Consider the following 144,179-nt stretch of genomic DNA (forward strand, 5'->3'; position numbering starts at 1 on the left):
AGGTGGTCTCTACCACAAGTCACAAACTTTACTGTGATCATTGTGATTCCTCAAGCCATGCAACTCATGGTCCCAACCACTCACACTAAAACACATAGCAGATTATCTCAGAAGATGTAGCTGGATACATTGAAAACATTTTCCATCACTTTATTTAACATATAAATAAGAGAAAATCTAACTGTCCAAAATTGTCAACTGTGAGTTCAAATCAGATACTCTTAATAAATCCCTCTTCCCATGTTTTCTTATTGTTCACTCTTCTGATAAGTGGGGGGATGGTAGGCATTCCTACGCCCTGCACACTCATTCTATTGCTGTAAATCTTTACCTGCTAGTCAGGACAACTCCAGAAGCAAACCAATGCAGACTGGGACTCTTTTTTTCCTCAAGAATACTTCTAGGACCTTTGCTTTGGCCTTGAAATGTGGCTATCTTCTAAATGACCGTTCCTACAGAAAATATTACAAATGTTTCAGAAATCTTGGCTCAGCCAAAAAATTAATATAGATAGCCCAACCCTTCATGATTAGACATACAGCAAATAACAAGAAATTTCACAAACAAACATGGAGTGAATACATGTATTTTATATTTTGGCATGCATAAACAGAGAAACAATGATTGTGGGACATTCAGACAAGACAAGATAAAGATAAAAGAATTGGTTTCAACATGTCAAATATTGTTAATAAATATTCTGTAAAGAAGCTGTTTTTTGATTGAAACTTGTATAATTGTGGAGAGCTTTGCCAGGATTAGGAGTAAAAGGGATCCTTGCTCCAGAGCCTTGTTGCCAAAATGTCTTCAAATGCCTTTGCTGATTTCCAGAGTCACAATGTTTTGTAGTCTGTATGAAAGACCCAAGAGATACTGTTCTTCATTTTCTGCACTGGTGAAGCCACGATATGCAATAGATTCATTAGCAGGTGCCCCTGTGGAGAACAGATCCAGAATTCACAAACATGCATTTAAATTGTAATTATATAGCACTTACTACCCCAGGCGAGGCGTTGAAGCATGTGCCGAGTTTGAGCCTTGAGTTTGACATCAGACAACCTTAAACCGACTCCACGGATTGTCATTTCACAAATTTTACTGGAGTGATGGCTGGAATTGCAGGAAGGTGGGATAGCTATTTGAATTTTGATCCACCGAAATGCCTGCACAGCAATTAGTGGGTGATTAGTGGGTGATGCAGATGAGATCACCACTAGAAGTAACAGGGAGAAGGAAACTACAGAACCTTAGGCAGTGGCCTTCTCCACACCCAACACATAGCCAATTATAGAGACATATCCTTCCCTTAAGGGATTTATGTGCTTATCATCTCCAGCTGCGAGGGAAGAGTTGCCTCTGACGAGTTGAGGGGTTTTTAACCCGACACAGTACCACAGATTCTCTCTAAGGCAATGGAAGCATGTAAGGGAGAATTGTATATCACCAAAGTGACTGTTTTTCAGCTCTTCTGATGGTTTTGGCATTGATAATCCTATTTATTATTATCTGTTGTCAACTTCAGTGACATGGTCTGTATTCAGAAAGTATATTATTAAGGACAGTAAGTGCTGGAAATGACCATCTTCTGCAGGTAGTACTCCCAGATATTTGCCTGAACTGTCTTTGTTGACCATAGAACTCTAGTCAATTTACTGCTGCCACCAGTAGTAAAGTGCTTATGCTCCCCCTATTAAAATTTTGAAATTGTCATACACCTGATTCACATTTATCTTATCTATAAGTCCCTAGCATATGGTACCGAGTGTACCTCAGGCCTGTGAGTTAAATGCTTCAAGTGAGCCTTGCAGCACCTATTATGCCATGACTTAGCAACCCTCTCTCCAGGCATACTATTGTAGCCTGGCTGTGCAGTTTTAAACTCGCAATTCTGCCTTCAAAAACAAAACCTTTTCACAAGTCAAAACTATCCTAATATATAATAATAATTTACCTCTAAGTAGATTTTAATGCCCATGAGGCAGGGTGCATGTACTCTAAGGTATAACATGTTAAAGAATGCACTTACAGCGAAATAAGGCCCAAAACATGTTTTCACCGTAGCAAGGCTATCTGGTCCATTGGAAAATATTGGGTTACGTTATTACATATATATTAATGCTAATTTAGCTTTGGAAGTATCTAGAAAAAAAATCAAGATCTCTTTCTGTTAATCTGAAAAGCAATTCCATGGTGAAATCTACTTTAGTATAATTATTAAAGAAAATGTACTTTTAGAAAGTTTCCTTTTCCCTGTCTAAAGCCAATGGCAGCTAATCTGCATTTTGCTCTCCCACCTTTGACAGCCACTAATTATCATTTGAATGAGTAAATATCCTGTTTAATCTTTAATGCGTTGCTCGATCAGGTCTTTGATGCAGATTTCAGGAATTCATGGCTCATGTTTTGTATAGTCCTTACTGACAAGTGTGGCTCCTAAAGTTTGGTCTTGAAGAGAACACAGATGCTGCTTATACGGTTCCAGCAAAATGTATTCTGTCTATATTACTGTGCATTTTCTAGTAAATTGCGATTTTGTCAACTGATGGGCTACTTAGGAAAAGTATTTCTAGATTACATTTTAGGAGCTTTAAGAAGTCATTTCTTTTGGACTAGAACTTGTCTATTTTTAAACCAAATGTCCTATTTCCAAAGATCTGATCTGAGCTCTAAGACCATTTTAGTTTGGTATCTGCAGACTGTCTTTAGATAGCTAATGTATTTGTTCAGTCTTTATGGAGAAAAGTTTCAGTTTTTGGCATGTATCCTTGTTTCATCAAAGATAAATATTGAACAATCGGTGGGAATGTCCCCCTCCTGCCTCATGAAGAGGACTTATCCTGTGGGCTCTTTGAATGATAAGGGTGACAAGAATAACACATTAAGTAAGGGGGAGGCGTTACTAGGTTTTTTGGGGATATTTTCTCTCTCCATGCAAACTATTCTAGATTGCCTTACCAATGTATTTAGTCATTTAAATTAGCCTTGGTTCCATTATGTAAGGCAGATGCCTTTGATCACCACAAGTTTCCATCTAAAGGAACATTACCAAGTGTTGAGTTGAGGGTTCTGCAGACGTCTCTTGGTTGTGCAAAAGGTACTGACTATGTGAGATGGAGGGAATGGATTTGTGCATATCTCACTACTGTGCAATAAAATATTGTCAGCACATTGAAATCAAGAGGAAAGGAATATAAAAATCACCTCTATTCAGAGGCACCTACCAGGGAGACGAAGTTTGGCTGCCATGTAGATACAGTTGGTCAGCTCTCCAACACATTCAACAACTCCATTGACCTCACAGCTCAGGGCACCATTCACATTACAGCTGGGGCACTTCACTCCATTCAGAGTTCTGTTTATGGGTGTAACTGTACAATGCATAAAGGAAAAATAGATCTTTGTAGATTCTGAGGTTGTGGATACACATGTCTCAATATGCAATATATTCCGTAGAGCAGCATTTGCCAAACTGTGGTTCATTAACCAATTTTTTGCAGATCACAGAAGTCCTGGTATATGTCACATTTAATTATTGTGACTCATTTGTACTTCACTCCTCCGCGACAGCTAGAGTATGACTATGCAATTGTACACAAGCCAGGTAAAGATCAGAAACCTGCTGATTATTTTTCACGACCACTGCTACATCGTCACAATTTTTACTTCAAAAATAGCTGAGGAGTACATTAACTTCATTGTGAGGTCTAGCACGCCTGCATCCCTATACATATTTTCAACTCAATCATGGAAAAAGAGTGCTTGAACTTTTGCTGACAATGTTAAATTTCAAAACTTTTAAAATGTACAGGATGAACTATGCGTGACCAAAGAAGGAGTGAGAGGCTTGAGAATAGTCATACCTGTAAGCCTAACATAGCAAGTCACTGAACTACCCCATGAAGGACATTGTGGCATTATAGCCACCAAAAGAGCCTTAAGAGACTGAGTCTAGAGAAGCAAGTTGAGAGGGAACTAAAAGCCAAAAAAGCGGAGATAAAACCAGCGCCCAATTTACAAGAGGGTCTCCAATGATATGCAAAGTTGGCGTTACTGGGCATACCCCAGATGGACTACCCTGAAAATATCACTGATGTTTACATTGCAATATTTACCTGGCAGCCCACATGATTTTAGCACATGTTAGATTTTGGCAAAACAGCTGTTTTTGCCAAAATCTAACATCTGCTAAAATCCTGACTTAGCCATCCCTAACATAGGGGGTGGATTATGCTGGTACGACCCTGTGGGTCGTATCAGCAAGGTTATCGCTGTTTTGCAGGAAACATCGCTGGAAAACGAGAAATGTTCCCTGCAAAAGGGCAATAACCTCGGTATATCTGGAATTTTTATCTCCCTGGAGAAACGCGTTGTTGATAACGTGCTACCAGGGTGATAAATTCCAAAGATAGTCTGCGATATTATTGTTATCGCTAAGCACGCCAGTGATAATTATCGCTGCCCGTTGATAATATGCCCCTTAGAGAGATTGCAAGGATTGTTTGAACTAGAAAGTGTTGGAAAATAGTTTGCTGAGAGAGACCAATTAATAAGTAACATGCAAAAAGCGATCATAGCCAGGATAAGAAGTTGAGAGGTGCTTGAAGACAGGAAGAGGTAATTAAAGATCTGGGACTGAGGTAAAAGGAAGCAAATAGAGAGAGGGAAAAGGTCAATATTAGAGAAGAGAGTGTCACAAAGATGAAACACTCACAATGAATAGGGGCCTTGTTGCAGCCATTGGTTTGGCAGATTTCAATTCCCTGCTGATAAAAGCCTTTTGTTACTGCACTCCTGTACATGTTGGTCTTGGTTTCCAAACCTGAGCAATTCTTGAAGACACTATGAATTGGGTCCAAACCCTCTGGATATGAAAAGAAGGACAAAAATAGCATTAGTATGCAATTCAGAATGATCAAACCAACCTCAGGGCAACGCCTGCCATGGCCATCACAACAGGCAGACTCCTCCTGATATTGACACGTAAACCTCAAAATGTGACCAGAGCAGGATGAACAGATTTCTCACTATTAGAAGCTTTCCTTTTTATCGTGCCACTTACTCTTTCAGGGTGGAAAGTCCTGTACAGAGTTCTACTCATTCAAAAATGTCATTGCTCATTCAAAACACCCAAATGTATAGTTGTTGTGAGTGTGTTTTTTCGAAACAGGCGTAATCCTGTGTGTGATATTTTTTATGATGCATGACACCTTTCTTTCTATTCACATTGGTTACCTTCTTCTACCTTTTTTCCTTCTTTGAACTATGAGGCTATCGTACATTGGAGCCTTTTGTGAAAAGTTGAAAGACACCTCAAATGTAATACTGTACACTTAGGACTAAAAGTGGTTCTCTTTGTCAACCTGCTCTGTAGTTGTTGTCATCACCATTAGTACATTTTTACAATGTCCCATTGATGAGATTGTCTGCCAATAGCTATTGGGCCTCATACTGCACAGCCCCATCTCACTAGAAAGATGCATATGATCACCAGCAGATTTGCCTCATAAGATGGCTGCCAAAAATAGCAGACAGGGAACACAAGTGGCCAAAAACAACAAAAACCTCAATTTAATAATGTTCTGACAAACATTTCTACCCACTCACAAATATGTTAAAACCCATACACAACTGATAACACATATGTAGTAATCACACAAGCACATGCACTTCCAATTGTGCAATATAAACCTGATATTGTGCTTTGTTCTCTAGATTTCTGTCCAGAGCATTAAAGAAATAAACAAAAAGTGGTTCTGTCGGGTTTATGTCGGTTACTCCTGTCAACGCACTTACTGTTGCATATGTTATTATTTCCTATTATAACATTCATATCTCAAGTGCCTAGACACAGAAAACATTTTCACAAACAATAAGGCACATGACTCAAATTGCTGTCTACTGCTTATATTTTATCTGAATTATGTCATTCACATATTTTACATATATAATCACGGCTGTCAACACAGGTGAAATATTACAAGTAAGAGGTGATCAAGTGACATGTGTGCTCAGTGCTCAGTGGTGTGCAATATATAAATGGTGGTAAAAATGATGTACACATGGGTGATCGGACAGATAATTATGAAGATACAATGACTCTGCTGGCTGATGATTATTCTTATGTTGTGCAGAGCCTTGGTCAATCTGAACCTTGTGTGGTCATTGACGTTTCAACCCAAACTATGCTCCATTGGGTAGTCAAAAAAGGGTCTTGATCAAGACAGAACGGGGGAGGGTACTGAGAGCCTAAAATTTAAGAAAGGGGGTGTTAGGTGTGCTTTGTCTGGCAGAGATATGAAATGCGAGGGTAGGGTGATGCAACTCACCCAGAAGGAACCAGAGTGAATCCTGTAAAGCAGCCTGGTGGTAGAATCAATGTTGGCCCTGGGGGTAAATGTCTAAAAAGTAGAAAGGCTTGTGATTTATACCTGTTTTTGATGTGCAAGCGTTGGTCAAATTATGCAAATTAACCGGAAAGTGCCCAACCCTGAGGACGGATGTGGCAAGGAGGTACACCATCCCTTCCATAAACGGGGAAAGACTAGCACGTATGTCGATTAAAGATGAGAGAATGAGGCTACCCAATTAGACTACTGAAACGAGCGAGGAAACAAGCGTGGCATTGCCCCCGTGACCAACTACTGCAAACTAAAGAAAAAAAGACCAAGACTGAAAACATTGTCTGCGTGACCACATTCAACTCCAAAAATAATGGTATAAAGATAATCGTCAAGAAATATTGAAACTTGGTCGCAGACGAACTCAACACCACTGAAAGTCTATTTTTGCCTTCAGGAGAGGAAGGACTATAAAAGGCAATGTAGTCAAAGGGTACCTGGAGCCAGCCAAACAGCGGAACCTGAGGAGCTAACTGGGCCTTCCAGCTATAAGTGAACAATACAGATGTGGGCAATACAAATCATGCCCACTGACCATTGAAGGGGCCACCTTCACACAGAAGAATCAAACTCACACATTACTATCATTCACCAACTGCGTGAGTATGAATGTGGTTTATGTAATTTGCTGTACCTGAAACTCACTATAGATAGGGCAGACCACACAGAAGGTGAAGGCAAGGATACTCCAGCACATGAGCAGAATTAGGTGTAAGGTACAGGGAGCCCCCTCTAGTGGAACACTTCATTACCAACAATCACCCTCCAGAAAGCATTAGATGGAGAGTAGTCGAGAACATCTGTCCCCCACCACAGGGGAGGGTCAATTTCCACATCCGTCAACTTGAAGGAATGCAAATGGATTCACTCCTAGAATTCAGTGGCTGAGGGCGTCAACGAATATGAGGAGACTGCAAAACAGATGGGCCAACTGTAGCGCACTGTACACGTTCACCAATGGTATATATAACTAACCTCCCCAGTTGATTGTGCATGCTGATGGCATGTTTAATGGAGGTCACAGTGAGAAAAAAACATAATGTTCCAGCAGGCTGCCCAAGAATCACTAAATATAACTTTCCAAACTGAAAGGGCATAATGTAATTATGTAACTGTGAGTTTTCGGTAAACCTTTTGCACCAGTGTAGCATTCATTATAATTTGAGGACACGCATAATGGTTTATATAACTCAGCCATGCCACCTTTGCTGATTAAGCAGAGGTTTATTACATATACTGTTGAACACGCGTCACCTTGTAACATTTTTCAACTGAATATATAAATTAAGTATCTGTTAATATGCTTTTAAACCATCATATTGTACTTGTGGGCAGGCACAAGTCATGCATAATACCCCATGATTCACTGATATATTAGTTTGAATGCATAATTCGCTGCTTTGCACCCAATAGCATTGGTTCTATTAGCGACTTGTATGTATATATCAACCGTGGCACCTAAACTGAATGCGTAAATTATGTATTTGTTAAAATGCTTTCATACCATCAAAATATCCAATGATTTACTGATGAACTCATGATGTGCACGACATCGGTTTGCATGCTTATTTCGCTGGTTTGCATCCAGTGGAATCGGTTTTACTCGAGCCTTGTATGTATATATCAATCTTGACAACATGTTTCACCATATTATGGGCAATTGTACAGACTACACACCAGGACACATGAAAGAGCGTTGTAGCATATCTCTTCTTCATTATCGATTAAGCAGGCCAGCCCCGTCACCCAGCAACCGGTGCTCCCAGCATCCAGCTGCTGTCAGTAACAAGCGCAGTGTGCATGCTACCATGTCCGCGCGCTCTACTCATAAAATAGTCATTTGCCAGCCTGGGCTTTCACTGACACTGCGGCAGCGATACAGGACAGATGCCTGTTTGCCGACTACCCGCATTGAATTGCCCGTGCTTGAACGATCTAAGGTGAGCAAATGCGGCCCGCTCATGTTTGTATCCATTTTGTAAATGGAGGTCACAGAACAGCATGTCCACCGTACCCAATTCCTGACACCAGCGGTTGTAAAAACAGATTCCCCTTGTGTATAGGTTTTTAATGTGCGGTGCTCTGGATACCGGGAATAGTCTCCCGGTAGGAATAGAACGATGACACAAAAGCGTTGCCATGTGCTCCTGTTCGCCATGCTCGATCTTTGGCATACAAGCAGGCAAGTGAGCCTTATCTACCACCACTACCCACTAGCTAAACATACGCGGCACAGCTCCACCATATCCATGGTTGTAATACGTGGTCCCGCTGTGTATAGGTTCTTATATGCACTCTCTAATGCTGCATAACACGTGGCAATACGGGCAGCAAATATTTCTTCTAGATACCGGGAACAGTCTCCTTGTATGAATATGACAATCGCACAATAGCGTGAGCATGTGCTCCCACACGTCATGCTCAATACTTGACACAAAAGCAGCATCTCCACAACCCACTAGCTAGACATGTAGAACACCTCCCCACTCTAATTTTAAAGTAATACTTTTAACATACGTGGCACACCTCCACCATATCCGCCAGCGGGTCTCTGATAACTCACCTTGACTCTACTATTTTATTCAACATACGTGCAAGTCTTTCCCCGTTTATGGAAGGGATGGTGTACCTCCTTGCCACATCCGTCCTCAGGGTTGGGCACATTCGGGTTCATTTGCATTAATGTGACCCATGCTTGCACATCAAAATCAGGTATAAATCACACGCCTTTCTACTTTTTAGAAATTTACCGCCTGGGCCAACATTCATTCTACCACCAGGCTGCCTTCCGAATTCACTCTGGTTCCTTTTAGGTGAGTTGCATCACCCTGCCCTCTGATTTCGTATCTCCACCAGACAAGGCACACCTAACACACCCTTTCTTAAATTTTGGGCTCTCAGTACCCTCCCCCGTTCTGTCCTGATGAAGACCCACTTTTGACTACCCAATAGAGCATAGTTTGGGTTGAAACATCAACGACCACACAAGGCTCAGATTGACCAAGGCTCTGCACACCAAGAAATTAATCACCAGCCAGCAGAGTCATTGTATCTCCATAATTATCTGGCTGATCACCCACATGTACATAATTTTCACCACCATGTATATATTGCACGCCACTGAGCACTGAGGACCCATGTCACTTGTTCACCACTTACTTCGAATATTTCACCTGTGTTGTCAGCCGTGATTATTTGTATAAAATATATGAATGATATAATTCAGCTAAAACATAAGCAGTAGACAGCAATTTGAGTCATGTGCATTATTATTTGTGAAGATGTTTTCTGTGTCTAGGCACTTGAGACACGAATTTTATAATAGGAAAGATTAACATATGCGACACTAAGTGCGCTGACAGGAGTAACCGACATAAACCCGACAGAACCACTTTTTGTTTATTACGATATACCCAGGTTCTGAGGGACACTGGGTCACCTCATTTTTTGTCGGAGCATTAGAGAAAGCAGACAAAATAAAGATCCAAAATATTGCCCTTGTATCCTTTCTTCCTGCTCTCAATGGATAGGGGATCAAAGGTCAGCATCTTAGATCAAGAGTAACAGTACATCATCCATGTATGGTGATGGTCTGATGTCACTGTTGTGAAAAACATGTTTTCATCGGACAAATAGTGTTTTACATAGGTTTGGTTAATTTATCGTAACCAGTACAAGGCCATATTTTAAAGTGCCTTTTTAAATGATGTGCAAGACAATTGGTTTTCATTTACTATTCAGAAAATCACTGAAAATCAGTTCCAGACACAGTTTGCCTCTGTAGTTGAAGTACTTAAAGTAACAATTGATGTGCTTCTGCAACATTACAATAATATGTGCTATGATTGTTTTTGATTGTGCTGTTATTACTAAAAAAATGTATGCACATTGCATTATTGCATTTAATAATAAATTTAGATTCTTAATCAAACTAAGTTTTTGCTTTCTGTAACAATAAAGTTGACTTTGAATGTATACAATTAGAAAAGATTGAAGGCAGAAATCAGTACCTCAATGATTTTAGGCACAATGCACCAGCCAACTTGTAATGTGGAGACTAGTAATTGTTCTCGGTACTGAGTTTTATGTCAGAAAAGAGGTATCTCTCTTTTCATCTGTGCATCTCAAAAAATGTCATGGGGTTCTGAACTCTGTTCCTCCTGGATTGTGACCCTTCAATAAATCAGCGGGACTTTACTTCTCAAGACTATAGTCCTCTGGACAGTCCCTCATGCTTATTACCAAGTTTTCCCGCTCTCTGATAGGGGGACGCTCCTTTCAGGTTTTAGCAGCACGCCTGTGGAATGAACTGCCTTTGCATTTCAGACAGGTTCAGGACTTGCTGTTTTTTTAGGAAACAACAAAAAACTTGGGGGCATATTATCAAGGGGGTTTATCTCCGCTTTTTTGGCTTTAAAGGCCAAGAAAGCGGAGATAAAATGATCTCCCTATTACCTAGCTGTCGCTAACACCAGTTAGCGACAGCTAGTAGGAGATAGCGACCATCTTGGGCCCCGCTTTGCATGTCAGTGATATTTATCACTAATGACATGCAAAGTGGGCGTGCCAAGATGTTAGCGACTGGAAACAGTCGCTAACATCGCTATCTCCTATTACCAACTTTTGGAGATATTCGCGCTAAGCGCAAATATCTCCAATAGCTAACACCTGCCCTGAGCAGTTCTTAGCCATGTTATCCAATGTGAGGTGGATAACATGGCTAAGAGCATTAGCTCGGTAATGCATGAATATCGCTGACTTTGCAGCGATATTCATGCATTGCGGGCAATTTTTATCGCATTTGCGATAAACCTTGGTAATACCAAGGTTTAAATGCGATAAAAATCGCCGCAGGTCAGCGATACATTTTTGTCTCTAACCAAGCAATAGCGATAATTATCGCTATTGCTTGGTAATATGCCCCTTGGTTGTTCCAGCAATAGCACTTTGGTCAGTGGGGTGGAGCTTTTTCTGTTACGGTGAGTAGCCACGCGCCTTATAAATATCCATTTTCATTTCCTTTCATTTGACTACCACCAGCTAGGGCAACCTTGTGAGAATCTTTCATCACATTTTACCTTTGTAGCAATTGGATTACTCCTTTCCTATAAAACTACCCATATCGACTCCTTCCAATTTGCCCCTACTATGATCGTTTATGTCTTTGACTACTATGCTGTTTCGTAAGCGCTGTCATTTTATGTCTTCCTCCAAGATCCTTCAAACTGTGCACTGTTTAACTAAATTAAGGGCTTTCTGTCATTTATGCATGCACTCTGATTGTCCAGAAAGTCCAACCTAAAAGGTAACATAATGAGACCCAGTTTTAGCTAAACTAAAATGCACATCTCAGGAGACCTTCACCAGAAGGAAAAATCAGGAATTTGACATGAACCTATAACAGTAGACCTGTGATTTACTACATGCCTTGGAGAATCATTTTGGTCTCAAAGCACTCTTCACATCCAGAGTCCAATACACCTTTTTCTAATTTAAGTGATTGCATTAAGAGCAAGATGAAAAGCAGGTTTCTTATCACTGCACAACTGAAAAAAGTTGAAAGATTAGTCCACAAATCCATTGATGATGATAGCAATATTCATCTCATGGAGTATGCTGACATTTCAAAAATGTCTGCTTCTTTTTTTGAGTTGCCTCTCTAATTCTGACCTGAAGAGGCTCCTGCAGCTAAGAGGTTTTCCAACTCCTTCCCAAAATATCAACTGGTTAAGTAATGCTTTACTATTATTGAGCCAGGAAAATTATGTTTGAGGAAATTTGGAAAGCATCAAAGATATGCCTTCTGGTAACGCCTCAGCAAATTCAACATATCAACTAAGGCTCAATTCACTCCGCTGCTGTACAAGTTTGTAAAGATCTGAACAGTACTGGTTCACTTGAAAATTAGCAGAATTCAACAAAGCGCTTGTTTCTCTTCTTCCAAAACATGAGAAAGATCACATGCTCTCCACCAATTACGATTCAACTCTACTAACCAAAATGAAAGCTAAAACATTAGCCAAAACTCTGGTGAACAGACGTTACCAGAATCTTGTCCATGAATCACACATGGGTACTACATGGATCCCTTTATATACACTTTCCAGTTTTTTGTGACACAAGGCGGATGACCAAGGGAAAGTTGTGCCACTCTCACTAAATGCAGAGAATGCCTTCTACCAGTCTTAAGGGATTATTTATTAGAAATCTAGAAAAAGTGGGAATGGGCCAGAAATTTGTCTGAATAGCAAAATGGTTGTACATTTGTATGGAGAATTCTTCTGCAATCTTTTGAGATTCAAAGAGTTGTATGTCATCACATATATGGTAATATTTTAATCTAGAGTATTGGTTACATTACACTAGATACATTATTTAACCAGAGTTTGTAGACAAGGTAGCAATGAAAAATGGTGAGCCATTGATTTAAAATCAATCAATGTCGCAAGTTCAAGGTGGAAGCGAAGAACCTGATTGCAAATAAACTATTACATAATAATAATGTTTAACATACAGCAATGAAGAATTGGGAATTCAAGATAAAATACAACTATCCTTGCAGACTGATGCACATTATGCAATAGTTAGAAAAAGATATTTTCATAGCAGGCCTGCGACTCTGAGAGGCTGGGTTTAGTATTGACGTGGTGCAGTTGAGTGATCCCCACCTAGAGCCTAGCAGTAAGGAAATCTGACATGATGTAGCAATAGCCTGACATGGGATGGACTCTGCTCTAGCCAATGCATTTTTTTCAGTGGCCCTGGTCTGTAGTACAAACTCCACATTCCTGCTCTTTGCCTGTTCACTACTGATTAGACACTTGGGGCCAGATGTAGGAGCCCAAATAACGGTCGGTAACTGCCGATTTCGGCCGTTACCGACCGGTATTTGGGTTTTGTAATATAGGGGGCTAGAAAATTACAGAATCGGTATATTTACCGATTCGGTAAATTTACTGATACGGTGAAATACCGAATCAGTAAATTTACCAATTCTGTAATTCAACATGTAGGTGGCACAGTTTACAGTGCCACAGGCCCTTAGAAATTCGTTATTTACCACCCAAAACTATTGGGTGGTAAATTACGAATTTCTGTGTACATGCACATCTGTGCATGTACACCTGTGCCATGTGGCACGCATACATGCCCTAAGGGCATGTATGCGTGTCACATGGCACACAAGCCAGAAACAGGGGTGCAACAAGGTGTCAAAGTGACACCCTGCCCCCCTTGGAAATTCGGTACTTTTATGATTCGGTAATTACCGAATCTGTATTTGCTATTGATTCCTATGGGCTTCAAGGCCCATAGGAATCAATGGCAAATACTGATTCACTAATTACCGAATCGGTAATTACCGAATCTTACCGATTCGGTATTTTTACTGATTTTTTTTTCCTACATAGCAATTACCGATTAGTAAATAACGAATCGGTAAAATTTGATATTTACCATTCGGTAATTTGCTATTATCTACATCTAGCCCCTAGTGATTTGTCCAAGAGGTGACTGTTACTGTGTAGGTCAACATTTTTAAACTAAACCAACTCCATCTTGTATTATTCACATGAGCGCAGCACATACATACGCATAGGCTTCATCATGACCAACAATTAAAATAGTATGTTTAGAACGCAGCTACTAACAGCATGGACTGGGAAGGGAGTGAGATATGATGTTTTTAGTGGCAGTGTTTTTCAAGGTTGCTCCTGCACTGGGAAAAATATACTGTTTCAATCAAACTATTGATTGTACCAGGAGGGAGTTGTTACACCTTTAATGAATGCACAACTGTCTTCTTTGCTTGTGAACCAAAGGGGCTAGGTAATTTTCTGGTGCTGGGAAAGGGTGTATTTATCAGTTCTTAGAGTGTATATTTCAGATATTGCATGAGTATCAGCTCGGTGTGTGGCATTCAGATGAATGAATTTGGCTCTCAAAGTACAATCATGCTAATGAATTTTAGTTAGGAATGAGCATAGACATGATATCATGAGGATCCTTTAAACTATTCTGCACCTACCGAAAGTGTACTCAGTGATTGCAGTCTGGCAGCTTTTTACAGTCTCATTACAGGTCACCAGCTCTCCAGAGCAGTCCAAACTGACTCGGTCAATGCAAACTTCACACTCAATAGCGTTTCCTAAAATATATAATAATCACAATATTATTAATAATTAGACATAAAATGCACTTTGACTCAAGGTTTCCATCAAGTATCCAAGTGTTTGTGTCATTTGTTTAAAAGACTTGATTTCCTCTCAGGACTCTTTGTCAGGATTTAAATCGACCACCTGTACATGATCCCATCAGGTCTTTCACTTCCTTTATTGTCGTCTTTATATTTTGTTTCATGTGGTGGTTCAGGGTGAGACTTTCCCTTCTAAGGTGTCTGTGTGCACTGCTATGTTGTGTGTCTGAGGTATGTGAGAGACACAATAGTGCAACAAAACCTGGGCAAGGCAGAAAGTAGGAATTAGTGAAGGAGCTCAAACTCTCGACCACACTCCTAGCCTGCTGACTGTCCTGCACACCTCTTTAACATATATGTGTAACCCCCCAACACCATTCTGACCAGAGGTGTCAGAAAGCATTGATGCACAAGGCATTTTTCAGGTAGGGGTTGCTGCATGAAGAAAGAAGCATTTCAGGTGCTTTTTGTATTAGGCAGATAGAGTTCATTTTAGTGTACATACTTTGAAAGTGAACATCTAATTCACTCCCTGTGCTGTGATGGTGAGAAACAAATGACAGATAGTTCAATTTCTATGAATGTGAGTGGTGTTTCTTCTGATGCGTGTGGGAGAGAAGCAGAACGATGCACATCTCTTTTGATTTGCACCGGGCATTGCTTTCCCACTGCTTTGTTAGCCCCACTTCCTATATGGGAGATTGGCCACCGGGAGAACATTTTGAAGAACATTTGGCTGCACCTGACAACACCAGACTGGGGCGTGTGAATGCTGAATGGCCATTCCCGAAGCCACTGCATGGTATGTGTATTTAACTTCTTAGGGTCCAGGGCTTAATGTTTTACCTACTTTTTGAGTAAGAGAAATGTTTGTGAAATATATCATAGCTCACACCTGGAGAAGGAGTGTGGGTTGCGAGGGACTGTGATCGGCTTAGATAAGATCCTTTGCTGGAAAATACTCTTTTTAGTACATTATAAAACCAAACAGTGCAAAATGCCTCTGTACTTTAGAAAAGTCACGTAACATCTATATTTATAAAGCAAATGTTCACCCCTTGGGGTACTTTAGTGCTGAATAACAGGTGTTTATTGTTCACCTGACTCAATGGTACTCATTTATCCACCTCAGAAGGATCAGTATGATTCTGTGGTGCCCTCTAAATTATTTCTTACCACTTTTCCAATTAATCTTTAGCAAAGGACACAAACAAGAGAACATATTATTATCACCTTCTTTCCTAATCTCCCCAGATCTACAGCCCCTGCAACTGCCCAGCTAGTACCCAAGCTCCACACTTCTGCCTCAACATGTGTCTACAGCAGGTGAAACTCTCCACTGCCCTTCAGTAGCCACAGTCACACACACTCTCCCATGGCCACTTGATACTGGTAAAACTCTGCATCCATCCTGCAAGTGGGTTTCTACTGGAGATAGTGGAACTCACTGACTTACAGATGAAATGTGCTGAACCTGAATCGCCAAGAATTTGAGTCCCACTGCTAAGTTGGAAGTCTAAAGTTGCTCCAGATTTAGATCCAAGGTGAAGGGTGCAGAAAGGAGGGAAGAGCATGGAGCATGGAGCATGGAGCATGGAGCATGGAGCATGGAGCATGGAGCATGGAGCGGCTCGCAGACCACAGCTTGCTGTCTATGCTGAGGCCCACAAACCTAAATCGGCCACACCTGGGCTATTCCGAGCTGACTGAGCATAAGTATTGGCATGCATTTCTGTTTCCTACCACACATTCTCACCAGTCTCACCTTCACCACCTGCTGCTACTGCTTATTCCTTGCAGCTCAGACAGCGCAGCATCTGACAGCTGAAGTGAAATGCAACTCTCAGGTCTTCTCCCCTGCAATGCCCTTCCAAGAGCAAGACCCAGTTTGATCACCACAACCAAAAAGGACAGAAGGGGGAAAAATAGGGATGGGATCCGAGGCACAAGAGGTGGAAGAGGCACACCCAAGCACCAGAAGCAGGCCCCATTTCAGTTTACTGTTCACAGGGCCTGTTGCCCCTCGATTAGACCTGCATCAGTATTTCAGTCATCAGAGAGATGAGCTTGCAGCACATGCTACAGAGCAGTGGTAAGGAGTATAGGAGGCTAGCAGTCGGTCTGTGGCCAAAGCCAAACAAAGGGTTGGGCAGGTCTACAAACCTGAACTTGTTTGAGCCCTTGATACGCAGAAGCTGCTTGGTTAGGATTAGATGAACCTGCATCGCACTAACCCAGCCCAGGCTCCCATCATTCATTGACTCAACTACTAAGTGTATGGGCATGATTTAGAACTCAGCAGATGGGGACTCTGTCACCATGGTGACAGATATCCTGTCCTTTTAAATCTAAATCCTATTACATCCTATGGGAATTTATATTTCAAAGGATGGGATATTCATCATGGCTGTGACGGAGTAACCCATACACCGAGTTCTAAATCAGGGCCTATGTTGTTGAAGCGCATGTAAGATGGCCTTGACAACATGTTGCTCTTAGGAATTGGACTAGATCAGGATGTCATTTAAATTTTATATAGACAACTGGACACTGAATAATACATTCCGATAAATCCTCACTGATAAAATACTGTACAGCTTTGGGTGCATTACAGAGTATGAAAGGCATGATAAGGTATTCGTACAAACTAAGGGGCCGATTAGGATGGCGGACGGACTTTGCCCTACCGCATCCCTGTGGAAACGGGACCGTCCGCGATGTGAGTGGCGGTCCTGCCATGGCAATTATGCGCCCTGCCAGTGTGGCGGGCGCATCATGCTGAAAGCACTGCCCACCGCAATGTTAAAAATGCAGCCAGGCATTTGCATACACAAAGCAGCAGGCACCGCGCGGTGCCTGCTGCTTAGTGAATGCAAATGCAGGGGGGTACCACAGGTACCCCCCATGTCCACTCCCCCTCTCGCCTTCACATGGGGGCCCGCAGGGCGCCCCCAAAGTAAAGACCGCATGCCTTTCCGTAGCTGCATTGCCGCCACGGAAAGGCATCTGCAGGAGGCCATCCTAATATGGCTGGTGGTGTCGGAAAGACACCGCCAGCCATATGAGCCCTTTTCCTCCCCGGCCGCAAGGCGACCGGTGCGGAAAAGCGGCGGACGGTGTTTCCGTCTGCCGCAATTCCCCCCGCCATTGTAATATAGTGAGGGGAAATTGGTGGCGGTCAGTCACGGATGGAGGACTGATCGCCACCGCCTGCATGGCGGTGGCGATCCGTCCGCCATCCTAATCGGACCTTTAATGTGGTACTGGAAACTTTAAAGATCTTATGCACCCCATAGATCCACCATGCTGTAAATGTGTTCATTCTTGACTTGATCAATGAGTATGGGGATTAGGGGAAGAGGGTACCTGTTCTTAGTGATTTTATTTAGGTCCCTGTAATCTATGTCGACATACATAACAGCTTTGAACACCAGTCCGGAGATCAGTCCACTCCACCCACCTCCGAACCAAATCCCCCCTCTATCAACCTTTGCGTCTGAAACCCAATCACCACTGAAGACACCATCCGCCTGATGAACTCCATCCACTCAGGATCGCCAACCGACCCATGTCCCCACCACATCTTCAACAAAGCAGACTCCATCATCGCACCCCATCTTCGAGACGTCATCAACTGCTCCCTCAACTCCGCTACCTTCCCGGAAAGCTGGAAACATGCCGAACTCAGCGCCCTTCTGAAGAAACCCACAGCAGACCCCACTGAACTTAAGAACTACCGCCCCATATCGCTCCTCCCATTCCCTGCCAAAGTTATTGAGAAAGCCGTCAACAGTCAGCTCGCCGCCTTCCTTGAATCCAACAAATCCCTCGACCCCTCACAGTCCGGCTTCCGAGCCAAACACAGCACCAAAACCGCCCTCATCGCAGCAACAGACGACATTCGAACCCTACTGGACAACGGAGAAACAGCTGCCCTCCTCCTACTAGACCTCTCCGCTGCCTTCAACACAGTCTGTCATAGCACCCTCATACAACGCCTCAGCAACGTCGGAATACAAGGAAAAGCATTGGACTGGATCATCTCGTTCCTCGCCGGAAGAACCCAGAAAGTCCGCCTCCCCCCTTTCAGATCAGAGGCCACCGAAGTCGTCTGCGGCGTACCACAAGGATCATCACTCAGTCCCACCCTCTTCAACGTATACATGAGTCCCCTCGCATCCATCGCATGCCAACACAACCTCAACATTATCTCCTACGCAGACGACACACAGCTGATCCTCTCCCTCACCAAAGACCCAAACACCGCCAAAACCAACTTACACGAAGGAATGAAAGAAGTAGCCGAATGGATGAAGAACAGCCGTCTAAAACTGAACTCGGACAAAACGGAAGTCCTCATCTTAGGATCATCCCCCTCTGCCTGGGACGACTCATGGTGGCCACTGGCCCTGGGAACCGCACCCATACCTACGGACCACGCACGTAACCTGGGCTTCATCCTGGACTCCTCCATCTCGATGACCAAACAAGTCAACACCGTCTCATCCTCATGCTTCAACATCCTACGCATGATCAATAAAATCTTCTGCTGGATCCCCACTGAAACAAGAAAGACGGTCACCCACGCACTGGTCACAAGCAAACTGGATTACGGAAACACCCTTTATGCCGGAACCACAGCCAAACTACAGAAAAAACTCCAACGCATCCAAAATGCCTCAGATAGACTCATTTTGGACATCCCCCGTCAAGCTCACATTTCCGGTCACCTGAAAGAACTCCACTGGCTCCCCGTCAACAAGAGAATAACGTTCCGTCTCCTCACCCACGCACACAAAGCCCTCTACGACCTAGGACCCGAATGCCTCAACACGCGACTGTCCTTCTACACCCCCACCCGCCAACTACGATCAACCAATTAAGCCCTCGCCGCAATTCCGCGCATCCATAGATCCACCATGGGGGGAAGAACCTTCTCCTACTTAGCGGCCAAAACCTGGAATTCTCTCCCCACCCACCTCCACCATTGTACAGAGCCACCTCTCCTTCAGAAAGCAACTAAAAACTTGGATATTCGATAAGTAAAGTACCCCCCCGCCCCCAAGCGCCTTGAGACCCTATGGGTGAGCGGTGCGCTATACAAATTTCTGAACTTGAACTTGAACTATGTAGAGTCTGAGAGCCCCTTCTTTCTTCAGGATGAAAAACAATGGAGAGGATTTCGGACACTATGAGGGTTATATTCTATTGGCAACATTTAGTCAAGGTACTAGCGCAAATGGGTGGTTTCCTTCTCTGCTAAGGTGTAAATACAGCTACGCAGAATTTGTGAGTCAGGTTGTAGGTCTACCCTGCAAATGACAGACGATGCAGTGGAAGAGTTGTGGCTTCCCCTTTACCAAGCACATCTGCAAAGTCCTTGTACTCGTATTTGAGTTTGAAATAGCTTAAAAACAAAATAAACAAAAGGCATTTGGCAAAACAAGGACAGCTTGTGCAATTAAACATTACAGGCTGAGAAAACAGTTACTGGCACAAGATTTGAGGACTGATCTTTTATACAAAACATGATGGGTTCAAAAAGCTTCTAGTATACCATATATGGTGAGGAATTTTGGTTGCTGCCTTTGAAGTTGTAAAAAATTAATTGTCTATATGTTACCACAGATAAGTCAAGACCTTGCGTAGACACAATGTGGCCAGTGGATAGTGTGTCCAGATGACTGGCATGGAAAGTGCATGATTACTCCCTTGTGCTAGGTCCTCATTAGCTATGTGGCATCTCACCCCCTTGGCTCTGCATTCACAAATCCCCAAGTAGGTGAATGGTCCATTTGTACTTTTCCCATGATATTAACAGCATTTTAGGTGCACCCAGGATGTACCCTCAGTGCTAAGGATGTGATTAGGCTTGTGTCCGAGGCAGAGTCAACTATCCTAACATATTGTACTGACTCAGACGCCTTTAACACCACAGCTTGCGTCCTCTCCAACAAACCCTGTTCCTTATCTCTGACTCTATGAACTTGGTTTGGAAACAAACTTTCCTTTCGGAACACATTGTACCTTCTCACTTCTGCTGCTCTATTTTACTTACTTTGTTTGTGTGCCTCACTGCAAATTTAGCAATACTACCTGTAATTGTGTTTAAATAGAGCGCAGGGGAGAACTGAAGATTATTTAGGCTTTATAACCAGAGGAAATCACTGGCAGCTGGTACTGTTAGTATGGGTAGGAGGAAGGTTTCAGAGGTCATGTCAGGCAAAAGGAAGGTAGTGAAAATTGGGAAGAGTGCAGAGGAAAACTACACTCTAGCCACAATTGATGACTTAATCGAGGAGGTTGAATGAATTTTAACTGACAAATAAAAAGTGTCCACTTTGTGCACTAAGAAGATCACAGCTTTTTTATAAAAAGCCGGAAAGCGTATGATGCCCTGAAACTGTTGAATATAGCGCTTGTGCAGAAATAGCTCCCTGTGCTGAAGATCCATTAGCTTACTTGTTTAATTCTCCTAGCTTGAGTAATAAAAGGAGCCTTATTCTGATACTTCTTCACAAGTGATGAACATTGATGATAATGTAGAAGGGGGCGGGTGCAATTTCCATATTTTGTTCAAGTGGATATGAGCCGTTAGCCTTTCCTTAAGACCCAGAATACAACGCAACAATCCCTCAGCCCATAAGTGTAACTCTGCCGAGCACGATTATGACCAACACACCACCCAAACTCCAGCAAGAATCACCCCACAGATTGAACCAGTAAACTATAATATAATGATAACAGAGCTCTATTCAACACTCGATTCTCTGACGAAAGAGGTTGAAGATCTAAAAAAATGTATTTGAAAATTGGTGGTCCCAATCTTTTACCCATCCACATAGATTGTTGACTAATCAAACAGTTAGCACCAGAAAAGCGGATCCCAGGTAACTTAAACTCAAACAAAGAGCTAAGCAAGAGTAATTGGAATGCAGGGGAAAGGCAACCACAATATCACTCGACAGTAGAAGGGTGGGAAGTGGCAATGGGATTTAGTACCTATGGAGAAAGCAAAATCAGTTGAATTCCAGGGGAATCCCAGTTTCTGCAGGTATAGGAAGAAATCATAACCAAAGGCCAGAGGCAGGGAAATGCCAACAGCCCAAATGCAGTTAGGTAGCAGGCTCCTGCATTTAACACAACATATAACAATCAATTTCAACAGGTGTCCACTAAGTGGCGAAGAGCATAAGGTTTCCATGATTAATGTGCCAAAGTTAAAGCTGGTAGACAGGGAGGATGAAAACTCCCCAAAGAACAAGGTGATCATTGGATCAGCCATTGCGGCCAGTACTTGTCCATATTACGATCTGACTTAATTAAGGCTGAAAGTTCATCAATTGCAAGTGGGCATTTCTACAACATAAGGCCCTCTGGTTCATTACTGCCACCCTCTGGTTTGCCACTGCCACCCTCTGGATCATCACTTCCCCCCTCCGGTTCATCACTGCTACCCTCTGGTTCGCCACTGCCACCCTCTGGATCATCATTGTCCCCCTCTGGTTCATCACAGCACTCTCTGGTTCACCAGTGCCACCCTCTGGTTCATAACTGCCACCCTCTGGTTCACCACTGCCACCCTCTGGTTCACCACTGCCACCCTCTGGTTCATTACTGCCACCCTCTGGTTTGCCACTGCCACCCTCTGGATCATCACTATCCCCCTCTCGTTCACCACTGCTACCCTCTGGTTCACCACTGCCACCCTCTGGTTCATCTCTGCCACCCTCAGGTTCATCACAGCACCCTCTGGTTCACCAGTGCCACCCTCTGGTTCATCACTGCCACCCTCTGGTTCATCACTGCCACCCTCTGGTTCATCACTGCCACCCTTTGGTTCATCACCGCCACCCTCTAGTTCATTACTGCCACCCACTGGTTTGCCACTGCCACCCTCTGGATCATCACTGCCCCCTCTGGTTCATCACTGCCACCCTCTGGTTCGTCACTGCCACCCTCTGGATCATCACTGTCCCCCTCTGGTTCATCACAGCACCCTCTGGTTCACGAGTGTCACCCTCTGGTTCATCACTGCCACCCTCTGGTTCACCACTGCCACCCTCTGGTTCACCACTGCCACCCTCTGGTTCATTACTGCCACCCTCTGGTTTGCTACTGCCACCCTCTGGATCATCACTATCCCCCTCTGATTCACCACTGCCACCCTCTGGTTCACCACTGCCACCCTCTGGTTCATCTCTGCCACCCTCTGGTTCATCACAGCACCATCTGCTTCACCACTGCCATCCTCTGGTTCACCACTGCCATCCTCTGGTTCATCACTGCCACCCTCTGCTTCACCACTGCCACCCTCTGGTTCATCTCTGCCACCCTCTGGTTCATTACTGCCACCCTCTGGTTTGCCACTGCCACTCTCTGGATCATCACTATCCCCCTCTGGTTCACCACTGCCACCCTCTGGTTCACCACTGCCACCCTCTGGTTCATCTCTGCCACCCTCTGGTTCATCATAGCACCCTCTGGTTCACCAGTGCCACCCTCTGGTTCATCACTGCCACCCTCTGGTTCACCACTGCCACCCTCTGGTTCGTCACTGCCACCCTTTAATTCATCACTGCCACCCTCTGGTTCATTACTGCCACCCTCTGGTTTGCCACTGCCACCCTCTAGATCATCACTGTCCCCCTCTGGTTCATCACAGCACCCTCTGGTTCACCAGTGCCACCCTCTGGATCATCACTGTCCCCCTCTGGTTCATCACAGCTCCCTCTGGTTCACCACTGACACCCTCTGGTTTACCCCTGCCACCCTCAGGTTCAGCACTCACCACTGCCACCCTCTGGTTCACCACTGTCACCCTCTGGTTCACCACTACCACCCTCTTTTTCACCACTGTAGATTATGGGGGAAAAGCACACCTGCCCAGCCTCAACTGAGATTATTTAATTTGGGGCTGGTTAATGTGTCACTGAATTTGTGCTTCAAATCTGGCACCTGCTTCCTTAGCTGTAAGTGCTTCCTGTTGCAGTTATTTTTTTTACAGGAGCATTGTGCCATACTTGTAACTATTCTCTGACCCTGCTTTGAGGGTCAGAGCAGGGTCAGAGAATAGTTGCAAGTAGGCAACTGAACTCTGGAGGGGCCCCTCAGGAAGCACTGCAGGGAATGGTTACAAATTAGCTTGAACTTTTGCAGCTGCTAAGTGCTTTCTGTTGTGCAAAATTTGTTTTTCTGCAATTTCGCGAGATTCGCGGGGCATGAAATCGAACTCGCAATCCGCAAATTCATGCAAATTTGCGGATTGTTTTTTTTTATTGCGTGTTCGCGGGTTTTTTGGCGTCTTCGCGGACCGCTTGTAGCGCAACGACCGCGAAGTTACCCATGCGGTCGTACATGGGCGCGGCCATCTTGTGCGCGTTGCATATTTCCGGTTCAGGGTGCTGGCTGCGTGCTCGCGTTGTGCACCTGGCGCGTTTACGAGTTGGCGGGCGTGTTTGCATGCTCGCGGGGGAATTATCGCGCGAAGTTACCCACGCGGTCCTCTATGGGTGCGGCCATCTTGTTTTTCATTCATTGCTATGGTTTTGGGCATGCTACCTTTCTATCCAGCTTACATCTTTGTAATCCTATGTTTATCTGAACATTTTTTTGCTTTTTTTTCTTATTATCTATCAATTTCCTACATCTATATTTTATGTTTTTTTTAACTTTTTGTTACTTTATTACCTACTTTATTTCTTTCGCTCTTTCTCTTATTTTTTTCACACCTATTCTTCTTTCCTTCTTCTTGTGCCCAGGACCATGCCTGAGGGTGGCAACAAGGGCAAGGGGAAGGGCCCAGCATCCCGTACCCGGCTCCCTTGCGGGCGTTTGAGGGGGGAGGAAGTCCAGGCCAGGGAGATCTTCTCTGCGGTGGAGGTGGCCGCCTTGATGGTTTTTGTCCAAGTCCACCTCCCTAAGACTGTGGCAGCAGGTGGGCAGATTGCTTCCGGTTACGGCCTCCGGGAAAGTCGCCAGCTGTGGGAGAAGGTGTGCCGGCGCATGTATAAGGAGTCTGGGGTCCGGCGCACCTACCAGAAAGTGACGCACCGGTGGAGTGACATCCTGGACCGGGAGCATGACATGCTCGACCTGCTAGGATTGGAGATCCCTGGCCTTGGTAAGTAGCTATTTAATAACTACTTTTTTTCCTTCTGCTCTGTTATATTGCTAATTTATTTTTTTCCTGAAGAGTACGAATGCTGCTGATTCCATTACATTGCAGGTAAATTAATGTTTAAATAGCTTCTGTCATTGCAGGTGCTCGCCTGGTTATTGGCGTTGCTACTATGCTTACTTGTTTGCAACTTTTTAGTCATTTGAGAGCATTACTGCGTAATGCTAGAGACAGTAGACTCAAGTCTAGTCCTTCTTTGTACTCCTGCTGCTGCCACTTTGAAGAGATAGTGGTCGATTGATACGTTGAGTATATTATTTATTACTTGTTATAGGACATTTGTTAGTGGTCTGCAATCATGATGACGGACTGTGTCTGTCACGCGACGTCTCGTGCTGCTGAGTGATGGCAGTCGTAGTAGAACCTTTTTGTTGTTGATGTAGTTAGTGAATTACATAACTTTCCTATTAGACGGTCTGCGAATCCTGCAATACTGTACTACTATCCTCCGAGTTGACCAGATCAGATGCAATTGATGTTAATTTGTTTCCCCGACATAATTTTAGATTGAGTACAAAGAAATCAAATATTTCCAAAAAAACAATCATACATGATATGTTTCTATATTTCATGATCACCAGCACCTCCCAGGGTCAAGGCGCTGGCGGCGACAGAGACTCCGGTGGCAGAAGGTGGACAGGATCAGTCCCTTGCAGGCTCTTCTGCAGGCCCCAGTAAGTTGTTCTATTGTTATATTAATACTTATACTTCCCTAACTTTTACAGCTCCTATTCATTACAAACTGGTTCCTAATAATTCTATGTTTTACAAAATAGTCTTTGATCTTCTTCTAATGTAGACTACTTTCTACATTCTTATCCTGCCTCTACCATCACTCTCTGTGTTACTACTATTTACAATTATGAGTCGGTCTGTGTAGGTAGCTAAGCTTGCCCATTCGGCAAACGGTGTGAAACAAAACTCTGATACAGCAATAGCTCTAGGCACTGAGTGCAGTCCTATGGGTTGCCCTTGCTGTCTATTCCAGTCTTCTTAATGTAAGTGCTTTGACAATTTCCAGCAACAAAATGTCATTGTTTACACCAAGTAAAAGGTAGCAGTTGCCTTTTTGATTTGTGAGGAGCACATTCCATACCGCTAGTGTTTCAGGGACTATTCTGCACACAAAGAAGTATGGACAAGATAAATAGGACATTGTTGATGATAGGTGCAGTTTGACTTTTGACATACCTCAGTCCGAACAGAAGTTGAACCCCCAATCCCCTGACCGACTATCTAGAATGTCTGACCAATGATTTTACGACCCAGAAGAACAGAAGAAGACTACCTCTGAGTCCCGGCCTATCTGAGTCAGTGAAACATGACTGCCAAGTGCAGTAGTTCAAACCTTTCCGCTCACTCACTCGTAAACAAAAACTACACAGTGTTTGTTAGTTTTAAAGTTTTATTTTCAATTAAGAAATGAAAACATTATTTCTTTATTTTTATTAGCATAGTATTCTGATTGATGAAGATGACGTTAAAGTTTAAACAACATTCCCATGAATGAAATTAGTATGAGTCAAACTTAATATTAGTTAACAGACACATGAAATTATTAGAATAACTGTGCGGGAGCCCCCACCTTTTTTAAAGTACTTAAAGTACTGCTGGTGATGACTTAGTAGTAGTTGGTGAATCGTCTGGCAAAAGGGCAATGGAATCTTCTTTCTGTAATGAGAAAAATGGTGCACGTTAAGCAAGCATTCATCAGTTGTCATAAGAAGAAGTGTAGCATTTAATGGAATAAGCCTTTTAAAAGGTTAACACCCTCCCAAAAACCATTACTTTTTTTCAATCACAGTAATAAAAAATGTGTTATGTAACATTTTCTTCCATTACGAGACAAAATAGGGGGTTGTGTGTGGCATCTGAAAATATGACATGTTTTTCCTAGACGTCACAACATCTGATGCGGCACAGATGACCACCAGTGCCGGGGCCAGCAGTGCGGAGGGGTCCACTCTGGATGCGGCGGCGCCAACAGGAGGAGCTGGGGGGGTAGACTCAGCGGCGGCGGATGGTGGTAAGTTATTATACTCCTTACTTATTGAAATTTTTTTGAGTAGGCTCGCAGTAGTACACAGTACACTAGTATAAGTACACTGTACTGTCAAGAAGATTTACTAATTTAGAACTACTTTTTGGGCTATCACGGAGAAGACAGTCAACCTTGACTTTTAATAGCATTAGCGGCGGTACTTCTCTGGTAACCAATGGCCCCCTCTATTTCACTTCAACTCAGCTGGTAAATTTTTATTGTGAAGCCAAGTCATATCAGATGTAGTTTAGGGATGTGAAGAACGAAAAGTTAAAGAAGGGTGAAACAAAGGACGAGCGAGTCTTAATATTTATGACTGTAAAGAATGGTTTTGTTGAATGCAATTCAACATAAGAAGACGGCGGTTTCCAAAATATAATGAAAAGGGTGTTAGTTAGTTGTTGACAAAAAGAAATTTTGGTACATTTGAGACATTAAGAAGAATCATAGATGTACTTTGGAAGCCTGGATGTTATCTTCTTTATCCTCCTCGTCGATAGCAGAGGTGTATGATGTAGTAGAGCAGACACTGAGTGGATGAAGTATGGCCAGTGGCAGTGCCACGCCTATAGAAAAGTAAGACATTCCTATCCCCACCTGCATGTACTGGTTAAAGTAATGCGAGTCTGCATCATCATGGCCTGTGTCTGTATTTCTTGGGTGAAAGCTGAGTGAGCTGCCATTATGGCAGCTACCACAAGTTCACGTACCAGTAATTTCTTTTGCAAAACAAGAGAAAAAAAGTAAAAAAGGCTTTTTTTTAGAACTCTCTGACTATGTATGTAGTAGTGAGTCCACCTATAGTGCTGCTAGTGGAATTCCTGAAACTCACAGTGTCACACGCTTACAAAGACGGCGTAAAGATACATGCCAAAATGTTATACTGTGTTTGCTACTTGCTGGTGTTACTGAGTGTCAACCTTTCGTTGAATTATTTTGACTTTATGTTAAAGACTATTGGCTGCAGTATTTTTCTTTCTTTCTTCATAGATGCTACTCCCAAAAAGCTCACCCGTAAGGAGATGGCTGTCTGGGCGTATCGGCGGTTGTGGGCTCGGGGGCATGAGGAGACATCAGCATCTACATCCTCCTCCACTGCCCCCGGGTCCACCAACCTGAAGCCTCCAGCCAAACGGAACGGTGGCCCGACAGCCTCCCACCGCCGCCGCAAAGCAGCAACAAAATCAGCGCCCCCACCCAGATCCTGGATGTTTTGCGTGCGCCGTCTACGTAGAAGAGTGGACAACCTGGAGCGGTTGGCCGAAAAACATCAGCGCCAGCTCTGGGACCTCCGCAAAGAGCAGCGGGACATGCAGCAACAGCTTGCCAAACTACACCACCGGAGGAAGTGACTGTCCCTTGCCCCTTTTTTAAAGACTGTTGGGGGGTGGGAATTGGGTGTTTGGGAAAGGGGACTTTTGGACTTTTTGACATTGGTTGGGTTAGGGTGGGGGGTGAGTTCGGGTAATCTATTTTATTGTTGTGCTGAAAACAACACAAATATATATTTCCTAATAATTATTTTTCTTACAAAAACACAGTATACGTGTTCATATATTATTTTGTGTGGGGGTTGGCGGTGGTTACTGGACGTTTGTTTTCTTCAAACTTACCAGCATGAATGGAACATCTAGTCCTGAAATGTACCAAAATGTAAGTAACCGAGTTAGTAAATTTAGTAGCCCTACTACTGTACTTTACTAGTAGTACTGTCAGTCTCTGCTCTCCTCCCAACTTAGTCCTCCTAGACCATTATTCTACTACCTCTCCAATATGCTTATCTTACCTGTGATTTGTGTTTGAGAATCGGGGTAGCCCCTGGGCTGGCTGCATTGCAAAAGGTGATTAAGATTGGTTGTTGACTTGAATCCTCGACGGATGCAATATCATTGTTGTGCTGGTAGCAGTAGTGGTACACACTGGCAGTATCACCATATGAAAAAAAGAGGAAATTAAACATTGAGTGGCCTGAGCGTAGCATTAGAAACAGTACAATAGATAGTACGGTACAGAACAGTGCCCTAAATTGTAGCCTAAGCAGTGCCAACGTAAGGTAAGCATTAAGCATTTGATTGTTCACGTCGTGTAGGAGGAGGATGTTCTTATCAATCCACGATGGCGCACATGAACTTCTGGTTGCTTTGACCTTATCCTCCCCAGCAAGTGTGTGGAACTTATTGTTGTTGTCAGTCATACCTCAATGAAATACCACACAGCCCGGGGGAAGAGGGTTAGGGTTTGAAAATTGGATGGGAATGGGGGTTTTCGGGAAAGTTTGGTAGAGAGGAAAAAAAACACAGCATGGACAGTCAAACAACAAATGAGGAGAAACAAATCTTTGGATTTGAAGATATTGATAAATCTTTAACCCCTTCCATGCTCATGACGAGCTCAGCTCGTCATGCAGTACAGTGCTCCTGTGCTCATGACGAGCTGAGCTCGTCATGACCACACCCGTTTTTATTACTGTCCAGCACAGCAGGAGAATCTCCATCGCAGCGATGCGGTTATAGGGACATAAAGGAAGTGCACTACTGCATGCCAGAAGTTGTTTACTAAATGGATTGTTAGGTTACTGAAAAGTAGTACTACTACTTACTGCAACTTACTACTAACTACGAAGAAACAAGTTGACAGTACAGGGCTGAAGTCATTACGCAATTTCACTTGCCTCTCTGCCCTCAGAGAGAATAAACACTTAGAACATTAAATTAGTGTTGAACATAGCAAAGACGTAGCAAATAGCTGGAGGGATGAATTTGAAGCAGAGATCAAACAAACGCACAGAGTCACACTTGTAGAAGTAATTTCAAGTTCACAAGAATATCATTTAAAAGATAAGGAGAATTTTGGATACTGTTACTGTTTTTTGTAGTTGTCCCGTTGAATTTGTGAAGTTGATGCATCCAGCCATTCCTCTTATTCGCGGTATTCCTTCATGCCATCGGATGCTCCGTCGATCAATCTTGGTGACCAGACACACTGTCCACTGCCTGCCTGATGCGGATTTGCGGATCGCTAATTGTATGCCTGAGTAGTACATCGATGGCATAGGGTAAAAGCCTGCCTGTAATTGATGATCGAAAAACTAAACAGTAAGTGATAAATACACCTCGGAGAAAAAAATATATAAGGTACGCTGTGTAGTGCAAAAATTATACTTTCACTTTCAGAGATGACAATCCCCAAAATCTAGAACACCCCACATTACCCTCCCAAAAAACGTGCAGAATACTGCTGCTACCTCGCAGAGGCCTAATTTCAAATCGTGCCAAAACGCACTCAGAAAGTATGCCCAAAACCCCCCTTTCCCACCATGGATTTTCTTCTAACCACTTGCAATCAAAGTTAGATATTCCAACAAGTGTTCCAAGACCCCACCCAGTCGTACAAATCTAGAACACCCCCAAACACATGCAATACAATACTGCTAACCCTAACGAGCCCTAAGTTAAGAATAGTGCCAGACGCTTTCTTTAACTAGGCCAAATCCCCACTTTCCCACCATGGATTTTCTTCAAACCACTTGCAACCAAAATTACACATTCCCATGAGTGCTCTAAGATCCCAGAACCCAGTTGCAAAAATCTAGAACACCCCCAAACACATGCAATACTGCTGCTGACCTTAACGAGCCCTAAGTTAAAAAAAGTTCCAAAACCCTTTTCAGCATGGATTTTCTCCAAACCACTTTTATCCGGTATTAGACCTTCCCAGCAATGCCCCAAGACCCGCCAACCCACCCGCAAAAAATCAGAACACCCCCAAACAGGCAAAAAGCAAAAATGGAAAATCTCATACTAAGAATATTTTCGGCCTTCTTTCAATTCTGTCCAAACGCGCTGTGCAGCTATGTCATAACTTCACTTTTCCACCATGGATTTCCTGAAAAACAAATGCAATCAAAATTAGACTGTGCCAGCAGTACTCCCAAACCCCAAAACACCCCCCCAAACACCATGAACCCCACAAACAGCCTCCCAAAAACAGGCAAGTGAGCAAAAACGGAAAAAAAATTTCACCATGTATTTTGTCCAAACCACTCGATTCCGATATTAGACTTTCCCAGCAATGCCCCAAGACCAGCCAACCCACCCGCAAAAAAGTAGAAGACCCCCAAACAGGCAAAAAGCAAAAATACATAAACGGGCACTTTCAGAAATATTTTGGCCTCATTCCAAAATCACTCCGTGCGCGCTCTGCAGCTAGGCCCTAACTCCCCTTTGCCACCATGGATTTTCTTCAAACCACTTGCAATCAAAACTACCCATACCCAGCGTTGCTCCAAGACCCCCCAACCCACCCCAAACACCAGGAACCCCCCCAAACAGCACCCCAAAAACAGGCAAGTGAGCAAAAACGCAAAAACTTTTTCACCTCCGATTTTCTCCAAACCACTTTTATCCGGTATTAGACCTTCCCAGCAATGCCCCCAGACCCGTCAACCCAGGTGAAAACAAGTAGAAGACCCCCAAACAGCCAAAAAGAAAAAATACAAAAATGGGGAGGTAGACATTTTTAGGCACATTTCCAAAATCACTCCGTGCGCGCTCTTCAGCTAGGCCCTAACTTCCCTTTGCCATCATGGATTTGCTTCAAATCTCTTGCAATCAAAAGTATCCATACCCAGCATTGCTCCAAGACCCAAAACCCATCCCAAACACCAGGAACCCCCCCAAACTGACCCCCGAAAACACGAAAGTGAGCGAAAACTCTAAAAAGTGAAAAACTTTTTCACCATGTATTTTATCCAAAACACTTTTATCCGGTATTAGACATTCCTAGCAATGCCCCCAGACCCATCAACCCAGGTGAAAAATAGTAGAAGAGCCCCAAACAGGAAAAAGCAAAAACGGAAAAACTCACACACAGAAATATTTAGGCCTCATTCCAAAATCACTCCAAGCGCGCTGTGCAGCTAGGCCATTACTCCCGTTTTCCACATTGGATTTCCTGAAAAACAAATACAATCAAAATTAGACTGTGCCAGCAGTGCTCCCAGACCTCAAAACCCACCCCCAAACACCAGGAACCCCCCCAAACAGCACCCCAAAGACAAGCAAGTGAGCAAAAACGCAAAGACTTTTTCACCTCCGATTTTCTCCAAACCACTTTTATCCGGTATTAGACCTTCCCAGCAATGCCCCCAGACCCGTCAACCCAGGCGAAAACAAGTAGAAGACCCCCAAACAGCCAAAAAGCAAAAATACAAAAATGGGGACTTTGAAATTTTTAGGCACATTTCCAAAATCACTCTGTGCGCGCTCTGCAGCTAGGCCCTAACTCCCCTTTGCCACCATGGATTTGCTCCAAACCGCTTGCAATAAAAAGTATCCATATCCAGCGTTGCTCCAAGACCCCAAAACCCACCCCTAAACACCAGGAACCCCCCCCAATCAGCACCCCAAAGACAAGCAAGTGAGCAAAAACATTTTCACCTCTGATTTTCTCCAAAACACTTTTATCCGGTATTAGACCTTCCGAACTATGCCCCCAGACCCCTGCAGCCACCCACCAAAAAGCAGAACACCCCCAAACAGGCAAAAAGCAAAAATGGGCCTACCTTCAATTCAGTCCAAATACGCTCTGCAGCTAGGCCCTAACTCCTCTTTTCCACCATGGATTTCCTGAAAAACAAGTGCAATCAACATTAGACTGTGCCAGCAGTGCTCCCAGACCCCAAAACCCACCCACAGAAACCTAGAATCCCCCCAAACAGCCCCCCAAAAACATGCAATACTGGTATATTCAAAACATGGCAAATTGCGCTGTTCACAAAACATTGCTGTTTTCAGCACTTCCTCTACTTCGATCCTCTTGAAACTCACCTGGACAGTCACTTGTTCCAGTGATTCACAAGAATTTCAGCAAGGCAGAACAAAATCGAACCACTGCGCTCCTTGAAGAAGAAGAAGAAGATGGTCTACGACTAGTTTTCACTTAGTTTTCACCCAAACACACGTGCCCGCAAAACACCCAAAGAGGCCAAAATTCTGCCAATTCTGGACCAAAGAACACCAAAACCCCCTAAAACATTGCCAACATCATTATGAACGAGCCTGCATCGACCCGAGCCCTGGAATCAGCATGAACCATACCAACTTAATCCCAAAAACCCTAGTAAATCGCACTGACTGAAACCTAAACCGTAGATATGCTTTGTCTGTCTGTGTCAAAGAGCCTAGGTATGCTACATCAGGAGGATGCTTCACTTAGTGGTGCCTGCCTTGACCGTCTGCATGGCCCTGCAGGAAGCATGTCCCAAAAATCTGTTCCGCTCAAGAATTTGTGATTTTTCGATACTTTCGCGAGATTTGCGAAATACCGAAAAACAGCCAATTTTGCAAACATAATGGATGTTTGGCCCAAGCTTGGGGTAATGCCATGCAGAGGGTCAAGGCAGGCACCACTGAGTGAAGCAACCAGATGTAGCATACCTAGGCTCTTTGTCAGACAGACAAAGCATATCTAATTGTATGCAGCAAGCCACATAGCCCCAATTTTACATGAACTGCTGTCTGGAGTGGACTCTGCCTGGCATAACAACAATAGTACACTGCCTCGCCCTCAACCATTACATACCACGAATAGACAGACATGAAGTCCTGCTGTAGTAGTTGTTGTAGACTGGTTTACCTGTTTGCCACTCAAGAATTGGCCATTGTTCTTCCGTAAATCGACGCTGATGATCTATCTATCCCAGGGAGTGACTGTAAAGAAAAAAAGATGTATTATTTAATCAATCATCATGGTATATTGGCAAGTGAGTCCGCTCCAAGGTCAATTCACATATGTTGTGAAAAGCAATATAGTGGCCCCTGAATTTGAAGTACAATTTTAATCAAACAAGGTAAAAAAAAACAGAGTTGTTGACATGAGGTACAATTACTGTGTGAAAGATTAAATAATAACTAGATAAGACATATGAATCATAATTTCATGCACAAAAAACAAACAGCAATTGGTTTCATCAGAGCCAGACAGCCATTGATGTCCACTGCATGCCATCTTCTCAATTATTCATTACCTGTTCTACTTTTTGTCCTCATCTTCTTCGGAAAGTGAGGGTCCACAGGGCAGCCTCTCCTGTCAATATCAGAAGTAACTCTGTCAGCAATCAGCAAGCATGATAGTCAGTCAGTAATTTCAGTCCCACTTGAGGGGACTCGTCGTAATCCATCCATCTGCCTTGAGGGAAATGGATAGGTGGAGTCTGGAGGAGGATTATAAAGGAGCATGATTGAGTTGTAAACTTGTGAACCTCAGGAATGCAGACTGAGGCACTTTCAAATCAATAAGGAATATAAGATGAAGACAGTGCTGTTGATGGACTTGTTGTGATTAGGTGATTAGAGTTTTGTTGTGGTAAATGTTGCAAAACAAAGAAAGACACACAGGAATAAAAGTGAATAAGGGCGAAAAAAAGGAAGTCATTTTCAGGGCTCGGTGTCAGGGAAGTAGAGCTCGTCCTCAAACTCCATGAATTGAGACAGGAGTAGGTCAGGTAACAGAGAAGAACTTCTGTCGCCTAAGTCGGTGTCCTCTTGTTCCTGCGTGCATTCACGTACTTTGTAATCTGGTGGTATCAAGTGCTGATTCATCTTGATCAGTGTTAACCTCTCCACATTTTTGTCTGAGAGGCGGGTCCTTTTTGAAGTTACAATGGCACCAGCAGCACTGAAAACACGTTCAGAAGACACGCTTGCGAGTGGGCAAGACAAATAATTTATAGCCAGGTTGGCGATCAGTGGACATAGATCCATTTTCCTGTACCATTACAGCAATGGGTTTGTATTAGCAAAGACCTGTGTTGGCTCATCCAAATAGGCCTGCACCATCAACTCAAGGTTCTCCACGGTTGCTCCACTTTGCGTACCATCTGTGGCCTTCTGAGCACTGGACCAAAGAAACCCTTTATGAGTTAGCCAATCCGCTTCCGACAATATTATGGCTGGGCCTGATGCAGGTGAGGATGATGATACGGTTGCTGCTGGTGTCGTTAATGGTTGCGAGGGAAAGTGACCCCCTTCGCCCACAGATTCAGAAGTGGAACTTGACGCTGGATGGCCTGCTGATTCAGTTGGACTTCTGACGGCTCCTTGAATTTTCTGCCGATTTATTTCGAACCGACTGGCTGACACAGCTAGCCAATGTTTGTACTTTGAAAAATCTGCTTCATCAAAAGGAATGAATGCTTTGCTGGCCACTGCCTTTTTGTACCGTAGATCCAGAATAGTGGCACAAATGTAATGTTGTTCTGTATGTGGTTTTGAAGCCTTTCATTGGCAACTAGGCAGCTTAATAAGTTCTCCGCCAACCGATATGCATCTTGCTTTCCAACATCATCTCTGAACGTTGAAGACACATCCTTCAGTTGGTGCTCTAGCATGACCAACAATGGGATAGCTTTGCTCAAAGAACAGTCCTCCCTGCTGACTTCACGCGTGAAGACCTCAAAAGGACAAAGCATTTCTGTCAGGCTTTTAACTAGCTTCCATTCCTCCAACTCTAGCCTCTTGTCTTTATGATCAGAACCTAGTTTAAAGACATAGTCATTGATTACCATGCACTGCTCAGACAGATGCTCAAGCATGTAAAATGTTGAGTTCCAACGTGTTGCCACCTCCTGGATGAGTCCTTTGACTGGCACTTTACGTTCATGTTGAATGCTCCTCAGCTCCTTCCGGGCCTTAAAAGAATGGCTGAAATGTGTGCCGATTTTTCGGCAGGTGGCCAGTAACTTTTTGACTGTGTTTTCAGTTTTCAAGAAATCTTGCACAACCAGGTTTATATAGTGCGCCAAACACGGCACTTTGAAATATTGACCCTCCTGCATGGCCTTAACTATATTACTGCCATTATCCGTGGAAACATAACCAACTATGCGATTTCTTGGTTGCAGCCATTCAGAGACCTTACTGTTAAACTCCTCCAAAATGTTTTTTGCAGTATGAGTTATCTCCATGGCAAACATGGCTAATGTTGCATGTTTCCGAGTAGTTTGAAAAACTGTGTCCAGGTCAACAAACCCTGCCAAAGACCCTGCAAAAGAGACCCAGTGTGCAGTGATGAACATGTAATCAAGGGCTTGGAAACTGGTCCACATGTCTGTTGTCAAGTGGATAGTGTGAACAGCACTCTTCTGCAAAGCTGCCCCAATCACCTCCAGCACATCTTGATGTAGTGCTGGAACCGCAACTCTGGCAAAATATGATCGGCTAGGAACCTTCCATTTATGGCAGACTGTTGCCATTAATTCTAGAAACCCCACCCCTTCCACGAAAGAAAGAGGGAGAAGGTCCAGCGCTAGCATTTTAGCCAGCTTTGCGTTATACAGACGTACACCTGGGTGGTTGCGTTCAAATGGCGCCTCCGACCACAACATTTAGCGAATGGAGGGCTGGATCATTTTTCGTGATGATGATGATGATGACGTCTTCAAACCAGTTAGGCCCATTAATGTAGTTTTTCGCATAGGTGTCTCACCCACACTCTTAGTGTGCCTCATAGATGTTGCAGAGGTAGAGGGTGTGGGCGATACCACTGCAGTGCTGCTGCCAGCAGAACTGGGTGTACCAGAAAAAATGTCTGTCGCTTCTTCACTTCCCCTCTGCACATGAATCAGCCCCTCGTCAGCATCAGATGCAAGGTGAATGGATACATTTGGATCAGTTCTACTTTGGTCTTCCCGGATTTTCCTTAGGTGCGCATCCCACTGGATAGTGTGGTGTTTTTGGAGATGACCTCTCTGGCCTCCGGTACCATAGTTGGTACCAAGCTTACCCCGACTAACTAATACTTTACAAATCGAACAAACAACCATGTTTTACGCCCTTTGGCTAACAGTAAAGAAGTACCAAACTGGGGACTGGTGATGTCTGCTGAAGGTGGTGGTGCTACTTTGACTTTCAATGCCAGATGAAGTGGAGGATGGGCGTGGCTGAATTTGTTTCTGTTGTTTATTCACAGCACCACTACTTGAGGTCGAGCTGGATGGAGGTCCATGCCGGCCCTTCTGACCAAAAAAGATGGGAGCTGTATGTCGTGTTGGCGTTGTAGTTAACGGTGGTGGTACCAGTGTCACGCCGCCCATATCGTGCTCAGCAGCCATTCGGGCTAGGGTAAAAATGTCTGTCTGCTGCATGCCTGCTGGGGCTGGAGTGATGACTGTGATGACTGGGTCATCTTTTTTTTTTGTCAATAGATATACCAACTGCCTCAGCACTAAATGCATTTACCTCCTGATTTGTCCTTGTGATAAATTCTATATAGGTATGACCATGAGACAAGTAAAGCTGAGAATAACAGAGCACAAAAGCAATATACGGTGCTCCAGGACCCACACAAGACTATATGAACATTACCAACGTCACAACCACTCTGCAGACAGTATTCAGTGGTTAGTGCTTGAATCCCAACCAGCAATGTCCAAACATGCACTGTTTAAGCTGGAACAGAGATGGGTTCATCGCTTACAGCTGGACACCGTAGGACTCAACGATGCAGTCCCTTGGGCCACGGTTTCCAGATGAGCCCCTTATCCAGTTCCTGTGTGTATATATATATATAGACATATATACCCCCTACTCAAGCTCGACTACCATAGGTGAGCACCATGGAGTAAGTACTCCTTTCTTCCTCCTCCTCCCCCCTTGCCCTTCTCTCCCTCCCTTTTCCTTTCCCCGCCCCAACAAACCCCCCACCCACCCTCCCTTCACCCTCCACTACTCAAGTCCTCTTCCACTTCACCTCGCCCAACCCTCCCTTAACCCTCCATTACTACAGTCCCCAGCATCCCGACAATAGGGCATGCAGCCTCACCTCATGACTGGTGATCTCACTGGACCCCACATCTGTTAATTAATTTACCAATCCAAACGGAACATTTGCGGCATGGGCACTAAGCAGTCCACTAATATTAGGACTGCTTTCATCTGCGATCAGATCGAACATAACTGTCTCGATCGCCACTTATAATCCCGACCCTTCAAGTCCCTGGGCCACAGGGGCGTATGTGCACACAGCATGACACTCGCAAATTACACCATTCCAATATGGCCGCGAGTATCACAACCCTCTTCCCAGCCCCGGGATCTAGTTTCCCGGTGCGCATGCGCATGACGCGCATTAGTCGCCATTCTCGCGATGACGCGTGCAGAGACGAGTTGCCAGCCCCCTTATAGGCGGTCATCACCGGAACTCGCCACCAGCTGCTCCGCACCCTGACCAGGTGCCGCGAGCGTGAGGGGTAGGTGTCCTCACCATCCCAGCGCACGGACTGAGGTAAGCCTCTTCCTTACCCCCCCACCCCCCCTTCTCCCCCCCCCCCTCCCCCTTCCTCCCCTTGGTTGTCCTACTCCTGCCCTCCCATTGCAGCTCACTTGTTGTCCTGAAGGTTGCTTCCATTTCTGGCTACCTCGCTACCGCGTCGAGCACGGACCTAGCTGCCAGCTTCACTAAGTGGCCCACTCATCACATTCCCCCGCCCCCTTACCACTTCATGGACGTCAGTGCAGTAATGAGGAAGCCCCCTCCCTGCCCGAGTCCCGTAATTGCCTCTGTACTATGGGAGCTCTCTATTGTGCTGTTTTGGGTGGCTTTGTTTTTGGTGGGTCCGGACGCGGTAAACCCAGGGTCCCTGGCGCTCTCTACAGCTGTGCCAACAGACGTTGAGCGCGAGCTGCCCTTTGACGCCCTCCGTGCGAACTATGCCACGCGTTGGGGACGCCTCCAGTATGCCTAGTCTCCGTTTAGATAGTGGCTCTGCCTCCATACTCATCAGACCACTGTATGCCTGGCCACAGGGCACCTTTAACTGGGAGGGCTCCCAAATATCTACATCCTGGCCCCTTGAGTGCCTTGCACTGACTGGTCCCGGGTACTGTCCCTCCCCCAGTAGGAGCCCTGATTATCAGGCACACATGACTTTCCTATGTCCTTTACTTACACATGCATACCTGCCCCTTGACATCCCACAGGTATATCCATCAGACACCGCTGGCCTCACGGGACCATACTGCGAGGCCTGGTTACTCCTCCTTAGGGTAAGATCTCCCTGATTGTCTCTAGGTACTGGGTGCTGCATGGATAGGATTCGGCTTCACGTCTAAGATTTAATTATGTATTCACCACATTCTGAGGTCTCCAACGAGAGATTATAGTCGTGCCATATTTAGACCGATTATGAATGACCTGTATGAGTGTACTCCCTGCACGTCCCCCCCTTTTTACCCCACAGTGTGGAGAGCAATATATCTAATAGTCACCCTCACTATCTCAATGCATAATAATAACCTTGAGATATGGCTTAATTTACTTCCCCTGTTTTTTCCTTCAACTCTTAGGTCACCTAACTAGAGCAGGATCCCTGGCCCTCTCTTTACCAGACCCAGTGAGGTTGTATTTTCTCATTATCCTGTGTTTGAACTTTCTTACCACTTCTTTTTTCACGTGTAGTACTTTGTTTTGGTCCTGATGAATCGCCAGATGGCGAGAAACATGTTGACCACACTAGGGGGTTGAGTTAGAGTCTGAACCTCACCACAGTCTCCAGCTCCCCTCTCACCCCCTTTTAATCAGGGAAGCAGCCACGCCAATAAAACCTATTGTGGACTGTTTACCCCTTTTTAATACTCACTCACCTTGCACTGACTACACTATCTCCTATTGACTCACACACACCATCGGCAAGGAACAAAAGAACTCCGTCAAAAGGGTGCCTTTCGGCACCCCGTCAGACATTGCAGCGCCGGTCTGACGAGGAGCAGTGAGCCGATGATGACACTGGACACCCTATAGTCAGGGTGTGTTCCACACCTAACGCTCTGGGTGTGTGAGGCTCTCTAGTTCCGACAGAGGAACCCCCCAGTTCCTTGACTGGATTTCCTTTTCACCTTCCCACAACCCGTTTCCCTGGGGAACTTTGTATCCTTCTGTGTGCTCATGACTGGGTCATCGTCAGACTGTTCATCAGCAGCAGAAGACACCACTTCTTGTTCGTCGTCATCACCCATAAGTGGAAGTTTTGTGGGAGCCTTCCTTTTAGGCTTAGCTACCTTTGTCAGCTCATGGCGTGACTCACTCTCAGACTGCATGGCTGGGTTCCAATCATGATCAAGGTCATCAGAAGGAAGGGGGCTTAAAGAAGAACTTGTAGTAGTAGTAGTATCCCTCCTTGACCTTTTTCTTGCTGGGGATCTGGAAGACAATGGATAATCATCATCAGGAGGAGTGGCTTCCTCGGATGATACCTCCTCTTGAATATCAATTTCCTGATGTGCCCCTACTTCTGGAGGAACAAGCGTTGTAGGCAGTTGTGCCGCTCAATGAACCTCTACTTGCACCTCTCCATGCACCTGTCCATGCGCCTCTCCTTGCGGCTCTATGTCCGCCTCTCCTTGCGGCTCTACTTGCGCCTCTCCTTGCGGCTCTACTTGCGCCTCTCCTTGCACCTCTCCTTGCCCATTTACTTGCGCTTGTACTAGTTGCACGTGTGGTTGTCGTTGCGGCTGTGGTTGTTGAACATATTTTTTTCCCCAAAAAGGTGTCGGTGGGCCCACCAGTCTCCTTGGTAGGTCGTGCCACTTGCTTCTTCTGCTCCTTCTTACTGGCAGTGGCACTGGAAACTTTTTCCGCTGAGGCGCTACGGCCAACTTTCTTTGGGGCCATCTTCTTGAGATGTCAGAACAGCAGGCCGTAGTTGCACGAGTTACAGAGTTGTCTTGTCTGTGGCCACACGTGACGTCACGTGACGTTGTGCTGCACACACCGCTGCAGGACTTCTTCGGTGCACTGGTGGTTCTCTTGTGCACCTAAAAGCAATGGAAGCCAGAGGAACATCAGTTATACACCCCAAAAAGTCGAAAAACACTCAAAAATCACCACAATCCCATGCCATCCATGCCCTCAATGATGTTTAAATTCAAGACAACCCACAGAAAGACTAGGCCCATGCACCACTGAGTAACCCTGGGCATAATGGATGAAAGCAAGGCAAAATGGGTGCAGGCCTGAGCACACTGCCTGCCTTCAAAATGGCCCCCTGACCCCAACACATGGCCAGGCCCTGCCTGTACCAGCTCTCAAAATGGCCCCCACCCACATGGCCATGCCCCATCAACACCCCAAAAAACACAAAAAACACATAAAAATCATCAAAATCCAATGCCATCCATGCCCTCAATGATGTTTACATTCAAGACACCCCACAGGAAGACTAGGCCCATGCACCACTGAGTAACCCTTGGCATAATGGATGAAAGCAAGGCAAAATGGGTGCAGGCCTGAGCACACTGCCTGCCTTCAAAATGGCCCCTTGACCCCCACACATGGCCAGGCCCTGCCTGTACCAGCCCTCAAAATGGCCCCCACCCACATGGCCATGCCCCATCAACACCACAAACAACGAAAAACACATAAAAATCACCAAAATCCAATGCCATCCATGCCCTCAATGATGTTTAAATTCAAGACACCCCACAGAAAGACTAGGACCATGCACCACTGAGTAACCCTGGGCATAATGGATGAAAGCAAGGCAAAATTGGTGCAGGCCTGAGCACACTGCCTGCCTTCAAAATGGCCCCTTGGCCCCCACCACATGGCCAGGCCCTGCGTGTACCAGCCCTCAAAATGGCCCCCACCCACATGGCCATGCCCCATCAACACCCCAAAAAAACAAAAAACACATAAAAATCACCAAAATCCAATGCCATCCATGCCCTCAATGATGTTTACATTCAAGACACCCCACAGAAAGACTAGGCCCATGCACCACTGAGTAACCCTGGGCATAATGGATGAAAGCAAGGCAAAATGGGTGCAGGCCTGAGCACACTGCCTGCCTTCAAAATGGCCCCTTGACCCCCATCATATGGCCAGGCCCTGCCTGTACCAGCCTTCAAAATGGCCCCCACCCACATGGCCATGCCCCATCAACACCCCAAAGAAACGAAAAACACATAAAAATCACCAAAATCCAATGCCATCCATGCCCTCAATGATGTTTACATTCAAGTCACCCCACAGAAAGACTTGGTCCATGCACCACTGAGTAACCCTGGGCATAATGGATTAAAGCAAGGCAAAATGGGTGCAGGCCTGAGCACACTGCCTGCCTTCAAAATTGCCCCTTGACCCACACCACATGGCCAGGCCCTGTCTGTACCACCCCTCAAAATGGCCCCCACCCACATGGCCATGCCCCATCAACACCCCAAAAAATCGAAAAACACATAAAAGTCACCACAATCCAATGCCATCCATGCCCTCAATGATGTTTACATTCAAGACACCCCACAGAAAGACTTGGTCCATGCACCACTGAGTAACCCTGGGCATAATGGATGAAAGCAAGGCAAAATGGGTGCAGGCCTGAGCACACTGCCTGCCTTCAAAATGGCCCCTTGACCCCCACCACATGGCCAGGCCCTGCCTGTACCAGCCCTCAAAATGGCCCCCACCCACATGGCCATGCCCCATCAACACCCCAAAAAATCGAAAAACACATAAAAATCACCACAATCCAATGCCATCCATGCCCTCAATGATGTTTACATTCAAGACACCCCACAGAAAGACTTGGCCCATGCACCACTGAGTAACCTTGGGCATAATGGATGAAAGCAAGGCAAAATGGGTGCAGGCCTGAGCACACTGCCTGCCTTCAAAATGGCCCCTTGACCCCCACCACATGGCCAGGCCCTGCCTGTACCAGCTCTCAAAATGGCCCCCACCCACATGGCCGTGCCCCATCAACACCCCAAAAAATCGAAAAACACATAAAAATCACCACAGTCCAATGCCATCCATGCCCTCAATGATGTTTACATTCAAGACACCCCACTGAAAGACTTGGTCCATGCACCACTGAGTAACCCTGGGCATAATGGATGAAAGCAAGGCAAAATGGGTGCAGGCCTGAGTACACTGCCTACCTTCAAAATGGCCCCTTGACCCCCACCACAGGGCCAGGCCCTGGCTGTACCAGCCCTCAAAATGGCCCCCACCCACATGGCCATGCCCCATCAACACCCCAAAAAATCGAAAAACACATAAAAATCACCACAATCCAATGCCATCCATGCCCTCAATGATGTTTACATTCAAGACACCCCACAGAAAGACTTGGTCCATGCACCACTGAGTATCCCTGGGCATAATAGATGAGAGCAAGGCAAAATGGGTGCAGGCCTGAGCACACTGCCTGCCTTCAAAATGGCCCCTTGACCCCCACCACATGGCCAGGCCCTGCCTGTACCAGCCCTCAAAATGGCCCCCACCCACATGGCCATGCCCCATCAACACCCCAAAAAATCAAAAAACACATAAAAATCACCACAATCCAATGCCATTCATGCCCTCAATGATGTTTACATTCAAGACACCCCACAGAAAGACTTGGTCCGTGCACCACTCACTACCCCTGGGCCTACTGCCTAGTGAGGCTTTACAGGCACCCCAAAATAAAAATAAATAAAACATATAACAGTGAGCTAAAATTCCATGACATAAATGAGAATTAAGTTAAAAAAAAATCACAGAAACTGTTGTATCATGCACCCATGACTAACCCTGGGCCTACTGGATACTGTGGCTACCCACCACAATAGTCCAAAAGTGATCCAAACTCCAAAGTCCAAAAAGTCCTCAAATACAAATATCCAGCAGCAGCCACAAAAAGTAATCCTTCCAGATCCAGATCCAAATGAAAAGTGACCAGGACATGGACAAAGCACTGGGAGGAGCCTGCTGGACAGGAACAGGAAGTTGGAGACTCTGGGGCACTTCCTTCCTCCCACCCCACGCCAAAAAATGGACTCCTGCACCAAAAAGTGCAGCCAAATGTCAATCTTAGGAGTTATTCTGATCAAAATCATTATTTCCACAAGGTTTATGCTTCCTGCGGTGGATTTCTTGTGCAGAATTGGAATTTTTGCAATTTCGGGAACGCGAGCTGTTCAAACCTCCCGCCGGAAGTCAGCTGCACGCCGTCGCGGGCCTTTATGACGTACTCGCGTTGTCAAACTCTCGCCGTGCAAGATGGCAAGCCGCTATAACGTAATTGCGTTCGAAAAACTCTGGCGCGATCACGCGGCAAGATCGAAATTGGCGCATCACACGCAAAACGGGGAGAAAAACAACTCGCAGGCTCTAAGTCAACGCCGCGCGCGCGATATTGTATTTTTCAAGCGCGACCTAGCAAAATGATTCGTAGCTTGCAATGTGCGGATTATTGGGCAATTTCGCGAGATTCGTGGATCGCGAAATCGTCAAAAATCCGCAAATTCGCCCGCGAAACGGATTTTACGCCGACGCTTAATTCTACATAGATAGAGGTGCATAAGGCATTTTGCTTTCTCCTGGGCTACTTCTTCGGACAAGTAAAGCCTGCCAGTGCCTACCGCATGCGGAATGAATGAAAAGCCATTACATGACCTAACTGAGGCTTGGGAGACGACTGTGGTGATGTGCTAGTGATGGAGCAGATTTCATCTGCAGTCATGCATTGTTTTATTTTTTGTGCTTCAGACAGGCTGCATTTAAATTGCCACGCACATTTTGGTGCAGGTTAAAAACATGGCACATGAAAAACATGAAAGTGAGGCCTATTTAGTCTGTAATGCTTGTGCTGAATTAACATGTGTTTTACAGTGTAGAGAAAAGTGGCCTTTTTAGCTTTGAAGATTAATAGAATGTGTTTTTCTCTTCCCAGCTCATCCCTTGCCAATCTAAATTTATTATTCCTGTCTTAATAGACTTTGACTCGTTGCATATTTTGATAAACATTTTCAGTTAATAACACCTCTTTTTATAATGTGTGTGAATTAATAATGCACCAAACACGACACAAGGGACTAAATGCTTGTTTGCATGAAAAGCTATCTAAAACATTAAAGCATGTTGTTGTGTGTGCTGTATTAACAGTGTGCGCTATATTAACTGTGTGTGCTTTTAAATGTTACACTAAAAGCATGAAAATGCTATTTTCACATTTATTTTGCATGTTGTCATAAATAATAGAAAAGCTGCTTTTCACTAATAGCTTGGCTAGGTAAACATTTATAAGGGGTATTAGTATGAGGGAGGGAAACATAATGGGCTGATTTACATGAAATTAATATTATCTTTGTGTTTGTTTTATTTTTGGGGCCTACACAAAACATGGCTGCCTGTGAATCCATCAAGGCTATGGCTTGCAATTTAATGAGAAGGGAGCATGCGCAGACTGTGGCAGCTTTCCTCATGACAAAAAGTCAAGGACAACCTGAATTTTTGTAACTGTGCCAATGTACCAGTTAGTTAAAAGTGTCCATCTACTGCGCTGAGAAGGAAGGAAGGATGAATTAGATTGAAACATTTTTCCTAGTAAATGTTGCAAATATTTATAAATGTAGTTATTCATGTATGCTTCTTTTGTTAAGACTAGTGAAGTCAGGTTTTTAGAATGAGTCAGGGAAGTGTGACCTCATGCATCATGACTGACCAATCACGTAAAGGTTTTACTGAAAAATGTTACATCTTTGTGTACTCTGCCAATAATTATGGTATAAATACTGTCCTCTCTGGATGGGGGCTGGCACTTCTTCTTTTTCTCAGCTCAGCTGGCTTCTATGGGTTAGGTACGAGAAACGTCCCGGGAGATTGCTGAAGGGCGGGCTTGCGTCCGAGGAGTGTCAGGGGGAGGTTTCTTGCTTCCACGTCATATCTTGGCACTTCATGCCACATTCCTTTGAGGCCTGTGAAGGGCGGGCTGCTTTCCTCTTTAGACACAGACAGACAGAGAGTGCAGTGGATCAGGATAGGATTAGATGCTAAACTTTAAGTTTATGTTTTGACTAATTAATTAGGTCTGAAAAGATTTATTTGATTTATGCATTTATTTCTCTTAATAGCATATTTTGCAAACTATTTAAGTACTGATTAGCTTTGCAAGACTATTTTTCTCAGAAACTCTTTAAGACTTTTGCGCCACATTTTTCATAACTACATGTAATGCTTATATGCAGACTGTAATGTGTTCGGTATTATTGATATTTTTCCTGTTTTCCAAATTATGTAACCTGATTGATATTTTACTAATGAATAAAGGGTCAGAGAAAAACGTAACTTTTGACTAGAAAATAAAACCCTTTAAATACTCAACAACTCTCTTTATTGGCTTGAATAATAATTGCATTTTTGACTGTTCATCTTTATTTAAATTCTCCTGATGGTAATACATGGTGTGAAGGGCCCAACACCTTTTGAGCGGTAAATTAGAGGTAGCATGAGGGTTTTGCATTGAGAAACTACCAGAAGAAATTACCGCTCTCCATCAATAGTAGCATGTGTTATGCAAAAGGGCGCTGTGCAGTGCATGGGGGATGCTGGTTTTCTGTTTCGTGTAGTGGTGTAGTTGAAGGTAACATATGGGAGACCCTAAGCAGGCGCAGTGATTCTATTTTAGTGAACCTATTTTGACTCTGCAGTTCCTCTGTAATCCTCAAGTGTGGGACTAACCATAGTAGGCAGGTGGAACACAACTATGTAAATATACATAACTTTTGTTGTAATACTGCAGTTCTATATATAGATCTCCTGGGAGTCGTTTGCGGTCCTCCAGTGGCTGTGTTCCGTCTGACCAGTTTATGAAAGTTTGAAGATTTTAGTTCTAGGGTCATATCACCATGGAAAGGCTCCACTGCATATTGGGATGGCCCATCCACACACTTTTCCCCCCTTTTTTGAGGGCTATGGGTGTTAAGCAGACCCCTAGCTGAGGGCCTTTGGTTTCATCCTCTTTTCATTTGCACAAGTTCATTAATGTTCTTTTTTCCTTGGGTCATGGGGGGTTGATGACAAGTCAGAATTTGTGAACTTTGTTGTCCTTGTGACTACCTGCTTTTGAATACGAACCTTGTTGACTGTTAATTTAGCTTAGCTACATACACTCCATTCTCAGTGGTTTTGGCGAACCTGTATTTTACCACCGGGATGTGATCCCATCAAGCAAATAGTTGCGATCTGGTGAGGTACCGTAGGGTGACTGCTGCTAAATGTGTTTTTCAGTGATTGGGGGAGTAAGGTTAATTACTTTAAACATTATTATTGAGACAGATCTTATTTCTTTAAGCCATTGAACCCCCCATTGTTATACTACTAGGATGTTTTCAGACCTTTTCCAACATTTTGGGTCTGGGTGGTTAGATCAGTGTCAGGTATGTTGTGGAGTGGTCACTTGAGTTCAGGGAGGGATAGGATTGTTGCTTTATGCAGGGCTTCTATGGGTATCACTAGTTTATCCAAAAAACGTCTAGTTCAGTGTGTGCATAAGAGCACGGTTCCTGCTCAGGGCTACCTGTTTTGATATTACCCCCAGCTGCCCTTGCTATAAGCTGTATTTTTCAGTCTACATGTGTGGGGAAATGTGGTAGGAGGAGGTGTGTTGCTGTTTGGTGTTGCTGTTGCTATTGCTTACAACTTGCCACGGGAGCACCTTTTTATATTTGTGCCCCTCTCTGTTCCCAGCATGTGGTGTGCTGCATGATCCTCCCTTGTGGCATTCGAAACCTGGCTTTGGTTGATCTTGACCCTAAGTTTAAATCTGGAATCTTTTTTGTGTGGTCTTCTTTAAGTTTGGGGATTTCCTTGAGTTGCCTAATTCACTGTTTCCATTTTGTGTAGGAAGAGGGCCAGACTCAAAAGATGCTCTGTGGCCCCCTTTCCCCAATACTGCCCCCATTGGACGGATATATGAACTGACTATATTTCCAGATTGGGCCTGTAAGGTTAAAGCAGCGCAATTGGACTACGTTTGGAATTGAGATGAGCCTGGAAGGAGTGCACCCAGTGCCCTGCGTTTAATTTGGAGCTTGGTTACAGGCTTGGAACCACACCTTGCTTTCTATCAGTGTTCCTGGTGGGCCCGCTGTCCCTAGCATTTAGCTGGAGTCACTTAACCTCCTCCGAATAGATATAGATGTTGATTGCCTAACAAAATTGGTGCTCATTTTTTCGATTTCCAGAGGGGTCAGAGGTTGAGTGAACCACCAACTGGAGACTTAGACTCATCATCATGCTGAAGCCTCTAAACGTATTGACTCTTGTGTGCAGGGGGCTCGGGAGGATTAAGGTCTTATCATTGCAGGTGCAAGAAGAACATTGTTCCAGTCAGTGAGGATGGCTTTGTTTGTAACTGAAAGGGAGGCCTTCATTGATTCCAGGGCTTCTGGAGCATAGGGGAAAGTATCTGGACTATACACCATGAAGGAAAAGTTAATGTAGATATGATGCTTGAAAATGGGGTCCTTGCGACTTGGTAACTGAAATGCGTCCCATTAGATTTTGGCTGCGGGTCGTGGGTGTATGGTTTTCAAACTGTTTTTTAGATGCTGTTCCAACACGTCAGACTGCCCTGTCCCTGGTGTGTGGCCAGTGAACCCTGCCCTTAGTTTCCACAGAAGTCTTAGGGAAGTTGATTATACTGTTCTCCTGTAGAAGGACTATGTTGTTAATGTGGACACCCGATCAACACAGCCCCCAGAAGCCCTGACACAAGTAAAGGTTTTGGATACCCACATGTTGTATGTTATTCCTTTTTGATCTGATACAATTTTTTAGGGTAGTGGGTAGGGGGATGCTGGTTGTCTTTATCATTAGATGTGAACCACTAGGGGTTGAGCACCTGGGATTGTTATTAACCGCCTTCATTACTTGGGGGGGGGTGGGTCTATTTTACTGTGAGTTTTGACTCTGTGGTTGCCTGAAGGTACTATCTTCCCACACTACCACCACTCCTTTGTTGGGTTGTGGCCCGATCCCTGTTGTGGTGGGATATCCTATCTGTGGTTGCTGCTGCCACATGCTTGGCCAATTACTTGATCCCTGCTGCCGTTGTGTGGCGAATGGTGGACGTTCCTGGGACTGAGCATAAGATATGTTCTGTTTACCTTGTGCATGGTACTGAAAAGAGACATTAATCATATCCTTTTGTGTGGGGTTTTGTGGTGGCTGGCCCATATTCTCTAATCGATGTTGCTTTTGCTGCTCATGGTATGCCTTTGTCTAGCATGGCTCTACCAGTTAACCCTGCCAAATACAATATCTAATGTCTGGTTGTGGCCAGCCTCCCTTTCCTCTATTACCATAACCTGTTCATTTTTTTGGCGTACCTATTTGGAACAATCTAAAGTTTTGCAGTGGAGCCCCCATTTTGACTTGTGCCATCTGCACGGCTGCGGTCAACGCTGGTCCCTGAAGGCAGCCTTTTTCAAAGTATGCTGCACTCATTTTGCTGTGTCTCTTTGTGTCTACTCCTGCTTCTGTCTATCCTTTTATTGTTTTTCTTATGGCAGTGGAGAATAAGAGCTTGTTTTTCCTGCCAGGGTTTGGTATCTACACCAACTATGCTGTCTAGCCCGCTCTGTATCTCGGTAAAATGTGACTTGTGGGCCTGTGCTGACCCACAACAGTCCAGTTTCCTGTCCACATCTTTCCCTCATTCTTTTTAGGAAATCATTTATGCTTTCCTATGGCTTCATGAACTCTGCCATTAGCCCTCCTATATCTGGGTTGTCAGGGAATTTCTCTCAGGTTATTCCATATGTGGTGTCTGTGTGTAGTAAATGAGGCCTCGCCATGTTGGGCATTTATTAGCGTGATTGCTGGAATGTGAGCTTGGGTGAACACAGTGTTTGTTTCCTCTCCAGTTAGGGTGATTAACAGGCTCTTAATGTTATCTATCGCTAGGCTGATACAGGCAGTGTTTTCTCGAAGCATGTAATCCATTTCCATGTCTCATCAAGCCATGACTGTAACTTTGTTCTCAACCCTTCTTTGTCCATATGGGCCCATGGCTAGTACATAATCCCTGCCTCACCCTTCTTCAGTCACACTTATATTCTCATTCTAGGTGACTACAAGTTTCTCCTCATCATGGCACTCCCATCTTGCGAGGCATTGCCCCATGTAGAGGAAGTTCCAACTGTAGTTTCGTCCCTCATGCCTGATGCAGTCCTCCACTACGGCCATGTCCTTTGGCTCAAAAGATTATTCCTTCAAGAACTCTCAAATTGGTCCCTCTCCTCAGCCCAATCAACTAATAAGTCACAAAATGGGTACGCAAAAGTCTTGTCAGGGCTACTATCTCCCTCGTAGTTAGTTCATCTTAGTTGTGCACCCACGTGGAGAAAAAGGTGTCCTTGTTGCTGCTTCCCTCGTGTTTACGCACAGGTGTCATTCTGTTTTTCCTGCATCATGGGTGGGTAAGTAAAAGGCTCCCTTCTTCTCTTATTTCCTGGTCAGCCTTCTTCTTTGTCGACTGAACAGTGTGGCTCTGAGTCCTGCTAGTAGCCTTGCATCTGGTAACTACACAAAATATTGAATACAAAATATAGAATTACATTAATATCGAAGTAAAAATATAGAATGGACAAAATATCGAATGGAGAGAATATAGTCAACAAAAATATTGAATTTAAGGTAAGTAATTTAATATCGCTTTTTATAAATATAGCAAGTCAAAATATCGAAGTATATAATATAGGTATTAATAATATCGAATTTTTAATAATAGCAATTTTTTTTAAGTGTTTTGTATTTTAGTATATGTGTGAAAAGTATATATTTTTATTAAAATGTATTTCAAGTTATGAATTTGATGTTATTTAATTTTTGCGTAATTTAATTCTGTAGCGGGTTGTGGGTTCATAGGGGAATAGGGTGGGAAGTACTTTAATTGTAACTAATTAAACATTTTAATTTATTTATTGGTATTTATTTTAAATTAATTGTTAATTAATTTCGAATTGCTAATTAATTAATTTATAATTGGTAATTAATTTTTGTTAATTGATTAATTGATAATTATGTTAATTTTATTAATTTATTTTCCGTAGCGGGTTGTGGGTTTATAGGGGAATAGGGTGGGAAGTAATTTAATTGTAATTAATTAAATATTTTAATTTATTTATTGGTATTTATTTTGAACGAATTGTTAATTAATTTTTAATTGCTAATTAAATAATTGTTAATTGGTAATTATTTTTTATTAATATGTAATGAATTTTAATAATTAATATTTATTTGTATTTTTAAAAGATTAATTATTATATTAAATTGGTAATTACTTTTAATTTATTTTTTATTGGTATTGATATTTAATTTATTGTTATTAATATATTAAATATTTACTTTCCCTACTGTTGCACTCACTACCCTACTGTTGCACTCTCTGGAGTGGGACTAGTAATTTTTACCCCTACGGTATCCAACGCTTTCCCTACTGTTGCACCCTCTGGAGTGGGAATAGTCATTTTTACCCCTACGCTATCCAACGCTTTCCCTACTGTTGCACTCTCTGGAGTGGGAATAGTAAGTTTGCAAAAGCTGGACAGGAGGAAGGGAGAGTGCAAAATGAATCCCTTTGGGTGTTCTGCCCCCTAAAATACATTGATTCTTGATGCCACATTTCTCTTGCTTGCATTAGAGCACAGTAGATGCCCCCTACGCCCCTGAGCCCACCTAGTGTGATCATATGTTGTTATAAAGAAGGCACCCTCAAAAATGATACCTTGAGTGGAAGCGGCTTAAAGCGACTCTAAAATACCAATGCGCCATTCCTACAGTCATCGCTTCAGATGTCTACGGAACAGAGATTCCACTATGATCTAAATGCACAATAAACTCTGCTGTGAATAATCTAAATATCTGTCAGCAGCAAGGAGTTTCCTACGTAGTTTACTGGCCGCAGGAGGCAGAGTCGCAAGGGAAGATGGGCTGTCTAGCTCTTTGGGGCCTGTGCCGCTCTTCAGAAGCTGTTGGGGACTTCGGATGTGGCTGGGATGCTGGAAGGCTATACTGGGCTATAAAGGTCCAGTAGAGATAGTATATGGCACAGCACACAGCCCCCGAAGCAGCTCAGACTTTGGCCATCCGCCACACCGGCCAAAGAAATGAGGCACCACCGCTTTGCATGAGGCGAGTCTATGAGCCCTTGAGCTGGGGCAGTTAGGTCACTGCAACCAGAGCAGAGCTAGCACTGGGATAGTAGTGCAAAGCCGGGCACCGATAGCATCTATTGGGGAGGATCTCATGAGAGCATGCCACACTCCTCCTCTGAGCACAGCATGTTCTGGGAAGTTTAATACAACTGCTACCAGAGGTACAGTTTGCCTGTGCTCACCGCTCACAATGCACTCAGACTACACCAATCTTGACGTGTGGCCACAAGTACCTGCAGCAGAAATGGGGCACCAGAGGAAGTTAACGTGGTTTGTGGCCCAGAAACCTGCTATGCTTCCCACAAAACGTCAATTGCATTTGTATGTGACAGCATGTGTACAAGTCACCTCACTGGGTGCATGGTGGTGGGCGCGGAGAAACTCAGCTACGCAGTGATTGCAGAGATTTTGCTCCAAGCACAAGGCGGGCCGCAACAATCTGAAAGCTCTGCTGGCGGAGCCAATTAAACACCCCCCCCCCATAGAAATAACAAGGTGTAGGCTTCGGGAACAGAGTCCTCAGGTATAGGACCATTTTTTAAAGCATAACAAAAGTATAATTAACTCAACTATGTGTATGAATTACATTTCTATGTAGTTCACATCTGTTAGATGTCATTGGTAGACATCAACACTGACGGACACCAGCTGAAGGCAATGCCTAAAGCCAGCTGGACCACAGTAGCCAATGGCTGTGAGGATCTGTCTAAAATCCCCTTTCTGTATCTATATGTCTCTGCATGTGGATGTGTACACATTGCTTTTTTTGTGGTGTGCATTGGTGTTGTATGTGGTACATAATAACATATAAGCTCAACTTGACAGTAGTAGCCTATTAGGTCATCCTAAATTTCATGCTAGTAGAGAATGAAAGGCAGTCTGTATCATATAGGGATGAGCTATGTTTTGTATTAATAGCGGAAAAACTAAACTTTGCCTTAGTAGGGGCTAGCTCAACTTGGTTTTAATAGTGGGGAGAGACGAGCTTAGGGTTAACAGTGGGAAAGCTCAGTTGCAGAGGCCAGAGCTTGGAGTTAATAGGTGGAATTCCTGCAAGCATGTGCACATGTAACATTCAATTGTACAAAAATGTGATCAAAATGACGAAGAACTATCTGAAGTGTTGTGTTCTTTAATCCTGAATGGTTGCCCAGCCAACGCGTTTTTCGTCTGGGGAAGTACGCCAAGACTTCTTCAGGGCTTAAGGCAATAAAAAGAGACCTTGTATCTCTCTGCCGGTTGTACTTCCATCCCAGCTGATTGATGAGAGTCAGTATTTGTCCAAACAGATGAGGGGGCCGAAATAAAAACCGTAAGGTGGAACCAAAATAAGGGCTTCACTCTTCACCGGTTGTACTTCCGTCCCAGTTACAAAGGGGAGGTGGGTGATTCTTGGCCATGAGCTGTCCAAAGTAGGGACCGTGGGCTGGAGCCGTGGTAGGGGCTGGTCAGCAAGTCAGCTGAGAGCAGCCAAGCGGTGTTGCGGTGCCAGAGGAACCGCAGCGCTCTGATGTGAGGTCCGGCTCCCGATCGGGGAGGTAGACCAAATAGGTTCTCTGCAAAAGTGAGTATGCTGTGAAGAGCCGAGGATCGCAGCGTCTGGGACCGGAAGTGTGTGACCTCTGGTCTATGATTTAGGGGGTTAAGGGTTAACCCCCTCCTGTTGGCACCGTCTCACGTACACTACAGCCAAAGAACACGCACACTCGTTGTAGGTGCCAATTCCTAACCACATACGTTTAAAACCCTGCCCTCTTGTTCTTATCAGTTAATAAGTGGAGACCTCAGATTGAAGCTGCTTTTGCAAGAGCTCAGCTTGGTGCTAGATGGAGAGCAGTGTTTGGTGTTGATAGGGAAAGAGCTCATCTTGTCATTGGTTGCAGAATGACACAGCGTATTATTAATAAGGGGGTTAGCTCAGCTTTGTGTCAATAGAGGCGGAACAGAGGTTGGCTTTAGTGGGGGATAGATCAGCTTGGTGTTAGACGCAGGAGCGAACAGCTTAATTTTAATAGGATAGCTTGATAGTTTCTTATTACTAGGGTGATAGCTCAACTTGGTGTTAATAGAGGAAGAGCTCACCTTAGTGCTGGTAGGAGAAACTCAGCTTGGTGTTAATAGATAGTGATTAAGAACAGGTATGCAGGTGAAGAGCTCAGAATGATGTTAATTATATGCAGCACTCTGCTACCTTTTGGCTAGGCTTGCATTGTAGAAACACCATATTCATACATGCAGACATGCCATTTAGTAGGAGGAAAGCCCAGCTGTCAATATGGGGAAGGGTCAGCTCAGTGTTGGTAGTGATGGAATGTTTAGCTTGATAATATCGAAGAAGTGTGAGCATCTGGATGTTAACAGTAGAAGAACTTGCTTTGGTTCAATCAGTGGCAGAGAGAGTGTTTGATTTCATTAGTCAGGAGTGCACACATTAGCTCAGCCTTGGTTTAGAGATGGGGACTCAGCTTAGAGAGACCTCAAACTAGCTGTACTCAATTACAGAAATCACCTTGGTGTTAATAGGAACGAGTTCAGCTTGGCATTAGCACTCTGGTAGATGAGTCATACTGCAAAGGAAACAACAGTTTGATGACCCAGATCACCAAAAAATATAAATGTTATTAATGAATCAAAAAAACACAAGGAGAGCTATACAAGGAAGATCCAGAGTCTGTCTTGCACATAGCTGTGTAAACATCACTGTATGGACTCACCTGCAGCTATGAAAACCAAGAAGAGGGTGGCACTGGCAGCAAAGGACCTCATTATGACAAAGAGGATGGAGTTAGCTGTGCAGCCTGTAAGACTTGAGCTCTTTCTTCTCTCACTTCTCTGCTGGAGGTTCTAATTATAGGTAGCTCTCCTTCCTTTTCTCAGGGTGGGTTTGAGGAGGTCACGTGACTCAGTAATGTTGATCTGGTTGGTCACATTTGGATATCTTACCTCCCCCTCTTCTTCCTCCACCTCATCCTTCTATCGCTGACCTGATGTGTCAAGGAGAAGGATGGGAATGATTTGTGTTCCTGCATTGCAACGTAGATGGCTTAACTCCTCCTTACCCCTGCTTCAATTTTTCCAGTAATGTTCAATAACAAAGTCTCTTAAAATTTGTCTTGAATCTGAGACTTTCCTAAACCCTCTCATGATGAGCTGTTCTTTTCCATGTCCCACAGATACAGAAGCGCCGATAGGTTGTGCAGCGAGTGCCACTGTGTTCTGCAAGCATAACAGAATGAGTCCCCATGGAAGGTTTAGTCCTTTTGAATTTGTGTGAAAATGAATAAAATTTTGCCAATTGCCTGTGGCTCCTGTGGAAACAGCTTTGAATCAGTGATACTTCTAATTTGACTTAGAAAGATCTGCTGGTGATTCAGCGCTATAAAATGGCAATTAACAATAACAATAACAATAACTTTCTGCCTTTAGGAAGCCTTTCTGGATGATATATGTTTAATAATGCATTGGGATACATTTACATTCCGCCAACCAGGAAATAGTGTCATTCAATAGCTCTGTCATGAAATGCCTTTCGATACGCCTTTGTGACAGCTGAAATGTTTGCTCTGTTACGAGCTGTACTTGTACCCATTACATTGTACAGCACAGAGTGTTTATGCAAGTAAGTAGTAAACCTGTGCAAACATGTAGACACTCATATTTATAAACAATGTTTTGCTATTGAAGTATCCATTAACAAAAAAACATGTTTCAGCTAATTTCTTGCAACTGAGTGCCACATTCTTATAATCCTGAGGTAGCATCCTAAGACTTATGTATGTGACATACTTCAAACTGGCATCTTGATGATTTCTCGACACTTACCGGCTCTAAAATAAACTGGGACAAAAGCAAAGCCCTCCCTCTCTCGGCTGGCCTTACACAACTTCCCTTTCTGCTGCCAATATTCCCGCCTTAAGTATCTGAAATGAAATGAAATGAAATGAAAAAGAAACTTAATAAAGCGCACTGCGGCCGAGCGGCTTCCTGGCGCTGGGGACTAGACCAGACTCAATGAGGGGATCCGAGGGAACTAACTGGGGATCCTAGTGAACATGGGCATGAAGGATATGGACCCGCACAACATGGATCCACTACTAGCCGAGAAGAAGCATGACTTTAAAAAATAGGCTGCGCTTTGGCTCTCTGTGTGGGGCAGAGTGCAAGCGGTACGGATGATAATGCTACCACGCTTCACGTTCATGCTTGGGATGCTCACAGCTCAAGTACCCCTGTCCACACTACGTCTAATTGACCTCCAAATATGGTCTTTTGAATAGGGGTCTTCGAAACCCAGATTAGAGACAAGCTCATAGCATGGCACTCCTGTGAAGGGCTAGGCCTACCATTGGTGGAACACTACGCCCTTGCTCTCCATCTCTCCCAACTGTTGTACATGCCACCTGGGGTTCCAGACCTGCTGCAGTGGGTCCAAATTGAATGGACCTTACTACCCACCGACCCAGGCCTATCTATCCTGTATGAAGCCACCCTAGGCAGCCACGATACTAATCATCAGGTGTTACATGCCATGCAAAGGGCCTGGCAACGTGCACACCACCTATTCTGGACAAATCAGCTAGTGCATGAAAAAGCCCCCTTGTGGGGCAATGCCAGAATTCGCATTGAGGTACAGACCCTACACTACTACACTGGACTCACTGGAGGAGGCACGTATTAACACTGTAGACCAACTCTTACTAAATGGTGACCTTAAACTATTTGCCAAACTGAGAGAAGAATTTGGCCTCCACCTTAAACAAGCCTGGCACTACTTACAATTACAACACTGTTTGAAGAGTTACCTGGGTACCCCCCCTATGGTCTCTTGAGTCCTAGCCCATAGTACCCAGTCTGCATACATGGGAGAGGTGTAAAGGGGTGATGTCCAGACTATATGGCACACTTTCATCTAATTTTTTCTCACAGCCACTTTCACGAGCCTTGCACGCCAAATGGCATTCCAAACTTTCAGTCACATATGAAGACGACAACTGGGTGCATATCATTATGGCTCTAGAAAGGGGTACGAGAAAGGCCCATCTAAAGTTCTGTCTTTTTAAAACACTAGGCAACTGGCATTGGACCTCGACTGAAATAAATAGAGCAGGTCTCCTCCTGCACGTGCACTGATGGAGGTGTATGAGCACTCACTGTGATACGACTCATATAATCTGTCAATGTTACTCGATTCAACCCTTTTGGTTGTATGGCAGATCAGTCTTGAGCGCCTCAATACCTCTGCAGCTACCACTCATCCCCTCAGTTATTCTCCTCCATGACACACGGACCTAACCAGAGCTCTCCTGACCATAATGCCACCTCTTCTATACAGCACTGGGCACAGCTAAGATATGTTATGTTATGTTATGTTATGTTACTGGGGGTTTTGTAGAGCGCTCAGCTGCTCAAAGAGCGTCCCGGCGCTATAGATCCTCACACAAACACCAGCAACAAACAAAAGGCAGCCCTACGGCATCAAGCACCACAAAACAGCTTACAGAGCAAAAGGATAGGTTTTAAGTCCCTTTCTAAAAGCAAACAAATTGGAGCACGTTCGCAGCGTCAGGGGCAGAGTGTTCCAGAGACGGGGGGCAAGGTAGCTAAAAGAGCGACCTCCACAGCGCACACGTCTCACTGCCGACACGATGGCATTGGCCTGGGCGGCCGACCTCAAGGGTCTAGATGGTAGATAGAAGTTGACCCTTTTCTGCAAATAGCCAGCGCCGAAATTGTGAAGCGCCTTAAAGGCTGTAGTTAAGGTCTTAAAAGCGATGCGCTTCCGAATCGGCAGCCAGTGCAGCATCACAAGGAGGTTGCTCGCCCTGGCCCTTCTGGTAAGACCAAAGATCGCCCTGGCTGCAGAATTTTGGACTATCTGCAGGCGGGTCAGCAGATATTCAGGAAGACCCAGGTAAAGGATGTTAGCATAGTCCAGGCGTGACCCTATCAGGGCCTGCACCGTAATCTTCTTATGCTCCAACGATAGATACGGCAGAAACTTTCTTAACATCTTTAATATGGCAAAGCACTTCCCCGTCAGGCCAGCTACCTGGGCCGTGAAGGAAAGAGTGTTATCAACCAACATGCCCAGGTTCCTAGCTGTAACAGAACCACTGGCAGGGGGGAACATGTTCGCAGGCCACCAGTGCCTCCATCTTGAGTCTGCAGGACAACCAAAAAACAGTATCTCGGATTTGTCTGAGTTGCATTTGAGGCCGCTTTTACCAAACCAATCAAACACAAGCTCCAGACAATTACGGATGGCCACTCCATCGAAATCACAGCCCCTGTCACAAGTGAACAGGAGCTGCGTATCATCCGCATAGGACAAGATCTGAGCCCCTAGCTCCTCCACCCGGGCCGCCAAAGGTGACATAAAGATGTTAAAAAGGGAGGGGCTGAGTATGGAGCCCTGCGGGACCCCAACCTCAAGCTGCGGCATAGGGACGGTGAAGGGGGGGCCCAGATCATTTGTCTGCGGTCGGCCAGAAAGGATTGAAACCATTCGAACACCGTTTTCCTCAGGCCAATCTCCCAGAGTCTTGTCAGGAGAAGGTCGTGGGGAACGGTGTCGAAGGCCGCCGACAGATACAGCATGATGAGCAAGGCCTTTCCACCCCTGTCAAGGGTTTCCTTAAAAGCCTCCGTCACCTCGAGTAGAGCAGTTTCTGTACTCAGGTTGGATCTAAACCCAGACTGAGACTGATGTAATAAGGAATTACCCTCTAGAAAGCTGGTTAAGGTGGTATGTGCATGCTTTTCCGCTATTTTGGCCAGAGCGGGCAACAAGGAGATTGGCCTGTAGTTCGAGTGCAATTTGGCATCTGCATTCGGCTTTTTAATAAGGGGGAGAACAAGGGCCTGCTTCCAAGATGAGGGGACTTTTCCCGAGCTCAAAGATAGATTAATCATGGGATTGATAATAGAGTTAAGAGCAGGCACCAAGGTCGCAAGACACTTGGCAGGGCAAGGGTCTAGTGGAGAGCCAGATTTCAAGTTGGACAAGAGGTCAAGCGAAGCCTGAAGCTCTAAAACAGGGAAGCAGTCAAGAATAGGAATATTTGTGTCCGATACAGATGAATATGACCATGGATTAAGAGAGCCGACAGCCACAGAGCCACAATCCGAGATATTCTGGGCTCCTTGTAAGGTCGATTGGATGGTACGAATTTTATTAGAAAAAAATGCTGCAAGCGCCGTAATCCATGGTTCTGAAAAGACAGACGTCGGAGCACAGCAGGAGGGAGAAATAAATTCTTTTACAATCTTAAAGATCTCTTTGCAGGAGTTGTCTGCTTCCTCAATCCTTTTAGCTAAAAAGGATTTTTTTGCTGCCGTAATCTCCCTATGATATTCCTTCACTGCTTCTCTATAAGACCACTTAGCAGATGTGTCATACTGCCTCCGCCAGATTCTCTCCAGCTTCTTGCAGTGCCTTCTCTTACCAGCCAGTGTGGCTGAGAACCACGAAGCAGATGCTCTTGTCAGTTTTGACCTAACCTGGCAAGGAGGTGCCAGAGCTTCTAGACGTTTGGTGAGCCAGTTCTGAAAACAGACTACATCGTCCTCCAACCTACCAGTGAGAACACACCCTCCATCAATGGAGATTGCCAGCGACACTGTCCTAGTAGGCCTGGCACTTAGCCATGATCCAGACGGGTTCACATGAGTGTATTATCTATTACCTGCCAGACCAGACCAACTTATTCCTCCAGACATGGACACCCTTCTTATGGTATGAGGACAAGGGCTGAAAGTCTGCCCAAGGAATTCCAGCCCCCCTATCCTATTGACCAATGCAAGGCTGCACTGAAAAGCATAGCCAACTGTCGCTGCTATCACCTCACATGACGATGTTCTGCCACATCATACCCCACTCCCTCAAACTCCTTCAATGTAGTGAATACAGGCTTCTGCTTGCACGCATTGCTATGTTAGCATAAGCATATTAGAAGTATAAACGCCATTTACCACTTTGCAGCTTTTGCACACAACACTACATGTAACTGTTGTTGTAAGTTAACTTGCTTGATTTTCTTCGCATGAGAATGGTCTGTTTTTCACATCCCTAGACTTACACCGCAACCTTAGTCTGTATACTGCTTGCTGAGGTCTTCAAGGTCATAATAGCAATGTATGCTGTGATTCAGGTTGATCGGCCCACGCTCTAGACACAACATGCACACAGCTGCAATAAACTGAAATTCTAGTGCCTTTAATATTGCATTGGATGCTAATTCGGGCACTTGAAGAAATACCTTTTCCAGAGACAGAGAGCTTTGCTGATACTGAGATGTGATTCACCTCTGCTGATCTTGGAGGTATGGGGTTCCCCATTCAAGCCTAAGAGACCTAATATTATAAAACGTAGTTCCTGGCAGGGATAGGTGGTTCACAAGTTGCTATATGACCTGTTTCCACTATCATTGTAACATGATTTCTCCCGTTGTGTTTTATGGAATTGTAACATTGCTGATTGTTTTATTTCTAATCATGTGCCTGCTTATGTTAGCCAAAATATTGCATCTTAGAGCACATAGTTAAAAATAAACATTTTAAACTTTTCCATGTCTCTGATTACTCATGTTGTGGATTTGTATAAGAATAAAAACGAAAGAGTGTTCTTGATTTCCACCATTCCTGAGAGTTCCCTAGGTCTCTTGTTCTGAGTTGTCTAATCATTGGTAGCTTTGCTGTAGTACGGAGAGCTAATTAGACACTGATGCTAGTCAGATAGGGGTTCTGGGTACTGAGGTGAATTTTTTGGTCCACCACAATTCACTGAGGTCCTGGCTTCCTGTGCATAGTTCTGTGCATGAGCGGAATCTCTGCAACATGGCGCACCCAACATTTGGTCTTATGTTCCAGACACTGAGTAGTGCGTATATTAGTCCACAACACCCTCACTCCTGTTTCCAGTTGACAGCAGTGATGGATTAACCTACCTATATGGATAAATTATAGGTTTATTCAAGTTGAAATTTTAAAAAGGTTTGTACTTTGAATTACTACCCATTTTTGCTACAATTCATATATATTGTTTTTCCTATACTGTGTCCTTATGGGTGATATTGATATAGGTGCAAAAACAACAGTTGATGGACAGAATGCAGAACAATGTCATACATTCACCCCAGTACAGAGATCTGGGCCTAAATCCATCGTTTTTTTGCACTCCACAGCACCCCAGTTCAGACATGGCCATATGCAAATCAGCCTTGACCCTGTGCCTCATGGGTACAGTCCAGCCCGAACTGCCAAGCCATGTCTTTCCTGGACACGGAATCAAGCATCCTAGGACCGGTTTCTGGCTATCAGCCGTCTTCAGCCAGGATAGCTTGACTCCAGTGGTGTGGAGAGCATGGGACTCACGTCTGAGCATACCCATCCCACTCGGTGTGACAAATGCAAAAACAACAGTTGATGGACAGAATGCAGAACAATGTCATACATTCACCCCAGTACAGAGATCTGGGCCTAAATCCATAGTTGTTTTGCACTCCACACCACCCCAGTTCAGACATGGTCATATGCAAATCAGCCTTGACTCTGTTCCTTATGGGAACAGTCCAGCCTGAACTGCCAAGCCATGTCTTTCCTGGACCAGAATCAAGCATCCTAGGACCGGTTTCTGGCTATCAGCTGTCTTGAGCCTGCTGGAGGATTACCATTGTATCATTTACTCTCATGGTTCGGCGCAATGGGCGACAGAATCTTAGCATGCTTACTCAGCGGCTTGCGCAATAGTGGTTGGTACCATGGTGAATGGAGAATTGAAGTCTGATGTCGTGCATACGCAGACATTAGGGGACTGTACTGCCCAGTTGGCAGAGCTACCTGCTCTGGTGCTAGCACTGGAGTTTGCTGATCCCGGTGTGACTACTCTTATTGTAAGTGACTCTTACTACTGTGTTTAGTCTTTCCATGACAATTTATTTTCTTTGGACTCAGAGTGACAATCGTGATTCCAAAGGTAGCACAATCAAACACAAAATGCTTTGGGTTTGAGTCGCAGAACTTAAAGAAAGTCTGCCTCTTGTGAATGTAATTCATACTCTTGGTCACCAGCGCGTAGGAGGACACGCTGTTGGTAACAGTCTTGCTGATGAAGCAGCAGAGACAGCAGTGGCGACATATTTAGTAGCAGCAGTTACAAGGTTCAAAAGTAAAATTGATGAAGACATCTTGGCAGCCATTGCTGCACCAGAGAAGGGAGGTGATTACCCTAGAGGTTTTCCTTTTAAATACTCTCATCATTTAAGTCCTGATAAAGTTCCCTATGTTAAAATTAACGACGTTGGTAACAGATTGATTCCCAATGCGGACCGCAGGCAAACCTTGATAACAGTCGCTCATGAGGGCTTGGCCTCGGTGCATGCCGGCGTTTCAGCGACTGTCTCTATCTTATAGCAGGGTTGCTGATGGCGTGGATTGTACAAACAGATGTGTGATTATGTCCTTAACTATGACATTTGCCAGCAGATCAAACCGTCTACTGCTGCGCGGCCACCACAAACTCAGTTGTACATATCTAATAAACCACTTGGGTGTGTTAATTTAGATCACTGCAGTCCTTTCTCCTCAGATATTGCGTATAAATACATTTTAGCAGCAGTGGATTTGTGCACTCGCTTTATTTGGCTCTGGCCGCAAAGTAGTGCTGATGCTCGAACTATCATAAGGGATTTGCGTGTCTTTGTGGGAATTTTTGCATGTGGCACCCTCCATTCCGACCAGGGTCCAGCGTTCGCCTCTAAGGAGTACAAGGATGCCATGAGGTCTCTGGGGGTGCAGGTCAAATGTTCGTCTTCATACAGGGCTGAGGGCAATTAAGTTGTGAAGTGAATGAACCGTGACTTAAAGTAATTCTTGACAGCTAGGGTTGTAGGTACTGGCAGAAATTGGTTGACCTATCTGTATAGCGTACAACGTGTACTTAGTAATCTCCCTAGAAAGTCTCTGGGTGGGCGGACCCCATACAAAATGCTGTTTGCATAAAAATGTTTGTTCCGGACCTTGAGGGTCTAGACATGGCGACGTCGACCACACCCTTTTACGTACATTATCATTCTGCTGTATTACAGAGCCTACATTCTAGAGACTCGAGACAGTCTTGCAAAGGAACACTTGCCATCCACAACTGATGCTGCACTTCAGATTCCAGGAGTTGGCTGGCTACCTCGAGTCGGTGACCTGGTCCGTGAGAAGGAGGAGGAGGAGCAGAGACGGATGGGACGTGGACCGTCTCGGCTCCCGGTCCACGCGCTGCTCCGGCCTGGATCCCAGCGTCTGAAGGAAGCCCTCCGCGATGCTCATGCTCCCTACCTGAGGTGGAAGGTGTGGGGCACCTGCGGGGCTGCTCAGATCGCTGCTGGTGCCACTGGAGTGGCGTAGTTTTGTGGTGCGGAGAGACGACAGCGGCGGCCAAAATGGCGACCGGAGCCTTGCCGTGAGCGCCGATGGCTGCATCCCTCTGCAGGAGGTATGTCTAATGTGCGCATTTCGAGGGGCACAGCAACTGCCACTAGTGGAACACTACCTCAGGGGCCTCCGTAACGGCTTTACACCGGAGACGGCCCCGCCGCAATCGGTTCTCCCGTGCCTGCCTGACTTTAAAATGGCGCCCGGAGGTGACCCGTAAATGCCGATCGGCGCCACTAATTGATGACCTGGGCCCAGCGCCTACTGCCTCTCCCACAACATATACGGCATCTGTTACCACGAGTTGCTGCCCCTCTGCATATGCTGCAGCTGAGCTGAAGAAACCACTGGCCTGTCCTGGGGTTAACCCCGCACCTCCGACACCTCATACACCCTGTTTTCCAGCAGACCTCCTGTATCCTCCCTCCTACCTGCTGGCTCAGCCTCTCACCCACGGAGGAGCTCCTGATTAAAATGGCGGCTTTGTTCAACGGATCCTTTGGTGTCAGCGGAGGTTGCCACTTGAAGCACTTGGCCTCCAATTTTACACCAGCACTAGAGGTGAGCTGGGCGCCACTGCAACTAACGCTGCTCTCCTCTGAGAAGCGCTCCAGTCTGCTCTGCCCCGGGGCTTGCCTGACCGCAAAATGGCGGCGCCTTAGGAACATCGGTGCAAATGACTCCCCGGGCAGACTTTCAAGCTCGCGATCGGCTTCTACCAAAGCATAGCCTGAAGAGCTCTCCTCCTGTGCCCTCCTCCTGTGCCTCCTCCTGTACCCATCCAGCATCGGCGTTGCTGAGGCTCCTCCTTTTGGTCCCAGATGATGTGGGACAGCTTTGTGGCGTGTTCTCCCCTGCTCCCGGGACTGCCTCCCGTTCTGCGAACAGCTGTCTTGGCGCCCGTGGTCTTTCTTTCCCGACCCCTGGTCTCCGGATCAAACTCCTCTGCCCCAGCTCCTCATGGACGATGAGGCTGTGACTTTGCTGCGGACTGCCCTTCTCCCCCCGGACTTGCTGGCTATGGCAGCACTCTACCTGGACTTTCGGACTTGGACCTCTGCACTCCCCGCCATTTTCTTTTCTTTTTATGACTCGCTTCTTCTTCTACCTTTCTCCTCCGCCATTTTAGCGACCTCTGACCTCTCCCCTCTCTGTCCTAGATACCTTTCTATTGTCTCTCCTGTTGCCTCTGACACACTCCTCGCTGTCTTAATCGTTACTATCTGCTTCCCTCTCTCGTTTGTCTCACTTTCCTGCCCTTCTCTGTCCCTCCCCTGGTGCTGTGACTACATCCCCCCTCCAACTGCATTTCCCCTCCAACCCCACTTAATGGAACTCTGCTTTTCTGTATATAGAGATAACTCTAATCACTAGTATATACAGTAGACCGTTGTGCTCTCTACCATTCCTATGTGACTCTTAGAGTATATCCAGTCATATCCCTTCCATATGTATATAGAGATAACTCTAATCACTAGTATATGCAGTAGTCCGCTGTGCTCTCTACCATTCCTATGTGACTCTTAGAGTATATCCATGTGTATCCCTTCCCTATGTATATAGAGATAACTCTAACCACTAGTATATGCAGTAGTCCGCTGTGCTCTCTACCATTCCTATGTGACTCTTAGAGTATATCCATGTGTATCCCTTCCCTATGTATATAGAGATAACTCTAATCACTAATATATGCTGTAGACCGTTGTGCTCTCCACCATTCCTATGTGACTCTTAGAGTATATCCATTTGTATCTCCTCCTTGTGTGACTTTACATCTTGTACATTTGCAATTTTTTCTGTTTGTATCCTCTATGTAACGCATGTAATCCTAAGTCCTTATGTTTTTCAACTGGTTCTTATGTAAAGCGCTCTGACACTTTCGGGTAAAGTTCGCGCTATATAAAATCGCATAAATAAATAAGGTGGAGAAGTAGAAGGAGTTCGGCCCCTCTTGTCGTGCACCTGGTCCAGTGCGTGGTCGCAAGGATAACAGGTATGTCTCCATTGACAATGTCAAATTACAGCGAGTGGCCGATTCTTCTTAGTATGACACCAGCGGTCTCTTATCCAGCAATGCTGAGAAATTCTGTTTTGGCCTTAGCAAACACCATCAGGCCTGACATTGCCATCAAGATGCATGCAGTTACTAATCCATTATTGAATCCACCGACTGGTGATCCTCATGAAGATACTGAGTATACCTATCTCACAGATGTGTTGTTGCCTGGTGTGCAGACAAGTGCAGTTGACCAGTCACGTTTTCATTTGATACTAACTCTACATCATCGAGTTCCACATTGAACATTTCTATTTTTGCTGTTTGGTTTAAGAGACTTTTTTTTATACCTCACTGGACTTACATTTGGGTTTTGCTTTTTAAATTTTTTGTATTCATGTTGATTCGATTTGTAGTTGTATTTTTTCGTCTAATGAATGGACATTATGTTAAAGAAAAAACTACAATTAGGTTAATTGATGGTACTTCACTCCTCATCACACATCATGAAGAGGGACCAGGCTTTTGTCATCATCAAGGCCTGGTCTGTGTTGGATGGGATTGTATGGGATGCTGTAAAATTTCAAACTCATGACCCTACAGAGGTTATTAATGTCCCCAATGTCCTTCGTGTTTCTATGGGGGATGTTGTGAAACACAACATACGCTCTGATGATTGGGGTGTCTAAGCCGTAGAGGCTGTTTTTTCTGATTTGAAATATTATGCTGTGTTTGATGCTGAAGATGTGTACTTAGACTCTGCAAAATATGCAGACTTATTCTGTTACCATCACTATGGCAATCATTTCCTGCATAAAGCAAACACATTTGGGATTGTGGTTAATTAAACACAATGGGAACATTGCCCAGCTCCCAGTGAAGGCAGCTTTAAAACGCTCTTGAAATAATTTATATATTTTACAGATTTTAGTCAATCCAATCCTGATGCCTTTTATTTTAAAATGATTGCAAAGTCATTTTCCAAAGTTAGACTCACCCACACTAAATGACTGTATTTAAAGTCCTTTATCGATGAATTAGCTATAGGGGGCTATTAGCTGTGGAAAGATACAATTGATCCTAAATCTGTTTTGGGTTCTAAAAGCTGGCAAGTGCAAGGCACTGAAGCTTTGCATCTTGCATGTCTCATCCCTCACCACATGTTGTTTCTGAACGCTACAATTTCACAAACTACTTCCTTTGTATTGGCTACATCTAAAAAATTAAATGTTCCTTGATTCCTGATTTGGGCGCTTATCCTACATGGTATAATCACACCGATAGGTCCCTTAATGAATTGCAGTCCCTAATATCGAATTCCTCCTTTAATATTTCCAGCTTGGATCCCCATGGTTGGTTATTATGGCAGACAAGTTCAGTTTCATGCCAACATCGTTTTCTGGGTTTGGCCCCAGGCTATACTCAGGTTAAGGTGGACCCCCGTTTTGAAAACTCCCATTGTGTTACTACCTATTCAGTAGGCAAATTATGTCATAACTGGCTTAAACATTCCACTTTGGTGTCAGTTAAACTACATTTGTCCCAATTGACTGAGAATGTTGATTTGAATGACTTTATTAAAGGCCCTGTAGAAGGCAGGTCCAAAAGATGGGTATATGCTATTTACAAAGAATTTTGGATATTATCTCAAATTGAAGCTGTTTCTAGATTAAAGGCTATTGATCAAGCGATTTTTGAAAAAGTGCTTGCTGTAGTTGACAATAGCATTAATACTCTTTCTTCCAGAATTTACACCTTAGATAATATTGTGTCATCTGTTGTGGATATTGTACAGGATGAAGTGTCTGATTTGTACCATGGTCAAAATCAATTATGATGTTTAATGCAGTTTGCATGGACTTTACAAACTTTAAAGTCTGGGAAAGAACTCAGGGTCTATATGAATACCTCATCTTTGTTCTTACCGTTTAATCTGACTGAAAAACAACAGTTCATGTCCATGAAGGATACAACATATTCTTTTTTACTTATTGAAAAATTGGAACATTTACCATTTTCTGTTCCTGTTTAACACAGCTGTATGGCTCATTCAGGGGTTAATAACACTGCCCTTCCCCTTGTTTAAATTTAGTACATGTATGAAACACTGCCATAGGTAGATATGAACCATTGGGAAGCGCATATCTCCATGAAGTTTGGTCTCTGCCATTCACATATCGGTGCCTGAGAAAGGGTAAAGAAGTTTATATAAAGGGCAAGGGGTGCACCTCTGCACCTGATCACACACTGGTGTGCAAGAACCTACAATTGCACGGCTCATGTAACATGCAAGCCCCAAATTTAGCTTACATTTTAAAGGTTAACCCAGTGCCAGCTATTACACCAACTTCGATGCTTCTAACTAACGATAGCTATTTACTTTTTAATATTAAAGTTTGCTGCAGTATGATGGCAGGAATTCCGTACATTGTGACCGTCTCTCAACTTGTGGTTTACTGTAAAAAAGTGCTCTTCCCGCCCCCGCATGGGAGACTCAATATTTCCATCTGCCTTCCATTCCGACCTTGAAAGCAGAGTTCAACAAGATGAGCAGAATAAGGGCTCTATTGTCCCAGAAAGAAATCGCCCTTACTTCTTCTCGTGAAACATTTGTCCTACACATGGCTAATACCCGCACCGAGGTGCATGCGCTTTTAAATACTGATCTCCCACTTCATTTTGGCGCTATGATTCACACTATATTTAATGCCTCGTCAACAACTGGCTCGGCGCATTTTTTCAAATTTGTAAGCTACGGCCTTGTGACTTCGTTCCAAACAATATTTGGTATGATACCAGCATTTTTTCATTCTATTTTTTCCAGCATCTTCGGCTGGTTACCATTGATTCTTGCCTTGGCTGCCGGTGCGCTGCTGTTGATTTGTTAGCTTAGAAATGGCTGCACAATCTGTGTCACAAGACAGCCTACCCCTGCTGTTCCAGTCACGCAACCGGATGCTTGACTACTATGGAATGCTACCTCTAGCCACTTTGAGTGTAGCATATGGATTATCTTTCCGGTTCTTGTATTTTACTTGCATGCACCCCGTTTTCCATTGCCTGGATTGCTGTTTTTTAATGGGCTTTGGATTTGTGTCTCTTTAATATGGTGTCTCCTGCCCAGGATTATGATCCACTAATGAGTCCCTTAATGGCTCATGAGTTGGACTGTTCTGGTATCGGGATTATGGCCTGCGCAGCAGAGCATGGAGGTCTACGGAATTGGAATATATGCTGCAGCTGCACATGACTTCCTGGTGCAAAGTTATCTCGAAGAACACGCAAGTTCTCCTCTGATGGTGCTAGAGGCTGCAGCTATTGAAGAACATGTATGTTCCTTCAATTTATTAAATTGGATGGCTGAATTATTTTCTGATGATAACAACGACTTCCTCATGGAGGCGGTTGCAACGCACTGTGAATATACGCCGATAGATTAAATTGGCACTCTTCCATCTTCCACGCATACAGTACTTAACACAATTTTGTTACTGTCTTTTTCTTTCCATGATGGGCAGTATGCCGCCATTTCCTTTTTTTACCTTTTTCCTTACAACTTCGAACTTTTCACTTCCAATTATCCAGTTTGGCAAATTAGGAACTTGGTTCTGTCCCAATCGAACTTGAACTCTGCGTTCCTAAATTTCTTCCCTTCTTATTCGTGGTCGGATCAGGGGAGGGTGTAGTAAAGACAGGGTTCTGCTTGCACACTATGTTAGCCTAAGCGTATTAGAAGTTTAAACGCCATTTTACCACTTTGCAGCTTTTATACACACACTACATGTAACTGTTGTTGTAAGTTACCCTGCTTGATTTTCTTCGCATGAGAATGGGCTGATTTTCACATCCTTAGACTTACACCGCGACCTTAGTCTGTACACTGCGTGCAGAAGTCTTCAAGGTCATAATAACAATGTATGCTTTGATTCAGGTTAATCGGCCCATGCTCTAGACACAACACACACACAGCTGCAACCAACTGAAATTATAGTGCCTTTAATATTGCATTGCATGCATGATACGGGCACTTGGAGAAAAAACTTTTCCAGAGACAGGGAGCTTTGCTGATCCTGAGATGTTATTCACCTCTGCTGATCTTGGAGGTATGGTGTTCCCCATTCAAGCCGAAGAGACCTTCTAATTTTGAAAAAACCTAGTTCCTAGCAGGGAAGGGTGGTTCACAAGGTGCTATATGACCTGATTCCACTATCATTGTAACATGATTTCTCCCTTTGTTTTTTATGAAATTGTAATGCTGATTGTTTTATTTCTAATCATATGCCTGCTTATGTTAGCCAAAATACCACATCTTAGTGCGCATAGTTAAAAGTACACATTTTAAACTTTTCCGTGTCTCTGATTACTCATGTTGTGGACTGGTATGAGAATAAAAATGAAAGAGTGTTCTTGATTCCCACCATTCCTGAGAGTACCCTAAGTCGTTTGTTTTGTGTTGTCTAATCATTGGTTACTACGCTGTAGTTGGGAGAGATAATGAGACACTGATGCTAGACACTGATGCTAGTCAGATAGGGGTTCTGGGTACTGATGTGAGTTTTTTGGTACACCACAATTCACTGAGTTCCTGTTTTCCTGTGCATAGTTCTTTGTAGGAGCAGAATCACGGCAACACCACCTTCACTAGTATAAAATCAGCCTCTACCTTCCTTCCTACTATTACCACACACATTCCCACCATGCCTAGCTCCTCCTTCTTTCCCCTCTCTGCTACCCCCTCCTATCCGCTACCTCTATAAACATCCATGGACCCACCCACTCCTACCCCCAGGGCCCCCACCAACTACCTCCCTGTCCCCTCATGAGACCTTTCCGCTCCTCCCCATTCCTGCAACCCCGTCCGTCTGTTTCCGTTCTCCTTACTTCTCTTCTCTACCCAATCCTCAACCCCCAACACACCTCACCCCTTCTCCCCCCCCTCCTTTCCACCCTCCCAGAGGCACAACCTTACTAACTGATGCGGGGCTCTACCCCCACACTGGAACAAGCAGAACAGGACACCAGCTTCAACTCCCCAGTCCCAGTCCCATTTCTCTTTCTTTTCTTTTCCTATTCATCTATTCTTTCTTTCTCATACTGAATCCCTATGCAAACCCACAGCACTATACAGCAATACTGTCGCCAACAGGATCGGAATATAACCCCTCCCTCCCTGACACGCACCACCCCTCTGATAATGGAATAGCACACTGCCAATACCACCTGGCCAGAGATATAGCCACTGGTCCTGTTCTTCCCCCTCTCGGAAGATGCCCCCTATCCGTGATCCTTACCTCCCTGAGACCCCACCGAAAAAGGGAGACCGCTATCAGCCTTGCTAGATAAGACCTTTGGGAACCATTCCAAGGTCAGGTGACTTTGGCCTTCCATGGCCCTATACACCCTGACAAACTATCACCTTCCACCCTGGATTTACAGCGTGCATGGGAGTACCTGTCCGCACACTCACTGCAGCCTTCAAACTAACATCTCTCCTACATTCCCTCTACCCTGATCCCCGTATTACAACCTCCCTCTTCTTATTGCTAACTATCTATTCATTCCGATTTCTTATGTTTGTTCTTTTATCACGTGACATCTCCACATTCTTATATTTGGATCAGCGATGAAGATCATCCCTGTTATACACTCTTATTTTCTGTTTAATAAAGAATTGCAACACAAAAAGAAACTGACATCTTAAATCACAAAGAATTCAAACAGTATTCCCCTAGTTAACTTATCCATCTAGGGTCTATTAGAGTTCTACGTTCTTCTTTGATAATATATTAAACATAATTTTCAGAATTAAAAGCATGCCTATGTAAATGGGGGAATATTGTGCACCTTTATCTGTTTGTCCAATGACAAGAAATAGTTAACCAGTGCTTACATTAACAGCTGCAGACATGAGTGGCACGGCTCTTTTGCTTCTGTGAATAATACCAGACCACAACACAAGTACCTCCATGTCCCATTTTACACGGAGCAACTGACTGATAAGATGCTATCAGCAGATCAGCATAACACGGTTTTGTCGAAGGCTGCCGGAAATTAGAACGCAGGTGGAGAACTACCAAAATTGAATTGAATTGAAAGAATATTTATATAGCACCTATACTACCCTGAGGCCTCGTAGCGCCTTCAGAACCAGGAAGCAACAGCTGCAGAGTTTTAGCAAGATTATTGATCAAATAGGTGAGTTTTCAAAAGTTTGCGGAAGGCAGTTAGGTTGCGGGTCTCTCTTATCCCTGGAGATAAAGCCAATTACAGAATTGCGTTAGGGAAATATCATTCAAACAATAAAGAAACCAGGAAAGTTCATATAATAGACAGGATCAATAACGCAGACAACTCATCAAAAGAACTCAATAAACTAGAGAAGGAATTCACTAATCCTACAACTTGTACTTCACCAATCTCAGCCTCGCAGGATCTCTGCAGTAACCTCGCTCACTTCTTTGAGAAAAAAATGTCCAACGTTTACAAATCCTTTCCTAATTGTATGTACTAGCCAAGTTCTGATTAATTTCTTGGATACCACTCACTGTACTCTCCTGGCTATCTTTAGTCCGGCCACCCCAGATCATATATAGATTCTGATGAAGAGAATCAGATCAGAATCTTCAGACTACCCCGTCCTGCCACACATTTTGATTGGTTTGGCCTCTGATCTCCTCTCGGTTACTGATCTGCTCAATGTCTCTCTGAGTCTAGAATTCTTTCCAAATAAGGTCCCGGTTTCGATCTCGCTCGGAAGGGCTCCTGACGGCATCCGGTTCTTGCCCATGTCTTATAAATGATCGCCTTCTTGAAGGTCGTTTGTAAATTCAGCGGGCAGTCCCTTCTACAGGGGGATGGAGAAATCTCCTCTGTTCTCCTGGCAGACCAAAGGGCCAGCTGCCAAATTGTAAATCGGGTACTCGGTCCCAGTTTTTTATTGAATTGCATGTGAATTCCATGACATTTCATTTGTCTTTTAAGTATGACCTAAGAATTGTGGTGTAGACGGTGCTTTTGATTACAGAAGTCAAGAGTTGCTGAAGTTGTCACACATGAAACATGGTCACTGAGCAAGTAGAATTGTGCCCTTGGATAGTTATTGTGTATGTGTGTTTTTTGAAACACAGCAACAGAGTGCAAGTCAAAGTACAATACACCTTCACCACAAAAGTAGATTTCACATATGTGTTGTGATTTGGGAACACATAATAAGTAAATGTAGAGATTACAATGGGAAAGAGTTTGTTACCAATTGGGTTTCTGGTTCGCAAATGTATGTACCCTGTTCAAGCAAGGAACCATAATCCTAGTCAGGGTAAGTCAGATACACACTTAAATGTGCTCACTCTCTGGTAGCTTGTCAGGCTTAACTAAACAGGCAATTTGTAACGTGTTTGTGCAACATAACACAGTGTCACAATTAAAACACCACAAAAAAGACTGCACACCATCTTGGAACAATGAAGAATGTTTTTAAGAGTAAAACGAGTCCAAAACAACAAAACTCTAATAAGTGGAAGTTCAGATATGAATTTTTAAAGAACACTTTGATTTGTAGCGCTTATAAACAAATAGCTCCAACTGGGGCTACCTGGTCATGGATGACCAGGTCAAATCGAAAGGTTCAGGCCAACAGGGCTTGAGCAATGGATCAGACACTGGGACCACGCCTTGTCCTGCTGAAACAGTACCCTGAATGCTTCGAGGCCAATGACGATGTGGGATGCAACAGAGGTGATGTGTCTGCATCGATCCTTTCAAGGGAGATGAGGAGTTGGTTCCAAGCTGCTTAGCATCAAAGGTCCCTTAAAGGCAAGAAGCACCGAAGCGATGCGTCAAATTCGAACTGTTTGATTCAAAGAGATGTGTCACCGCTGAGCCATGCAATGTCAAAGGTGTGGTGAAGCTTTGAGGAGATTTGAGCGAACAAGTCCATGCAGCAGTGGCGATGTATTGGCATCGAGGGAGATGTGAAGTAAAGTAAAGTAAAGTCCACATTTGTAAAGCGCACAATCACCCGTAAGGGTCTCTAGGCGCTGGGGGGCCGTCGGGAAGATTAAGCGAGCTATTGCCCAGAGTCACATGGTGCTGGGCTAACCTGCCGCCGGAGCCGGGGATAGAACCGTGGTCCCCAGATTCCAGCGTCAGTCGCCCTGGCCGCGGTGCAAGGTTCCGATTCAGTACAACTTAATTGATGCATGGATTTTCACAGATGCAGCACTTTAAACTCACATCCAAGGGCTTAGGACTGCATTGGCAGTACTTGCAACAGCAGGAGACTTAGCGGACTGTGCCCAGGTGCTGATGCCAGGTGGCAGGGTGAAGTCTTTGATGTTCTGAGACTTTAGAAACAGGAGACAAGCCAACAAACCATTTGCGATCACTCCGCTTTCAAGGCATAGTTCAGCTTTCCCTAAGCAGAGTCAGAGAGCAGCAGGGCAACACAGTTTTTCCACATTTCTTCCAGAGCAGCAGTCCAGCAGAGTTACAGACCTTGTAACAGCACAACAGTTCTTCTGACTGAGGTTCTTCAGAGGTCCAGAAGCATCTGATTTGGTGGGGCCCAGTAAGTATACCCATTCATTCCTCTGCAGTAGGGGGTGACTTCAAAGAAATTTCTTTGAAGTGCACCAAGACCCTTTATTCCTAGCCCTGGCTTCAGATTCAGTAAAAGGGGGTAATTAGACCTTTGTGTGGGGACAGGACACTGCCCATTCAGGTGCAAGTGTCAGCTCTTCCCTCCCATTCTGCCCAGGATGAGACATCAGAATGCAGATGGGCACTCAGACACAACTAACCTTCTTTTGTGAGTGACTGTCGAGAGGGAAGGGAAGGATCACTGACAAAATATCGACAGTCAAAATATTGACTTACCAAAATATCGAGGTAAAAATATAGAATGCCAGAATATCGACTTCCTATCTACAAACAGGTAAGTACAAAAATATCGACTCCAAAATATCGATAGGAAAAAATATAGACAGTCAAAATATCGATTTTTTAAAATATCTTAAAAGTAATTTTAAAGTACTATAATAATAAATATAATTAATTTAAACATACTTAAAATACTTAAATAAACTTAAAATTAATAAATAATTATTGTACCTTAAAAAATATATATATTTTAAAATATATATATTACCTACTGGCGGTCGCCAGTAGGTAGTTATAGTTAGGACCTAGTTTCCATAGGAAATCCTCAACATTCTATTTGGATTAACTTTGGCCCTGGTGGATGAATCTTTGCGAATTTCTCAAAGAAGATGGCTCCGTCCGCTGCGCTCCATCCCTGAAAGTTTGGGGGGGATTGGTGAAGTGGGGGCTGAGATAAAAGGAGGGTCCCAAAACGTGTTTTCTCCATGTTATTTTCCATAGGACGTTTAGACACGGCTACAGGTCGAACGGCTGAATGGATTTATAAGAAATTTGGCAAAACTGTAGAGTCCGGCTCGCAGATTACGCTTTTTTTGGAATGGTGTAAATCTGTTCAGTAGTTGCTGAGAAAATTAAAGTTAAAGTCAATTATATATCTATAAGCGCGCACGGGTGCCCGCACTCAAGCGGCTGCGCGCGAGCGGATTTTTTTTTTTGCTGCGTGACGTCTGTTAACGTTCGATTCGAAGGAAATCAGGAAGTGTTGACAGCCATTTTGTCACTGCGAGTAAATATATTGTCATTTCAAAGCGTTGGAACATGGAAAGGGGAGAAGGTAGAGATTGTTTTGCTGCGTAGGTTCTCTCAGGGTGTGCAGTAAGGCCCTTAAACGCGAAAATATATATATATTTTTTTTTTAAAGTTGCGGGGTGCGCGCACTTGGGCGCGCACATCTATTTGCAAGAGTGTGAAAATGGAGATAAATCAGAAGTTTGAGTGCTTTGATATAAGGTGGCTCTGAAAAGAGCCCTTGTGTTAATTGAGTTTTTTCTGCATTTATAAGTAAGTACCGATGCAGAGTCTGATGTTGCAGAGGAAGATTCTGTTTCCCTCATCCGTGAAATGAACACCATCTGTCCTATAGATGTCTTGCATGTTGTAACGCAAGTTGTTGTGGTAAATAGAACCCATGCTATAATCTCTGAGGAAAGCAGAAACAGATTTATTAACATGTCTCCTTGCTTTCTCAATTTGTGCACAATGTTGATTGGACCAATTCCATTTCTGTCTTTGGCATATATTGGAATATACCAAGGCAGTTCGAGGAAAAAGTGTCATCAATTGTCGAAAGGTGTCTTTTAGAAGCATTTCCAGACCTACCCCAGTCAATGTGCCTAGATCGTTCCCACCACAGTGCACAATTATAAGGTCTGGTTCTGGGAGATGCATAAAAGTTTTCACCAATGGTATTAATTGGTGACATCTTAATCCTCTTTGCCCAATCCACGTTATCTGCACATTTGGTAAATCAAGGTTGGAAATTCGTCTGCTTGCTGCATATTTTCCACTCCAGTGAATATAGCTGTGTCCTAAAAGCCAAACCTTCATTTTCAAGGCAGATGCACTCGTACTCCGATGGGTTCTGGAAGTGGAATGGCAGTTAGAAGCTGAAAGTCAGGATAAAAAAATGGATGAAGCTTGGTGTGGTTGAAAAACGAAAAATGATTGGTTGATTCTAATACGTGAAGATTGAAGACTACGTTGCATGTTAATGTTATGTAAAAGAAAAAGTAGTATTGGGTGTGAAAAAAATGACATGTAATAGAGCTGTGGATAGGCAGGTGTTTCTGGAGGGAAAACAGTGTTGTTAGTTTGCTGTAGAACGTTGAGATATGAACTTTTGACCTGTGCCTTCAGCCAGGTGCAGAATGAGGTGTTGCCATGGAAACAGTCAGAGATGGCAGTGGGTGATCGGTGACTTTTATGTGACATTGAAAATATTGTGAGGGACATCCAACTGAAATGTAAATTTGAATACAAAATTTTGCGGGAGGAAATATGATTGGCTGAAGAGACATAAATGAGTCTGTATTGACTGGATATCTGTGCCATTGAATTTTGGTTGCAGTGATAGCAGCATAATTGAGACTTCCGTCAAACGAATATCTATTTTGTGACTGTCACTGTTGTACATCGTACAAAGCATTGGTAAAGGTAAGTCTGTAACTGTTTGTTTTGTCATGTACCGTAAAATATGGTTTACTCACAAACAATGATTGATTTTCCTCATAGTTTGAAACTAAACTCATTTTTGGCTGTCATAATGTGTTGTATTTCTAAAACTATTTTTAATTTAAATGTGAAATAGGAAGTATAAAATATGTTTAATATAAAGAGTAATTATTTGTGTGATTTTGAAGCCTTTATATATAATGAGAGAAGTTGTTTATGAAGTGAAAAAATGATATTAGCAGAGAGACAGATAATGCAGATAGAGAGAGAAATGGTAAATTACATGTTATACCGTCGTGAAAAAATGTTAATGGTTAATGAATTCGTAAACTTTCTCTCACACGACAAAATTAGAGTGCGGTTTCTGGGCGCGGCCTGCATTGGTGGGTGTAGGGTGAGAGGGGCAGGTGGTTGAGTGAAATAAAATGAAAAGTTGGTATATTACATGTGATACCGTGTTGAAAAAGTGGTAATGTTTAATGAATTCTTAAAGTTTGTGTCAGACGACAAAATTATAGTGCGGTTTGTGGCCGCGGCCTGCATTGGTGGGCGTAGGGTGAGAAGGGAAAGGTGGTTGAGTAAAATAAAATGAAAAGTTGGTACATTACATGTGATACCGTCTTGAAAAAGTGGTAATGCTTAATGAATTCTTAAACTTTCTGACAGACTACAAAATTACAATGTAGTTTGTGGCCGCGGCTTGCACTGCTGGGGTTAGAGGGGGAGGTGGTCGAGTAAAATAAAATGAAAAGTAAAATGCTAATGGTTAATGAATTTGTAAACTTTCTGTCACACGACAAAATTAGAGTGCGGTTTCTGGACGCGGCCTGCATTGGTGGGTGTAGGGTGAGAGGGGCAGGTGGTTGAGTGAAATAAAATGAAAAGTTGGTATATTACATGTGATACCATCTTGAAAAAGTGGTAATGTTTAATGAATTCTTAAAGTTTCTGTCAGACGACAAAATTATAGTGCGGTTTGTGGCCGCGGCCTGCATTGGTGGGCGTAGGGTGAGAAGGGAAAGGTGGTTGAGTAAAATAAAATGAAAAGTTGGTACATTACATGTGATACCGTCTTGAAAAAGTGGTAATGCTTAATGAATTCTTAAACTTTCTGACAGACGACAAAATTACATTGTAGTTTGTGGCCGCGGCTTCCACTGCTGGGGTGAGAGGGGGAGGTGGTCGAGTAAAATAAAATGAAAAGTAAAATGCTAATGGTTAATGAATTCGTAAACTTTCTGTCACACGACAAAATTAGAGTGCGGTTTCTGGACGCGGCCTGCATTGGTGGGTGTAGGGTGAGAGGGGCAGGTGGTTGAGTGAAATAAAATGAAAAGTTGGTATATTACATGTGATACAGTCTTGAAAAAGTGGTAATGTTTAATGAATTCTTAAAGTTTCTGTCAGACGACAAAATTATAGTGCGGTTTGTGGCCGCGGCCTGCATTGGTGGGCGTAGGGTGAGAAGGGCAGGTGGTCGAGTAAAATAAAATGAAAAGTTGGTACATTACATGTGATACCGTCTTGAAAAAGTGGTAATGCTTAATGAATTCTTAAACTTTCTGACAGACGACAAAATTACATTGTAGTTTGTGTCCGCGGCCTGTACTGGTGGGGTGAGAGGGGGAGGTGGTCGAGTAAAATAAAATGAAAAGTTCTGACCATGAGGTTGTACACAGATTTGTGCAGTAAATGTGTTCGTAAATTGAGGTACCAAACGGAGTATAAAAATATCTCTCTCACTCCTGCTGTTTGACTGCATCTTCATCTGCCTTCTGTTTTCCGTCTCCGTTGCCCTGTGTTATCTTATTGTGTGTGTGTCTAACTGTGTCTGCCTTCAGTCCGGGCTGAGGAACTTTGCTGTGGAGGCACACACAGATAGTCGCATCAAAGTAGTTGGAATGTTTTCAAAAAACTATTTATATAATTGAAATGCTTTTTTGAAGCGCTAGTGAATGTTTTCTTATAGAATTACCGCTCGGTTGCTTCCATAGAGCAGAGGGTATGTTGTATTTCACTACTTAGTGCCTCTGCATCTGCACTCTGTTCTCTGGTGGCTGGCGGAGAAGTGTTTGTTATTGTGGAGATTAAAGCGTGATAAGGAGTGAAATACGACATAGCGTCTGGTCTGTAGAAGCGTGGGAGCAGTCATTAACACTGAGTGAAGCTGAACTGCGACGGTGCTTGAGAAGAGTAATAAATTATTTTTTTACAGAGGTACAACTGTCTGCATGGTGCGCGACCTACTAAGAAAGGGTTCACAGACTGTTATAGGCCTGTGGGTTCTAGTATGAGTAAATCAGGTCGACAAAAGAAAATATTAAGTTATTATAGCTGAAGTTACGTGGAACACATGAATACTGTTTCAGTATACAATCATATTAGTTGAGATTATGGATTAAAAGAGAGAACGTGTATATTTGAAATGTTTATTCAGAAATGCACTGTTTTCAAGACAAGTTTCTAATCTAACAGGAGTAGAGACATTGCAAAAAACAAAGTAATCGGTATAGTCAGTAGTACATAGAATACAAACGGTATAGTTGATGAAAAATGAATATGGTTTTGCAAAATTAATTATACACTCTTATGAGGAAGTATATTATATTTTAATAAATGGAAGAAGGTCTCTGGCCTTTCAGTTTAGGAACGATACATGAAAATGCTAGTGGTTAGACATTATGTCTTTATCAATCAGCTCTCTGCATGCGAAGCACTATCACGTTTCTGTTATGCTATTGTGTAAGGGAAAAAAAACGCGCCAAAACCGACAAAATGGCGAGAGGTGCATGTATGTAATCAAAATATTTTAGTTTATGGAAAATTAAATGATCAGAGGTGTCTGAGGCGGAATTAAGCAGTTCAAATGCGAAATTGCGTTTACAGTTATAAAAAACTCATTCTATATTTACACATTAATTAGGGCACATATAGCATATATTAGCGAGTTTTGGTTCGAGTACGTTTGAAATAACATAAGATAAGATATACAATAGAATTGTTGAGATTAGACTTTAATAAAAAATAAAGTTCAAAATCGAGTAGGTGAAGAAAAAAAATTTAGTCCACATAAAAGATCAAAATTTAACCAGTAGGAAATCATAATGTGCACTGTTAGTAAAGCCAATAGGTCTGTTCATGTTAAGAAAATATCCAAGAAAACGTGAAAAAGATAGGGAGGCAAAACGAAATGTGGACGTCAATGGCTTGCATAACAGTCAACCCAGGATTGTATAGGCAAAGTAGGCAGCAACTGCTTCTAACAAGAAGTCACTGTTATGATCCGAAAACATGTCAGCCATCCAATTGAAAAGAGGAAAGCAGCATTCATGATCTGTTATTACCGGAGCCTCTAGTACCATCAGAGGACAGCTCGGTGGGTTTTCAATGTAGCTGTCTGTCAGGAAATCTTGCGCCGCTGCGAATATATCCCAATGACCCAGAACTCCTTGTATCGCTGCAAAGGCCATAATCCCTCCGTTGCAACAAAACTGTTCATGATCAATTAACGGATTCATGAGATGATTGTAATTCACTTCAGGAGGTACCAAGTTGCAGAGACATAAGTCCAGGGCCCACATGAAATCACAGCTCAGGCAATGAAATACAGGCTGCACACAGGTGAAATAGGAATATCGATATGATAATCAATATGAAGTATTCAGATTTGAGAGTGCTAAGATGCCGTAGTAGTCAAGCACCTTCTGGCGAAATAGTTCTAAGTGTTCCGGCTTGTTTGCGAAGACAGGAGGAACATCCGTTTTGAAATAAACGAGATGGGAACACAAACGTCGCAGCACTGGCAGTTCAACAGAAAGTCCACAGAAATAGGTCGTAGAGCATGGAGAGAAGAGTAGCAGAATGACTTGATATAATTTTTGGCAGTCCGGTCACTAAACCATTGCTTAGTAGTTATAAAAAAATAGCCTGTCTTGAAGTGGAGGATGCGTTTAAAATAAAGGGAGTCACCTCAGTACATTGTAAAGGAAGGCCACTCTTTTATAAGGAATGGTGTTGTCTGTGAATATTAGCTAAGTGAAAGATATGTTCGCGAACAGATGCTACGCTAACTTCTTTTTGTGACAATAAGGCTGTTGTTCATGTCTTGTGATTCAAGGCCGGAATTTGCTGCCAGATGGAAATATCAAGGTTCAAATGCGTGGGGTAAATAAACTACATTCTTAAAGGGAAGCAAATGCAGAGTGATTTTTACCGCGTAAGCTTTGTCGTTTAAAAAGTCATAGTGATTTTCATTATATGTAAAAAATAATATCACTGATGAAGAATGAAAAAAAATCGTTATAATAATAGGCACTGGTGTATTTTTGGAAAGATATGCAACATTACAGGGATTCCACTTAAATAAGTCATGTAATTGAAAGTGCTTGCATGTGGACGACTAAATACATGTTTAGGCGTTTGTTTTAAAAATGAAATGTAAAGGTTTAGAGCAGGAGTTTCCAAAGCGGTCGTGGAGGGCTAGATGCATGGCAGATTAAAACAATTACTACATGTTTTTCAATGGGGTTATCTTAAACATATGGGGGCATATTACCAAGCAATAGCGATAATTATCGCTATTGCTTGGTTAGAGACAAAAATGTACCGCTGCGCTGCGGCAATTTTTATCGCAGATAAACCTTGGTATTACCAAGGTTTATCGCAAATGCGATAAAAAACGGCCGCAATGCATGAATATCGCTGAAAAGTCAGCGATATTTATGCATTACCGAGCTAATGCTCTTAGCCATGTTATGCACCTCCCATTGGATAACATGGCTAAGAACTGCTCAGGGCAGGTGTTAGCTTTTGGAGATATTCGCGCCTAGCACGAATATCTCCAAAAGTTGGTAATAGGAGATAGCGATGTTAGCGACTGTTTCCAGTCGCTAACATCTTGGCACGCCCACTTTGCATGTCATTAGTGATAAATATCACTGACATGCAAAGTGGGGCCCAAGATGGTCGCTATCTCCTACTAGCTGTTGCTAACTGGTGTTAGCGACAGCTAGGTAATAGGGAGATAATTTTATCTCCGCTTTCTTGGCTTTTAAAGCCAAACAAGCGGAGATAAACCCCCTTGATAATATGCCCCTCGTTTCTTTATCTACTGTGCAGTTTTTCTGCATGTTGCCTATTCTTTGATTTTTACTGTTGCTGTGTCTTATACATTTTCCAGGGGCGGGTATAGGGTCATGGCAGCCCTGGGCAGGGAGCGTAGGTAGGGGGCTCTGTAACAGGGGGTTTGGGCGGGGCGGAGCGTGCAGCCCACTAAAGAGGGGGGGGTGGATCAAGGTGTTTGGAAGTGGAACAGAGGCAGAGCACGCCAAATTCCTGCCATGGTCCGCTACGCAAATATGTATGCATGCTTAGAGGATTATTATATTAAGGATATATATTAATATGGTGGCTCCTGGGGTTTGGTGGTCCTGTGCAGGTGTACTGCTTGCATATGCCCATGGTTGGCCCTGTATTTTCTGTCTATGCACTTGTTCTCCGTCACATGGGCTTTTAGTTATGAAGGCCTTGTGTCGCTGGTGCATCAGTTTTAACATGGGAAAAAGTGACATATCTGTGGCGCAATGGTTTCATAAATGAGACATTTTGTATCTTATTGTAATGATAGAGAATCTTGGGGAATTTATCTGTTATGCTTGTTCTTTGCTATAATGGCTCTATGTTGTGTAAGAAATAAGTCTGTAATAAGTTAATTACATTTTATTATTTTCTTTTTTACAGTGTTTGGTGCTGAAAAGCAACAACCTGCCTTCTGAATTACAGAATTTGAGGAATTATATTCTTTTTTTCAGGTGAGTTGGTATTTTTGCATAGGCAATTTTTTTGGGTGCACATGAAAATAATGAAGAAGATTTTTTTAAATGTTTGTAAAATTTCATTTTGGAATATGATTTTATCTTGAATTATTCACATGGGTTGTATCTGCTTATACTAAATATGTATTTTGAGATATTCTCCACTGACAGTTGAAATTATCTTTTAATGGGCTTGGTGCATGTGTTCTTTTTGATGGAGTTCAGATTTACGGATCATTGGAGTATAATTCTTTCATGTTTCCATTACTTAAATCTTGTGAAGTGCTCATGATTTTTGAAATCTTGTTGCATTATGTTTGGCAGTTTTTCTCCTTTATTTACAAAGAGGTATTATGATATGGTTCTAGGTGTGATGGGTATCTTTCCTGCATATCTGTGATTATACTATGTATAGGCATTGTTTTACATATTCATGCAGAGGTTTATTATGAGGTTGTTCTTCATGCTTAGTATGACATTTTGTATATGCTATGACTTTTACATGGTGAGTATGCTGTTGAAACATAAAAGGAACTGTCTCTGTGGGAAGTAGTAATCTGTTAAGTGAATGCTATGGTTTGTATAGTGTGAGCCTTCTCTTCAGAGTGCATATAGTTTACATAGCTCTTTGTACTGGTGAACTGAAAAAATGGGTCTCTAAAAATTAATTCTACAGATTATCAATATTTGTGATATCTAGAAAATCTAAAAAGAAATTTTACAGTAAAATGTCTTTTAACAACAGTAATTATTTAATGGAAAAAAAAGATCAGTGTTAATGTTTAGGGTTATATTACCAATTTCTTTTCAAAACAAGAGGAACGTGGTATCTTAAAATATATGGAGTTAATAAGTTAGAAATTATAAAAATATATGTAGTTTAAAAATTAGTAAAGGTACTTTTAAGTTATACATTTATGAAAAAAGATATAATTTAGTCTCTATATTTTTTTAAAAGGATACAGAAGAATAAACTGAGTCTAGTTATGGAGAATTCCTCAGAAGAGAAACAAATTCATTTTCAAATCATTAACGAAGTGATGGAGGAAATTTTAGACGCAGTCTTTGAAGAGGAAATAGATGAAAAAAATTATTTTATGGACATGTCTTTAGACTCCGCTTACTTAGAGATGGTAGAAGGAGATGAGGACTTTGGACTTGAAGAAGTCCCTGATGATATAATGGTGGAAGTTCTACAAAATTATGAAGATTTAAATAAATAAAAAAAATGTTGATAGTAAAGCATTCTTGAAGACAGTTTTCTTGTCCTATTCGTCGTTGATGTGCTTTGAGAGAGTGATAAGACATGTTCTCATGAAGTGTAAAAGAGATTGTAGTAAAAAAGATTAAAACATCTACGATGACCCATAGTTCTTGAAAAAAGTGTACTGTTTGTATGCTTTAAAAATTAGAATTAAAAACTGTCTATAATGTTAAAACAGATATGGAGTGTGATAAAATTAAGAACCAACATTCACTACAGGATTTCCTACTCTGTTCAGAGACTTTCTGTTATTTTCTTTATTCTACTTAGAAAATGAATCTGTGGTTTAAATTTGTACGTTATATGCTAGTAGTCAACTATAATATTTGTTATGTTTGTGTTTTACAGATTGAGAATTTCATCAAAATCTTAAATTAAGATGCCGATCAGAACTGAAAAAAGAAAGCTCTATAAACGGACTTACAATTTGAAGAAGAAAGGAATTGAAGAAGTATCAAAAGAACATAGGACGGATAAAAAGAAGAGTGCTCCTGGTAAGCAAACCAAAAAGTTTTTGAGAGCAATATGTGGAAGGAAAAATGTTAGTATTGAAGTGCACAAGTATTGAAGTGCACAAGGAAAAAAGTATACCAGTATCGAGAAGGAGACATGGAACCAAAGATAAAAATGTTTCTGGAATCAGGAGACAGGAAAATCTGTACAGTAAAACTCGGATGAATCAATTTAGCCAAATCAGGAAGCGTATGTTTTACAACAGAGTAGTTTCGAATTTATTACAAAAGGAGAAAGTTTCTAAAAGAAGATCTGCTTTTCTTAAGAAGAAACAATATATAGAGGGTATTGTTGAGCGCGCGTTTGAGACAAAAAGAAAATTATTTATTTTAGTACTTAATAGACTAAATACGCTAAATAAGGCAATACGAGTTTTAAAAGCTAAAAGTAAATGGAAGAGACACATAAATAGGAGTAATTTTTGTAAAGTGTTTTCTGGGAAGTGGATGCATACTTCAACGTCTGAACCATTTTTTAATGAAGAGAGTTACTTTCAAAGTAACGATTTGTTGCATGCAGTTGACACCAGTGGTCGAGGATACGAGGTGAAGGAGGGATGTGTAATTGAGAAAGAGAAAATTGTGGTTAGAAATGCAGAAGAGGTGATGGCTGGAGAAGCTTCAGGGGGACGTGCTAATGTTCCTGTTTACAGTTGGAATTGTAGTAGCATTTGTAGTGTACGACAGGATTCAATTGATTTCTTTCGCAATTTCTTACGTAAGTACACTAAAGAAAGTCTTAGAAAAAAAATTGTTATGTTGCAAGAATTAGATCATTGCAGAGTGCGAGAAAAAATAGGTCTGCAAGGTCATTCTCTGGCTTGTCTTTCTAAAAAAATATGCCAGAGTGTGTTTCATCACTTCAGGATGTTAGCAGTGCATCATACTAAAATTAGAAAATTGGTGAGAAAGTTGTATTATGCAAAAAGTCCAGCACTTCAACTTAAACAGTTAAATAGTGCTCTTTTGTATGGATGTGAATTAGATGTTAAGAAGATTTGTGCAGAAATTGAGGTAAGTTATTTTGGTCCAGAGGAAGGTAATGCAGAAACTGATATAATTATAGAAGGAAATGTGTTAGAAAATGTTGGACATGTTAATATTGAAAATTTTGAACAGGAAATAATAAAGTTTAAGGTAATTAAAGGTGAGAAACCATATTTTTCTTCTGTCTGTTGTCAATGCATTCATTACAAAAGTCAAACTAGGTTAGTTGATTTATATTTAAAAAGTGAAGATGAAAGTAATGGTCAATGGAAAGATTTTGCAACTTATTTGTTGGTGGAAAACTATTTTGATTTGGGTTTTGAGCAACGTATTTGTAAATATTGTTATAATAAATTAAATGAAAATAAAATGCCTGCTAGAGCTGTTCATAATAATCTAGAGTTGATAAATATTCCATCAGAATTGATGGATTTAAATACTTATGAGACTATTCTGATCCAATGTGTACATCCTTTTCAGGCTATTGTTCGTATGAAGCCTAAGACTGGTAAATTAAATCCTTCAGATTTACAAAGAGGATTAAAGGGTAGAGTTGTATATTTGCCACTTGATTTAAAAAAAAATATGGAAACAATTGGTGTTGAAAATGTAGAAGAGGAACCTCTAGTTATTCTAGTTAATGGTGTACCTACAAAGAGTAAGAAAATCTGGCAAGATTTAGTGGATTTTAGAAAAGTCAAAAAGGCAACGTTGTATTTAGTTCAAAACAATAAGTACTATAAAGATGTATACGTAGAAGAAGAAGATGTAAGTGAAGAAGAGGAGAGTGATTTGTCTATTGGACAAATTGAAAAAGTTGACCTATCCAGAAGTGAAGAAATTTATGAACATTACAGTGTTCATCCACTGCATTCCAAAGAAGCAATAGGGAATGTTATTGAATTATTTCAGATGAAAAAGGCGAAAGGAAATCCTATTAGTGTGTGGGAAGAAAGTTTGGAAGGTCGTTGTTTCCCACAGTTATTCCCTACAGGTGAAGGTACACGATATGATGATCGACCTATGCAGATTCCTGCATCTGAATACCGGACAACAAGATTATATGCAGAAGATCCGAGGTTTCACCAATGCATTCCATATTTGTTTCATCTTCTGTTTGAGAGTGACTTATCTGGTCTCTCTTATGCAGTAAATCATATCTTAAAAAGTGGAGTTCATCTGCATAATATTTCAGCAAAGGAATTTATGGATAAAGTGCAACAGAAAGATAGTGTTTTGGATTCACACCTAATTAATTTAATGGCTTGTCAGCGTGGTACTAATGAGTATTGGTACCGTCGTCATGGAGATTTGAAGTGCATGCTTAGAAACTTAGGAGCACCAACATGGTTGTTAACTCTAAGCTGTGCAGAGTATGCTTGGGAAGATTTACTTGAATTTCTTCAGGAGGCGAATGCAAACATAGAAAATATAAACTACAAGACACCTGGAGAACTGTGTTCGTTAGATCCGGTTAATGTTTGCAGATATTTTATTCATAGATTTGAAGCTATGATGTCTTTTCTTACAAACAAGAAAAATCCGCCTCTTGGTGAAGTACTGGATTTCTTTTGGAGAAAAGAATACCAAGCAAGAGGTGCTCCTCATATTCATATGCTGTTATGGATCAAGGATGCTCCTAAATTTGGAAGAGACTCGGATGAGACTGTACTGTCTTTTATTGAACAGTATGCCACTTGTGACATACATAATAGTACAACTGATAAGGACTTAAGACGAAAAGTGTTACGCTTTCAAAGTCATCGTTGTGGAAAATATTGTCGGCGAAAATTCAAATCAAAGAGTAAATTCTACACCAAATGTCGTTTTGGATTTGCACGACCGGTACTTTCAAAAGGAAGAGTCAACAATTTGATGTCATCTTTGCGACATAACATCAGAAGAAGGTCACCTAAAAATACGTACAATTTAAGAAGAGGTGAAGAATCCAAATATATAAATGACTATAACCCAGTCATTTTGTCCATGTGGAATGCTAACATGGACATACAATATGTTGCAGACAACTCTATTGCTGTGGCTCGATATGTAACGTCTTACATCACAAAATCTGAAAAGACAGAACTGAAGGAGATGTGGGAAGACATTTCTCATGAAAAGAGCCTAAACAAGAAATTGAATATACATACAGTTTGAAGATGTTGTCTCATCGAGAAATTGGAGCATATGAATGTTGTGACCGATTATCATCAGCAAGTCTTTATGCTAAATCAAGGACTATTCTCTGGGTGAGTTTGGGTCTTGCAGAAACACGAAACCGTGTTCTAAAACCTGTGCAAGAAATTGAATATTTAACCCAGAAAGAACCAAACAATACAGACATTCTGAAAACAAATATGTTGGATACATACTATCCAAATAGAAGTACTCTTCTAGAAAACATTTGTCTGTATGAAATACTTCAAAACTACACTTTTAAAAGGAATGTTACAGAGAACATTGATAAAGGTGTATATGCTGTAATTGGACAAGAAGGATGTCTGGTGAAGCAAAGAAAAGGACACTTGATTAATCATCGGAAACTGAGTTGCGAAACAGCTGACAAAAGAGAATTTTACTATTTTGCTCTTTTGCAACTCTTTAAACCATGGCGTAGAGAAGAGGAACTACTTGGGGACTTTGATAGTTATGAAGATTCATTCAACGCATCTAAAAGTAGTATTGAATGTACTGTTTTTAGTAATTATCTGCAAATGTTGAATGATGAAATAGAGCAAGAAGTGACAATTGCAGCGGAGATTGCTAGAGATAGTTCACAGGATAGTCAAAGTTCGGCTTCATTAAGTCAAGATCCACTGGGACAACCAATTATCCAAAATGAAGCAGCCACTGCCATGGATGAGGTGGAAAGAGCAATGCAGCAAGGTCAAGAGGAAGTAATCAACTTAGAAGAATTAAAGAAGCAATTTAATATTGAGCAAACACAGATATATGATGAAGTGACAGAGCACATTGAGCATGGCTTTCGTCATGAGAGAAAAGATTGCTCATGTATGTCATTTGAACCTATTCGATTATATGTAAGTGGAGAAGCTGGAACTGGTAAAAGTTTCCTAATTAAAGGAATTACTACATATTTACAGCAAAAAACTCAGTCAACACTGTCGTGTGTTGTTACTGCTCCAACTGGATTGGTAGCACATAATATTAAAGGTATTACTTTACATCGTTTACTGATGCTGCCAGTTGAACATGAAAATAAATTACAATATCACAAGCTATCTGGAGAAGCTTGTTTTGAAGTTTCTAGAGTGCTTAAAAAAATGAAACTTCTTATTATTGATGAAGTAAGCATGGTATCTAATTTAATGCTTGCTTTTGTGCATTTAAGAATGCAACAGATACTTAAGACAGAGTATGATGTGTTATTTGGAGGTAAACATGTCATAGTTTTTGGAGATCTACTACAACTAACTCCAGTGAAAGGACAACCTGTATTTGAAACTGTTACACATGAGGAGACTAGAAAGTGCCTGGGCAGTATTGGAAATGTTAATATATGGTCACATTTCAAATATACTGAACTGATTAAAAATATGCGACAGGCAAAGGATACTAAATATGGAAATATTCTTCAAGATATCAGGATTGGAAAACTAACTGAAGATGCGAAACACACTCTACGAACACGATTACTTTCCAAGCTGTTTCCTAATGAAGATAATGTACGTGAGAAAATATATACTAAAGAGGTAGCAGATAAATCAGTGATATGCTTGATGCCAACTGTGAAAGAATGTTCAGTTTTTAATGAGAAAATGTTGAATTTAGAAAATCAACAAATTAGGAAACTGGAAGCTAAAGATAGAATAGAGCATGAAGGTAGTACTATTGTTTTGTCTGAAAAGTTGAAGTTAAAATTGGATTCTCTTCAAAAAAGTATATCTAAAACTGCTGGTTTAGAGAAAAATCTGTATGTATGTTTAAATTGTCGGATAATTTTAAGGAGAAATTTACATGTAGAAAGAGGATTGGTAAATGGAGCAATGGGTAATGTTGATGGTTTTGTTAATTATACAAATAGAGATGAGATTGAATTTTTAAGAATAAAATTTGATGGAATTGAGGAAGTTCAGCAAATTAGTCGCTGTTCAAATCGTTTTTTGCTTGTGAAAGACTTATATGTCCGTCGGAAGCAATTTCCAATTTGTTTGGCATATGCAGTGACTATTCACAAATCTCAAGGTTTAAGTGTAGATTGTGCTTTGGTAAATATTGGAAGCACTGTATTCAAAGAGGGTATGGCATATGTTGCTTTATCGCGAGTTAGAACTTTATGTGGACTTTATTTAATTGATTATGATGAGACAAAGATTAGTGCAGATTTAAATTGTGTGAAGGAGTATAATAGGTTAAGAAGAGAATATGCTCCAAGTTTACCTCAATATCCTTTAATTGAAAGGCGTATGGTTGGTCAGAAAAGGAAAAATGAGGAGAAATGTGCTGAAGTAGTTGAGAAACGACGAAAAAAAGATGTAGCTGTTGTTGGTAGGCATAAGAAAACGGTTAGTATTGAAGAGATTGTTGGATTTAAGTTTGAAAACAGGTCTGGTGTCAACTGTTATGCAAATGTAGTAGTTAATGTTGTTTTTTTTCTAAAAAATGTTAGGGAACAGATTGTAGAAAATCAGGAGCAAACATTTTGCTATTCCTTAAATTCTATATTTGAAAAATGTAGTAGTGGTGAAAGTGAAGTAGGAAGTGTTTCAGAACTAAGGAATGTTTTAGACATATGTGCAGGAGTAAATCAATTTTCACAGAATATTCAGCAAGATTGTCAGGAATTTATTATGTATATGTTTACAGTTTTGGAAGATGAAGGTGTAGATATTGATAATCTTTTTGGCCTTTCTTATAAATGGGAACATAACTGTGATAATTGCTCATTTTCAAGTAGTACTGATATACACAGTGAAAGATTTATATATTTAACATTACCAGACTGTAAAGAAGTATCTTTTAATAAACTAGTTAAAGATGCGCATCAGAACATGGTCTGTTCTCAATGTAAGTCTGAAATGTTATCAACTTTATTTATCCATAGATATGGACAATATGTAATATTAATGTTTCAACGATGCAGAGCTGATGGGAGTAAATTGTCAACTTTAATTAAAAATTTTGTGGCTACTCAAGTATCGATTTCTAGACGAACATTTGTAACTGTAGCCATTATTTTTCATGAAGGGCCTTCCACATCATCAGGACATTATACAGCTTATTTGAAGTGTGGAAGTGGCTGGACGCTTTGCAATGATACCCAATTGACTTTTAAGAAACGTTTGCCTTTTGCCTTAACTAACTCCTATCTGCTATTTTTGGAACCCAAATTTCAGTAGAATCACTTGCTGTAGGAAGATTAATACTGTAAAGATATGAAACTTTCTTGTTTACAAATATCATGTGACTGAGGGTCTACAAATCTATAAATGAAATTTGTGTTTGGTATAGTGATTAAGCATGGGCGGATCTAGCGGATCTCGCGTACGCGAACTTGCGGATTTACGGATTCGCAATCCGCGAAGATCCGCGAACTCTAGCGGATTTGCGGATTTTCCCGTTTTTTGTGTTGGCGCGCGTTCGCGCCGATTTTGGGACAAGTTCGCAATTGCGAACTTACTTTTCGGCTCGCAACGGCCGCGACTATGTTGTTTCTATGTCTGGTTTATCATCACAGGTTCACAGCACCCTCTGTTTCACCACTGCCACCCTCTGGGACACCCATGCCACCCTCTGGTACATCCTCACTGCCACCCATTAGGTTTATTTATCACTGTAGATTATGGTGGTTGAAAAAAGCAAGCACACCTGCCCTTCTTCAACTGCCATCAATTAATTTGTGGGTCATTAATGTGTCAGTAATTTTGAAACTTCCAGTCTGGCTGGCACCTGCTTCCTTCCTTATCTGTAATTTGCTTTTTGTTGCAGTGAAATTTTTTTTCACAGGACCTTTATGGTCTACTTGTAGCTATTCTATGAGCCTGCTGTTTGGGTCATAGCAGGGTCATAGAATAGTTGCAAACTCTGGAGGGGCCCCTCAGGAAGCACTACCTTGAATGTTACTAATGTTAAGTTTGAACTTTTGCACCTGCTCATTGCTTTCAGTTTAGCTAAAATCGTTTTTTTCTGCAATTTCGCGCGTTTTTTGGGGCTCGAATCCGTGCGAGATCGATTTCGGAAGCCGCGAATACGTGCGAATACAAAATTGTTTTTTGTGCGACGTGTATGTTCGCGTGATCTTGCGCGTGTTCGCGAGGCGCTTCTAGCTATACGTTTGCCAAGTTACCCTATCGGTCGTACACGGGCGCGGCCATCTTGTTGGCGTGACGTAATTCCGTTTCCGGCCGCTATGTGTAATCTCGCAAAGTGTGCTGCTCGCTAGTACAATTTCGCGCGTACTCGCAAGGAAAATCTCGCGCGAACTTACCCACACGGTCGTGAACGGGCGCGGCCATCTTGTTTCTCATTCATTGCTATGGTTCTGGGCATGCTTTCTCTATCCTCTCTCAATCTCTGCCATCCTTTGCTTGTTTGAAGTTTTTTTGATCTAATTTTACTTATTATCTATCCCTCTATTTTTCTAGCTCTATATTTTTGTGTTTTCTGCAGCTTTTAGTTACTTTTAAACTACTTTTTTAAACTCTTTTCTTTTCTTCTTAACTATTCTATTTCTTGTTTATCATTTAACTCTATTTCTGCCCAGACCATGGTAAAGGGAGCCGGTTAGCACCCTGAGAAGGGGAAGGGTCCCGCACCCCGTGCCCGGCTCCCGTGCGGGCGTTTAAGGGGGGAGCAAGTGGTCCCGAGGGAGATCTTCAGCGCGGAGGAAGTGGTGGCACTGATCTTCCACGTCCAGCGCCGCCTCCCCAAGACGATCCTGGGAGGCGGCAAGATCGCGACTGGCTATGGCATCCGGGAGCGTCGCAAGCGGTGGGAGAAGGTGTGCCGGGCCATGTACAAGATCTCTGGGGTCCGGCGCACATATAACCAGGCCACCCACCGCTGGACCGATGTCATGGACCGGGAGCGGGACTTGCTGGACGCGCTCGGCGTAGAGGTCCCCGGGCTTGGTGAGTAGTAGTAGTAGTACATTTACTACTCTGTTTTATCCTGCTCTGTTATTTGCAAATCTTTGTTCTTTACCAAGAGCAATAATGCTGCCGATTACATTGAGGTAAATTATATTTCAAAATCTTCTATGCATTTCAGGTGCACTGCTCTCCTTCTCAGTAGCCTTGCTTGCTACTATGCTTCTTTGTTTTGTATGTTGTGTTCAGAAGCATTTCATTGGCCTGAGAAATTATGTATGAGTGTAGTGTAAAGATAAGAACTGCGTAATGCTAGACAGTAAGGGTCATATTTTCAATTACCGGCGCATCCCTGCAAAGTAGCAGGGATGCGGCAGTAATTGTGTGCCATGCCACCACCACCCATTGGCCCAAAACGTCACAGAAGCCTTACGCATCTGTGCCGTAAAGGCAGCGCATTGCTGGAGTTGCGTGCCAACGATGGCGCAGCTCCAGCAATGCTCTGGGGTACCCTATCTCCCCAATGCTGCATCAAGCCGTACGTCGGCTTCAAGCGCGCAGGGTTTGAGTCATGCATCATTGTCCTAAAAGTGACTGATTGACATCTTGTCGATTTCCCTCAGCCACTTTTAGGATTCGTTCCTGCGCAGGTACGCCCTCCCTTGCGCCGGAACGCCCCCTGATGGCGCAGGGCTTTACAACGTGATGCATCGCCCATATGCCCATATGTGTTTTTTTTTAATATATACGCCGCACCAACACCATGGCGAGTCTTTTGTTCTGCCGCTGCGTCACAAAAGGCACGCAACAATGGAGGAAAATGAGCCGCAACTTCCGCAAGGGACTTCTAAATCAGCCCCAACAGACTGAAGTCCAGTCCTTCCTTTAGACACATGGCTATAAGAAGAAATAGTGGCGGTGGTGGCGGGTGGATTGATAGTTTGAGTATTCACTGATCTGCAAGCAGGATGGACTTTGTCTGTCACTTCGCGTGCTGCGCACTGCTGCCTGCAGTGCCAGGCCTAGGCAAACCTCTTTAGTAGTCTGTTTATTGAGTTACATAGGAACTTTCTAAGTCAACGTTCCGCAAATCAGGCAAATAACGTAGTATACCACATGAGATAGATCCCGTGGAATAGTTGTCTATCTATTTGCTATTTTTCCAAAATATTTTGTTATTGTTCTTTTGAAATGTTTGATTTGGTTGAAAAATCTCATTCATGTTTTCTGGTTTTTCTTTCTTTCATGTTGTACATCAGCTCCCCCCAAGGGCAAGAGGACACAGGAGGAGGGTGCTGAGGATGCAGGCCAGGATCGGGCAGGCGAGGGCTCCTTTGCTGGCCCCAGTAAGTTTACATTTTAATAAACAGTACCTATTTTTTCCTAGCGTTCCTCATTCGATTTTTTCTAAATCGTCTTTGATCTTCTTGTAGACTGGATATAAATTCTTATCCTGCCTCGAATATGACTCCCTGTGGTATTACTAGACTATTCTTATTAGTCTGTCTGTGTAGCTAACTAAGATTGGACATTTGGCAATTCCATTGGACTCCCATTATATTCAGCAATACCTCTATGCACTGTCTCCTTACTGACTAGATAGTGTGGCAGAGTCATTCAGCTCCCGAAGTCACCGATTATAGATCCCCAATGATCTCTAGATTATCGTACGCAGGACAAGAGAGTAGTACGGAGTCACAGCACAGTCAAGAAGTGTCAGAGGCACTCATGCTTGCAAAAATTCCAAAACCTTTAGCTCATCCACTCTAGTCTGGAGGAACAAAAACCACAGAGTCTATTTAAGTTTAAAAGCTTTATTAAAAGTAAACACATTTATTAAAATCTACTTTGTCATAAAACTATTTAACTGAAAATGGAAAAGTGGTTAGTGCTTACGATAAATTGGACACATTTCTTGTGGTCGAGCCGCGCTCTCACCTGGTTTGAACTTGATCCTGGTCGTGTTCTTAGGAGTCAAGCTTCTGTCTGTTAGGAGAAAAAGTGGTGTGCGTTAAAAATCAAAAGCAAGCATTCATCAGTTGTGCATAAAAGTGCAGCAAGACAACAGCCTTCCCTGGAAAATGGGACATTTTTACTATGGAGTAGACAGTCACAAATTATTACATTGTATTCTGTTTTTTTAACATTTCTCCTAGACCAAATATTATATAGTAGTGAGTGGTGTATTCTAACATTCTTAAATGTACTTCGTAGGTGTAACATCTGGTGACGGGGCCAGCGCGGAGGTGGCTGTGTTGGGCGAGGACTCGGAGGACTCTGGGGAGGAGGCGGTGCAAGAGCCGGCGGACGGTCCTGTGGGGGTTCAAACGGTGGTGGCGGAAACAGGTAAGCTATATATTCCTTACTTATTGAGATTGAAGACTGCATAGTGTGCTTTCTGCACGGGTGTATTACAATTACAAATCAACCAGGTAGTAGCCTCCTCGAAATGTACTTCGACTTAGCTGTGAAGTTTTTGGTGAGAAGAATCCCAATAAGTTCTTAGACGAACGTGATGGATGGGATGAACGAAAAGCGAAAGAAGGGTGTAAGTAAGTGGGACGCGAACTTGTATGATGGCTGGCAAAGAAGAACGATATGTGTTTGCTTGGCCCCCGAGGTGGCTGGGAAGGAAAGAATATGGTATGGTGCATGGCTGGGTCAATGATGAAGCAAGAAATGAAATGAAATGAAATTAGATTTCTTAAGCGCATGGCTGCCCAAGAGCGTCCCAGCGCTGAAACACACAGCTAGCTTCCAAGATCCTCGGAAAACGGAACTCATATTTCTCGTGGGAAGAGAAAGGTCTTTAAGGATTTCCGAAACTTCTGGAGACAGGGTTCCAGACGGAGAGCAGCAGGGAGATCATTCCAGATCTTGGCTACGTTCACAGAGAACCTCCTGAGCGAGTTCTCTTTACTCTGGGGATGGTCAGTAAATTGCTCCCGTCAGAGCGGAGGGAACGCGAGGACTTGTAGGGGCATATCAGGTCCCTGAGGATAGGGGGGCCAATTCCTTGGAGAGATTTAAAGGCGATGGAAAGGGCCTTAAATTTAACTCTCTCCCGGATGGGGAGCCAATGGAGAGCTCTAAGAGCAGGCTTAGCCGAGGTTCTTTTTGCAGTGCCTGTCAAAATCCTGGCTGCCGCATTTTGTACTCGCTGAAGGGTGTTGATGGCTGATTCAGGGGCACCAAGCAGCAAGGCATTGCTGTAGTCCAGCCTTGACAGTATTAGCCCCTGAATCAGGAGTTTCCTTGAGCTAAAGGGGAGAAGAGGCAACACCTTTCGAACTGAGCGTAACAAACCATAGCAGATCCCTGCCACTTTCTTCGTTTGTACTCTGAGCGTCAGGTCTGGCTCTAACCACACTCCCAAGCTCCTAATCTCATTCTTGGGTTGGGGTACTTCACCCAGACAGGGGGGCCACATGGTTTTGGGGAAGGATGTGGAGAGGTTGCCCACCATCATAAGTTCCGTTTTGGAACCATTAAGTTTCAGCCGAGATTCTGTCATCCAGGCCATGATAGCTGTCAGACAGCACCCAAGTCTTTCTGCCGCATTTTCATGGTGAGATAGCGAGACGACAAGCTGGGTGTCGTCCGCATAGGTCACTATTTTCACCCCGAAAGGTGAAACCACATCCTCCAGTGGGGCCATATAGATATTAAAAAGCGTTGGGCTCAACGAGGAGCCCTGCGAACTCCACACTGGAGGGGGATCGACTCAGACACGTTAGTGCCATCACAGACCTGGTAGGACCGACCACTCAGAAAGGAAGTAATCCAGCTTAAAGCCTGGCCAGCTATTCCCATCCTAGTAAGGCGCTGAATAAGGATACCGTGATTGACGGTATCAAACGCCGCGCTGAGGTCTAAGAGGACCACAGCAGCGGATCCTCCTGTGTCAAGAATGCGTCGGGCTTCTTCCACTACTGCAATCAGGGCAGAATCAGTCCCCTGGCCAGGGCGAAAGCCTGTTTGCGAGTGCTTGAGCAGGTTGTGGCCTTCTAGGAGTGTGGACAGCTGGCGATTGACAACCTTTTCTGCAATTTTGCCCAGGCCAGGCAACAAAGAAATAGGGCGGAAGTTCGCCAGATCGTCAGGGTCAAGTCCTGGCTTTTTAGGGAGAGCCTTAACCATCGCCTTCTTCCAGCTAGGGGGAACTTCCCCACGTCCGAAGGAGGCGTTCAGGAGATCCGTGGCCTGCGAAGAGATGGTCTGTGCAATCCGCAAGGATGGGTGGAAGGACAGCAGCCTGGGTGGGTGAAACAGAAACTGTATGTGTGCGTATACTTTGACTGAATGGATGCCCGGAGCATGGTATTCTCTGAGTCTTAGATAGCACATCTGTATCTAGAGAGAGTAGATGGTCGCCAGGTGAAGTAAGTGTTACCTTGAAGAGCATGTACCACCGCACCCGCACGTCCGTTCCAGTGCAGGGAAGGCAAGGAAAAGAAATTGTAAATGTGTCCAATACTACCATGAATAGTAGCAGTACTTTGTATTGCGTTTGCAATCACAGCATATATCTGGTTATTACGGTGGACACTCCGTACCTCTCTTAATAACTTTAGTTTACTTGTAGTACGTCATTCATGTGTGGGTGTATCACTGTTCACTCAATATTAAGCAAAGCACCTAAAGTCATCTCATATGTCATCAAATACGTCCCATGTGAAGTGATAGATAATCAAATTAGTTAGCTTCTTCATTTTCCTTTTCTAGTACTCATTTGCACTGTAGGGTGAAAGGTAAATTAATTAAGCAGTAGCCCTTGTAACAGAGTATTCTCAGTGCCACCCGTAATAGAAAAGTAATAGCTTCACCACCTGCATGTACTGGACCGGTACAGTAACGCAAGTCTGTCTCACTCATCATGGTGTGCAACTTTTTTTCTCGGGTGCAAGTTCACTGTGCTGTCCATGTCATTCTGCCGGCTTGCATAAGATAACGTAACAATTTCCCTAAACAAGAGAGAAGAAGAAGAATAAGACTGGTGTACTGTCATAGTCGACTGTAATGGAAGTCCATAGTGGTCGTAGAATTTGTTCATTAAACTACCACTAATGTTAGAGCAAGGATGCAGAAGTGGGAGGTTACATAGATACTGTCCTCAATAGTTATGTACTGTGCTTTCAATTTGCTACTTGTACTCTGTGACCCAACTTTCGGCTCAATCACTTTGTGTTATTAATAAGGAGCATTGGTTACAGACTATGTCTTTCTTTCTTCATATAGTTGCTCCTTCCAAATCAACAACAAGGAGGGAGCAGGCTAGATTGGCCCGGCAACGGAGGCTGGAGGCCACTGTCGCCGAATATCGGCGGCTGGTGGCCCTGGAGGAGGAGGAGGACACGCAGTCGAGCGGGGCAACAACGACATCCTCGACTGTGACCACTGCATCCTCCTCCGTGACTAAGCCAGCAGGACCGAGCCGGGCTAAGAAAGATGACCGCCACCGCCAAGCAACCGAAATACCAGCTGCCCCCCACAGGAGCTGCAAGGACCGCCAACGCCACCTACGAGTCCGCATGTCCAACCTGGAGCAGGAGGTCCTGAAGTATAAGAACTTGGTTAAGGGCCTCCGCTCCGAGCTTGCCACCCTCCGCAAGGAGTATGATGCCCATGCCGCATCATGCACCAGCACCAGCACCCTCCAGTAGTGGAGTGTCCCTTGCCCTTTTTTTATAGACTTTTGGGGGGTGGGATTTGGGAGTTGGGATCGTTTTGGGACGTTTCAGAGACAATCGTTGGGGTTAGGGTGGGTGAGGGAGATTATTTTGTTAGGGCTAAATAAATATATTTTTTAACTTTATCTGACCATACCTGTTTTTTACTGCTTTTCAGTCTGGTGGGTGGGGGGCGGGGGTGTAACAGTAACTTTGTTTTCCTGAACAGTCGTAGGACTTTAGTAGTACAACCGTCAATCTCTTGTCTACTCCGAAATAATACTCCATTATACTACCTCCCACCAAACGCTTATCTTACCTGTAATTTGTGTTAGAAATTAGGGCTAGGCCCAGGGCTGGCTCCAGGTGAAATGGGGATTAACGTTGTCAATCCTGGGCGGGTGACATTTCCTCATTGCGGTGGTACTAGTGGTGTGACACAGTGGCAGTTGCATGCCTATGGAAAAAAAGAAAACGAAACCTTGTTTGTCCTCCTTACTGTAGCATTACAACGGTTACGGTACGATCGAGAAAATAGCAGGTGACAGTACACTAGAACAGTGCCATAATGTAGCCTAACAAATGGTAAAGTATTTGCTTGCAAGTATAACTAGTACTTGCGTTGAATTTATTTGACATTGGCTACTACTACTAGAAGATATAGTACTGAAGCTGAGTAAGTCTAGAAGATATCCTCGTATTCCTTCACCAGCCTGTTGCTATGACCTTATCCTCCCCAGCAAGTGTGTGGAATTATTGATGTCATTTTAGTCAGACATCAAGCAAAACAACACAGCCCGGGGGAAGAGGGTTAGGGTTTGTAAAATGGATGGGAATGGGGGTTTCTTTTTGGGTAGGTTTTGTTGAGAGAAGAAAAAAAAAGCAGAGCATGGACAAACAATAATTGAAGATACAGACAATCTTTGGTTACAAACTAAAGGTAGGCACATGCAGTCACACTCATAGAATAAAAGACAACAATGGATACTGTATCTGTATTGGGTATGTTGTTGGAGTTGTCCTGTTGAATTTGGTAAGTAAGTTGCATGCAGCAAACAATTCCTCTTATTGGCGGCACTCCTCCATTCCAGCTGACGCTTCGTCCATCAATGTGGTGACCACTGACAGAAGACACCCTGTCCACTGCCTGCCTGGCGGATGTTGACTGAAACCCGGCCTGTAATTATTGAACGGAAAACAGGAAGTGCTATTACAATACCACTGATAAATAAATAAAAGGTATGTACGCTGTGTGGTTCAAAAAGTGACACTTTGATTTCCCTAATAGACAGTACAATATTTTTGAAATTGCGTGCTCTGTCTGAGTCACCTTTTTAAGGATCAATAAGTATGGCCAAAATATTATAGCGGATCTTTCCCCTCAAGGTAGGTGTACTACTGTGTTTTAGAACAAAATTTGACCTTCCCAGCAATGCTCCCACCAAGACCCTTACTAAAGCCAGTCGCAAAAATGTAGAAGAACCCCAATCAGATCTCCAAAAACGATGCCTAGCAGAAAAATGGTTACAAAACGTACTTTGAAAGTAACAGTAGGCCCAAATACAGACCGTGGATTGTATTCAAACCACTTGCAAGCAAGCAAAAGTATCCATAGCCAGCATCGCTCCAACAGTGCTCTACAACAACAGTACTGCGTTGCAATAGAACCCCCCGAAACACATGCAATCCTGCTGCTAGGGCTAACCCTAACGAACCCTAACTTACAAAAAGTGCCAAAACTGGTGTTTCCTTATGGATTTTGTCCAACAAACTTCTATCCGGTATTAGACCTTCCCAGGAATGCCCCAGGCAAGACCCGCCAACCCACCCGCAAAAAAACACCCGACAACACCCCCAAACAGCGAAAAAGCTAAATCTCATACTTACAATGTCTCTCGGCCTTCGGTCCAAACGCGGCGCTGTGCAGCTAGGTCATCATCATCATCATCAATCATCATAACTCCTGTTTTCCACCACGGATTTCCTGAAAAGCAAATGCAATCAAGATTAGACTGTCGCAGCAGTGCTTCGACAGAGACCCCGGCCGCAACCCACCCACGAACAGCAGGAAGCCCCCCAAAACGCTACATTGAGCAAGATGTCAGAAGAAATAGCAAAAAAAAGGCTGTTCCTTATGGATTTTGTCCAAAACACTTCTATCCGGTATTAGACCTTCCCAGGAATGCCCCAGGCAAGACCCGCCAACCCACCCGCAAAAAAACACCCGACAACACCCCCAAACAGCGAAAAAGCTAAATCTCATACTTACAATGTCTCTCGGCCTTCGGTCCAAACGCGGCGCTGTGCAGCTAGGTCATCATCATCATCATCAATCATCATAACTCCTGTTTTCCACCACGGATTTCCTGAAAAGCAAATGCAATCAAGATTAGACTGTCGCAGCAGTGCTTCGACAGAGACCCCGGCCGCAACCCACCCACGAACAGCAGGAAGCCCCCCAAAACGCTACATTGAGCAAGATGTCAGAAGAAATAGCAAAAAAAAGGCTGTTCCTTATGGATTTTGTCCAAAACACTTCTATCCGGTATTAGACCTTCCCAGGAATGCCCCAGGCAAGACCCGCCAACCCACCCGCAAAAAAACACCCGACAACACCCCCAAACAGCGAAAAAGCTAAATCTCATACTTACAATGTCTCTCGGCCTTCGGTCCAAACGCGGCGCTGTGCAGCTAGGTCATCATCATCATCATCAATCATCATAACTCCTGTTTTCCAGCACGGATTTCCTGAAAAGCAAATGCAATCAAGATTAGACTGTCGCAGGCTCGCAGCAGTGCTTCGACAGACAACAAAAATTACCCACAAACACCCGGAACCCCACCAAAGAGCACCTCAAAGTAAAGCAAGTCAGCAAAAACTGCAAGAAATTTCCACCTCATATTTGGTTCAAAACACTTTTGTCCATTATTAGAGCTTCACAGCAATGGGCCCAAATCCGTCAACTCACCCGCAAAGAAGTACAACACCCCCACAAGTGCTGAGTCTTTCTTCATTGGGCGTAATCCAGCACTCTGCTTGGAGGGAAATCGCAGTCTGGAGGAGGAGGATAGAGGAGCATGTTCTTCAGAACTTGTGAACCTGAGGAATGTAGACTGCGGCACCTTCAAATCAATAAGCAAACAAGTGAAGACAGTTCTGATGATGGTCTTGTTTTTGGGATTAGGTGATTAAAGTTTGAATTAAATTAACTGTGCAAAACAAAGAAAGAGAGACACAAAGCACACAGGAATAAAAGTGAATAAGGACGAAAAAGAAAGTTCTTGATTGATTGTCTCATTTTCAGGGCTCGGTGTCAGGGAATAAGAACAAGATTTCGTCATCATACTCTGCGAATTCAGGCTGGATGAGGTCAGTGCCACCGAACAGAGAAAAAATCCCCTCATCTACGTTGCCGTCCTCCTCGTCTTCAAGCGGCGTGCTTTCTCGTACTTTGTAATCTGGTGGTATGAGGTGCTGATTCATCTTGATCATTGTCAGCCGCTCCACATTTTTGGGCGAGAGGCGGCTCCGTTTGGGAGTTACAATGCCACCAGCAGCACTGAAAACACGTTCAGAAGACACACTTGCGAGTGGGCAAGACAAATAGTTTATAGCCAGGTTGAAGAGCTGTGGCCACAATTGTTTTTTGCCATGCCAATACTGCAATGGCTCATCATTAAGGAAGACCTCTGTTGAGTCATTCAGATAGTCCTGCACCATCGACTCAAGGTCATCAACTGTTCCTCCACTTTGCTTACTTTTTGCTGTGCCTGTGACATTTTTTCGAGAACCATACGCCATCAAACTTAGCCAATCCTCCTCCGCAGCCACTGTTAGTGTTGTCATTGTGTGTGGTGCAGATGATCCAGTTGCCGGTGTCTTTAACGGCTGAGAGGTCACTTGTGCCCCAGCCACAGGTGCAGAAGTGGATTCTTGTGACTGGGGATGGCCTGCTGATGCTGATGCTGATGTACTGGCTTCTCCTTCAATAACCTGCCGTTCTTTTTCAAACCTCTTGGCTGACCAGGCTAACCAATGTTTGTATTTTTGAACATCTGCATCAGCAAAAGGAAAGAATGCTTCGCCTGCCAGCGCCTTTTTGTAGCGTGGATCCAGAATAGTAGCACAAATGTAATGCTGATCTGACTTGATCTTTTGAAGACGTTCATCACCACGTAGGCGCTCTAATAATTTCTCAGACAAAATAAAATGGTCTTTTTTTTTTCCATCTTTTTCAAACTCAGAAGACACCGCCATCAGTTGGTGCTCCAGCATGCACAACAATGGGATAGCTTTTCCCAAATTACAGTCCTCCTGGCTGACTGCACGCGTGAAGAACTCAAAAGGACGAAGCATGTCTGTCAGGCTTTTAACTATGTCCCATTGCGCCGCACTCATCCGCAGGTCCTCCTTCTGAGATGTACCCTCTGTGAAGAAATAGTGATCGAGTACCGTATACTGCTCATACAGACGCTCAAGCATGTAGAAGGTTGAGTTCCAACGTGTTGCCACCTCCTGGATGAGAGCTTTCACTGGCATTCCACGTTGAAGTAGCAGTCTCCGCAGATGCTTCCGGGCCTTAAAAGAATGGCTGAAATGGTTGCACATTTTGCGGCAGGTGGCCATTACCTCGAACGCAGGACTCTGTTTATCACTCAAGAATTTTTGAACTACCAGGTTGATACAGTGCGCCAAACACGGCACTCTAACATGGTCACCCATGAACATGGCCTTAACTACATTGGCGCCATTATCCGTGGAAACATAACCAATCTTGCGTTTTAGGGGGGATAGCATTGTCAAGACCTTTTTGTTAAACTCTTCCAAAAGGTTTTCTGCTGTGTGACTTTTCTCCAAGCCAAACATGGCTAGTGTTGCATGTTTCCGAGCAGCTTTGAAAACTTTGTCCGGGTCAACACCTGCGTTTAGCTTTGCTTTAACACCTGAAAAAGAGACCCAGTGTGCAGTGATGCACATGTAATCAGTGCCTGGGCCACTGGTCCACATGTCTGTTGTCAGATGTATTGTGTGAACAGCACTCTTCTGCAAAGCTGCCACAATCGCCTGCAGCACATCTTCATGTAGTGCTGGAACCGCAACTCTGGCAAAATAGAACCGGCTCGGAACCTTCCATTTAGGGCAGAGCGTTGCCACTAATTCAAGAAAACCTACCGCTTCTACAAAAGAAAAAGGTAGAAGGTCCACAGCTAGCATTTTAGCCAGCTTTGTGTTATACAGACGCGTCAGTGGGTGGTTGCGTTCATATGGCACGTCTGAAGTAAGCATTGTTCTAATGTTGCCCTGGACCAAGCATTTACGGGCTGATAATGACTTCGTTGACCCAATTTTGCTCGCTGGTGAACTTTTGTGCGTTGGTGTCTCACTCGCTCCAACACTCTTAGTGTGCCTCACATTGGGTGTGCTGCTGACAGGGGTACTGGGTGTAAGGGAAGTGTTTGACACGTCTTCTTCCTCCTCGTCATCATCAGATGAAACATCAACGTTTCCTTGAATTTGCCCTTTCTTGATCGCATCTAGGTGCGCAAACCATCTGACAGTGTGCTTTCTCTCAAGATGACCTCTCTGGCCGCCGGTACCATAGTTGGTACCTGACTTACCACGACTAACTGCAAGCTTACAAAGGGTACAAATGGCAAACTTTGGATTTTTTGGACAAACAGTAAAGAAGTCCCAAACTGGGGACTTGAAGTGTCTGTGGGACCTGGAGGAGGCGGCGATACTGGTGGTGGTGGTCATGAAGCTAATGCCAGATGAAGTGGAGGATCTGGATTGCCCAACTTTTGTACGTTTTGCACTTTCACCGCCACTAATTAAGGTCGAGGTTGACGGAGGTCTCTTCTTGCCAGAAAGAAATATGGAAGCGGGACGAGTTGGTGTACTACTTAACTCCAATGATTGTGGTGTTTCCACTGCCTCCTCATCGACAACATCATCATCATCATCACGCTCAGCAGCTCTTCGGGCTAGAGTAAAAATGTCTGTTTGCTGCATGCCCGCTGGGGCTGCAGTGACCTTTATGATGACTGGGTCGTCGTTGGCAGAGTCTTCATCAGCAGCAGTATCCGCCACTTCTTGTTGAGCCTCATCACACTCCATAACTCTGAGACTTTGGACGAGCTTCCTTTTACGCTTAACTACCTTTGTTGGATCATGGTGTGCCTCACTCTCAGACGGCTGTGGTGCTGGTTCCCAAGTTTGATCCGTATCATCAGAAGGAGGTGTGCTTGAAGAGGATGTAGACACCACCCTTGATCTCTTCCTTGCTAGGGGTGTGGAAGACAATGAAGGATCATCAGGAGGAGTGGCTTCCTCAAATGATACCTCGCCTTGATTGTCGATTTCCTGATGTGCCCCTACTTCGGGAGGAACAACTATTGTGGGCACTTGTGACCCTCCATGCACCTCTGCTTGCGCATCTCCTTGCGCTGCCTCTCCTTCCACATGTACTTGGGCTTGTACTTGCACATGTGATTGTTGTTGCGGCTGTGGTTGTTCAACACTCGTCAGATGAGCTACAACAACCTGTGTTGATTGAGGGACATTGCTGCTGCTTTCTTGCGATGAGCCAACATCACTGGTCGATGGTGATTGAAGAACTATACTGGCTGCCTCTGCAGCACTCAAGGGCTTGGACTTAAAGTTGGCGTGGTGGTGGTGGTGGCACTGAGCCCAATGGAGCGGGGGTGCTGCTGCCAGCTTGGTCCCCAGCAGATCCCGCTGCTGCTGCTGCAGGCATACTTTTTTTTTTACTCCCAAAAAAAGGGGCGGGCGGCACACCAGTGTCCTTGGTAACTTGCTTCTTCTGCTCCTTACTGGCACCTTTCTTGCTAGAGGAGCTACGGGTTACTTTTTTTGGGGCCATCTTCTTCAGAGCAGGTCAGCAGGTAGCAGTTGCACGAGTTGCAGAGGGTTCTGTGTCCAGACGTGACGTCGCGTGACGTTATGCTGCACACACCGCTGCAGGACTTCTTCCTGGCACTGGTGGTTCTCTTGAGTCTTCTTGTGCACCTAAAAGCAATGGAAGACAGAGGAACATCAGTTCAGTTATACACCCCAAAAAATAGACAAAACCCAGAAAAATGAGCACAATCCCATGCCATCCATGATGTTTACATTGAAGACACCCCACAGAAAGACTAGGGACATGCAAGTATGCAACACTCACTACCCCTGGGCATAATGGATGAAAAGTAGGCAAAATAGGTGCAGGCCTCAGACACTGCCTCTCCTCAAAATGGCCCCTTACACCCCAAGCACATGTTGCCTGTACCAGCCAGCACTCAAGATGGCCACCACCACCACCCACATCGCCAGTCCACATCAACAGTACACCCCCAAAAAACAGAAAAACAGCCAGAAATCACCACAATCCAATGCCATCCATGATGTTTACATTAAAGAGAGTGAGACCACACCACAGGCACACTCAGTCCATGCACCACCACCCCTGGGCAAAAGGCCACACCAGCACCCCCCCAAAAACGACAAAAAACAATAAAATCAGCACAATCCCAGCCCATCCATGGCCTCAATTATGTTTAAATTCAAGAAGACACCCCACAGAAACACTAGGCCCATGCAACACTCACCACCCCTGGGCATAATGGATGAAAAGTAGGCAAAATAAGTGCAGGCCTCAGACACTGCCTCTCCTCAAAATGGCCCCTCCCTTACACCCCAAGCACATGTTGCCTGTACCAGCCAGCACTCAAGATGGCCACCACCACCACCCACATGGCCAGTCCACATCAACAGTACACCCCCAAAAAACAGAAAAACAGCCAGAAATCACCACAATCCAATGCCATCCATGATGTTTACATTAAAGAGAGTGAGACCACACCACAGGCACAGTCAGTCCATGCACCACCACCCCTGGGCAAAAGGCCACACCAGCACCCCCCCAAAAACGACAAAAAACAATAAAATCAGCACAATCCCAGCCCATCCATGGCCTCAATTATGTTTAAATTCAAGAAGACACCCCACAGAAAGACTAGGCCCATGCAACACTCACCACCCCTGGCCAAAGGGCCCCACCAGCAGGCCCAAAAAAACGACAAAAAACAATAAAATCAGCACAATCCCAGCCCATCCATGGCCTCAATGGTGTTTAAATTCAAGAAGACACCCCTCAGAAACACTAGGCCCATGCACACTCACTACCCCTGGGCATAATGGATGAAAAGTAGGCAAAATAAGTGCAGGCCTCAGACACTGCCTCTCCTCAAAATGGCCCCTCCCTTACACCCCAAGCACATGTTGCCTGTACCAGCCAGCACTCAAGATGGCCACCACCACCACCCACATGGCCAGTCCACATCAACAGTACACCCCCAAAAAACAGAAAAACAGCCAGAAATCACCACAATCCAATGCCATCCATGATGTTTACATTGAAGAGAGTGAGACCACACCACAGGCACACTCAGTCCATGCACCACCACCCCTGGGCAAAAGGCCACACCAGCACCCCCCCAAAAACGACAAAAAACAATAAAATCACACAATCCCAGCCCATCCATGGCCTCAATGGTGTTTAAATTCAAGAAGACACCCCTCAGAAACACTAGGCCCATGCACACTCACTACCCCTGGGCATAATGGATGAAAAGTAGGCAAAATAAGTGCAGGCCTCAGACACTGCCTCTCCTCAAAATGGCCCCTCCCTTACACCCCAAGCACATGTTGCCTGTACCAGCCAGCACTCAAGATGGCCACCACCACCACCCACATGGCCAGTCCACATCAACAGTACACCCCCAAAAAACAGAAAAACAGCCAGAAATCACCACAATCCAATGCCATCCATGATGTTTACATTAAAGAGAGTGAGACCACACCACAGGCACACTCAGTCCATGCACCACCACCCCTGGGCAAAAGGCCACACCAGCACCCCCCCAAAAACGACAAAAAACAATAAAATCAGCACAAACCCAGCCCATCCATGGCCTCAATTATGTTTAAATTCAAGAAGACACCCCACAGAAAGACTAGGCCCATGCAACACTCACCACCCCTGGGCAAAGGGCCCCACCAGCAGGCCCAAAAAAACGACAAAAATCAGCACAATCCCAGCCCATCCATGGCCTCAATGGTGTTTAAATTCAACAAAACATTTGTATCATGCACCCCTAACCAACCCTGGTCCTACTGGATACTGTGGCTACCCACAATATAATTTATTTAATGTTCTGAAAAAGTTCCCAAATTTTACTTGCAGCAACTGTAATGCCCCAAACAAACTTACTTGTGAAAGTTGATTTCTAATCCAAAAGTGATCCAAAGACAGTCAAAAAGGCCTCAAATCCAAATATCCAGCAGCACCCACAAAAAGTAATCCTTCCAGCTCCAGATCCAAATGAAAGTGACCAGGAGATGGACAAAGCACTGGGAGGAGCCTGCTGGACAGGAACAGGAAGTTGGAGACTGTGGGGCACTTCCTTCCTCCCCCCCCCCCAAAATGGACTCCTTGCAAAAAAAAAGGCCATGCAAATGTCAACCTGAGGAGTGATTCTGTTCCTTTCCGCCGCAACTACGTGTTCGCAATTGCGAACTCTCGCGAGGTGTGGTGTGCAAGGTGGCAAGCCGCGAGTACGTATTCGCGGGCGCTAAACTCCCGCGGGAACACGCAGCAAGATCTAAAATGGCGCGTCACTCGCAAAGAAAAACAACTCGGCAAACGCTAAATGACGGAAAGTGAACGCCGTGCACCACGCCGCGCGCCGCAACCAAGCAAAAAATCCGCCGCGAGCGGATTCACGGATTTTCAACAAATTCGCGAGAGTTCGCGGATTGCGAATTTGCCGAAAATCCGAAAAATCCGCGAGCGGAGCGGATTTTACGCCCATGCTTAATAGTGATAACATCAGGTAGAAATGTAGTTAATGTTTGGTGGTATAAAGCAAGTTACACATTTTTACTGTAAAGGTTCACAAAAGAATAGATAAGATTAAGATTAAGAAATTTCAGAAAAAAACTACTTAACTCATAGTATTTGGCCATGTGGAAAAATATGAGAGAAGAAAATGAGTACTTTAGATAATTATTTTAGAACATATATGGACGCAAGTTTTTGGGAGAGGTATTTAAAAGGTAATGAGTTAACTTATACAATTTGGCCATGCGGAAAGGTGGATGTATGACGTTACAACGCATACTTTTACAACGCATACCGTTACAACGAATTTTTTACAACGCAAAAACTTTTGCAACTCATACCATTACAACGCATGTTTTCACAACGCAAGTACTTTTACAACGCATGCCATTACAACGTAAATATTGGTAAGTATATAATATTTTTTTTTTAAATTAATTGTAATTAATATAATTTAATTTAATTTAATTTAATTTAATTAATTTAATTTTTTTTTTACCCTGTACCCCTGTACCCTAAAAACCCAAATTAACCCAGAACCCTAAAAATACCCCTGTACCCCAAAAACCCAAAACTGTCCCTGAACCCTAAAAATACCCCTGTACCCCAAAAACTGAAAACTGTCCCTGAACCCTAAAAATACCCCTGTACCCCAAAAACTGAAAACTGACCCTGAACCCTAAAAATACCCCTTTACCCAAAAACTGAAAACTGACCCTGAACCCTAAAAATACCCCTTTACCCAAAAACTGAAAACTGACCCTAAACCCTGAAAATACCCCTTTACCCAAAAACTGAAAACTGACCCTGAACCCTAAAAATACCCCTTTACCCAAAAACTGAAAACTGACCCTGAACCCTAAAAATACCCCTTTACCCAAAAACTGAAAACTGACCCTAAACCCTAAAAATACCCCTTTACCCAAAAACTGAAAACTGACCCTGAACCCTAAAAATACCCCTTTACCCAAAAACTGAAAACTGACCCTGAACCCTAAAAATACCCCTTTACCCAAAAACTGAAAACTGACCCTGAACCCTAAAAATACCCCTTTACCCAAAAACTGAAAACTGACCCTAAACCCTAAAAATACCCCTTTACCCAAAAACTGAAAACTGACCCTGAACCCTAAAAATACCCCTTTACCCAAAAACTGAAAACTGACCCTGAACCCTAAAAATACCCCTTTACCCAAAAACTGAAAACTGACCCTGAACCCTAAAAATACCCCTTTACCCAAAAACTGAAAACTGACCCTGAACCCTAAAAATACCCCTTTACCCAAAAACTGAAAACTGACCCTAAACCCTAAAAATACCCCTTTACCCAAAAACTGAAAACTGACCCTGAACCCTAAAAATACCCCTTTACCCAAAAACTGACAACGTAAAAACAAACCAAACATATAAAATATTAAATATAATTATATACTTACCAATACTTACGTTGTAATGGCATGCGTTGTAAAAGTACTTGCCTTGTAAAAACATGTGTTGTAATGGTATGCGTTGTAAAAGTTTTTGCGTTGTAAAAGTTTCGTTGTAATGGTAGTGCGTTGTAAAAGTTGCGTTGTAAAGGTTGTTTCCCGGAAAGGTATGAGAGAAGAAAATGTATACTTAAGATAGATTTTTATAGGAGATACTTGCACGGTGTTTTTTTGAGATATATTTAAAAATAGGTCGTATAGTTTAATTAGTTTGTAACTGTGGAAGATGTAGTGTGCTTACTCAAGAAATTGCGAATTTGAGAAAAACATTTAAGATATGTTTTTTCAGGTATTTATAATATGTATGGAGATTTTGGATGGGTTTTTTAAACACAATCATTTTGATTGTGTTTTTTTTTCCCCGCTGTTATATGATGATTAATATTAAAATCACTGTTTATAGTGAAAATCAATGTATTCTGAGGACAGCAAAAATAAACCATTTAATATGTTGTTTGAGTTATTTTGTTACATTAAATTTAGAAATATGTATTATAACATATTTTTTTACTGTCTTCCACAGATATTATATTTATAAGGTAAGTACAACTAATAACATCCGAGAGTTTTCTCTGCCTCTCTCTTATTGACTCCTACTTTTTTTTATTTTATGAAATGTACATTATAATCTTATTTTTACTTTTCTTCCACAGGTACTACGTTTTTAAAAGAAATTTACTTTACTTTTTTATTATTTTTTAGGTAAGTATAAAAAATAAAGAAACTTTTACATCACTGTGTCATTTCTTTGTCTATCCTGCTTAAATCAATGTCATGTTTAATATAATCACTTCCACATAGGATTGGGTGCATTGTTATAAGGCATGCTTTAAAAGTGATTTAATGAAATGAGCGACATTTCACTGAGTGAGCTCAGCAACACTGATATATGAAAACATTGGTGGGAAATGATATTAAATGTTACATGTTGTTCTTTCCAGGAGTTTAAGTTCTTTGCTGCAGTGGCAATTCTGCCACAGCATTAGGGGGCCGGGGAGCTGAGTGGTACTTCTATGCTCATGATAGAGCTACTCCTTCATGAGCCACGGTTGAGATCTGTTCATGATACAGTGGTTCTGTCATGGCTCTGCTTAATCAATAGAACGTGTCATGGAGGCGCAATATTAGTGCTGTGCAAGCACAGCGGCAAGCCCATGACAAAACTGGTCCATCCTGAGGACAGCTGAGGCAATGCTCGTGATGGAGCGGCTCTGTCATGAGCATGGAAGGACTTAACAGGTGTTAAAAAAACCTGAGGGGTCTCTTCAAAGAGAGTGTTGGTTGTAATTTAAAGGGCACTTTAAAACACATTGTGGCAGCTTTATGTTGACGTTGCGTCTCTTTGCACCACAATTTCGTCAGTTTATTTAATACAATGACAGTGGAAATAATGTACCATATTTACAACGTTATGGATCTAGGAGATATGTCACATTCTAAAGCCCTGCACCATAAGGAAGTGTTCATCTGAAGGAATGCGTCTTGAAAGTGGCTGACTGTAATGCATGATATTTCACTCAGTGACTTTCAGACCTATGCTGTTTCAAAACTGTGCATGTGCTTGAAGCAGGCGTATGTATTGACGCAGTATTGTGAATATAGTGCATTGGTGAGCCTTGCTGGAGCTGCATCACACTTGCGATACAACTCTAGCAATGTATTACTTTTTGAGCACAGATGTGATACGCATCTATGGTGTTTTTGTACCATGGTGCGCCACATTTCAAATGTGGCACACCATGGGTAACGGAGCACTAGCATACTGTGGTGCACATTAACTGGTGCATATCTGGGTATGAAGTAGTTAACATAAATCTGCCCCATAGGTTACAAATCCGCGTTTAGTTGAGTGTTCGGCCTTTGTAGTGTTATGTTTTTTCTGTTATTCTATGTAGGTATGTAATATTGCAAGATTTTTGTCACGAAAAAGAAGCCATGAGTATTGGGTTTGTGAAAGATTGCAAGATTTTTAAAATTAAAAAGCAAGAACCATGGCATTGTTTAATATAGCATTGTAAATACTTATCTTTAATAATGATGAGAGAGTAAAAAAAGGTTAACCTGATGTTTTAAAGTTATTCAGAGGCTTCTTTAGAGGAAGTGTTCTATATGATTGTAGCGTGGGTGTTTGACGTTTTTATAGGTAATAGAATGCATTTTGTATGCTGTAGCAGGAGGAGTACTACATGCTTGAATATTCTTTAGTGCTTATTTTCATTTGGTAAGTGGTATTGAGACCGACACAGAACTTCAATGGATCGGAGGGGCTGTTCCTGTGCATCTGGAGGACTGCCAAGCCGTTGCAGCAGTGGGAGTGAGGCCTCTCACAACAGAGAACTTCAATGGATCGAAGGGGCTGTTCCTATGCATCTGGAGGACTGCCAAGCCGTTGCAGCAGTGGGAGTGAGGCCTCTCACAGGGGAGTAGCGCAGCTCCTTTTGATGCTCACAATTGCAGATAACAGGGTTGAGATGTCTGTGGAATTTATAGATGGTTAGTCACACTAGAGTGTGGGCGGCGCCCCTAGCACTTCATTACGGCACACAGGGGAGCCGCGTTGCACAGTTTGAAAATCAGAGACTTAGGAGATAAACATTCATAATAGGAAGGCTTCTAAGTGATAAAAATCGCCGGTGCTCGGCGTTAAAAATATCACTGCTATCGGTGGAATTTTCCACGGTGTTAGTGCTTCAACAGAAATGGGAACACATATCTGATAGAAAATCCTGTAACAATCTCAGTATTTCACATTATCGCGTGAAAAGAAAGTCTTTCGAAAGATGTTGAACGTTGTTCTCTTTAGAGAGTAGAAAAGATAGTGAGAGAAGTGGGTGGAGTTCTCCGTGTAAATTGCAGAATAGAAACTACTAAGAACCAATTGGAAGTGTTGTTTTCAAGTCACATGACTTCACATGCGCGTCTCAGGACGTGTACGCGGTGATAGTATCTGGTCACGTACGCCATTTGGAAGTAGCGGTCTAATTCAGCGAAGTTTCAAAACGTGAAAAGGAGTAAATCCAAACCTATCCGGATTTAATATATCTTCTGAGCTCGATTCAAGCATACAATGGTTAAAGTATAAAACCTTTTATATTTTTTTTTAAAATACCAAGGTGTGTACATTCGGTCACGCACGAAAGTTTAAAAAGACATTTGGCTCCATTTAATGAAAATGTTCATTAAATAAAAAATAAGCCTAGGTTTAGTGTCTTTGACGTAGTATAAGTTCTTTGATGGGTCTATGAAGAAATTTAATAAGTTGCAATTGCAAAGTTTTCACGAAATATATAGGCGGGTGCGCGCATGCGGTCGCGTACGAACGAAAGGCAAAAAAGCGGAGATAAACCCCCTTTAGAATATGCTCCTGGAGCTGTTTTTGGTACAATGAGTTAGTTCTGAAAATAACTTTTTTTTTTTTTGTGTGACACAGGATCAAAATGAAATGAAGAAATGTATCTTTTCTCGGGGCATTTATGACTCTCAATTTTTAGTTTAGTAAGAACGAGGCTCTGCTCTCCGTACAGAAGAATTTCTCCACACTCGTTGCATTTCATGTGCACCTTTGCAAGATATGGTCTCAAGTCCATCACAGCACTCGATGGAGATACAGGTCGTCCACCAGAAGATGTGCTGGCCACCTCTGATGGTAATAGCGTGGCCAGGGCTCTTGTCGATGCCTTTGCAAATTCCACAGGGTGCACTTGTTTGACATGCCGCACCATGGTATGTATGGAAAAGGAATATTTTTTTTCTTGGATTTCCTCTTGAGAGAACCGAATTGCATATCGTGCAGGTAACTTTTGGCGCATTCACTTTCTTTTGTTCTTCAGGATAAGTGAAAAATTGCCAAATACAAGATTCCTTTTTTCTTTTTAAAGGTAGTCGCTCATTTCCTTCAGATTCGGAAGATGAATGCGGGGCGGCAGCCATTTCAGCAAAGTCTTCCGAAGGGTGTTGAACGTCGTTCTCTTTTGAGAGTAGAAAAGATAGTGAGAGAAGTGGGTGGAGTTCTCCGTGTAAATTGCAGAATAGAAACTACTAAGAACCAATTGGAAGTGTTGTTTCAAGTCACATGACTAAACATGCGCGTCTCAGGACGTGTACGTGGTGATAGTATCTGGTCACGTACGCCATTTGGAAGTAGCGGTCTAATTCAGCGAAGTTTCAAAACGTGAAAAGGAGTAAATCCAAACATATCCGGATTTAATATATCTTCTGAGCTCGATTCAAGCATACAATTGTTAAAGTATAAAACCTTTTATATATTTTTTTAAAATACCAAGGTGTGTACATTCGGTCACACACGAAAGTTTAAAAAGACATTCGGCTCCATTTAATGAAAATTTTCATAATATTAAAAAAGAAGCCTAGGTTTAGTCTCTTTGACGTAGTATAAGTTCTTTGATGGGTCTATGAAGAAATTCAATAAGTTCAGATTGCAAAGTTTTCACGAAATATATAGGCGAGTGCGCGCAGTCGGTCACGCACGAAAGCCTGGAAATGCGTTATCCATTTTATTGAGAACTGTTGCCGAGAGTGCGCACACCGGGTCGTGCACGAAAGTTTAGAAAGGCTATTTTTATTTACAGGCAAATTTTAATGCGTTGAAAAAAAGGCAAGGTACAGACTTTCTAATTCTGTATCGCTTTACAAGGAGTCTCTATGCAACTTGAACAGTGAAGAAAACGGCTTGTTTCTGAAAAAAATATTGCCAGAACTTTATTGACAAAAGTATAGGTTGTATACACGAGATATTTCTGAATTAGCATTTTAAAAACCAATGAAATTCACTGAAAAAACCATAGGTTTTACACACGTTATAGTTAGGAAGTAGCATTTACAAAACCTATGAAATTCACTGAAAAAACCATAGGTTTGACACCAGTTGTAGTTAGCTGGAAATTTTACTGATATAAAACCAATGAAATTCCACGTTATAGTTAGTTGGACTCACTATAACTTGCGCGTGTAATGCACTGCTGATGACGTCACATATTACATCACTCATGACATCACTGATGACACCGTCCTTGTGACACAGTGACAGACCTCCTTTCACTGTAATCTAACCCTTGAAACGCATATTCAAAAATAGAAACTAAAATGTTCAAAAAAATGGAGATACCCATACCAGTTACAACAACCAATTCAATAATTCCACCATCTATATACACATGCACTAATTCACCAACAGTTCTATATAGTCAGTCATACATATATTCACTAATCATATGTAGTGATACACGTACACATCCTGTTACACACCGACAGTCATCCAAAAGTTATTCACACACATACTCACACATGCAAATAAACTATTGAACATCCATTTATTTGCATAAACAGCTATACACACACTACCACTTTACTTCTAAGGAAACTTACACATACTTACTCTCTTAAAAAATCACTTATAGAAACACATACTAATTTAAACAGGAACTCTTACAATCCCTCACTCTCACATATAGTCACTTATATACATCAATATTCACATATACTACATTAAAACATATGTAGTTACTGATAAAGACACTAATAAGACAGTCATTCACTCACTAACACAGACATATGCACACTAATCCACCCATACAGTCGTGCACATATGCTGTCTTCAAAACACATACAAACAGAGACTCAGTCATTCTTGCATCTATGTAGTAAGTAATACCCCACCAAACCATGCAAACACTCATACTGATACTAAGAAAAACATCTGATAACCTATATACATACACATGTACCTACTCATCAACCCATGCAGCCACTTATACACAAAGTGAAACACTAATACATATATTTAAATATTTAAGCATTACTCAGTAATATATGTATTCACTAAGATATTCAATAATATATACATATATAACACATATTTATTTTTCAGAAAGACACACATTCACTGGATGGTGTCATCAGTGATGTCATGAGTGATGTAATATGTGACGTCATCAGCAGTGCATTACACGCGTAAGTTATAGTGAGTGCAACTAACTATAACGTGGAATTTCATTGGTTTTATATCAGTAAAATTTCCAGCTAACTATAACTGGTGTCAAACCTATGGTTTTTTCAGTGAATATATATATATATAGATAATATTAACAAAACATACACAATATTTTTTCCGTAGGATAGCGAGAGGTTTATATTTACTATTCCCACTCCAGTGAGTTCAACAGTAGGGAAAGAGTTGGATAGCGTAGGGGTAAAAATTACTATTCCCACTCCAGAGAGTGCAACAGTAGGGAAAGCTTTGGATAGCGTAGGGGTAAAAATTACTATTCCCACTCCAGAGAGTGCAACAGTAGGGAAAGTGTTGTATAGCATAGGGGTAAAAATTACTATTTCCACTCCAGCGAGTGCTACAGTAGGGAAAGCGTTGGATGGCGTAGGGGTAAAAATTACTATTCCCACTCCAAAGAGTGCAACAGTAGGGAAAGCGTTGGATAGCGTAGGGGTAAAAATTACTATTCCCACTCCAAAGAGTGCAACAGTAGGGAAAGCGTTGGATACCGTAGGGGTAAAAATTACTATTCAAACTCCAGCGAGGGCAACAGTAGGGAAAGCGTTGGATAGCGTAGGGGTAAAAATTACTATTCCAACTCCAGCGAGTGCAACAGTAGGGAAAGCGTTGGATAGCGTAGGGGTAAAAATTACTATTCCCACTCCAGCAAGTGCAACAGTAGGGAAAGCGTTGGATAGCGTAGGGGTAAAAATTACTATTCCCACTCCAGAGAGTGCAACAGTAGTGAATATGTTGGATGGCGTAGGGGTAAAAATTACTATTTCAACTCCAGCGAGTGGAACAGTAGCGAAAGCGTTGGATAGCGTAGGGGTAAAAATTACTATTCCCACTCCAGCGAGTGCAACAGTAGGGAAAGCGTTGGATAGCTTAGGGGTAAAAATTACTATTCCCACTCCAGAGAGTGCAACAGTAGGGAAAGCGTTGGATAGCATAGGGGTAACAATTACTATTCCCACTCCAGCGAATGCAACAGTAGGGAAAGCGTTGGATAGCGTAAGGGTAAACATTTCTATTCCCACTCCAGTGAGTGCAACAGTAGGGAAAGCGTTGGATAGCGTAGGGGTAAAATTTACTATTCCCACTCCAGAGAGTGCAACAGTAGGGAAAGCGTTGGATAGCGTAGGGGTAAAAATTACTATTCCCACTCCAGAGAGTGCAACAGTAGGGAAAGCGTTGGATAGCATAGGGGTGAATTTTAACACCCCCACTCTAGTGAAAATAAATTAATATAAATCACATCATTATAAATTAATCAATTAATAAATCGTAATTACCAATTAAGAATTAATTAATTACCAATTAAAATGTAATTAACACTTTATTTAAAATAAATACCAATTAATTAATTATCATGTTTAATTAATTATATTAAATTACTTCCCACCCTATTCCCCCATAAACCCACAACCCGCTACTAAAAATAAAATATTATCATTCACATAATTATCAATTAATCAATTATTAAAAATTATATCAATTAACAACTAATTAATTACCAATTAAAAATTAATTGACAATTTATTCAAAATAAATACCATTCAAGGGAACCTTGTTTCATGAATTCGAATGTAAAGGCGTTTCAAATTTTAACGCGATGTTCTTAAAAAATCACAGCACCTTTACCCAGTCCCTCACTACTTTTTCACTCCCTTTCCCCTCTTCACAGAGAGCACTTTTGAATGTAATGACCTTACAATTGCATTGAAGTATTCTGTATGCACGTGATGAATTTGTTGCAAAAAATTGAAATAATAACCTTGCATAAATAAATGCCACTTGAGGGTTTAAATACTGCAAACTGCTTTAAAAATTTCTTTTTCATTTGGTATGAAATTTGTGGTGATTTGTCTATAAAAACAAATATTGAAGCTGTACAATAGAACGCAATTGGGACTCACCATGTTGTAACATTAGTAAGTCTTGCTCTATTATATCAATAACAGATGATACAATACTGTCCAGTGAATATATTCTGGAGGGCAGAGTCGTTAACCCATCGTCCACAACAGAAAGTGATTTTTCCAAATTAATACGATCAATTTCTTGTATTTTTTCTGCTGTTTCAATTTGCATTACTTTCCAAGCTTCGTTGTACGCAGCGTATATATACCGGCCGCTATGAAACGTTTTTGGCGCTGTTTGCATGGTCCCAATATGAACTCACGCAAGTCAGCACCGTCTTTAAGTAAAGTCAAGTGTTGCTTAATTTCAGCCAGTGTGGATTTCTGTAGCCATTCGAGGCATAGTTTCCCTACACTGTATGTTGTAACTATCCCTGGATGTTGTCTCTGGGAGTATCTTGCGTCTGGCCTGGTCATTTTGAACCCCTGTATTTTGTTCAGGAATCTATCTTGACAGTTATTTGTGTCTGTGGGCCAGATCAACCATTTTTTCCAATCAGGATGTGTTCTGTTTTGGTTTAAAATATGGGATACGTCTATCTCCATATCAGTAGTGCTATTACTATCAGGTATGGGCTTTGGAATAGACGGTTTGTTTAAGTCCTTAATTTTGGCTAGGCCAAAGACAGGTAGTTTGTTGAATGGTGTCATTCAAGAATATTAATTGTTCTGGGATCATGCAGGCTCTAAACAATGCTTCTAGGCCTTGGACCTGCCATTCTTTTGTACCCAGATGGTTTTTGTTTCAATGTTATTTTTCCAGAATTCAAAACCAAATGTAATCATTTTTTCATAAAATGTTTCTGAATAAATCAATTTAGTATTTGTCAACATTGTTTTCATTCCTGTCTTATTCAACATTTTAAAATAAAACGTTTCTGCATCACTTGTGTTAAACCCTGAGAAGTATGGGAATTTCTCATAAAATCTTTTCGAGCTGCTTTTAGGTGGAGTTGCACAATGTTCCCATTGGTTATAATTAAAAACATTTCTAGGTTGAGCAGATTTATGCAAATAGTGATGGCCAAAGTGATTATAACAGTATAATTCTTCATAATTTGATGAACCCTGTAAGTAATCATGTTCTCTAAATTTTGCTGACATTACTAAATCTGACATCATATTATTTATATTTTCAAAGTCCCAATCATCAGAAAAAGTACTTGGTTTTACAAAGTCACTTAATGAAACCTTAAACTGGTGTGGATATTTCAAGAGCTCAATCGGGCCATAGATTTCATAATCCGTTTTGTCCCATGCTACCCCACCGGGTATTGGATTGGCTGTGACATTCACTGATGATAGTTCTCTTTTCTCGATGTGAGATGACTTGTGAGGCTTTAGGACCAAGTTGTGTTCTGACTTGCTGTGTCCATTGTACTGTATTTTCCTTCAATGAATTTTCCCAAACAAAGAACCATGATAAGCCAAAGCAGGAGGAAAAGTACACCTAACACAATCCAAAATTTAATCCATGGAGAAATCAGATAGGTTTCTTTGAGTTGATGAAAGAGTTCTGTTACTTTGTCTTTTAAAGTTTTTGTTGCTGGCGTTTCTTCAGGCTCGCTTGGATCTTCAGAAAAGTCATCAAAATTGATGAAGTAGCCAGATGAAGTTCTGTCAATTGTTGGAATTGCTTCCGAATTTTCATTTGCTTTTGGATTTTTCTTTGTTTCATTAGCATAGTCTGAGGCTATATCGTTGACTGGTGTTTCTTGACGAACTGTTGCAATTTGGGTTTCTAGAGGCACAAGTTCCATGGCATTGTTGCATAGTCCTTTTTTATTTACTGCAGGTTTATCGAATGTGATTAGTCTCTCAGTTTGAACCTCTTGTATTGTAGCAAATTTTGGTATTCTGCTATTTCTTGGGAGTCCACTGGGCCTACTACTTATTATTGGCCACATGATTGTGGTTTTACCAGGTCGATGGATACAACTCGGTTCTCCTTTTTACCAGCTAGGGGCGGTAGTACAGCTGATCTTGTTCCGTTGACAGCTAAGACAGGTACTGCTTTTCTGTAAGAAGGCCCAAATTCCTTCTTCACCGCGATCTTCTCTCTGACCAGATCCCCAATCTTTGGAATCCAGACAGGTATTGCTGGGACAGGTGGTTTTTCTTCAGTGGCTGTTGGCTGTTGTTTTAACTTTACGTTGCTCAGGTTTCGTCTTTTTTCATTTAAGTCCTGTAAAACAGCCAAACGGTCTTTGATATCAAAGCATTTTTCTTCTACCACTGAAGTCTGACTATCAAAGTCCTGAATATGCATTCTAGTACCGAACAATAGTTTGTAGGGACTGAAACCTTTTAGAGAATTTCTTGGCAGATTATTAAGACTACGTTGGACACTTGTTAAATGTTGGACCCACCCAGCACCCGAACTTAATACCCTCGCCGTTATAGATTGCTTTATGTCCCGGTTTTTTCTTTCCACTACCGCATTTCCCTCAGGATGGATGGGACAAGAGTACCGCAATTCAGTACCCATGCTGGCCATGGCCTCCTTGTAAGCCCTAGAGCTAAACGCAGGACCATGGTCAGAATGTAGCATGCCAATTGCGTATGTGCCGATACGGACTCGCAAATCTTTTATAACAGTTCTGGCGTCAGCCGAGCGCTGGTGTCTACATTTTAAGTGAATCTAGTCTTAAACATAAATGGGACGCATTTTTGCGTATAGATAGCCTTATGCTTTCTAAAAGAAGGGTCCTGGCAATACTCCAGTCGGTTCGCCACTGCGATCTCTGTTGCAGTTTGGACAGCCCATTGCAAATTTGTAGCTATGCAGGCTCATCCCCGGCCACCAGTATTCTGATTGTAAATCTTTTAGAGATTTCAGGATCTCTTGGTGCATTAGACACAATCCCATATGTACTTCTTGAATCAAGAAGACTCTCCGTTTCGTGTTTGGAATTACTCTATCCCCCACTCCAGGGATTCGAGCAAAAGGAACGGAGTTTGCATCAATTATGTATGTATAATTGAGTGGATAGTTCACAGGTAAAGCTGCACAGTTGCTTTGTAAAGACATTTTTACCGCCAGCATTGTTTCCCCGTCTACGTATTTTTCTGAACGCTTTTTTGTGGCTATGGAAGCCGGTTGAGCTGCTTTCGCTGTGACTGTGTCAGCCAATGAATTCCCTGCAACGTGAACGCCATCACATTGATGACTCAGTGTATGCATCACGTGAGTCTTTTGTAGTTCTTTCTGTAAAAGAACTACTTGTTCCCAAAGCTTCTTATGCTTTATTGTGGCACCTGTGTCATCTTTGTAATCGTTTGGAACCCAGTTCTGCAAGTCATTATTGTAAGACTTGACGCAGTAATGCGAATCGCACACTATCAGTGTGGGGAATTCGCGATCGGCATTTTCAAGCGTCATCTTTAAAGATCTTATTTCAGCTCGCTGAGTTGAACAGTTTCTGAGTGATTCAATTTTGGTAATTAACGGTCTGAATTTACCCAAGTGCCAGCGACCTTTAACAATCGTGCACGCTGCGTTGTAGGAATTTTTCTCTACATCGTAGTGTTGTGCAAATCTGTCCATGTAGATTACACACTTGTACTGTTTGAGAGGCAGAATTTCGATTGGCAGAGGATATTCTTCTTCATAATCTAGATTTTCTAGTTTTTTTCATTTTCGGGTCAAAATAGTATTTCACGCCTTCTGCAGCAAGAGAATTTTCACATTGTATCCATTTTGGATCTAATGCCACAGCAGTCAAATTGCGTGGGCTTGTTAATGCCTCAAATGCTGATTCTGCTGTTAAAACAGTTATTCTTCTGCCTTGGGCTTGGGCTCTTTCTTTTGCTACAGCAGTTTGAACTGCATTTACAATATTTTCAGTAAGACTGAATTTTATTTCAGCTTGTGTATACAAGTGTGATTTGTAAGCTATTGGTACCGTTTCTCCCTCATTATGTGTTATGTTATGTTACGCAGACTTCTATAGCGCACAGCTGCCCCAGCAAAGGGGCGTCCCAGCGCTTAGGATAGGCAGAAGAACGTAACACTACGCAGAAAACAGAAGAACCAGAAGAAAGGGATCCTAGCATTCAGAGGGGAACAGAAAAGTTTTGATCGCCTTCCTAAATTTAAGTAAGTCATCTAAGGCACGAATATGGCAAGGGAGTGAGTTCCAGAGTTTTGCGGCCAAAACACGGAAGGATCGTCCACCTACTCTACAAAGCTTAAAGCGTGGGACAACAACCAAATTTTGCCCCAGAGACCTCAAAGAGCGAGACGGAGTGTAAGGGGTAAGAAAGTTCTCAAGAATCCGAGGGGAGGACAATTTAAGGACCTTAAAGGAGAGACATAAGGTCTTAAAGTCAATCCTTTGCCTAATTGGTAGCCAATGAAGTGCACAAATTGTTCCTTTTGCGGAGCAGAACCTTGGTAAACCTACCAAGGCCCTGGCCGCAGCGTTCTGTGCACGTTGTAGCCGGGCAATTTCCGCATGATTAGCCCCTAACAAGAGGGAACTGGCATAATCAAGTCGGGACAGGATAGTTGCCTGAATAACCAACTGCCTAGTGGGGGCATCAAAGCATTTTAATACAGGCCTCAGACCATGTAAAATCCCAAAACAGGTTGCTGCTACTCTCTTTGTGTGGCCACAGAAAGAAAGGGTCGGATCAAGCCAGACACCTAGGTTTTTAACCTCCAGAGTCGGGATTGGAGTAATGCCTAGCTCTGGGGGCCACCAGTTATCACCCCAAAGGTTGCTCTGCTTGCCCACGATCAGGACCTCTGTCTTCTTAGCATTAAGCTGAAGACAGTTAGCTGTCATCCAGCTAGCCACAGCCAGGAGACCATTTCGAAACCTCAGGGCATCCAGGTCAGAGTTCCCACTGAGAGCAACCGCCTGCTGCGTGTCGTCAGCGTATGAGACAACAGTCATACCCCAAAGCTTGGCGACCGCAGCCAGCGGCTGCACATAAAGATTAAAAAGTGTGGGGCTCAGAGCGGAGACCTGAGGCACTCCTAGTTCCAAGGGATAGGGTTTCGATTCATAAGGCAAGGTGGCAACCCTGAAAGAGCGATCATCCAGAAAAGAATGAAACCAATCAAGTGCCAAGCCGGAGACACCTGCGTCGCCCAACCGTTGCAGCAATATCGAGTGGGAGACTGTATCAAACGCGGAACTGAGGTCAAGTAGCACCAGTGCCGCAGTTTGACTAGAATCCAATTCCGTCCGCAGGTATTCCGTCATCGAGAGTAAGGCTGTCTCGGTGCTGTGACCAGCACGAAACCCATTCTGGGACGAATCCAGAATATTGATCCTCTGCAAATGTTCCGATAAGATGTTATTTACATGGGCCTCCCCGACCTTCGCGGCCCATGGGAGAAGAGAAATAGGTCGATAATTCTCTAATTTGAGAGGATCCAATGTAGGTTTCTTCAGGATTGGAGAGACATAGGCCTGTTTCCATTTAGATGGAACTATGCCTGATGAGGGGTATACATTTATAAGATGACGAAGATGTGACAAGCATAGGGTGGAGAATTCTCTCAGCTGTGCCGGTCTGAGTGGGTCTGCAGGGGATCCAGATTTTACCCTGGTTGCCAAGCTGTCAAATACTTCCCCCGTCAAATCAGGAAGAGTTGAAAGGACCACATGGGTGGTACAGCTAGGCCTCAAGGCCTCACTCCGTGGGATGGAACTAGGAAAGGAGCGGTAGATGGTCTGTATTTTTTCAAGAAAAAAGGCCGCTAGGTCTTCACAATGTGCCACCGAGCGGATATCAGCTGCTGGGGCTCTCTTAGAAGTCAGATCTTTAAGGACCTTAAAGATCAATTTAGAGGGGTTGTGGCAAGTTTCGAACTCTAGCGCGTAGTAGGCCGCGCGGGCTCTACAAATAGCTTTGTGGTAGGTTTTGACTGTAGAAAGATACAATACCTTCTTACCAGCCTCATAGGTTTTGTGCCAGCACCTTTCCGCCTGTTTACAAGCTTTTATCAGAGGCAGCAAGGTGCTATCGTACCAGGGGCTGGGCTCTTGGGAGCGACATTTACTCCAAGTGGAAGGAATCAAAAGATCAAGAGCCCGAGTTATCCAGTCACAGAATGAATCATAGCCAGATTCCACATCACTGAGAGGACCCAAAGGATTTTCAACAAGTAATCTGTGAAAATCAACAAACTTAAGTTTTTTCCAGGAGTGTTTCCACACAACTTTCTCTAAGGGTTTAAGGAAAGGATCCTTAAGCATAAGGTGACATTTCACAAGAAAATGATCAGACCAGGCTACTGGACTAGGCCGAAGAACCTTAGCTCCTGTTAGATTTGTGAATATAGGGTCCAGGATATGTCCACCCTCATGCGTAGGGTGCATCACCAGCTGGCTTAGTTGTGTAATGCCTCCAAGTCTGCAAGAAGGCTACTAATAGCTGGAGTGTGACAGATCAAAATGAAGATTAAGATCTCCGAACACACTAAAAGTAGCAGAAGTTAACGCGAGAGAACTCAGCAGTTCAGGCAAAGCCTTCCTAAAGGCAGTATCAGGACCAGGAGGTCGATAGATCAGGAGGCCCGACATAGAGAAGTGATGATTAACCATTATGGTAAAATGTGCACACTCACAGCCATCCACCTTTAAAACCTTCCAAGTACAGGGGAAACAGGACTTAACTATCAAGGCTATACCCCCGCCCCTAGAATTGCGATTATGAGTATAGAAGGAGTATTCTGAGGGAATACCAAGGTTTACTATAGCTGTCAACTCATCCTGTAGCCATGTTTCGGTCAGGAAGAAAATATCCAGGCCCCTTCAGAGATGAGATCGCAAATGTCAGAATGATGTTTTACACAAGATCTGACATTGAGACTCCAGACTCTAAGATCACAAGGGGCCTCCGGTTCTATGAAGCTGGATGCTTCCACCGGGAATCCAATTAAGGCCGAGATAGGGGCTGATGCCTTAAAAGAAAGATTACCACATGCTCATTGGAAAGGGCCACATAACTGATCAACTAATCCCAAGGAACAGTGTGGAGACAAGTGGCGAATGCGCAGAAGCTCATCCCTCGAATACCTACCTCTATAGGTAGAGACAAAATTCTTGGCGCTAGGCGCTTCCTCAAACTCCGGCGCAAAGACGGCGCTCCCGCTGCGCGTCCCCGCTGCGCGTCTCCATGCCAGGTTTAAGTAGGGGACTCGCCTGCAGAGAAGAGCACTGGAGCGCTCACCAAAATGGCACCACAGCACGTCCCTACTTACCACCAAGATGACCGCGAGCGAGTATAGCGAGTATAGCTGCCTAAAGACCCGCCAAAACAGCGGTGAGCATACAAATTATAGTGCAGGTGTGCGCTACTATTCTAATTTAAAAACAAGGTGTAATAAAGAATAAAAAAATAATATTTAGACACAAAGAGGGAGTTTTAAAAACGCGCTTGCTATTGCAGACTGCACCGCTCAGAGCGTGCAATCTGAAAGTCCAGCGTTACCAGCGTTAAGCGTTAAGCACACATACCTTATCCAAGGCCGAGCAGCCAAAGATGCTCGTCTTAAGTAGGGGACTCGCCTGCAGAGAAGAGCACTGGAGCGCTCACCAAAATGGCGCCACAGCACATCGCTACCTACCCCCAAGATGGCCGCGAGCGAGTATAGCGAGTATAGCTGCCTAAAGACCCGCCAAAACAGCGGTGAGCATACCAATTATAGTGCAGGTGTGCAGTACTATTCTAATTTAAAAACAAGGTGTAATAAAGAATTAAAAAATAATATTTAGACACAAAGAGGGAGTTTTAAAAATGCGCTTGCTATTGCAGACTGCACCGCTCAGAGCGTGAAATCTGAAAGTCCAGCGTTACCAGCGTTAAGCGTTAAGCACACATACCTTATCATTAGAGGTCAGGTACGTGAATCCGCATCTTCCTGGGATGACTCGGACTACAAGGTTGCGTATGTTTTCGCGAGTTTGCAATTTTCTTTTAGCTAACATGTCTGTTTGCAATGATCTTAACATTTCTGTGTGTTTGAGTCCAATTGATTGGTTTGAAATCAGGTTTTATTAATTCATAGAGAGGTTTAACCCTCTCTGCATAATTTAGAATGTATGTTCTTCCAAAATTCAGGAAACCTAGTATTGATTGTAAGTTCTTCAGCGTTTTAGGTGCTTGGAGTACAGCACACTTCTCTAAGAAGTTGTCTGCTAGGCTTTTGCCTTCACTTGATAATTCATATCCTAAAAATAGGACAGTTAGATGGGCAATTCGTGACTTTTTAAAGTTGAATTTGTAAACCTCTGCTGCGAACCCCAGTATTATGGTGTTCACTCTTTTCAAGTGAGTATCCAGGTCATCATCTGTGAGATAGATGTCATCGACATAAGATAATGCTTCATCATCATATATTTGTAGTAACTCTGTTACTCTTGCTGAGAATAATGCTGGGCTATTCTTGAATCCCTGTGGGAGTCGACAGAAATTTACTGTGACCCCATGATTGAGAACGCGGTCAAATACCTGCTCTCAGGTGCACTGTTTTGACAAAAGAATCCATTAGAGATGTCTAATGTTGTTTTGTATTTTTTGCACACAATGTTATTCATTAGTGCTGCACTGTGTGAGTTTTGTACTGCAAATGTTTTGCAACATGAGTTAAGGTGTCTGTAGTCCAAAACTAGACGATATGAATCGTCTGGTTTGGAGACAGGAAACAAAGGATTATTCATTTGTGAGGTGCATGTTTCAATCACCCCCTGGTATTCAAGTTGATCTAAGATCTCCCTCACTTGCTTTTTAGCTTCTTGTTTAATTGGGTACTGCCTTTGTGCAGTGTATTGACATTTTAACTGGATTTTGTGAGGAGGAGAGCCCTCATCCCATCCTACATGATTTTTATATAATGCAGGAGCTTGGGCCAATGCCCATTTTCTTGCATATGTATATTTTTTATGAATTGGAATATGATTGAAAAGGCAGGCATAATCATTTCTTCGCCATGAGGGCACTCCCTGACAAACTCTGGTGGCCAGTCTTTCTCAGCTAAAAGGATGTCATAGCCTTTCGAAAGGTTATCCCAAAAGAGACCCCTTACTTTCCTGGTCTTATCTCCCTCTATACGCAGTGTTATTTCGTATATTTTATGAGGGAAACAACCTTTACAACGCAACTTTTACAACGCACTACCATTACAACGAAACTTTTACAACGCAAAAACTTTTACAACGCATACCATTACAACGCATGTTTTTACAACGCAAGTACTTTTACAACGCATGCCATTCCAACGTAAGTATTGGTAAGTATATAATTATATTTAATATTTTATATGTTTGGTTTTTTTTTACGTTTTCAGTTTTTGGGTAAAGGGGTATTTTTAGGGTTTAGGGTCAGTTTTCAGTTTTTGGGTAAAGGGGTATTTTTAGGGTTCAGGGTCAGTTTTCAGTTTTTGGGTAAAGGGGTATTTTTAGGGTTCAGGGTCAGTTTTCAGTTTTTGGGTAAAGGGGTATTTTTAGGGTTTAGGGTCAGTTTTCAGTTTTTGGGTAAAGGGGTATTTTTAGGGTTCAGGGTCAGTTTTCAGTTTTTGGGTAAAGGGGTATTTTTAGGGTTCAGGGTCAGTTTTCAGTTTTTGGGTAAAGGGGTATTTTTAGGGTTCAGGGTCAGTTTTCAGTTTTTGGGTAAAGGGGTATTTTTAGGGTTCAGGGTCAGTTTTCAGTTTTTGGATAAAGGGGTATTTTTAGGGTTTAGGATCAGTTTTCAGTTTTTGGGTAAAGGGGTATTTTTAGGGTTCAGGGTCAGTTTTCAGTTTTTGGGTAAAGGGGTATTTTTAGGGTTTAGGGTCAGTTTTCAGTTTTTGGGTAAAGGGGTATTTTTAGGGTTCAGGGTCAGTTTTCAGTTTTTGGGTACAGGGGTATTTTTAGGGTTCAGGGTCAGTTTTCAGTTTTTGGGGTACAGGGGTATTTTTAGGGTTCAGGGACAGTTTTCAGTTTTTGGGGTACAGGGGTATTTTTAGGGTTCAGGGACAGTTTTGGGTTTTTGGGGTACAGGGGTATTTTTAGGGTTCTGGGTTAATTTGGGTTTTTAGGGTACAGGGGTACAGGGTAAAAAAAAATTTAATTAATTAAATTAAATTAAATTAAATTATATTAATTACAATTAATTTTAAAAAAAATATTATATACTTACCAATATTTACGTTGTAATGGCATGCGTTGTAAAAGTACTTGCGTTGTAAAAACATGCGTTGTAATGGTATGCGTTGTAAAAGTTTTTGCGTTGTAAAAAATTTGTTGTAACGGTATGCGTTGTAAAAGTATGCGTTGTAACGTCATACATCCATTTTATGAGGTTTGCTAACTCTGGTATCTGCAGTTTCCACCTGAATGTATTCATTCGTGTCCACTGTCTCCAGAAGATTCATCAGGATCTTGCATTGTCTGGGCCCACTCTCCGTTTTTCAGTTGTGTCGTCAGTATCCTCGGCATGTTTAATTATTTTAATACTGGCTACCTTCTTTCTTGGAAATTGTAATTTTTTACTTTGATGAGCAGGTTCCTTGTCTTTGGACTTGACGTGTTCTTCCTTGTGTTCTGACCGTCCTCTTCTTTCCGATTTCTGTGAGGAAGTCAGAAAAGATCGAGAGGGACGTGTATCAATATCTTGATATCTGTCAGGTTTTCTTAATTTATCCCTATCTCTAAGGTTGTATCTTTTCTCAGAGGGCTCCCTCTGGGGAGACTTGCCTCCTCGGTCCGGAGATCTTTCTCTCCGTTAAGGAGACCTTCCTCTGGACTGGAATCGTTTTTCTTTGGGAGTGGATTGTTTATTACCATCCCAACTCTTTTTTGGAGTGTTTAGATTATTTTTAATAAAAGTTTTTTTAGGATTTTCAGTTAGTTGGGGTTTTACTGGTTTCCCACCCAAACTATCTCTACCTAGTTCTTCATAGGATTTTTCTATGATTCTGGCAAGTTCAAAGGGTTGTTCTGCTATATCTGTTTCTTTCAATTTCTGGAGGTATGTTATGTCCTCCGTCGCCAATTGAACTAATTCTCTATATGCCTTTGTTAATTCTTTTATTTTAACTAAAAGTTCTTTACTTGACATTTTTTCAATGTCGGGATAAGGTGTGTAGCTGGCTAGAACCGGCCACGTTGCTCCTGGTCTACCTAGTGGACCGAGCCTGGTGATGTGATTTTTATGTTTTAGGGCGCCTTTAAACCAGAGCAGGTGCTCTTGGTAATTTAATGGTATTTCAACCTCCTCGAAAGGAGTGTATTCCTCTGGAGGTTCCTTTATTTTGTAATAGTGGAAGTCGTGTGTCACAGCATTTGCTGCTGGAAAGTGTATCCATGAATAGAATACCTCTGTCTGCCGATATTCATGGGCCTCTACCACGAATATGACTGTACCACCTCGCGATGTCAGTCCGTTTTCTATAAGTTTAATAGTTATAGTTCTTCTTATATTTGCCGGAATGTAAATAGCATCCGGGTCATTCTGTTGGATAGTTGTGTCATCCAACAACTGGTGAGACGCTGTAGCATCTCTTTCTTTGTTTCCTTCAGGCATTTTACTGACAGAAAACTTTTTTCTTGCAGATCAAGTTTCAAGGATACAAAGATTAGGTGCACAATATTTTGGAACACTGTATCCTTCAACGTTGACTAAACCAACAACTATACATAGGATTCTCATCCTACTAAGTTCCGGCGGATTTAAACCTTTTACCCACTCCAGACGTCTTTTGGAGTATTTACGGGAAAAAGGGTTCTGTGTGAAAAAGCACGACTGAGTTACTCTAGTGTCTTGCGTTAGATTATCGCCTTACCAACCGTTGGGCGCCATGTAGTGTGGATGTATGACGTTACAACGCATACTTTTACAACGCATACCGTTACAACAAATTTTTTACAACGCAAAAACTTTAACAACGCATACCATTACAACGCATGTTTTTACAACGCAAGTACTTTTACAACGCATGCCATTACAACGTAAATATTGGTAAGTATATAATATTTTTTTTTTAAATTAATTGTAATTAATATAATTTAATTTAATTAATTTAATTTTTTTTTACCCTGTACCCCTGTACCCTAAAAACCCAAACTAACCCAGAACCCTAAAAATACCCCTGTACCCCAAAAATCCAAAACTGTCCCTGAACCCTAAAAATACCCCTGTACCCCAAAAACTGAAAACTGTCCCTGAACCCTAAAAATACCCCTGTACCCCAAAAACTGAAAACTGACCCTGAACCCTAAAAATACCCCTTTACCCAAAAACTGAAAACTGACCCTGAACCCTAAAAATACCCCTTTACCCAAAAACTGAAAACTGACCCTGAACCCTAAAAATACCCCTTTACCCAAAAACTGAAAACTGACCCTGAACCCTAAAAATACCCCTTTACCCAAAAACTGAAAACTGACCCTAAACCCTAAAAATACCCCTTTACCCAAAAACTGAAAACTGACCCTGAACCCTAAAAATACCCCTTTACCCAAAAACTGAAAACTGACCCTAAACCCTAAAAATACCCCTTTACCCAAAAACTGAAAACTGACCCTGAACCCTAAAAATACCCCTTTACCTGAAAACTGACCCTGAACCCTAAAAATACCCCTTTACCCAAAAACTGAAAACTGACCCTAAACCCTAAAAATACCCCTTTACCCAAAAACTGAAAACTGACCCTGAACCCTAAAAATACCCCTTTACCCAAAAACTGAAAACTGACCCTGAACCCTAAAAATACCCCTTTACCCAAAAACTGAAAACTGACCCTAAACCCTAAAAATACCCCTTTACCCAAAAACTGAAAACGTAAAAAAAAACCAAACATATAAAATATTAAATATAATTATATACTTACCAATACTTACGTTGTAATGGCATGCGTTGTAAAAGTACTTGCGTTGCAAAAACATGCGTTGTAATGGTATGCGTTGTAAAAGTTTTTGCGTTGTAAAAGTTTCGTTGTAATGGTAGTGCGTTGTAAAAGTTGCGTTGTAAAGGTTGTTTCCCATGTAGTGTAGTTCCTATATTCCCAATAGGCTCTGCGCATTGGAATAATATAAACAGCAGTGTAGACGTAGGACTGAAGTCGACTAGGTCTCTACTGACTATATTAGACTTAATTAGTTTTGCCAGCTAGCTCAGAGGTCACTAGAAACGTTCTCGAATAAACAAGGAGGAGTTTAACTTCCCTGGATAGACATGAAGGGATTAGCTTCTGACAACCATATATCATGACAACTTTGCTCCCTCAGAATAAGAGTGTATCTCTAGAGTCGTGTGGAAACAATAGACAACTATTTAACTCAGTCAATCGTGCATACTTAGTTTCACCAGAGTGCAGAGAAAAGAGAGACGGGCGTTTTCAATAAAAGGTGTTATTCATTGAGCAGTATTTTTTCTCATGCAAGAGAAATGAATTGCCACAATTGCAATATTTAGTATAAAGTAAAGTGCGTACAGTAAAAGGATTATTATGAAATAATACTGTAAAAGCATTGATATGGTTTCCTAGCCATATGATACTTTAAAATGGATAAAATATATACATACATATATACATTGACTAACGTACTCAACTGGTGCTTCTAAATACGCCTACCCCGATGGACCTGATCTAAGCCTAATATGTGGGAAGGAGTAAGTAAGTAGCAGTTTAAGTTTAGTTGGTTTTGCCAAGAATGTGAATCAAGAATTCTCTTTAAGGGTTTAATCAGCTCCGTACCTGGGTAATAGAAAGCAGGAGGTCTGGTATCTCTCTCTCTCAGGACTCGATATCCCAGCAACCCTCGAGGGCAGCTGAGAACACCGGAGCTGGATTTCTCGGCAGGAGAAAAGACAGCGTCTCTCTCAGTGCGTCAAAAGGGAGGGGCGGCGTCCGTGGGCTCTCGCATCAGCTGGGCTCTCGGGCAAGTAGATAGCCGCTCTGCTCCAAAACCACTGTGTGTTTGCTTAAGGCAACGTTGGTATATTTATACCTGAAAGATGCCGGGTTTGACGTAAGGTTGGACATAAGACGTCAATAAAGATGTCACTAAGAACTGACCGTTCTTACAGTGCTCACAGGAGTTCTAGGACAAATCAAAACAAAAGCCATGGGGATTTCCCAGGTTTCTGGAGGTTTGTTTTGTTTAGAGAACTCGTTGTACTTTTTAGGAGTCTGGGGAAGTAGCCTTTGCTTAATGTGGACCGCATGGGCTACGACTAAATATGGATATGATTCTTATGCCTTTATTAGGATATTATTTATTATAACCACATAAGGGCATAAATCAGGAATATGCCAGGATCATGAAGTCTTGTGCATAGGGTGTGGTGAGAGACAATATTGAAGGCAGCCAAGAGATCCAAGAAGATGAGGGCTGCAGTTTTGCCTCATTCGAGCAGGGCACAGATGTCATCTTTGCCAGCAAGGAGGGCGGTTTTGTGCTGTGCATGCTTCGGAAAGGTGATTGGGAGAGGTCCAGGATGTGATTCCCTTCAAGGAATTAAAAAGTTTGGCAAGAATGGCTTTCTCAATTACCTTGGCTGGGAAGTGGAGAAGAGAGATGGGTCTGGGAAGGTGACGGAGTTGATATGGCAGTTGATGATGTGGCAGAGTTCAGGGACGATGGTGGTACCTGCTCTATTGAAGATGTGTTGAGGGCAGGGGTCCGATTTTGCTCCGGAGTAAATGCTCCTCCTGATCATGAGGGTGTCATCCTCTGTCAGGGGGTCCATCTGACTAGGGTACTGTTGGGGTCTGGCATCATAGGGTGCCGTGGTTGCCGGTGGTATGGAAGGGTCTTGGGTATCGAAGCTGTCAATGCTGTTGTATATCTCCTTTGTCTTGAGGTGGAAGTAGGTGCTTGCATTTTTGCTGAGGTCTTGGGAGGGGGATGTCTACTGTCTCCACACTGGGTTTGACAGATTCTTTGACCACAGCAAAAAGTTGTATTCTATTGAGTGCGTTCGCATTGATCCTTTCTAGTAGGGCCTCTGTATCTTCTTTGTTCTGATGAGGTGGTGGTGTGCAGTGATAGCGGTCTTGAAGGTTGAGAGTTCTTCTGAGGTCTTGCTGCTCCTCCATCTCTTCTTGAGCCATCTACAGGTGCATCTGGACTCATGAAGGGCAGGAGAGAACCAATTGGCTTTCTTGGAGTGTCGTTTTCTTGGGGTTTTCTTCAGGGCAGCCAAAATGTTAGCATAGCAGGAGATCCATCGGTGGCGGTTGCATGCTGCGGTGTTGGCGTCTGTGGATCTGGGTGGAAAGGTTTTGCTGAAAGAGGTGATGAGCTGTTCTTTCGTAACCTTGTTCAAACTTCTGAGAGGATAGCAGTGGGGTGGTGGTGTACAGTGGGTTTTGTGAACGAAAAATGAAACAGTTGTGGTCGGTCCACTGGAGCTCCTTGGTGTGGCTGAAAGTGATGTTGTCGCTGGCGAAGAAGATGGGGGTCCTGCATAGTGGGATGGGGAGGTCATCCTGCTTAGTGGGATGGGGAGGTGACCGGTTGTTTGAGTTCAATGGTGTCAAGGTTCTTCAGCAGAAGCAGGGGTTTTTTTGTTGTTGGAGTTGTCCAGATGATAGTTGTGGTCACCAGTGGAGGCTAGAGAATAGGGTGCGATGAAGTTGATGATGGAATTGCTGAAGGGTGGGAGGGTACTGGGGTTTGGAGATAAGGGTGCCACAGAGTAGGGTGAGCAGGAGGCAGGAGGCTTTTAGCTGACATAAGTTTCAGGAGGCTGGATACCTATTTGGTGAAGGACGACTAAACAGAATTTGCTGTTGTGGAGGAGAACGTAGCAAAAGCTGGTGCAAAATTAGGCTGATCAGCGATGCACCTTCAGCAGATAGAAAAGCAGGTTGGTCCTGATCTTCTCTCGGTTCTTAGAGTGATTCTTAGCTCAAACATTTTTAAGTGCCAAATTTTAGAAATGTTACTACCATGGCACCTCTAGTACCACCCTAAATTTTCCAGGACTATAGGGCACCACTTGAGATTAGGACTCACTCAGGCTGGGTCCAGGTGCTGGTTCAAGATGGTGGAAGTCTGTTATGCAACTTGTTGCTCTGAACAGGAACCAGCAATCAAGCCCTTGAAGTCACTCTGGTAGTTTTGGTTTCAGATGACAAAGCTTTGCTCAAACAGCAGGGCTGGCCTCTCAAAGTTCATGACAGGCTCCAGGTAGCAAAACAGTCTTTCTAGGTGCTGCAAAGCAGTCCTGTGGAGTACATAGCAGGCTACAGCAGTAGGCAGTCCTCTCAGAGTCCTTCCACATGTCCAAAAAGTAAACTGAAGAGCTCTGACAGCCCTATTTTTAGAGCTTTTGTCTTCTTTGAAGAAGGAGAATTTCTTTTACTAGTTTGAAGGGAGTGAAATTTCCTAACTTCCCTGCTCGAGGTCCAAGCTGGTTGCAGGTACAATGGAGCGGTAGCAATCCCTTTGTGTGAAGGCAGAGCACAGCCTATTTAGTTGTAAGTGGAGATGCACCTAGCTCCGCCCCATCCTGCCACCAGTTATCCCATTCAGGCTCACCTAATTCCTCTATTGTGTAACTGCCTGCTATACCTAGTCATGACACCAAGGCCAGTCTACAGGCTCAACTGGCTAAGGGCAGGAAAATGCTTTTTAACTTTCTAAAAGGGACATTTACATTTTATTTTTCATTTAAAACATAACTTTCCATTAAAGAGGATTTTCTAATACAATTTCATAGATACCAAACATGAACATGAAATGGTTAACTGTTAGCACTTATTAAATGCAATGAGGCAGCCAAATGTTATCCTTTCACACAGTAGCGAAAAAAGAATGTAATAGTGAAACACTAATGTAGAAGTTTTTCACTACCAAGACATGTAAAACTTAAAAAGTACATGTCCAACATTTTAATTAAAATGTAGCCAACCCTATGGGCTTCCTATGGCCTACCTTAGAGATGACATCAAATAAAAGGTTGAATTGGCAGTTTAAAACTGCATTTAGTCTTTAATGGAAGGCCTGTTTTAAAGGGCTACTTAAGTGGGTGGCACACTTCTCATGTAAAAGAATAGACGATTGAAAGAATGCAGAATTAATCAAACATCATCCCCAGTCACAGATCTGGGTTAAATCCATTTTTTTTGCATGACTCACCATTCTGGTTTAGACCCAGCCATATGCAAATCAATCTTGATTCTGTTTCCCATGGGAACAGTCCAGCCCGAACTGCCAGGCCAGGACATCCATGGACGAGAGCAAGCATCAGGGAGCTGGTTTCAGGGTAACACCCCTCATCAGCCAGGCTAGCCTGTATCTGGTGGTTTGGCGAGCAGGGGACCCATGTCCTGGCATACCCTTCCCACTTAGGGTGACAAATGCAAAAAGAATAGATAATGGATGGAATGCATAATTAATCGAACACTCACCCCCAGTCATAGATCAGGGTTAAATCCATCATTTTTTTGCACGCCAGGCAATTTCAGTTTAGACCCATCCATATGCAAATCAATCTTAGCCCTGTTCCCCATGGGAACAGCCAAGCCCAAACTGCAGACCAGGTCCACTCTGGACCATAAACAAGTATACTGGGTCCAGTTTAGGAGTAGCCAGGAGTAGCCAGGCTTGCCTGATTCTGGTGGCTTAGAGAGCTGGGCATACCCTTCCCACATAGGGCAACAAATGCAAAAAGAATAGATGATGAACGGAATGCAGAATTAATAAAACAATAACCCCCAGTCGCAGATCTGGGTCCCTTGCTCACTCTGACACTGGATTCAAGCTAACCTGGCGGATGAGGGGCAATACCCTGAAACTGGTATTATGATGTTTGTTTCCGGTCCAGGGACGACTTAGCTTGGCAGTTCGGGCTGGACTGTTCCCATGAGGCACAGGGTGAAGACTGAGTTATATATGGCTGGGTCAAAACTGGGGTGGCATGGTGAGCAAAAGAATGATGGATTTAACTCAGATCTATTGACTGCGATGAATTCTTGATTTATTCAACATTCCATCCATAGTTTGTTTGTGTAGCAGGCCAACTAGTAGCTGAAAGCTGCTTTTCATTGTGCATGTGGCAATTAAACCTAACTGGCATCATAGCTCAGCGTTCCAAACAGTCCCTGCTGAACCTTTCTGCTAGAGCTGAGTCTGAATCCCAGGAGGGCCTTCTCAGTCTTCCATCCTCCTGAGCTGAGTAAGTTGAATACCATAAAATTGGTAATATTTTGAACTTAGAAAGCTGGACTATATGTAGGTAGTAAAATAGAAAAGCTATTAACATTTCTTATAATGATAATTAATATTGTCATTATTGGTATTGTTGTTATTAATTTTAATGTTGGTATTATTATCATTCTTGATATTGCTATTTTTATTATTACAATAATTATAATTATCAGTGTTTCACACTTCGCAAGAGTGATGTACGCTGAACAAAAGTCTGTGCATTCATTTAGTTATTTTTACGCTTGCTATGAAGCCATGTAGTTGATTTTCCATTGGCAGAGACAGCCCTATGTGTTTTTTTAAATTATGCGCTGAAGGACAGGCTTGATTCATTGCCATGTACTTAATGGTGATGCACCATCTGCAGAGAGTTCTCTTATTGACATTGTGCATATAATAAATTACTTCATGATTAGGTGTTTGGACTGTTATGTGTTTGAACACTATGTTATTAATAAAAAAGAATATTGGTTTAAATTTTGTTACATTCACACTCTCTTGAATGCTGGTCTGGCATCCTTCTAAGCTCCTAATCATATGATTTAAGCTCGTGGGCCATAGACTAGTCCATGACGCTCCGGAAATTGTAGACACACAATCCTCTCACAACAAACCAAACAGTGGAATGTGTGTTGTTTTTCCCATTTCTTTCAGTGGAATACAGACTGGCTGTCCTGATCAGAAAGGGTTTGGCTCACAAAAGGTGACACATACATATAATAACTCTCAGAAGCAAATAATTCACTTTCTAATCAGGATTTCTCTCAGAGGATCACTACAATCATAGTTTCCCTTGAGTACTCAAATTCATAACATTTGTACATACCAAAACTGTACTGTTGTGTTCTGCTTGTTTATTTTGCTTTTCTGTGCTGTTTTGATGTCATTTACTTTGGAAAGCAAAGTTCTCTGTTTTTCATCTGATGACGAGACATCAGGAATATTTTTTTGTGCTGTCTTTTCTCCATGTCTGCAGCTGTTAGTGCATCATCTACTTTGTCAAAAGATTGCCATATTTCATCTCTTGCTTGAATCATCAACCACAAAGAACCCACCCTTCTTGCACTTTAATTCGAGACCACTTCTAAATTCCCGCTCTAAACACCAAAGGGCTACCAATCATCTATCTGATGCTGACATTCCTTCCCTCTTGCTTTCATACAACACCACACAAATAGACTCTTCCCCTTGCTGGTCAATATCCATAATATTCCCTAATTTACTGCAGGTCCCTTAGGTTTCACCAGGAGACAGAAGTAACCAAATCACATATCAAATCTATGCTCCTCATCTGTAAATCAGTGGTAAAACGAGCATCTCACATCGCTGATCTCATACTCACACAAGACCTTGAACTCTTGATCGTAACAAAAATGGCGCTCAATTGCACCTCCTCAACCATTCTGGACATTCTTTTACCTCACAACTATGAAATCAACAATTGGATAGACTCTAAAGAGCTGGAGGTGGTAGAGCATGCATCTATCACACAATGCTTATCTTAAAACAAACACAAACTATTCCAATGTCTCCCTGTGAATTATTATTCATTCATTTATGGAACAATGACAAGTTGTCTTGCAAACTTTACATAACATACCACCTCCTTGAAATAACCTACCTTTAATTGAACAATTAATAGAGATAATCTCGTTTAACATGGAACTACCCCCAACCAGATCTTCCATGGGAATTTCAACACTCACTGGAATGGTTCTAATGACCCATTTATGGAACACCTTCAAGTTCGTCCCTGCTGACCTTACCCAGTCTTGTAATGGCCCAACACACGATAGAGGCTCTATCCTTGATCTAATCACCGCCATGAAAAATATCATGCAATTAGAATTCATATTACCATGTGACTGGTCAGATCACTACCAACATCTCCTTCTCCATCTTGGTTAATATATTGATTGGACAAGGCCAACCTCGTAAAACAAATCAATGGTCCAGAAACCTTAAAAAAAATCAGAATAACTGATCTAAATTCCATGAGCAACAATCTCTTTCCTCCTATGTGAAACATGACCAATGTGAATGACCTCATGGATTACTATATCCATACCATTTCCAACATATTTGATACAATTACTCCGAAGCCGCTCAAAAGAATACCCAATAGATAGTCTGAACCCTGGTTCAGAGGTGACCTTAAAAAGGTTAAGTGGAAATTAAGGCTTGTTGACAGAGCTTAGAGAAGATCTCCTTCCACAATACACCTTCAGCACCTGAAGTCAATGAGAAGTTACCTTAAGAAGGTCATACGTAATTCCAAAGCAAACTACTCTAAAACACAACTGGACAATTCCCAAAATAGACCCAAGAAGCTTTTCGGAATCATCCAACAGCAGGAAAGCAACATATCTAACCACCACCTCCAGGATAATGTGACACTCCCAAGTGATGAAGATTTCTGTATTCATTACATTGAACAAAGAGGGTAGATTTAATCATATTTACAATTCTCTTCTCAACATCCATTTTGAGAGGCCCAATCTAGTATCCTTTACTAAGCCTCCACAGATGTTATCCCCTCTCCCTTATTTTAGCACAAAAAATAATGCAGTATGGACAAACTTCAGACTTCCAGATCAATATGAGATACTTACAACATTGATATCAATTAATCCATCAAATGACTTCAATGATCTTCTACCCTCTCAACTCATCAAAGAGCTTAGATCCTCCATACTCCCCCTTTAGTCTAAGATTGCAATTGCATCTCTCCCCAGGGCACAATGCCTGATTACGTAAAGGTTGAGCAGGTTAACCATATCTCAAATAGTCAAAAGTTGACATGTCTGACCTCAACAATTTCGGGAATATTACTAATACTCTGACACTAGCAAAACTTCTTGAGAAAAGCATACACTTACAACTCTGCAACTAAATTAAACAGATTCAGATCCTTGAACACTGCCAATCTGGTTTCAAAATAGATCATAGCAATGAAATGGCTATGACACACATGTAGATGATGACTTGAGACTACTTGATCAGAACAAACTCGGCCTACTTATACTCCTTGATCTGTCCTCTGTGTTAGACACAATCAAATATGACAAGATGAAAGACCTTTTGAAGAAAAGGATGGGTTTATCTGGTCCCATCTTAAGCTGGTTTTCCTCTTTCCTTCTTAATAGATCTGAATCATTCAATCAAACCTTTTCAATCAAACCCAGTCCTTCATTACTATGGTATTGATTGGGGTACCTCAATAATCTACACTTTCACCTACGCTATCCACCCAGTTTACGTATCCACTTACCAGAATGCTTACATACTCAAACATACAGTACCCCATTTATGGGATGGCATACAATTATACTTGAAGGTTGCCTCACCTGAATATATCCAAACTCTTGACTGCCCCCTAATGAAAGACCATCACTGGTTAATCAGCAATCCCCTTTTGCTTAACACAATCAAGACGGACTTTCTCCTGATCACATGCCATCACTTCTCTACTCCCATAAATGAGTGGCTCAAACAGCTTTCAGCTCTCAACTTCACCCCACATATTGTTGGTTCCTCAAGATCATTAGGTATTTCTCTGGACAAATATCTATCTATGCAAGATCTCAATAGTGGAGCTAAAAGAGGAGGCAAATATCGTTTGAATACTATGAGGAAAATGAAATCCTTCCCACCCCCAGATGACCTTCAGTTAGCAGTCCAATCCCTAGTCATCTCCCACCTAAACTAATAGAATAGTACTATTGCAGGTCTATCCAAAGACAAACTGGCTCCGTCAAGGGCTACTCTAAACTCAGTGGCTATGCTTACTACTGGATCCAGTATATATGACCACATAAACCTGTCCTGAAACATCTCAATTGGCTCCAGTTGTAGCTAAAATTCAGTTTAAGATAGCCTGCCTGGCTCACAAAGCTCTTCATCACAGCACTCCAGTCTACCTGGCTAAAATACCTGAACTATCAGCTGGGAGTCGCTCCCTAAGAAGTTCTTACTTTCTATTGTTGAAGCCATCGAAGTTCAACAAAAAGAAAACTTTTCTGGTCTTGTCCCTAGAATCTGGAACACAATTCCTCCTAAAACTAGATCTAATCCCTCAACTACCACATTCCATTCAAAAAATAATTTAAAAGACTGTTGCTGAATCAACACCTTCAGCTTTAGTGTGGATTACACTGAGTCAGGCTATCTTCCCTATATAGATTTTTGTATCCTGAGTATTCTAAGTCATTTGTTTTCTCCTTGGGCAGGCTTGTTTCTTGCCTTTTCCTTTGTTTTTCCTTAGTTTCTGCTGCTACAACTTCTGTGCTATTTGTACAACACATAGCCAATTGTATTTTCATCTGTATTTTAACTTGTATTTACTATTTGTACAGTACTCTTAGACCCTGATGGGTCATATTCGCACTAAAACTCCTTAAATAAATAAATCCCTTTTGTGTGGTCTCCCTTCGACATATGTATTTTCAAATGCAACTTTTTGTAGGGCTTTACCTAAGAAAATGTAGTTCCCCGGATTGAAGGTATCCCATGCACTGGTGTAGTTCCCTCCACACTGCAAGTCTTATAAATACACTTAGTCCTGCCCTTGTCAGGCCTATATTTACATTTGTTTCCAGGGTAGGGATCCATTTGAAAATTTTTGGTAACATTCCACTAACATAAGGGCTGCTTTAGGAGGCTCATCAATGTTTACTTGTGTGCCACATAGGAACATAATCTAACCTGCCTACACATCTGCATTTACTAATGCAGGCAATACCCCAAACCAGGACATTATCCTGGTCAGCTACTCCTAATTTCATGAATAAGGACTGGGATTTTTCAGATGCAAAGTTAAAATTGTGTATGGATCAGTTGATATTAAGTATGCAAAAAGAATCACTACTCGCACCCAAGATGATTAGAAAAGTCAGCGGACCGCATTGTGTTACAAGTAGTACCTGACAGAAAGGTTTTTCTCATGTTAACAATTGTAAACATGAGCAGTGGCATCACTTACATGTCCTGGGCCTCCACTTCCACAAAGGTATATGAGGTGAGTATGTGGCCAGATGTAGTGGTTGCAACTGTTAAATAGAAAACAGTACCATCTATCAGCTTCACAAATTCTCCTAACTTTACTACTACTAATCTGGAATAAAATCCTAAACTTACCAATTTTGATATTCACAGAAGGCATGTAGTAGTAATCAAGTTAGGAGTCCTAACTTTACTACTACTAAATGCTTTCTGTGAATGCCAAAAGTAGTATGTTTAGGATTTTATCTCAGTTTAGAAGTAGTAAAGTTACGAGTCTTAACTTTACTACTACTTAATGCCTTCTGTGAATACCAAAAGTAGTAAATTCAGGATTTTCCCCCAGATTAGTTCTGTCAATCGGTCCCTGAATGTTTAGAACACAAACAAAGCAGAAGAGGTGATGTGTGTTGGTGGAAAAGTGCAGTATCCAAAACAATTCTCAAAACACCTCTTATGTCTTATGTGATCGGTATAAAAAATAAACTTATTCAACAAAATAAAATATTTAAAGTATGTAGTATTAGCTGCAGAGTCATAGGGCAAAATAAGCATGTAATTATTAGCATAGTTGTTGAGTTACGTCAGCATTTGAATTCCATATCTACATCAATGTTTATATGCACAAAGCCATGCTAACCACTGTCACTGAAATTGCTCTTCCACCATTGCAGCGCCACCATTAAGTGAGGCTTCTCCTGAGCCCCTTCACTCCCGTAGTGTTTGGTGCTCAAGGCCTTCCCCTATCTGCAGGTTATACCTGCGCCTCATCCTTGGTGGTCCAGTGGACCTCTGACTCCTTTCTCTCGCTCCGCTTTCTTCCCCTTCTGCTCCGTTTTTTACCCTTTAGATCTTTTCACTCTTTCACTCTTCTTAGCACTCTACTTATGCTTTCTGCTCTGTTTTTCACCCTTTAGCTATTTTTACCCTCTCACTCTTCTTAGCACTCTTCTTCTGCTTTTTGCTCCGTTTTTCACCCTTTAGCTCTTTCACCCTTTCACTCTTCTTAGCACTCTTCTTCTGCTCTCTGCTCTGTTTTTACCCTCCATTCTTTCCACCCTTTTACTCTTCAAATCTTTTTCTTTTCTTTTTCACCCTTTTCACTTTTTGCTTTCGTCCTCTATTGCTTGCTTTCCTTCATTTTTTCTTTTTCCCGCCGCTGCTGCCCTCGCAGCCCCTCCTCCCCAGCGCGACCAGCCAAAGCCAGTTCCCCTCCCGCCTTCCAGCTGTCCAGAACCTCCTCGACCCATACTTAATGGTGGCCCTGCATAGCTGCACAAAGGACACATGCAGCAGGTGTACCGCTGCTACACTGAAGGCGCGCCAAAGGCAAACACATCCCGACCCGATGGCGACTAGCACCAGATACCCTAGACCTATGCACCACCAACGCTACAACCCAGCAGTACTCCCCACACTCAACCCAGGCCCGACAACAACTGCAAACTAGCATCAGCAGCTGACACCCACTAACCCCTCAGCTGTCAACAATGCCAGGACACCTGCAGCACCACCAGGAACACGTACCCAGCACAACCCACCACAAGAACACAAACAAAACGAAGACTCTGGAATGCATCGTCCTCAACGTCCGATTACTCCAGAAGCACACCACCGAAATCTGGGACCTCCTCAACTGTACCACCCCAGATGTAGCATTTTTCACTGAAGCCTGGACCAATACCATCTCGTGACCAGACATCGCCATCACCATCCCCCAAGAATGCAAGGTCTCCCAGAAGGACTGCCTCATCCTCCCGGGAGGAGGAATTACCATCGTCCACAAATCCACCCTCTGAGCACACTCTCCGACGAGCCCACAGACCAGATGAATCACCTACACTTCAAGATACAGGCCAGGCCTCCCACCACCCTCCAAGGAACTCTCATCTACTGACCCCTCGGACCCTGCAGACCTTTTACCAACTCCATCAAGGACACCATCTCCCCACAAGCCATTGCATCCACCAACTACACCCTGCTGGGAGACCTCAACTTCCACCTAGACAACCGGCTAGACTCCAACACCGCATCCCTCCTGGACAACCTCCACAACATTGGACTCTGCCAGATCAAGACCGAACAGGACACACCATCTGAACCCTCTTCACATCAGGAAACTCCATCACTTTGAGCCACACAGCTAAAGTCCTGTGGACAGACCATCGAGGCATCCGCTCCACCTTCTGAACACCCACCACACACAGACACCACCACCTGCTTCCACGAAGAAACTTGAGAAGAATCATTGACGACCAGCTCATCTCCTCACTCAGCAACTTGACCCCAACCACAGCGGAAGATGACGACCCCAACACCACAGCCTGAACCCTGCACAGATGGATCTCGAACAGCGCCGATGACAGAGCCCCCTTCAAGAACACACACGACAAGAAAGCCAGATGGTTTACCACTGAACTCTGAGAGTACAGATGCACATGCCACTGCCTCGAGATGGCCTGGAAGAACTCCAAAGCCAAAACAATTTCAGCACCACCACCAACGCCCACCGCCAACTCATCAGAAATACGAGAAAAAACGGGGATTGAAGACAGAATCTCCACAAACGCACATAACAGCAAATAACTCTTCAGCATCATCAAGGAGTTCTCCAACCCACCAGTGAGTCTGCTGACATTCCTCCCTCACAAGACCTCTGCAACAAACTGAGCACCTTCTTCCAGAACAAAATCAAGAACATCTACGGCAACTTCGACAAAGACAACCAATACACTGAACTCTCACAAACCACCCCAGATACCCAGAAACCAACGATTGGCAGCTGGACAGCCCTCACCACTGAAGACACACTGAAAACAATGAAGTCAATCCACTCCGGGGGCCCCACGAACCCCTGTCCCCACCACATCTTCAACAGAACCGCCAACACCATTGCACCCATGTTTCGACACACAATCATCAACCGCTCCCTGGTGAACGCGTCCTTCCCCGACGACTGGAAACACGCTGAGGTCAACCCCCTCCTGAAGAAGCCCTCAGCGGACCCCACCCACTTAAAAAACTACAGCCCCATCACCCTGCTCCCGTTCCAGCGAAAGTCATTGAGAAAACCGTCAACAGCCAATTTGCAACCTTCCTCGAATCAGCCCAATCTTGCTTCAGAAAAAAACACAGCACAGAAAGCGCCCTCCTCGCTGCAAAAGACGACATCTGCTCCCTACTGGACAAAAGAGGAACAGTAGCCCTCATCCTACTCGAACTCTCAGCAGCCTTATACACAGTCTCCCACCGCACCCTAACACGCAGACCCCATGACGCAGGGATACGGGACAAGTCCCTTTACTTGATCCACTCTTTGCTCTCTGGCAGAATGCAGTGGGTCAGACTTCCCCCCCTTCCTTTTGTACCCTACACCAACCACCTACCGAGTCCCTCAGGGTATACTTTCTCATCTCCAAGCTCTTCAACGTCTACATGGCTCTGCTCACCCCCATCGTCAGAACCCACGGACTCAACATTGTTTTATACGCAGATGACACCCAACTCATCCTCTTGCTATTGAACAAACCCAATGCAGCCAAACACAGCTTTCAAGAAGGCATGGAAGCTGTCGCCAAATGGATGAAAATCAGATGCCTACTACTCAACACCGACAAAACAGAAGTACTCATCATGGGTCCACACCCCGATGCCTGAACGACACTTGGTGGATCCCCGCCCTCGGAAGCACACCCACCCCCATGGACCATGCACGCGACCTTGGAATCATCCTGACTCCGAGCTCAAAATGGGCAGCCAGAACAAGCCCGTCACATCCTCCTGCTTCCACACCCTCCACCTCCTATGCAAGACCTTTAAATGGATCCCCCTCAAGCACAGAATGCAACAGTAGGGAAAGTGTTGAATAGTGGGTAGGAATAATTTACTATTCCCACTCCTTCAAATGTAACTTTAGAAAAAGTGTTGGATAGCATGGGGGTAAAAATTACTATTTCCACTCCAGAGAGTGCAACAGTGGGGAAAGTGTTGGATAGCGCAGGGGTAAGAATGACTATTATCACTCCAGAAAGTGCAACAGTACAGTGTTGTATAGAGTAGGAGTAAAAATTACTATTCTCGCTCAAGTGAGTG

The 144,179-nt window shown here is 43.0% G+C and overlaps 1 protein-coding gene across 1 annotated transcript; it reads right to left on the bottom strand.

Moving 5' to 3' along the window:
• Window positions 1–572: 572 nt before the first annotated feature.
• Window positions 573–64,002, bottom strand: LOC144769725 (uncharacterized). Its single transcript, XM_078653906.1, has 5 exons — window positions 63,646–64,002; window positions 14,425–14,554; window positions 4,712–4,861; window positions 3,222–3,368; window positions 573–935 (listed from the first exon to the last, which is right to left on the bottom strand). The coding sequence occupies exons 1-5, from the start codon at window positions 64,000–64,002 to the stop codon at window positions 808–810; spliced, it is 912 nt and encodes a 303-aa protein (XP_078510032.1). The 3' UTR covers window positions 573–807.
• Window positions 64,003–144,179: the final 80,177 nt, after the last annotated feature.

The sequence above is a fragment of the Lissotriton helveticus genome, chromosome 7 (assembly GCF_964261635.1).
Source record: "Lissotriton helveticus chromosome 7, aLisHel1.1, whole genome shotgun sequence".
NCBI lineage: Eukaryota > Metazoa > Chordata > Amphibia > Caudata > Salamandridae > Lissotriton > Lissotriton helveticus.

Excerpts from the sequence above, each read along its gene's own strand:
- LOC144769725 (XM_078653906.1), bottom strand. The coding sequence starts at position 64,002 with ATGCTGGATGGGTACAGGAGGAGGCACAGGAGGAGGGCACAGGAGGAG. Across the intron at positions 14,555-63,645 it reads GTGAGAGGCTGAGCCAGCAG|TATATTTTAGGAAACGCTAT; the intron begins GTAGGAGGGAGG and ends TTGTGATTATTA. Across the intron at positions 3,369-4,711 it reads CAACAAGGCCCCTATTCATT|TTACACCCATAAACAGAACT; the intron begins GTGAGTGTTTCA and ends TGCATTGTACAG.